Source organism: Neovison vison, chromosome 1 (genome assembly GCF_020171115.1).
Source record: "Neovison vison isolate M4711 chromosome 1, ASM_NN_V1, whole genome shotgun sequence".
Classification (NCBI taxonomy): Eukaryota; Metazoa; Chordata; class Mammalia; order Carnivora; family Mustelidae; genus Neogale; species Neogale vison.
In genome coordinates this window covers 226,602,196-226,716,558 of record NC_058091.1, presented here as the reverse complement: position 1 = coordinate 226,716,558, position 114,363 = coordinate 226,602,196, and the positions used below count along the sequence as shown (strand labels likewise).

The 114,363-nt window shown below is 39.5% G+C and overlaps 1 protein-coding gene across 3 annotated transcripts; it reads right to left on the bottom strand.

The window, feature by feature from the left end:
• Window positions 1–23,478: 23,478 nt before the first annotated feature.
• Window positions 23,479–102,233, bottom strand: ELOVL7 (ELOVL fatty acid elongase 7). Of its 3 annotated transcripts, none has more exons than XM_044224182.1 (8): window positions 102,108–102,233; window positions 51,435–51,532; window positions 40,083–40,273; window positions 36,597–36,677; window positions 35,666–35,722; window positions 33,221–33,326; window positions 28,268–28,404; window positions 23,479–25,976 (listed from the first exon to the last, which is right to left on the bottom strand). In XM_044224182.1, exons 2-8 carry the CDS (start codon window positions 51,496–51,498, stop codon window positions 25,767–25,769), a joined length of 846 nt encoding a protein of 281 aa, XP_044080117.1. In that variant the 5' UTR covers window positions 51,499–51,532; window positions 102,108–102,233; the 3' UTR covers window positions 23,479–25,766. The 3 variants fall into 3 exon arrangements, with proteins under 3 accessions (XP_044080117.1, XP_044080128.1, XP_044080139.1); XM_044224193.1 differs by lacking the exon at window positions 102,108–102,233 and adding an exon at window positions 56,943–57,031; XM_044224204.1 differs by lacking the exons at window positions 40,083–40,273; window positions 102,108–102,233.
• Window positions 102,234–114,363: the final 12,130 nt, after the last annotated feature.

Genomic DNA, 114,363 nt, shown 5'->3' with positions numbered 1-114,363 from the left:
CCAGCGTATGCGCAGACGGCGAGGGGTGCCCCCGCTTCGCCCTGGGGCGAACCTGGCCCGCAGGACTTCCCCAAGACCCACCCCCAACGCTGTCTCTGCTAGAGGGTCAATGAAAGTGTGTAATTCGTTGATCGGAAACCGTGGACTGGATGAACAAATCCCTGTCCGCCTTTCGTAGGTAGAGTAGACGTGCAGGTGCTGCTAATAGGATTGGGACGGGTAGGTAGTGAAATGAAGCCCGTGCATCTCCTCTTACAAGTGGAAGGACACTGAAACACTGGGTAAGGGGACTTGACCCCACGGAGTGTCAACAGCGTGTAGGAACAATAAAGAGCTGGAAACAGTCCCTATTCAACTTCCTGGGTTTTTTTTTTTTTCTTTTGATAGAGTAATCCCTTGAATTCGAATTCTGTGTTTTATATCAGCCTGAAAATTTATGTCTTTTGCCATTGGGCTATGAGTTCTGTTTTACTGCTCAGAATTTTCTCCCTAGAAATTGCTGGTCTGATTTGCTATTTGTTAAAAGGGACAAATGAGGTCACCACTCTATACCTTCAACTCCAGTTCAAAGTTCAAATCTGGGGCTCAGGGGTGGGGGGGGTTCATATCTGGTCACTTCAGTGAGTATCCAGGATAAGATACCATAATAAAAATCTGGGTAAGAGAAGCCTGGGTGGCTCCGTCAGTTAGCACCTGCCTTTCCCCTTGAGGTCATGAGATCGGGGTCCTAGGGTCTGCTTCTCCTTCTCCCTCTGCCCTTTCCCCTCTTCCACCCCAATTCGTGCTCACTAGCTGTCTCTGTCTCTCAAATAAATAAATAAAATCTTTTTTAAAAAAAGATTTACTTTATCTGACAGATCACAAGTGCGCAGAGGGGCAGGCGGGGGGGGGGGGGGGGGGGGGGCAGGCTCCCCGCCTAGCAGAGAGCCAGATGCGGGCCTCGATCCTAGGACCCCGAGAATGATCTGAGCCACCCAGGCACCCCTAAATAAAAATCTTTTTTTTTAAATCTGGGTAAAATATCAGACTCCCACCTTCATTTGGTGCGTCCTAGAAAGCCCCCCAAAATTCTGAGATGACATATGTGTATTACTTTTTCAATCAGAAAAAGCAGGGGTGCCTCGGTGGCCCAGTGGTTTAAAGCCTCTGCCTTCAGCTCAGGTCCTGATCCCAGAGCCCTGGGATGGAGCCCCACATTGGGCTCTCTGCTTGCTGGGGAGCCTGCTTCCCCTTCTCTCTCTGCCTGCCTCTCTGCCTACTTGTGATCTCTGTCTGTCAAATAAATAAAATCTTAAAAAAAAAATCAATAAAGGTAATATAAAGATAATTTTTACGTTCAAGGAGTGAATCCTTATCAGAAAGGACTCCAATGGGGCATAAGAGAAAGAAAAGTAATTTCAGAACCTTGACTATCTGTCACCACCAGCAACCACTGTGGAATTGGAATCTGATACAAAAGGTTATGCCCTGCTTCCCCAATGTTTTCCCAGGAGTCCATCATGAGCTATAGACAAGATAATTCCTTTTATTGGGAAAAAACGTATCTCCAAATGATCTGCATATCAGAGGCCACAGTTTCTGTGAATGCATTTTAAATTGGGCTGCTGATAATCTACCAGTCTTTCAGCATCACTTAAAAATAATTGGGAAATTTCTGTGCATACTCTTCCCTGCCATATTTAAGTGTAGGGCCATCAAGATCCTGTAGAAGCTTTGACTCAGCCTCTGAACATCTTTATAAGGGACACTGAGTACTGGCAATTTCACCATCACAAGCTGACTTATCACTGACAATGGTAAATTCCAAGCTGTGGAGCAAAAAGCAACAGAGGTATCAAATGTATTATGGGATAGGAAATTGTGTTTCTCAGTCACTGAGTAGGGAGTGGTTGGGAGCAAGGCCTTTTGTGCCAGGAGAGTCCCTGACTGCTGAATTCAGTCATTCTACTGCCTGGAAAGTCTCCCAGCTGGCTGGATGGGTTATTTTGGAAGAACTTGTCTGCTGAAACCCAAGTCATTCACTGCTTACGTTAGACTTTAGCCATTTGGATTGTACTGCAACTACATTAAGTTACGTTCCTTGGTATTTAAGCCAAGAAGACAGTCCATTTGTTGGGGTTCTTAAAAGTTGTAAAATCTGGGGCGCCTGGGTGGCTCAGTGGGTTAAAGCCTCTGCCTTTGGCTCAGGTCATGATCCCAGAGTCCTGGGATCAAGCCCCGCATTGGGCTCTCTGCTCAGCAGGGAGCCTGCTCCCCTTCCCCTCTGTCTGTCTGCCTCTCTGCCTACTTGTGATCTCTGTCTGTCAAATAAATAAATAAAATCTTAAAAAAAAAGTTATAAAATCTGTGATTTGATTTCTAAAGCTTTTGGTCCGTTCTGTCGCCACTCTGTTGGGAAATGTTCCCCCAGAAACTGTATTAATACTCTTCACTCATAGGGGCATCATATTCTTTGGGGATATGGGTGATAGAGAAAGGCTAAAAACATATAGAAAATGTAAAACCATACTATTTCATTGAAACTGTTAAATCATATTTTTATTTCAGCATTTAAAAAATAAATACCACAAAAAAGAGAGATTTACATTCATTCATTCACTTATTCACTATGTCTGTGTTCCTACAATGTGCTGGGCACTGTTACAGTCACTGGGAGATTTTAGGAGAAAAGACAAAGTCCCTGTTCCCAGGAACTGACATCCTACTTGGGGAGGAGACAGCAAGCCAACTGTCCACATAAAAATATATATAATTTATCAGGTGGTAATTGAGTGTCGGAAAGAAAAGAAGAAGAAAAAGGAGAGGATGTTGGAGACAGGAATGCTATTTTGGCTCAGGTGCCCAGTGGAAGTGACATTTGAGTAAACAATCTGAGTCAAACAAAGGAGTTACTGTCTAGAGAGAGGACCTTCTAAGCTGATGAAATAACAACCCACATGAAAATGTGAGGTGGACACATGATGGCCACGTCCAGGGAACATGGGAAGGAGGTCTGTGTTCTCTAGAGTGGAGTGAGTGAAAGGAAGAAGGGAGGAGATAGTTTTGGACACAAAGAGAAGAGCTCCTTAGGTTTTAGAATTTGGACTTTACTCTGAATTGGCTGAAAATGTATTAGAAAGTTTTGAGAATGTGTCAAGATCTCAGTAAGTTTTTTTAAAGCATCTGGCCACTGTGTGGGTAGCGGATTGGAATGGGGGTAGGTGTGGAATGAAAGCAGGAAAACCAGTTTGGAAGCTTGCAATACTCTAGGAGAAAACAATAAATAAATGTGGTTGATAAAATGCTTGGCACATGGTGTCAATCAACAAATACTTGTTGAAGGAATAAATGGATAAGCAAGTAAAACTAAGCTTCATAAGTTATTCATCTCCTAAAGATTCATTCAACCCATTCTGTCTCTAAATATGTCTTACATACATATACTCTGCAGTATAATAGCTTTATATTTTCAGTATGACCTGTAAAATTTGCTACTGAACCTAATACTCTGTTCTGTCTTATTTTTAAGAATTATCTGCACTTGCTCCTTCCTTTTAAGTCTGAAAAGACAGAATCCATACCCAGTGTCTTGTGCTATAATCACATACACACACACACACATACACACACACACCCCTCCCCAGCCACTTCACAATCAAACCATTACAATTCTAAGTTAGCATAATAAAACATTTCCCAGAGAAGCAGCTGAATGGAGTCTCATATTTGGGCATAGTTCATTTTCTCATACATCAGGACAGGGATTCTTTGTTGCTATCACTAAGTATAATATCTTTGTATCTAGGAAAGCCACTTGATGACAAAAAAATTTTTTTAAAGATTTTATTTATTTATTTGACAGACAGAGATCACAAGTAGGCAGAGAGGCAGGCAAAGAGTGAGAGGGGGAAGCAGGCTCCCGGTTGAGCAGAGAACCCGATGCGAGTCTCGATCCCAGGACACTGAGATCATGACCTGAGCCTAAGGCAGAGGCTTAACCCACTGAGCCACCCTGGTGCCCCTGATGACAAAAATTTTAACCAGCATTGGTCTGACCAAGGAATACCAAATAAATTCAAGGAACCAGATCATACAAACAGGAAAGTCATTTGGAAGGTAGTTGAATGAATACAGACATGAAGATCCATGAACACTGGAGTGTTATGAAATCAGCTGTGTAATATCGGACAAGCCTCTTCTCCTTTGTATCAGTTTCTAATTTAAAAAAAATGGAAATAATAGTGCTATCTGTTTCATAGAGCTGCTGAAAGACTTACTTAAGGAAGTAGAAGCAGATTTCTTAGAGTTCTGCTTTCCTTGTATGGTAAGCAGAATTCCAAGACTGTCTCCAAGATTCCTAGACCCGATGTCTCTACTGCTCCTCCCATTTTCAGTCAAACACGACCCCAGGTACTGCTGTAAAGGGAATGGGCCTATGCTATAAAGGTTCCAAATCAGTTGACCTTGGAATAGGGAGATTATGTAGATGTGCCTGACTTAATCACATGAGCCCCTGAAGAGAAAAGTTTTCTCCAGCATAAGTCAGAGATTCAAAATGGAAGTGAATTCTGTCACCCTGAATGAACACAGAAGCAGATTTTCCCCCCTCCAGAGCCTCCACAGGAGAAATCAGCCTGGCTGAGGTTTTAATTTCAGGCTTCTAACACCTTCTAACACCTAATACACTCAGCAGAGAGCACAGTCACCCCACCCCAGACTTCTGACTTGCTTACCTGTAAGCAAATAAACAGGTGTTGTTGGTTTTTTTAAAGATTTAAAGATTTTATTTATTTATTTGACAGACAGAGAGCACAAGTAGGCAGAGAAGCAGGCTCCCCGTGGAGCAGAGACCCTGACATGGGCCTCGATCCCAGGACCCTGGGATCATGACCTGAGCAGAAGGTGGAGGCTTTAACCCACTGAGCCACCCAGGCGCCCCAACAGGTTTTGTTTTTAATCATTAAATGTATTATAATTCTTCATATGACAATAAAAAACATACATCTTATATACATAAGTTCTCAATTAATGTCTGTTCTAGCTACTACATGGCAGAAGAGGGGATAGTAGAAACATCAGGACTTAGCAAATGTTCAGCTATAAGGGATGAGTTAAAAGAAAAAGCCAGATGTAGCTCTAAATGTCACCTAGAAGACTGGCAGAAAGATTGTACCATTAGTCACAATGAAACAGGCTTTGTCTGGGTAAGCAAGAAGGAACAAAGAGAAGGGACTTGACTATTCGTAAGAATCACCACAGTAGCTTGTTTAAAATTCAGTTTTATTGATTCCTCCCAAAGAGGTACCTACGGTTATCTCTACTCCATGGGTTTTTATGATTTGACTCCTTAACAGTGACTCCAGAGATCCATGACTTGCAAAGATTTCTAGTTTTGATGAAGCAAAACCTTACAACTCCCATCCCGGAGGCTGGTAGAAGAGTGTGTCATCCAGCTTGGAAGGGAGCCTGGGCCACCACCTAGGATTCGCCCACTCGGTATGCCTCTGACGTTCTCTCCCCTTCATGTTTATGCACACTGTGGGGAAATACTGACTGGTGTTTGAGAATTCACTGGTGTCACTGGATCTGTTCCTCCTAAACACCAAAGGCCGAAAGAAGTTGGGTTTTAGGGGCGCCTGGGTGGCTCAGTGGATTAAGCCTCTGCCTTCGGCTCAGGTCATGGCTCCAGAGTCCTGGGATCGAGCCCCGCATTGGGCTATCTGCTCAGCAGGGAAACTGCTTCCCCTGCTCCCTCTCTCTGCCTGCCTCTCTGCCTACTTGTGATCTCTCTGTCAAATAAATAAATGAAATTAAAAAAGAAAAAAAAGAGGTTGAAATAGAAATTTGGACACGCAGCATTCGACTGGCAGTGAAACATCCAAATAGGGGTGACTGTGGTTGAAAATATTAGATCAAAAGGGTGGGGGAGACAGACTTGGGTAAGCTGGAGTCCTGCAGGTACATGAGGACTTTAAGGAAGGAAGAATATAGAGAGAACAGAAGCCTTCCCCACCGTCCCATTTCAGCCCTTTGGGCTGCTTACTTCAACTGATCCATTTCTCTGGCCCTCAATCCTGCTGCTTCACCCCTTAATCTAGTCTTCCCTGCACCCTCCTGCCACTTTCATTATTTCCCCAGCCTGCCCTGAACCAGTGACAGCTTGATTACTTGTTGAATTCTCGGTTCCTTCTCTGTAGGCTTAAGCTCTGGACCTCCATCAAAGACCTTCTCTTCCATTCTACTGCCAAAGGCACCAGCATTGATTTCTAGGCCCGTCAGAATTACAAATTAATACATGCTACTGAACTTTTGGGTAGGGCCCAAGTAGTCAAACGATAAACTCCAGTCTTAGCAGATCGATGGTCTTGCCCCGCAGCACCTAAGCTCGCTTTGAAGAAACGTCTCAACACGAGGATGACATCATCTGCCTTTTAAAAAGATTCATCCCAAATAGCAACTATAGTTAATATAGCCAAAGAGAATTCAATTTACCAAAAAAACAGAAAAGTGGAAGAGGGGGAGAATGTGCAAAAATTTAAGAAAACATGGCTACCAGATCTCACTGCCACACACTTGTAAGCTGTGCTTCCTGCACGGTAAGCTCTTTGACGGGGTATTTCTGCAGCAGATGATCCTGGTGGCCGAGGCCTGTGGACCCCTACGAACACGGGAGCCCAGAGAGTGAGAAGTGGGGCGGGACGAGCATTTGGAAGCCAGAGCAGGGGTGAAAATGAGACTGTGCAGCAGGAGCCGTTGGACCAAGGAAGGGCTGTGAGCTGGGGTTGGAGCCGGCTGTCTGTACAAGTTCAGCTCTCTTGAAGGGCTCACAAAGGCAACAATATTTATTGTGTTTGCCTGGGACAACGCCGCTCTCTTCTTTCAGAGCTAAGAAACTGAAACTAGCATGGATACCTATTTTGAAGAATCATTTTAAGTATTTGTCCTTACTAATGATGATTATTTCATATTTCGTATTTTTCTTTTCTTCATTCCTGACACAGATCCCCTTCTTCCTTCCTTCCTTCCTGCCTTCGTGCTTGCCTTCCTTCCCTTCTTCCTTTCTTCTTTCTCTCTGCTTTTTATTGATTGTAACATATATCGACAATTATCTGTAGAGGGTTTGAGGAATGTTCACAAACTGAACACAAACTGGATTGCAACCAGCAATCCAGTCAAGAAACAAAACATGGCCAGCATCTGACCAGACATTCTCACACCTGCTCTGGTCTCCACCCCACCCTCCAGAATAACTGTCACAGGTCTTTGGTTATGTGAGAAGAAAAAAAAAAAAAGAAAGAAAGAAAGAAACAAGGAGTTACCCCAGACCAAAGAGGGCACATGAGCCAACCCACAGATTACTAGGAATTTAGTCCATCTACATGATAACCCAAACACCAACTATGAGAGCGGAGGGGGAAGGGATCAAAAGATTTCATTTAATGGACAAAACACAGCATTCAGTTTCCAGCTTGACCGGATATGCCATTCCTGACTTTTCATTTAAAATTAGAGACTTTCTAGACTCTCAAACCTGTTTGACTACATTTTCTTTTCTAGCTCTCTCTGGAAAATCTCTCACTGGGTTGCCCCTGGAATTAACAGTGGGACAATGTTTTGATTCCAGCCCCAAGGAGGGAACAGGAGGAAGAGTGTCCATGCAGATTTCACTCTAAAGTGGCCCCCCAGCCTGTCCACACACCAGAACCCTCAAAACTTAAGAAAACACAGATGCCAGTCCTGACTCCAGGCCCCCTGAAGGTAGCTGCTCTGGGGAGAAGGGACAAGAGGATAGACCACAGAAATGCTATTATCTGATTCCCTCCTCCAAGCCAGGTGTCCACGGCAGGTAGGGTTCTGCAGGCACTCCAAGAAGCGTCCTGAGGGGCCTGGGCAGCAAAACAGGAGAGAATGCCTCCTGTGTGTTCTGTGTTCAAAGCTGAAGAAGTTACCAGAAGTAGTATCCCAAAGGAATGTTCAATAAAGGCCATAAGCAGCATTCAAGTCGGGCCTCCAAACTGGGCCAAAAAAAAAGTAAAGAACCCAAGGAGATGGGAGCAGAGGAGGTACAATGAAATAGGCTGGAGGCCTATTTGGGCTGGGAGCTTTGGAAAGAGACAAGGACCACAATACCATCTACCGAGGATCCTTGCCTCCTGCCCCCCAAATAGAACCTAAACCTGACCACACCTCACTGTTATGATCCAGCTACCAAATTTCTGGAAATGTGGAGGATGGGAGAATATGGGGGGTTGCAACCAGCAAAATGTGGAATGTGGGAGAGTCAGTAATGAGATGTTTGCAACTGCAAGGAAGGGGAGAATAGAGGCTGGATGGAGATCCCAGAAGAGATTTAAGAGACAAATGAACCAGTCACAATGTGTAGACATTATTTGAACTATAATTCCACCAACTGTAAAACGAATAAAAACTAAGAAAATTCAAAAAGCAAGTAGGAGCAATTAGGAGTTGGAACACTGGACAGAGAGTTGAAGGTAATCAGGAATTGCAAGTTTAAAATTTTAGGTGTGATCACTATATTGTAGTTATCTTTTCAAAATCTCCTTAAACTCTTCTGGGCAGTGCTTGTAGAACCGTAGCTTACATCACACCCATCTGGAGGACCTGTTAATCCAGATGCTGGACCCTCCTCCCAGAGTTTCTATTCTGTAGGACTTTTGGTGGGCCTGAGAATTTGCATTTCTACCTAGCTGGATGCTGGATACATAAGGATTCCTTATTACTATTCTGTCTACTTTTGTTATGTTGGAAATTTCCATTTTTATTTTTTATTTTTATTTTTTTAAAGATTTTATTTATTTATGTGACAGAGAGAGAAATCACAAGTAGGCAGAGAGGCAGGCAGAGAGAGAAGGGGAAGCAGGCTCGCCGCTGAGCAGAGAGCCCGATGCGGCGCTTGATCCCAGGACCCTGGGATCATGACCTGAGCAGAAGGTGGAGGCTTTAACCCACTGAGCCACCCAGGTGCCCCGGAAATTTCCATTTTTAAAAGTTGGATTTTTTTTTTTTAAATAAGGATTTGACTATGTCCAACATCCATTCCTGATTTAAACACACACACACACACACACACACACACACACACACACACACACCCCTCAACAAACCAGAGAATAGAAGGGAGGTTTCTCAACTCAATAAGAATCTATGCACATCCTATAGCTAAAATCATAATTAATGGTGAAAGAGTGAACACTTCCTCCGTAAGATCAGCAACAAGACATGGATGTCTGCTCTCATCATTTTTATGCAACATTGTGCTGGAGATTCTAACTAGTGAAACAAGGCAAGAAATAGAAATAAAAAACATCCAGATTAGAAAGAAAAACTAAAACAGTTTTTACGTCTAGACAATATGATCGTGCAGAAATACCCATGAGGCCTCCAAAATAGATGCTAAAGCTACTAAGAAATGTTTTTCCCTTCTAAACCTGCATCTTTCATAACCTGGGCTCCCCAGATGGGTTGTTTTTCTTCTCTGACCAATGCTGGGAGTGAATACTCCAGTCCTCACTTAATCCTATTCCCACACAGAGGGACTTTTTTTTTTTTAAGATTTTATTTTATTTATTTATTTGATAGAGAGAGAGAGAGAGAGAGAGAGAGATCACAAGTAGGCAGAGGCAGGCAGAGAGACAGGGGGAAGCAGGCTCCCCGCTGAGCAGAGAGCCCGATGTGGGGCTCGATCCCAGGACCCTGAGATCATGACCTGAGCCGAAGGCAGTGGCTTAACCCACTGAGCCACCCAGGCGCCCCCAGAGGGGGAACTTTAGGGTAGTGGTTTTCAAACCTCTCTGTACATTGGAATCACCTGGGGAGCTTCAGAAACTACAGATGCCTGGAGCCTCTGGATGGTTCAGTTGGCTCAGCTCAGATCATGATCTCAGGATCCTGGAATTGAGCCCTATATAGGATCCCTGCTTAGTGGGAAGTCTAGTTGTCCCTCTGCTCCTCCCACTTGTGCTCTCTCTCTCTTTCTCAAATCAATAAGTAAAATCTTAAAAAACAAATAGACTGTTGATGCCTGGAGTCCTCTTCCATACATGGTGCTTTAACTATTCTGGGAATGAACAGCCTCAGTATCAGATTCTCCAGAGATTCTAATGTGCATTCTAGTTTGAGGATCATTGCCCTATAGGCATATTTCTAGCCTTGGAACTTCTCTGAACAGTGAGTTTCGGAGGTCAAACAGCAAGCATGGCTCAGGTCCTGATGGGTTTTCTCTGGGATCTGCCTGCCCACAAATTTGACCAAATCTGTTCCATTACCCAGAATCATCACTTTTATTTATTTTTTTTTTAAGATTTTATTTATTTATTTGAGAGAGAGAGACAGTGAGAGAGAGCACAAGCGAGGAGAAGGTCAGAGAGCGAAGCAGACTCCCCATGGAGCTGGGAGCCTGATGTGGGACTCGATCCCGGGACTCCAGGATCACGCCCTGAGCCGAAGGCAGTCGTCCAACCAACTGCGCCACCCAGGCGTCCCGAATCATCACTTTTATAATAATGGGCCCTGGAGCAGGGGGCACAGGGAACAGGAGCTGGGAGAAGCCTGTGGTTGGCCAGGGGTAACTAGGACAAGGTAAGCCTATCTAATCTAGGAATAAGGAAGTTTCAGCAAGCTCTCTTAGTGACCAGGCTTAAAGCCATCTTATCCTAACACTTACCTCCCCAACTTTTATTTGGAAATATTTCAAACCTACAGAAAAGTTCAAAGAGGAGTCCAATGACACCTATACATTCATCAGATGTTAACACAGTGCTTCATTTGCCACCCCCAGCCTCCCCTACTAAACCCCCATAGTTCCTTGATATCTCCTAAAAACAAGGGCATTTGTCTACTTCACCATAATACCATTTACCCTCAAGAAGTTTTTTTTTTTTTTATTTATTTGACAGATAGAGATCACAAGTAGGCAGAGAGGCAGGCAGAGAGAGAGAGGGGGAAGCAGGCTCCCCGCCGAGCAGGAAGCCTGATGTGGGGCTTGATCTGAGGACCCCAGGATCATGACCTGAGCAGAAAGCAGAGGCTTAAACCCACTGAGCCACCCAGGCTCCCCTACCCTCAAGAAGTTTAACATTGATGGGCACCTGGGTGGCTCAGTTGGTTAAGCGTCTGCTTTCAGCTCAGGTCATGATCCTGGAGTCCAGGGATGGAGCCCCAAACTGGGCTCCCCACTCAGCAGGGAGCCTGCTTCTCCCTCTTCCTCTCCCTCCACTCTTATGCTCTCTCACAAATAAATAAATAAAATCTTAAAAAAAAAAGAAGTTTAACATTGATATGTTAGTATTACCTAATCTATAATCCATATTTAAATTTCTCCAGTTATCTCAAAATTTCTTTTATACCTATTTTAAGGACCCTACTCTGCATTTACTTGTCTTGTCTCTTTACTTTCCATGATCTAGAATAACTTTCCTCCTTCTTACAAGACACTGACAAACATGAAAAGGCCAGGGTGTGTTGCCTGTGTTACACCAAATGTAATGATGCTTCCTTATGATTAGATTCATCTTATTTAGCAAGAATACCATGTTGATGATATTGTATGTTTCCGACTGCCTCCCATCAGGAAGATCTTGTCGGTTTGTTCCATTATCTCTGATGCAGTTTAATCACTTGGTTAAGGAGGCACCCACCTGAACTCTTCATTTTAAAAGTATCTTTTCCCTTCATACTTAATAAATAAATAATCTGTAGCTCAATTGATGAGACCATACGAATATTCTGCTCCCCTACAAACTTATACCCAATGGTTTTTTAACATTCCATTGGTAATGAGTTATTACAATGGAAGTTGCAAATAGCAATTTTCTAATGCCGCCATTTCTTTTACATGTTTTAGCTGATGTTCCACTATAAATAAGAGCCTTTGTCCCCTCTACCCCACTTCTGGATTTTTTTTTCCATCTGCTGCTTTTTTGAGTATCATTATGGACTCATGAATCTTTGCTTGTTTAACAAATTATGATTCATTGTTGTTATTTGTCTCTTTGAAACCAGCTCTTGGAGTCTGTCAATATGTCCCCTTTAGTCTTTAGGTAGGCTTTATTTTTACTGCCAAGATATTTCAAGCTGACTTTGTATACTCTGTGCAGGGTTAAGCTGAGCACCCAGGATAAAATCTGAAGCGAAACAAAGGCACTTATGGCTTTCATGGAGCTTACAGTCCAGGGCGGAGAGCAAATACAAACCAGACAATCACACAAATATTTAAAAATACTGTAAGTGTGCTAAAAATGGTCCGCTATTCTAGAGTTCTAAGCATACAACAGGGAATATGATATACTCTGAGTAGTTGGGAAGGCTTTCTTAAACATATGAACTGAAAAATAGGAGGCACTCAGTTCAGGGGGTTTGTGTATGTGCTGGGGGCAGTGGTGGCCGTAGCAGAAGGTCAGGAAGGTAGTCAGTGGAGTGGGTTCCAAATAGAGCTTAAGAGAAGAACTTGAGAAACCAGAAGAGGGGGTAGGTCTTTATGCAGCCAAGAGCTGGGGTAAGAGACTATCTGTGCAGCAGGAAGGCTGGGCAGGTGCTAACTCCATAGGGCCCTGAGGGCAAGTCAGAGGTTTTCCTCTTCTATCCTTCAAGTAATGTGAAGCCATTAAAGGGCTTAAGCAGGAGAGTGAGTCATAATTAGATCTGCATTTTCCAATGAATAATGGCTAATCCAGAAAAGATGGATCGGGGAAAGAATGCATGGTAGCATCCAAATGGAAGGCTCTCTGCAGAAGCACATGGAGAGCTGCCAAGTAATAGGGCAGTGGCTGTGACACAGCACTGTCACTTACTGTCACTTCCTCCCACTGCAGCGAGCACACACCCATTCTGGGCTCTCTAAAGATTTCTACAGACAGTGGGGAATCTCGTTAACGGGCTCCTTCCTAAGCTTTCCCACCCAGCCGCCATCCTCTCTGCTCCCAGTTTTTCTCTTCTATCTGGTAGGGAAACACAAAGGTAAGATTAGAATTGATCATGGTGAGAGTTTAGGAACAGAAAAGGTACATCTAAAGGCAAAACAAACACTCCAAAAGTAGGGTGGAGGTCTCTGGAGGAAGGAAAGGAGACGGGATACGGGCCAGAAATAGCTCTTCTGTGAAGAGAAGGGAAGGATCGAGGAGAGGTTAACAGGGGCATCTTCACCCCCAACCCTGACTCCATCAGGACCTGCTCTAGGGCCAGCATAAGATGTGGCCTCACCCCACACCTGGTCTGTCCCAGCTGTGAAATGGAGCAGGCAGGGGTCATGGTGAAAGAAGAGCAGGAAGGAATGGGGTCTACAGGAAGGTAGAGGCCAGGAATGTATGAGAGATGAATTTTAGCAGTGATGGCTGGGAGGAAGGGAGCCGGACAATTCATAAGCTATTTCAAAATGTTGTAAAAGATTTTTAAAAGCTTTCCAGCTCCTTTAAAAACACTAGCATAACTCGGACACCAGATCTGACAGGCATAGTAAATACAAAGGGGAAGGAGGAAACGTAAAAGTTATTATCTTCACCATTTTGAGCATACAGTTTAGTCATGTTAAGTACATTCACAATGTTGTGCAACCAATCTGCAGAACTCTTTTCATCTTGCCAAACTGAAACTCTGTACCCAGTCAATAATAACTCCCCATTCCTCCCTTCCCACAGCGCCTGGCAACCACCCTTCTGCTTTCTGTCTCTGAATTTGACTATTCTAAGTACACTATATACATGGAATCACATAGTATTTGCCATTTTGTGACTGGATTATTTTACTTGCCATAATGTCCTCACAGTTCATCCATGTCATTGCATGTATCAATTTTTTCCCCCTCCCCTGGAGAGGAATGTACCACCTGGGATCAGGGCCCAGAGTAAGGGCAGACGCATACCAAATGAGCCACCCAGGTGCCCTCCAAAAAAGAACTCTCTTCACTCTGATTCTACTGAAATTTTTTAGAGTAGCAGCTTTATTCTTCAGTTTTACAATCTCAGTATATTAGAGACATGACTTTTTATTAAAAGTTCAAAGCAGGGCGCCTGGGTGGCTCAGTGGGTTAAGCCGCTGCCTTCGGCTCAGGTCATGACCTCAGGGTCCTGGGATCGAGTCCCGCGTCGGGCTCTCTGCTCAGCAGGGAGACTGCTCCCCTCTCTCTCACTCTCTGCCTGCCTTTCTGTCTACTTGTGATCTCTCTCTGTCAAATAAATAAATGGGTTCTAAAAAAAAAAAAAAGTTCAAAGCAAAACAACTAGAAACACTTAAGTGCTTCTTATTTATTTGATAACACACTAACTTTCCCTTTTTTTGGTGGGACAGAAATAGATATTGTTTATCACTTATTTCACCCTGTAAAAGGGAATAATACCACATTTGGTAAAACATTACTGTATGATGTTTAATAAAGGGAATCAGGGGCATCTGGGTAGTTCAGCGGTTAAGTGTTGAACTCTTGATTTTAACTCAGGTCATGATCTCAGGGTCCTGGGATCAAGCCCAGCATTGGCTCCCTGCTCAGCAGGGAGTCTTCTCCCTCTCCCTCCGCCCCACCCCCCAATTCGTGCATGATCTCTCTCTCTAATAAATAAATAAGTAAATAATCTTTTAAAAAAAGGAAAAAAGAACTCACGGGGGTTTCTGTGTAGGTCCTCAGCTCCAATCTTGGCTCAGACTGGTTCATATAAGGGATTATAAGGCAAAACACATAGCAAGGGACTCTCAGGTGTTAACACCTAGCTGGGCCTCCCCTTGGCTGGAACCATTGATTGTGCAAAACAAAACACATTCCTTCCCGGCTTTTGCCCTTCTCCTCCCTACTGCTCAGAGCTTTTAGCCCTGATTTGCATAACTTCCTTACATCCTGGCTCACAATATCATTGTGCAATTGTTAAAATGGCTATTTTCTTTTCTTTCTTTCTTTTTTTTTAAAAGATTTTATTTATTTAACAGACAGAGATCACAAGTAGGCAGAGAGAGAGGAGGAAGCAGGATCCCTGCTGAGCAGAGAGCTTGATGCAGGGCTCGATCCCAGGACCCTGGGATCATGACCTGAGCCCAAGGCAGAGGCTTTAACCCACTGAGCCACCCAAGCGCCCCTAAAATGGCTATTTTCAAAAGATAACAAGTGCTGGCAAAGTAGCAAAGAGAACATTTCACAACGTTGATGGGACTATAAACTGGTGCCACCATTATGGAAAACAGTATGGAGATTCCTCAAAAAATTTAAAAAAAGAACTACCATATGATCTAGCAATGCCACTTCTGAGTATATATTTGAAGGAAATGAAATCATTATCTCAACAAGATATGTGCACACCCATGTTCACTGCAGCACTATTCACGACAGTGAAGATATGGAAACAACTTAAGTGTCCATGGATGGATGAATGGATAAAAAAAATGTGCTGTCTATATATACAACGGAATATTATTGAACTTTAAAACAGGCCCTCCTGTCATTAGTGACAACGTGAATAAAACTGGAGGATATTATATAAAGTGAAATAAGCCAGACACTGAAAGACGAATACTGCATGATCTCACTTGTATGTAGAATCTGAAACGGTCAAACTCGCAGATGCAGAAAGTAGAATGGTGGTAGCCAGGGTCTGGGGCTAAGGGTTCTGGGGAATGGGGAGATATTGGTCAAAGGATATAAAGTTTCAATTATGCAGACGAATAAGTTCTAGAGATTTAATGTACAGTGTGGTGACTATAGTTAACAGTACTGTATTGTATCCTTGATATTTACTAAGAGCATAGATCCTAAGTATTCTCACCACAGAAAAAGAAAGAAAATGGTAATTATGTGAGATAATGAATATGTTAATTAACTTGATTGTGGTGATCTATTCATGATATACGAACATCAAATTGTACACCTTATAAATAGGTACAATTCCTATGTGTTGATTATACCTCAGTAAAGCTGAAAAAAAGGAAAGGAAAAAATTATACAAGCACACAATAATGAATTAAATAAAGATAGAATTAATTTTAGTACAGGTCTCACAATCCTAAAGTATTAGAGACAATTAAGGAATGATGACAAAGACTCCTGTACAAAATGGCAGTGTGATTATGAAACTCAGATAACAAAAGTTTCTAAAAGCACTGGTTATATGGAGTTTGGAGATGTATGTGTCCCCCCGGGAAAGAAGACCAAGAAAAATCTGCATCATTCGTCCACAGTAGTCAGGAGTAGCCCAGAAGGAAGAAATTGGCAGTTACCAAAGTGGTAACAAAGTGGGGAAGGAGGCCACTAGATATGAAAAACAATCCCATATCACACCACCACCACCATCCAGTAGCAACAGACCCTCCCTTCCCTCTTGTAACCAGGAACAAGAAATTAAATGCTATTCCCTTAAAGTAACTCTTCGTTTGATTTGACAGGGACAAAACATATTGCAGCAAAAGTACTCTCCAGTGAATGAAATAAATAATGACAAAGGGAATGTTGCAAAGATTTGTTAATGTATTAGAGTGAGAGAGCACGTAAGTGGTGATGAGGAGGGACAGGAAAGAATCTTCAACCAGACTCCCCTCAAGGACTCCCCTCAAGCCCAATCCAGGAGATCACAACTGGAGTGGAAACCAAGAGTAGGACACTCAACCAACTGACCCACATGGGCACCCCGGGCATATTTTAAATGAGGAATTGCTATCTAGGCCTATAGGTATGAAACTGATTCATACTCTTAAAATCACAGTCTTAAAGCATCTTTCCCGGCAACTGTGATTACTCTTACAAAGGGTAGAGGAATTGTGGAAATAATTTACCTTGATTCACCTGCAAAATGGTAAAAGGAAGAAAGCTGGAGAATTACACAATACACAGGTGAAGAAAAATACCTGGAAAAGAACCATAATGTAAGCAATCAGTCCACAGAACACCACAGGGCTATGAACTAACAGAAACCAGAAGAGACTTCTTGGAGCTCTCAATCAGTAGCCTCAGGTTTGAAAGCTGATTCAAAGACCTTCAAGATGTGAGACCCAGAGCAGTTTATTTCAATAAAATGGAAAAAATAAGAAAGACTAAAATCCTCTCTGTGAGGACTAGGTGTAATTTTACCATTATAAGTCAGACAAGATTCTTTGTCCACAAATTTGTGATTCCAAAAAAACTTTAAAAAAAATTTTTAATAGCCCAATTTCTAACTGGCTTGACCTTATTTATTTTAACAAATGAAAATATAACTTTGGTCCTTTCCAGGTTTCTCAAGGTATGGGAAGGTGGGCAGTAGGGTGGGGAGGAGGGGTGGAGATGCTTTTTGTCATCTATCCAGATGGTCCTTGTGATGTCTATAGACCATCCCTCCCTGTCCCCATGGATTCAACAGCTCCTTTCTACATTAGGACCATTCTAAATGCACAGTTCCTGGTCTGTTTGAACAAATGCACCTTGTAGCCATTTCCCCTGGAGTACGACCTCTCTAGAAATACTATCAGAAGAAAGGTGAAGGTTCTCTCTGCTCTCAGGAGCCAAAGGTATCTCTCAGTCTCTTCAGAATCATTCCCAGAAAATTAAAATACCTCCATTCCCCCGAGGATTACTAAGCACATTCCAGGATCTTACTGAGGGGATTATGTTGTACATATACCAGATATTATTCAACGTCACAGCAGAGTTCAGGCAGCATCCCACAGTCAAACATTCACATTTCTGTGGTGAAATATATTAATAGTTACTTTATGTGGACGAATAAAAAGACCAATGGTCTCTCAATGCCCAAGTCAGGCTTGACCCAAACTTTGGGTTTCAGGGACTTTTGGATTTCATAATCACAGGAAAAGACTAAATCTGCAACCAAGTTTGAGTAAGTTAGATATGGGATGACTACCTGTGGTATAGCAAAACAGAAATTGAAAAGACGAAGGTGTTGCTAAGAGAGCTGATAAGATGTGTAAAGATTTTGAGCAGGAGAAAGCACTTGAAGAAAGACTGGAGTATCTGTAGAAATTGGCAAAGATCAGAAAATAAAAGGCATCCCATGTGAGGAATAAAAAGAACTTGATTGTATTAAATCGTTTATCATGGGAAAAATGCAATAATATGAATAAAATAAAAACCGTAAGAAACAGACCCTTAACTATAGAGAACATACTGAGGGTTACTAGAGGGGAGGTGGAAGGGGCAATGGGTGAAATTGGTGATGTGGATTAAGGAGGGCACTTGGGGTGAGCACCAGGTGATGTATAGAAGTGTTGAATCACAACTATTCACCTGACACTAATATTACACTAAGTCCTAAGTAACTGGAATCTCAATAAAAACTTGAAACATTCCCATTTATATGACATTTGGAAAAAAGCACAATTACAGAGATAGTATACAGATCAGTGGATGCCAGTGGCTTAGGGTGGGGAAGGATTGAACCAGTGAAGCACAGAGGATTCTTTTTAGGTCAGGGAAACTATTCTGTATGATACCGTAATGATGAATATATGACACCACACATTTGTCAAAACTCAAAGAGCTTTAGAGCACAGAGTCAAACTTAAAAGACGCAAAGCTTATAAAAATCATTTAGAAGGTGGGAGAGTCAAGGAATGTAGAATGATAAAAGAACCTAACTGTATTAGAAATATATGAAACAACCTTATAGGAGAGGGTGAGGAGGAAAGGTGCTGACCTAAGTAATTGTGGAAATGAGTAGAGTCTGTCAATGAGGAACAAAAGGAACTCTGGTTGATAAAGTGTGCAATGGGTTAACAATTCTGAAATCAGTTTACATGTATATTAGAATTGAACTATTAAGTAAATTCATGGCACATGTGACAGTCAGGTTTCTCACTACTGGAGTTAGAGGCAAGCAAGGGGCAAAGGCTAGAATGATCCATGTGGTAATAGATTAGAACTGAGGGTATCAACATGAACTCAAGTTTACATTAAGATGGTTACAACTAGAAATATTTACAGATGTGTGTACTAGTTAGTATATACACCTACATTTCTCTGCTGTCAGCTAAGAGGGCCTAGAACCAATAACCCTCCAGTAGCTATGACCACACCTATTGCCAGCTCTGGGCTTCTAATACCATTCGCCTATGAAAGAAATCAGGATACCTTGGAGAATTGGCTGATTCTAGAACCAGGGCAGGAGATATGCAAAATGAGTCTGGAGCATCTTGCAGTCCCAGAAGGAAGTGGAAATATGTCAAAATGACACCGAAACCATGCCGAAGAACTCTCAGTGGCTGAAACTGGAAGGATTTGAGCAATTAAATAAGTAATGTAGTATTAGATTATATTCTAATGTAGCAAATAGATATTCATGAGTCCACACTAACATAAATGGATCATTGAATAAATAAATGGGAGAGAACAGGCAACTAACCTAGGCAGAAGAATTCCAAATAATTTGTGTAGATACTTTGCATTCAAAGGGTTACCCTTAAGTGTGACTGCAGAGTGACTCCCTTTTAAAGAATAAAGTACAAAAGGAGAAAAAGAGTAACATTACCTCAACCAGGTAAACAAGGTTAAAATCAACAGTGAAAAGTCATATCGTTAGTATATACCCTTGATACAATGTGATAAGATACCCCTACTGTCTTCCTCCTAAAAACTAATAACTCCTACCTGGTTTATGAGAAAAACATCGGATAAATTCCAGTTGAGGGACATTCTACAAAATACTTGACCAGTATTCCCCCAAACTGTCAAAGTCATCAAAAATAAGAAAAAACTGGGGCACCTGGGTGGCTCAGTCAGTGAGTGTCTGACTCTTCAATTTCCACTCAGATCATGATCTCAGTGTTGCAAGACAGAGTCCCACTTTGGGGCCAGTGCTAGGCATGCAGCCTACTTAAGACTCTTTCTTTCCCTCTTCCCTGGTCCCTCCCCCTGCTTTCCCTTCCTCTCTCTAAAATAAATGAATGAATGAATAAATCTTAAAAAGGGGGGGGTAGTCTGAGAAACCATGACAGCCAAAATAAGTTTAAGGACACAGGACAACTAAATATAATGGCATCCTGGATGGAATCCTGAAACAGAAAAAAGACATTACGTGAAAACTGAGGAAATACGAGTGAAGTATGGACTTCAGTTAATAATAAAGTATCAACATTGGCACATCAACTGTAATAAATGTATTAGATTTATCTAAGATGTTAATAATAGGGAAACTGGGTATGCGTATATGGCAATTCTCTGCACTAACTTCATAATTTTTCTGTCAATCTAAACTATTCTAAAATTAGGTTTATTTTGAAAAAGAATGCCATGCATGCACAATCCAAGATTTTGAGGCTTGTGTCACATTGCTCTTCTCATTATTGTCATCCACTGTCTTCTTGGTTATATACCCCTATTCAGAGTCCTTAATCATCTAGCTCATATTCATTTCAAGACTCTTCCTCACTGAGGCTCTTCCACATTCATGTGGATATTCTGTCCAACACCATGCTTAACACTTCATCCATCTGTTCAATTCCAATAACTATCATACGCTTTCTGTACCAGCCACTCACTTCCAGAGCCATGTAGTACTACCTCCATACTTTGAATTGCTGACCAGACTACAGCCCCCACTATTTCCATTCACCTCCTTCTTCCAGAGTCATAGAATCCCTGACTTTAGCCTGAAAGTCAGCTAGGATAGAATATTACTCCCCCGATTTCCTTCTGCTACATGTGACCCACATGACTAAATTCTGGCCAGTGATGTATCACTTTTGTTATAGGTCCTTAAACGGAGAGAACAGTTCCTTCTCTTACCCTCTTCCTTCTTCATACTGACTGAAAAGTGTATTCATGGCTGGAGTTCCAACATCTAATTTTGGATCATGAGATGTCTACGGGAACAGAAGCCTCATATGGCAGAACTGTGAGACAATCCCTGGATCTCTGATACTATAGTATACCAGCCCAACTCTAACTGCATACTTCTGGAACCTTATATAAGAAGAGACTTCCATATTAACTGTTATTTTTAGGTTTTTTTCTATCCTGGCTAAACTTAAAAATCAGCTCACTCCCTTATTCCATCAACTCTCTTGGCTGTATAGCATGATGGTTAAGAGCAAGAGCTTTAAAATCAAAGAAAGCTGGGTTGACACCCAGCTTTAACAGCTAATAACTTCCTGATCTTGGTCAAAATGTATGTAAATGGTATAAGTATCAGTTTCCTTATCTGTAGTGACCTCATTGTGTCTATCTTGTAGAGATATTGTAAGGATCTTATTGCATGAGACATATAAGGAGCTTAGTAAGCACCACTGTCCTTTGAGAGTCTCAGCTCCCATAATGCACCACTGTACCCAGTCTTGCTGGCATTGTCAATGCCCTCCCTTGTCCTGCTGCAGCTTCCTTGCAAATCCCCACCTTGAGTAGTGCAAGTCTTCTCCATGCCCACAGGATTATGGTCCTAACAAATTCATGCAGATTGGGACCACTAAAAATGTATGGTCTCCAGCCTCACTGGGATTCTGCTAGAAGCTGGGAAATATTTGAAATCCCTAAGCACATCCATTTCCGATAGTTTATGCAACTTTTTCATTCTTCAAGTCATTTCTAGAATAAACATGTTTATGCTGCTTTTTTAAAAGAAAAAAAAATCCCTCAATCCATTTATTCTGTCCCCTCTGTAATCACCACATACCTTTCTCCACCTAAAGTAGACAGAACCATAAACTCTGTTCTCTTTTGAGCTAAGGATCCACCTTCTTTTCCTCCCCATTTAAATCTGAGTCTGTATTCTGTAGGCATATGTTCATATTCTTACCAATTACTACATATTTTTACCAATTGAAATACATTATTTCATTTAAGCCACAGAACAACCCAGCAAGGAAACCTTGTGCTATTGTTTTCATTTTATAGACGAAGAAAGAGAAGCTGAGAGAGGCTAACTGGCTGGTCTAAGGTCACCTCACATAACATCCATGCCTCATGGTTTTAGATTTAGCCCACTTTCCATACCACTCTACTGTTTCCTTGGATCCTGCTAGTCAACCCATCCATGGTCAGTCTAGATGAGACTCTCCCTTCAGAAGTGCTCTCACATCCACCTTTCTTTCAAGGCACATATGCTGGCTCTCTCCCCACTCATCCTTACTCAACCAATTTAGCTCTGCTGTGTCTAAAGGTGTCTAAAGGTGCTGCCCTACCCCACCCCACCCATCCAGATCACTCTTAAGGTACTGCCTTGGCTCAAACCTCACCTCCCTCAAAAACCACTGAATGTTCTCAATTTCCTGGAGAATCAGGCCCAGATGCCACAGCCACATGCCTCCGAGGTCTGCGCCCCCCCTCCTTCTGGACTCCTCTCTCTGGGTCCACAGCAGGAAGCCTTGCTATTTTGGTCTATTGGCCATTCCCTAAACTTTCCTTTCCCTAGATCTGATTTGTTATTTCTTTTCACTTACAACACCTTGCTCACTAACCCAGCACCCATTCTGAAGTTCTGTACATCTTAAATACGTAAGTTGTAAATCCTTCACAGTGCCTTCCCTGCTTTCTAAGTGACAGAACTTTCACGCATATGGCACCTAGCTGCTCTGTTACATAAAATCTTCTGTTGGTCTATAACTTTCAGGAGGTCCCAACTATGTTCAAGACATCTTTGTATCACTACAACATCTAGCGGGGGTTCTGAATATACAAAGGATGCAACAAATGTGTAAAATGTTTTGGTTAAATGAGTATTCAGGTTAAAACCACCTACCCATGCAAACATATGCAGTTTGACTCCAAGATAAAAGACACACATACAACCACACTACCACAAATTTACTATAATGCGCGCGCGCACACACACACACACACACACTCTGACAATATCCACAGTTTTCCACAGTCTTTAAAAATTTAACAGAAACAAGAGATAATTGAGGAGAAATCTCATAATTTTGTAATTTAGGTAACAATATAGTCCACTCAATCCTTAAATTCAACTCAACTGAATTGAATTCCTTTTTTTTTTTAAGATTTTATTTATTTATTTGACAGACAGAGATCACAAGTAGGCAGAGAGGCAGGCAGAGAGAGAGAGAGAGGAGGAAGCAGGCTCCCTGTGGAGCAGAGAGCCTGATGTGGGGCTCGATCCCAGGACCCTAAGATCATGACCCGAGCTGAAGGCAGAGGCTTTAACCCACTAAGCCACCCAGGCGACCCCTGAATTGAATTTTTAAGTTCAATTATTAAATTCTTAAATTTGAATTCTTAAATTGAATTCTTAAATTCTTAAATTGATTTTTTTTCTTAAATTGAATTCTTAAATTCAACTCAATTAAGACTGTAAACTGGCAATGTCCCTTGGATATTTAAAATGATAGGGTGCCTGGGTGGCTCAGTGGGTTAAAGCCTCTGCCTTCGGCTCAGGTCATGATCCCAGGGTCCTGGGATCAAGCCCCACATTGGGCTCTCTGCTCAGCAGGGAGCTTGCTTCCCTTCCTCTCTTTCTGCCTGCCTCTCTGCCCACTTGTGATCTCTGTCTGTCAAATAAATAAATTAAAAAAAAATCTTAAAAAAATAAATAAAAATGATTCATAGAACCTCATATCATAAACTAGATTTTGCATCTGGTCTCTTTATTTGTTAGGTAAGCAAACCCAAAGGCAATAAAATCTTGAAAAGTGGATGAAACCCCAATAGAAACTCTATGTGACCCATAGAGCCCTTTAATAACATACTGTCCATGCATATCGTACATCCAGTGATAACACATTTTGATCTGATGATATATATATATGAAGGATACTTCTGCTAGCTGTGCAAGGATACTTCTGCTAGCTCTTTTTCATGTAATGTTCTAGCTCTCCACTTCTATTCACATAATTTAGAACATGGTTCCATCACAAGCTGTCAGACATTTTAAGCAAGTCAGGCATTTTAAAGGCTACAGGGAGGTTAGGAGAGGTTACACACTGCTGGATAGACAGTATTGTGAAAACCAAACTTTCCTGTTTCACCTTCTTTTCTTCATGCTTCCTTTTGGTCTTTAGTCTACTTGGGTGTTTGGGAATTGTGTGCATTGTGTAACAACACCCGCTACACCGTCGCATTTTAGCGCAGGCTGGATGAAAAGAATCAAAACAGGAAAACAGTTTAGGAACCCTGAGGTCCTCAGAAAAATAAATTCTAACTGTTGTTCTTTCTTTCCTGCTGTGCTTTCTTTTTTTTTTTTTTTTTTTGAAGAAAATAAATATTTCCCCCATTTATCAACTCTTATCTTCTTGTATTGTAAGCAAGTGAAATCAGTAAAGGTCACTTAAAAGCAAATAACCTTATAAATCTGGTAAGTGTGAGAGAGAAGGCCATGGTATAGATTAAATACTTGGCGTGACACATCAAACTATAAGAATTCACAGTGAGGAAAAACTCAGGCTCTGATGGACAATGCTATCACTGTGTGTTACATAACTGAGACCCATAAGTATTAATTGTTTAAAGCCATATAGGCATAAGCAGTCCTTCAAAATCAAGTATAAATATAACAAGAGTGAAAAACCAATAGGGAAAAATTCAGAAATGTCCAAATATCATTGTTTCTGACACAAAATTCTATTGACCAGTAGTTTCAGTTTGCCAGCAAGAAAACAGGAAAACAAGAGAATTTTAGAAAGCAGTAATTGTGAAAAAACAAAAGTAGGCAAAATGAATTTCAAGTTTTCATTATATAATTTATAGGTTTGAAAAAAGAAATCCAGGCTATTAATTAATTCATAACTCTGGGAAACATTTCTCCATGCAGTGTATCTATACCTACTATTAAACAGGCTCTCTCTTTCTCTCTTTATTGAGACCCTTACCATAACCATATATAGTCCCTGGAGAATTTCTGTGCAACCATTTTCCTCCAGTTGCTTCACAAAGAACTCTAACTCATCTCTGGAAACTGTGTATAGTGGGAGATCTGAAATCATTTATGATTTAAGGGTACCTGCATTGTGCTAAGGATTTGAACATTTACATATGTAACCAATACATATTAACAAGATAATCCTTTAAGCCATAACAATATGAGAAAGTGATGTTATAATACAACAGATTTTCCCCACTGAACTACAGAGTACTTATTCCATTGACAAATTTCACCTCTTTCCAGAAATACACAAAGTTAACTGCAAAATAGGAATAGCACAGTGCTCCTTAAGCTACAGAACAAATCCTCTTGTTTTCAAAATATTAACTTAACCTTAGTGTTAAGTGCATCAAGGTACTAACCGAAAGAATTGTTACTTTTAAACAGTATATATGACAAAAGTGTTGTAGGGAAGTCTTATCAGTGAAACTGGTGGTGGCTACACAAGAGATCCATTAAAAATTACCGTTAGTGATGTTAAATGACAATTTACAAAAAATTCACTTAATATTCACCAGTGTTAGCTCTTTAGGATAGGAATTTAACTTTAGAGTAAATACAGTGTCTTCTGAATATAATCAACAGCCAAAATTCCCAGTCAGAGGTTTTCAGAGCTGGCAGAAGGAATCTATAGTAGGGCATGGATCTCTGTCCACGGTCAAAATATCTGATGATATTTTCATCTATACTGGACTTCTTTGAAAAGTATGATACTGTTTCATATCCTCCTTTCACCATAACAAAATGCATTAAATAAAACCTTTAGATTAGGTTTAAAAGCAGCTGAAAAACTACCTGCTTTAGGCTCTAATTAGACTCTGTTACCTGGGACCTTGGGCTCTCAAATATCAGAAACCCCAATAACTTATCATAAAAATACAAGCTCTTGGTTTTGAAAAATATACAAAATGCACTTGATTTGTCATAAAGCTCTTGATTGTCAAGGAAAGTAAGATACCAGTCTCCTTCATAGATTCGTGTCGTGCTTGCATTTCAGTGATCTTTGCTTTTGCAGATTCCATTTTTCACAGTTTTGGGCAGCCTCTGGCCTTTGGTGTAAGCACGGTACCAAAAATGGAGAAAGAGCAGCAGAAAGATGCACCCATAACTCAAGATGATGTACAGAAAGACTGGAAACTGGTACTTGCAATCTTCCATGAAAAAGAACTGGCCTACGTGGATGGTGATAATAATGAATTGGACCTAAAAGATGAAAGAATGAAAAATATTATTCAGATATGCAGTCACAAAGGCGCAATCATTTAATGCATTCTTTTGCTGCTTATGCTTAAACACTCTGCAACCACATCTGAGGCTACTAAGATTGGGTTGGGGGTTTTATCTTTAAATCTAGCCTCCATGGGAGTCAGAGTGGGTGGGACATTGTCAAAATCCAGATGGGAATGGGAAACCACTACTCAGTCCTGCCCAAGTGTACAACTCCAGCGGCCCTACATAAATGGCCCAGGTGCTGGGCCGGGCAGCAGCCCCTTTGCACCCACAAAAAGAACCATCTGAGCAGGTTTTCTTGGCAAGTCTCTGTCTTGAGTCCTTGACTTGATGAAATACACATGGGTGGGACCACTTTCTTATGGCCTCATTTTCTAGAAGAGCTTCAATTTCAAATAATCTGTCTTGTTGTTAGACGAGGTATTTCAATTTTGGGGAAACAATCATTCTAATTAGAGCCCTAGCAATTTCGTAGGAGCCAAAGCATCCCTGAGTCCTGGTATCTGCCACTTGTCACCCACAGGTGATATATCAGGATAAAAATATATCCTGCCAATGGCAGCAGAGAATCTGTAAGGAGTGAAACAGTATTGATGACACTCCTCATGATGTCCAAGGGCTCTTTGTTCCCAAACAGTCTACACAATCTTAAAAGGAACACTCCCCAGGCTAATGTCCAGATTTTTTGCATCTCTTTCTTCTCCTGATTAAAAGGCAACATGTGTTCTGTGGGAATGTTAGACAAGTAAAAATTCATAAATAAAAAATAACCGTTACCTATACTCTTCCATTTATGACCATAGTTAAGCTTTTCAGTTTCTTTTTTTTTTTTTTTAAGATTTTATTTATTTATTTGACAGAGAGAAATCACAAGTAGATGGAGAGGCAGGCAGAGAGAGAGAGAGAGGGAAGCAGGCTCCCTGCCAAGCAGAGAGCCCGATGCGGGACTCGATCCCAGGACCCTGAGATCATGACCTGAGCCAAAGGCAGTGGCTTAACCCACTGAGCCACCCAGGCGCCCCTCCCTGCATTATCTTAAGAAACTTCCATGACATTCCTATGCAGTAGCTACCCTTATTTCTCTCATTTGGCAGACATAAAGATGACACCTCTGGAAGCCTCGGTGACATGCCAGTATCTGATGCAGGCGTGTTTGTGTATAACCAACACATTTGACATAATAATATCTATTCTTTCTTTTATTTTAGCATTTTGCCACATTAATAAAAAAAAAGTTTTTACAACGTTTAAGAGTGGATAAGTGGGAAAAAAGCCCAATACAAAATTGTCTATGCAGTATAATGCAAATCATGCAACAGGTATTCACATACATGTGGAATTAGGCTTATTTTTCTTTCTCTTTGCTTAGTTAGATGTTCTAATTTCTCAGCGATGAGCATATGTTACTTCACAATCAGAAAATAAAATACTTAAAAAGAAAGCAATGGTGAATAATTTTCCTGATTTTATAATATTGCAAAGTAGGAATTAAAATAATTTATTTCACTATTTCCTTACACTTGGTTATTTAGAGCACTGTCAGTCTGTCAATATATACGGTATACTGTTCCCCTACCTCTTTCATCTGCATGTATGTTTACCACTTGGAGGAAAACCAGATTTAGAGCCAGGCATACAGGAAGACTCATAATCCTTTCAAAGTTATATTCCCTCCCTCAAAGTCTTTAGATGGTATTTCTAACTCCTAATTAAATATTGTGCCAGCTGCAGTGCAAATAACTTTGAGAGATTATCTTTATCATAAATTTATTTAAGATTTTATTTATTTATTTATTTAACAGAGAAAGACACAGTCAGAAATAGAACACAAGCAGGGGGAGCGGGAGAGGGAAAAGCACGCTTCCCACCAAGCAGAGAGCCCAAGGCAGGGCTTGGTCCCAGGACCCTGGGACCATGACCTGAGCCGAAGGGAGATGCTTAATGACTGAGCCATCCAGGTACCCCATAACTATATTTATTTTATAGAAAAGTATAAAATAGTACAAAGATAGCCTAAAGATACACATTCTGGTTTAACTGTCTGAGCTCTTGGCTACCAAAAATATACTTTGTTTCCAACACAGTTCTTTACGAAAGTTTAAATAACACGGAAGGATAATGATGGGATGCACTATTGAGGACACACACTCTATATTCCTATTGTTTTGTAACTTTTGTTCCTTCGTTAGTATTCTGATTCATAGGGAAGAGAAATTACTCCAGCTTAGTTTTATATCTGGTTTTAAAGAAAATTAATTACTCACAAGCTGTAATGATGTCAAATATTTTTTCCACCATAGATACTTCTGGAAGGCTGGTCCCAGTGCAGAGAGCCCATAGTAGGAATACATGACTACATGTACGGCTGTATTTAGAAAGGCATGGAATGTTCCCAAACCACCTGGAAAATAAAATTATTGTAAATTGGGGGCAATGCTCCTTAAAATGAGACTCATTTTTGTCAACTGAGATTTTAGAATAATTATTTAATTTTAATAGAAAGAAAAACATATACAACATCAATTTGTTAATCTGCTATCAAATTACAGGGAGTTGGATAACATATTCCTTCAGTGAAATATAAGATGCAAACTTTCAAAAACTAATGAGAATGCCTTTATTTATTGTTATATCTTAACCCTAAGATGGTCTTTTGTTTGGGTTCACTTTAACAAACTAAGTTTATTTTTTTGAAATGGTATATATTTAATAGTAGTAATCAAATTCATTTTTTCAGTGAGGGCTGACATATACAAAGTACACAAATGCACTAACCTTAAAGGATGATTGTATACATAGATATATACCCACATAGCCATCCACCAAAGTCAAGATATAGAACATTTCCAACATCACATACGGTTCCTATGTCCCCCTTCCAAGAATATATCTCTCAACATAAACTTTATGCTGACTTCTATCAACTATTAGCTTTGCCTGATATTAAACTTCATGTAAACAGAATTTTACAGGATAATCTTTGAAGCCTACTTTCTTTCAATCAACATAATTTTTTTTTAAGATTTGTCCATGTTGCTGTGATTAGTAGTTTGCTTTCTTACGGCTGTTAGTATTATAGTATTGCACCGTATGAATGTGTCACAATCCATTCTCTGGTGCTATGAAACTTTGGCAATAAAAATATATATACACTCCTTTCATTAGGAGGCTATGCTAAGTTTGCTTTAATTATTTAAAGACAATTACTGTTTTTCCAAAATAGTCAATAATTGTTAAGCCATCTTTGCTTACTGCTTCCATTTGATTATTATCAATTGTGTCTTCCTATCTTGATTTTCCTCTTCTAATCACTATATCTCCTACTGATCGCATTCAATTTAGAGTAGAAGCAAAGAACCCTGGGAGAACAGAAGTAAAGATCATTTCAATTGTCTTTAGCTGGACCTCTAGTACCCGGGAAGGGGTAACAAGGTGACTGGCCGATAGCAGGAAAAAAACCCAAAAAACTCTGCCTTAGCATCTTTCCTAAGAGGCACAATCTCAAAGAAGCTGCATTCTTTATGTATAGCCTGATTCAGCTTAGTGATCTTGATCTGGGATTTAAATTCTTCTACAAAATATTCTAATTTCTTTATTCTAGTATTCTTTAATTCTAGAAATAAAGTAAAACGTCAAAATATAGAACAATTACATAATTCATAAACATAATTCAAAATTCATTACATAATTCAAAATTCAAAATTCATGTTCATAAATGCTCTGTATTACAGAAAGTTTAAAGCAAAATAAAAATTGTTGCATAGTAGAAACTAATTACATTTTAATAATCATTCATAATTGCAGAACTATTAGACCCTTCTAGATACTACCACTGCTAAAGTACTCCTTTAAAATAACATGTTTTAAATAATTATTTTTTTAAATAAATAAATAAATAAATAAATAATTATTTTTGAGTAATTTAAATATTCCTCCAATGCCTCATTTATGCTGTACTGTGCTTCATAAACTTTCTCTAAGTAGAATAAATAAAAATGTAGCCAATTCTTTAATTATCATAAATTACAAGTCAGAAGAAACTGAATTAATGAAGCTTATTACCAACCTCCCACCTTTTATTATTTACATTTGGATTAGTCTTTTTCCCCAAAAGAAACTGAAATAGATGAATTATAGTGGTGTGAAAACACCTTTTCTAGGGTGATTTAAAAATATAGTATTTGTCTATTTCTGATAGTTAAGGAGTCAAGCTGCTTAACAGGGCATAAGCTAAATACCTCTTATGTCCTTTTGTGTCTTGTGATTATATAAACACACAGGAAACAAACTATATCAGAGATTTTTCTCACCAAGATACCTGTCCCATTTTTCAGTAGACTATTTTCCATCCAGAATCTTTTATTTTTTGAATGTCCTAAAATGAGGATCCTATGGACAGGAATTTAACAAAGCACTAGTGTAGCTAACACTAGTGCTAGCTAGTTTAGTAAGAGTTACTAATCAAAATCAGCTATCATATAAGATTAACTTGCTGATTTTGTCCCTCAGATATTATTCCCTCAGATATGTTAATAAGTTTGTTCATAGAACAGTCACATTTTAATTAGCAATGTTTTTCACATCTTCTTTGGAAGGCTTTCCTAATAAAGTATTTTCTAAGCCTGCCTTCCTCTTTACAACAATAGTTTTGCAAAGCTATCATTTTGGAATGTATTGCAATTAGTACCATCTCATTCTATTCCTTTTTCGAAAAATAAAGGAATAACCAGGGTAATTGCCGCAATTCCCCATATCTCTGGAAGGGAGTATGTGCATAATGAATATAAAAACCTGCCAGAGAAACATTCCCATCATATTCCAAAGAAAAGTTGGAATGCTTTCTATGCCAGAGAATTATAAAGCAGGCAAACAGGAAATTAAATACTAGATTGAGATCAGCTGTGCTCAAGTTTTTGAAAGAACAGTGTAAACTGGATGGTTTCATTCTAGGAATGAAAGCCAAAGCCAGACCACATTTCTGGAAATATCTCAGTTCTTACTGCTGTACCTGTCACTATATAGGTATTAGGTATACAAGTATTTTCTAGATTCCACATGCAAGACTGAACAGAAATGCCAACTCATTGAACATATAAGAAAGTATTTACATTTTGTAAAACAGAAGGGGGATTAAGGTGCAGACAATGAACCCACTACAAAGTGTTTGATGTCCATAAACACATAACATTAAAAAAACCAAAGAATTTCACGTTTCAATTTTCATTATTGAAAGTAATGCTTGGGCGCCTGGGTGGTTCAGTGGGTTAAGCCTCTGCCTTTGGCTCAGGTCATGATCTCAGGGTCCTGGGATCGAGCCCCACATCGGACTCTGCTTAGCAGCGAGTCTGCTTCCCCCTCTTTCTCTGCCTGCCTCTCTGCCTGCTTGTGATCTGTCTCTCCCCCTGTCTCTCTCTGTCAAATAAATAAATAAATAAATAAATAAATAAATAAATAAAATCTTTTAAAGAAAAGAAAAGAAAAGAAAAGAAAGTAATACTTGTTTGGAAATGGAAGCCAGACAATCCATGGGTCTAAGACAGACATTAGAAAAGTGCTCAACTCTACTCTTCAAATAAAGCTCATTTTTCCTATTATAAAACGTACAGCTTTTCAATATAGAAAATACAGAGAAGGATAAAGACAGAGAGAGAAAGCACTTTTTGTGTTAGTCCCTCTAAATCACTGTATTTTGGGGTAATGTCTCCCAATCTTTTTCCTATTTATATTTTTCAGTGTTGTGATGTAATATTCTGGTCTCAGAGAAGAAATCTGAATAAATAAATTATAAGGGTGTGAAAGAACTTTTTCTAGCATACTTTAAAATAGAATAGACACCTATGTCTGATAATTTTGGAGTCAAACTGCTTAAAAGGGAAGACGAACTAAATGTATCATTTGCATTTCACAATTATATATACACAGAAATTCATAACCATTTTACTAATGAAATGGTTAGGTATTTTCCCATTTTTGGGCAACATGAATAAAGATGTCAATGAATATCACTATACAGAGAACTGATGTGCATGTGAGAGAAAACAAAAACATATAAAGTAAAATAATGGAGATTAATTAATATGGCTATCCTTGATTTGTAAAAAAATTTGATGAGACTATTTTTATATTAACATACATTACCAGAAAAAATAGTGACATTTACTTTTAAAAACTCCGATATACAAATGCCAATTTGGGCAAAGAAAACACCTCATATATTGGAAAATCTGATGCTCATAGGCCATGGTAGGGACAGTCCTTTCAGCTCCTCTAGATTCTGGTACCTCTTTTATATCAATGGCTCATTCACGCCCTCTCATGCTCTGAGACGAGAGGATTTTTCCCTATGCCTAGAGACTCTAAAATTCAAACAAGTGTTCCTCAATTGTGTTTTCTCTTTTTTGTCCTACAAAGTCAGAATGCTTCATAGAAATGAGTGATTCAGGAAAATTTTAAGGCTGCAGATCTACTCGAAGACTTCTTAAATTTAGGAACTTCGCATAAATAAATCTCCCAACCAACATCTGCTAATAAGTACATGTCCTTGGGGACATCATTTATTTAACACTTGATGATAGGGTAAAATTACTTAACCTGTTTTTTCCGATTCTAGATGTTCAGAGGCATAAAACCAAAACCAAATGAACAAAAGAGGCTGTTTGCCAAGCTTTTGATTTAAACCAGTTTCAACTTCAAACAACATCCTTCAACCACAATTTGACACATCTTTAAAGAGTTGGTAGGGGATGAGGTGTGTATCAGTTATTGGAATTTTGAATGCAAAGAAGACTGGAACTTGAGATAAACATTTTAACTTCCTGGAAACCTATAAGGAATAGATAACTAACTATATTTCTATAAAACTAAGGCTTCTACCATTTTATTTTTTTACTGTTTATTTATTTAATGATATTTAATAGAACTATAAGGGAAAAGAATAAAATCCAAACAAAACAACTAAAGCATTATGAATAGAAGACTATACCCAAAAATCAAGTGTATCTAAAGAATGGAGGGTAGGGGAAGGATCTAGGTTAAAGTCTTACTTTAATGTCTTACTTTTTTATGTTTCAGGTAATAATGAAAGTCAGAAGTTTGATCCAAGTAGTCCTTTGAAGTTTTAAGTTTCTTCTAAATCACATTTAAGGACAGAATTTGTCTTTACAACATACAGAAATGTAATCGTTTATAACACATGATCCCAACTCTCCCTTGGCTACCTGCAGCAAATTTGACTCCAAACCACCAGGTCCATGGCATGATGGTATGATGGAAGACATGCAGGAAAGTCACTTGGCTATTTTTCTTACGCAGAACAAAAAAGATCTGAAATAATTTTAAAAAAATCAAGTTCATAGAAAATCATGCAATGATTGATCTACTGATTTATCTACAAAAATACTGGCAAAGTACAAACTATTTCACATCATAATTTGCATTGAAAGGGCTGCCTTAGAGAATGCTGACAGAAGCAGCTGATTCTCCAAGGGGCAGCTAAAAAGCTGGAACTTAGGTATGATGAATAGTCATGGGAGAATCAATAAAAAGGCATTAAAGAAAATGTATGTGGATTTGAAAATCAAAAACGCAAAGTGACGAACATAGCCAAATATTATTGAAAGACATATTACTGGTAGGAAAACATCCATGTGGATTTTGAAGTATATGGGAAAGCACAGAGTCTCAATTCTTAGGACAGAAATTATTCTATATTGCTCTCTAAGACATCCTACTAATTTAGATAAGGAATTAAGCAAACCAAAAAGAGAACTTGCAACAAAGCAAAAGTTAGCATATTATTATTAAAGAAAGATGAAATGGGAAAAAGTCAAGGGGATTTGAAGAAATAGGATGGGGGGAAAGTGGTCTGCGAAAAAGAAGAAAGGCAACAAAGGCGCCATCCAGACTGAATGTATCCATGGTTTGCAGAAACAAAGAGAACACGAAGGCTTTTGCAGGGGCAGATTTTTTTCAAGAAAAAATTCAAAAGCAGAATTAAGTGCTCAAAAAATATTCAAAATTCAGAATACCATTAATGAGTCAGACTTCTAACTATAGGACCAAGCAGAGCACCACAAACAAAAATATCCATAGTAATATTTAAGAAATGTGGTTTTGGGAAGGACATAGAGGTAGCAACCGTTTCCTTATGGAACCTGGAAATAAATGAGAACATACAAAGCGGAAAACAATAAAGCCAAAATGCATTTGCTTATGCACATGGAAGATGGCAGCATGATGCAATGAAAACGTCCCAAACCAACTATCTGGGGTCCCGGTCCCAAGCAATAGTGGCCTTCCTCTGGTGAGTTACTTACCTTCCCGGCTTCAATTTATTTTCAAATTGAGAGCTCTGGCCCAGATCAGTAGTTCACAACTCTGGCTGTATATTACAATGTCCAAGATGCTTTATAAAAATAGCTATGGCTAGTCTCTAAGTATAGGCCACCTGGCACCAAATCTCTGAGATGGGTCCCAGGTATTTTTTTGGTTTTTCTAATGCAGTTAATGCTCCTGCACTATGATGGCTGGGAACCACTGACTAGAACAGGGGTCTCCCAAGTGTAGGGTCTGGACCAACAGCAATAACATCACCTGAGAACTTAAAAGAAAAGTAACTTCCTGAGCCCAACACACTGAATCAGAAACCCTAGGGGTGGGGTCCAGGTATCTGTGTATTTAGGTGATTCCAAGGCAAGCCCAAGTTTGAGAACCACTGTATTCTATGCTCACTAAAATCCTTTCCAATTCTAACATTATGTGATTCATCAGCTGAGAAGGTGAAGCATGTTGAGATCTGCTACAAGGAATATGTGTTCTGTCATGACCCCTACCTCTGAAATTAGCTTATAAATTATATGTTATTAACTAAATTTAAATTAAAAAAGAAAAGAAGTATGTATTCTCTAATATGTAATTGTAATATGTATCCTGAAGAAGACGACACTGCTCTTAGATCCAGAACTAGTTCCAGGTATCTGAGACATACATGCCCAAATATATGATAAATACCCAACTTTCCTTGGCTACTGTTAAAGCAGAAGAACACGGCTTTCTCCTTTCATCAAGGACCATAATCCATGGCACTTGCTTCTCCCAGAACCCAGTCACCCAAATTCAGAGTTGATCCTCAACAGGATGTTAAGTTGGAAGAGAAAAGAGCTAGTAAGCATAAACTTCAGAAAGGCATTTGGAGATAATTTTGATATTATCAAAATTACTGATATCCCTGGGATAATATCCTAATGTAAGTTTATGAATTTTGAAGCACTTATCCTCTTAAAGAAATATGGATGACATAGTGCTTTGGTTTATACTGAAAGAACCCAAGGTAAAATGTTCTCTGCTCTTTGCTTCCTGAACTTGCTCCCCCAAACACCTGTCATTCATCTTCATAAAGGAGCACAGTTTTGCAGTGACAGTTACATGCTTATCTTAGTCAGGTGGTAGATACACAAGAAAACCCTTCAGAATTTGCAAAAGACTGAAAAAAAATGCTTATCCTCTCTATTCTCTAAAGTTACTGATAATAAAAGGTAAAAGATAATAGGAGGTCTGCCTCAAGTAGAGAAATAACTAGAGTTATCAAGATAACTGAACTCTAGCAGCTTATTGCTTCTACTAAAATAGCAAATATTTAGCAAATGTGGTAACCACATACTCACAGTGTCTAAGAGCTCAATAAATTTGGAGAAGTAATAAAGCCAGCAGGTGCGTGCCATCTGCAGAAACACACATAAATATGAATTTATTTTACTTTTTCTATGGAGGAAAATTTTATTTTTTTAATCTGGCAAAATACACATAACCCAATTTACCATCTTAATCATTACTAAGTGTTCAGTTTGGTGACATTTAGTACCTTGACATGGCTGTGCAATCATCACCACCATCCGTCTGTACAACTCTTCTCATCTTGCAAAAGTGAGACTCTGTGCCTATTAAACAATAACTCTTGATCTCCCTTCCCCACCAACCCCTGACAACTACAATTTCATTTTCTGTCCCTGAATCTGACTACTCCAGGTACCTCATATAATAGAATCATACAGTATTTGTCTTTTTTTGTGCCTGTATGATTTCACTTAGCATAATGTCCTCAACGTTCATCCATGCTACATCACATGTCAGAATTTCCTTCCTAGCTAAGGTTGGATAATATTCCGTTGTATAGATATGACACATTTGGGTTGCCTCCACCTTTTAGCTATTATGAATAATGCTGCTATGAATATGGGTATATAAATATATCTCTGAGTCCCTGTTTTCAATTCTTCTAGGTATATACCCAGACGGAATTGCCAGATCATAGGGTAATCCTATTTTTAATTTTTTGAGGACCCAGATATGAATTCATTTTTAAATCCAGGAAGTTAAAAAATAAAAGTACCAATTTTCATTTAACAGAAAACTACGCCCCTGACTTTGATTCTTTCTTAAAATTTTTAGCTTTTTTTCTCTCAGTCCATATAATTTGAGAATTGGGTCATTTACGTCTTCTGAGTTCATATTAAGTGTTAAAAAAAACAAACTCTAAACATCTGAGTAACATTTGAATAACATTTGAGTTACAAGTTTTTCCAAAGAAAAACTCACCCTCAATGCTGAAGGTGACTGGGAGTAGTCAACAACTTCGCACCGAAGTGAATAACCTGTACCCCAGCCAGACATCACAAACTGTAAGAGAGCACATGTATATTAAAGAAGGAAGACTTTGCTCAACAGCTACAACAATGGTACTTTTGACTGTGTCTCTTTACCACAAGCTCAGCTGACTCAGCATGCAGCATTGAGGGAAAAGGCTAGAATATTATAAAATGGGAACTCACTTGATAAAGCAACAGGAATTTTCAAAATCATAGTTACATATTACTTATATCAACTGTGTTCTGACTCAAATGTCCATTTCTTATGATGATTATTCTAAGACAGTGGAGAATAAAATACTGGGAGTGTTTTGCTTCGATAGCAAATACTCGTAGGTGTATGCCAGTATATGTAAATATATGTATATCTATATATACCCATGAATATATTTGTGTACTCTGAAGGGAATAACAGAGTCTGAAAACAGTCTTTTCTGGCAATTTCTAATCTTCTCAATCAGTCAAGAAATAAATGGACAACCAAAATTTCTTACTGTACTATTAGTGGCTGCCGCAACTGGGCTTTCCTGGGCTAGTGTGTGTGATGTGAAGTGGTAGTCTATGGTTCTTAAAATCAAGATTGATCAAATGTAAGTCTCAGAGATTAGTTCAGTTTGGATTCACATGACAAGTAAGAGACAAAAATGTTAACAATAAGAGTGCATGCCTAAATTCCAGCACACCCACAAAATGACCTTAGACCAGTGGTGAGGACAAAGAGCCTATTGTTTTTATCTGAACCTTAATTCAAAGATTACGTTGACATTCTTTTAGTATGATGGTGGGAAGTTCTTTTAAAACAGTATCTGATCCAAATAAAAACTTCAAATAAATTTAAAAAAAAAGTATCTGAAAATGAAAAGCTAAGGGCTCTAATTTTCATTTAATGAGTATATTAAATGATTGGCTTAACTGAGTGTTCTGACAATATGACCAGCTCTTCTCTAACATCGTATTCTCACAAGTGCCAACACCTTCCCTGGAATGTCTTCTTTCTCAGTATAATGGTTACATCATTTTCTGCCATTCATGCACATTTTAAATTTCTATTTTTAATTACTATTAGAGCTAAAATGAAAACTTAACCATAAATTAATTTTTAAAAGCAAAAATTTATGGGGTTTATCAGAATTATATTTTTATGGTAAAAAACAAAAAGAAGCAAAAGAGAAAGAACAACTGTTTAGATAGTGGCATTTCAAAATCACACTATGCTTTCCTGATATTTGCTCCTAGCTTGATTCGCAAGATAGTTAATCCTGCTGTTTACTTGGTAAATGATGAAATCTTAAAAAAAGACTATCTTAAGATTCAGAAAAGTATGGGACATATTTTATGGGTAAGAAAAATGACTTACAAAACCAAATCAATAAATGTTTCTCAAAGGAACAAGGGAATGTGGTAGGGAAATAGCTAATTCTACAAAAGACCTGATCTGTCAGTGAGCATCATATTCTCTCCCAGTCAGACTCTCTACTGACTGCTGCAAGTAAAACCAAGTCTACTTACCTAACTGGGATGACTGGTTCTCCACTTTTCCCTACCCCAAATAAGGACTAAGCTGAACAAGAGAAGCTCTGTGACATGGCCTTTGGTTAGGTCTTCACAAGTCTCTATCTCTTAATGTCTGTCTGGTGCCAAGTAACTAGCACATTCAAAATCATCACTATTCAATAAGGCATGTGGGTTCTTTTAGTCTGATACACTTCCCTTTCATCTTGTTCTTATTTTCCCTAACATCCATAAGTGGAGGTGTCTCCTCTGTATATCTAATGCAATTGTGCTCTACCCAACAAACCACGTGATGTGTTCAGTGTCCTGGAGATGACATGATGACCGGCTGCCAAACTCTTTGTTTAAAAAGAGAATGGAAACTGTTGCTTTCCTGACATTAAGTTTAAGAGCATTCTAATAGTCTGCGAAGCTTCTGACATTCCTGTATGGCAGGCCATCAAGAAGAATGAGCAATAATTTATATCTGGCAGGTAATAAACCCAACATAGGCATATAAGCAACTCTAGTATGAGTGATTAATGATAGATAGAAACCACCAAATTCAGATATTTTCTAAACTCCTTTTACATTGTATTTGCTAAAATAGGAACCCAAACTTACTGGCTATAATTAAATTCCTTCCTGAGAAACAAATTTGGGAACATTATACTGAATGACATAATCAGACACTGAGCATAAAGGGACATGAGAAACACTTTGGTTTAATCCTGACTCTATAAAAAGAGGGAACTAAGGCCCAGAGGGCTTAAGTAACTTGCTCAAAAATAAGGAAGCTGGTTAGTAGCACAACTGGTACTAATTAGCCCCTGGTCTCCTGGCTTCTAGGTCTGCACTTAACATGATCCTAGGGGTTATTTCCTTTCTGTCATAACTTGGTAAAAGCATGAATTTTTTCTGCTCCCCACCTCTGTTACCCCTTCCCTTTCAGTTACTCATGATCCAGAAGGGACAGTAAGATAGCTTATAGTTGATTTTGGTAATAAAATAGAAGAACTAGAAGGTAGCAAGGTAAGTCCAGCCTTGAGGAGGCAGGTGAGACATGAGGCTACAGCAGACATAAGGTGACTCAATCAGGTGGATTTGCAGCAGGAATCAAGTTGGAGGGATGCATGTGGAGAGGTCATGGTGTCAAGAGAGGCCAGAGGGGTCATGGTGGGCCCTCGAGAGTTCCAGTTATGAGGAAGCACAAGCTATGCTGCAAAGAAGTAAATAAGGAGTAGAAGGTGAAGAAGCCAACCAGTGTTGAAAAAAGAAGCAAGGAATCTCAGAAAAGCAGGTAACTGAAGCTGGGTGAAAGTTAACAGTACAGTGGGTGAGAGAGAATCCATGAGTCTACTCTTAGGTTCTGAAAGATCCCCATTTCTCTTATTGACAATTAAGGGAAAGACTCCCTTACCTACTGCTTTGTAGGAATCCAAATTCTCTGCATCCTCAAGGCCCAGCTAAACCAAACCTAAACAATCTACTATATTATAGCTCCTCTGCGGTTCCTACCACAATGATGATAACTCATTACATAGTCAAGATGAGCTCCCAGTGTCAGACAGACCTGGACTCAAATATCAGTCCTCCAATAACCAGCTGTGTTACTTTGAGTAAGTTACTTAATTTCTCTATGTATGAGTTTCCTTAAAACTAACATTCACAGATTCATTCAATCATCTACTAAGATTACCTGTGTGCAAGTTCCTGGACTTAATGTTAATTTTTCTCACTACTTGTGAGGTAGACTATACTGAGATCCTCTAAATAGTTCAATAGCAGGTCCATACATAACAATTTTGGGGCAAAATTTTAAGATAAATTTCTAAAATCCCTTAAATCTCAGCATTACCATTATAATCATAACAAGAAATGTAACAACAGCAAAACAGGAAGAGTCAGGCAAAATTCTCCCACTAGGAATACTGAAGACACTTGCCTCATAACACATATACACAGAAAAGAGAACTATGAAAAAATTGTATGTTATCATCACTTTCTTGAGTTCAAAGGGCTTTCGATTCTCCATGAGTTTTGGTCCTAGAGAAGTGACAAAATAGACATAGAGTCCCAGGACGATGGTTTGTGGCAGAGGTGAGGACATGAGGAACCAGTCTTCAACTCTTGGATCTAAAAACAAAAAGTAAGTGCACATCCATTTAGCCAAGAAATAATTGACAGCAACCAGCACTTCTTAAAGCAAGCACCTAGATCCTAATGTTGACAGCAGACTATTCGGTCAATGATCTACTGTCCTTGGGAAGGATAAAGGGATATCACCAAGGCTAGTGAAGGGGCTAGGAAGGGTGGGCTACTATAACCACAGTCCTCAAAGGGCAAAGGGAAGTAGTGGTTACTAGAACCCAGGAGTCAAATAGAGAAACCCTCCTGGAGAAGAGCTATGACCTTTAGCAGAGGGACTGGGCCAACACAAGGCAATTCTGAAAGTAAGTGGCTGGGGAATCAATATCTCATTAACACCCCCCACTCTCCTTGATCTCCTGGGACTCTCCATTGGCTGAACCCAACCAGAAACCAGAGAGTAGGGGAGCAAGCCCATAGTTATAGTCTATACTGGTCATTCCCCACGGTCCAGCGCAGGGTGCAGAATGGATCTGGGGAAAAGAAGACACCCAGCAAAGTTCTACCATGCATTTATCACCACTGGTAACATTTTAGAATTTCTCTATCCAGATTTTTTTTTATACAAAAATACGTCTGTGCTTGCTGTTCCTTAACTTTCTTCTTTCTCCTAAGGAAACTAGGACATTTCCATATATACTGTAGCATAGAATCACAGAATTGAAAGGGACCATAGCGTCATCTACCTAAAGTATGGGTTCTAGGTGTCCAAAATAGGCTAATCAACCTGAGCACAAAAAAAAAAAAAAAAAAAAAAAGAAACAAAATAAAACAAAAAAACTGTATTAGCCTCACAACCATGTTGAAAGAAATTTACCTGGTCACTGCTCATTCCAGGCCAGGAGAATTACATCAATTAAAAAATTGCAATTCAAGATAAAATGTGATTTGGAAATGAAAAGTACAGTACAGGGTATATATCAATAATGTTACAATAAAACTGTATGGTGACACTTTTATGGTGAGTGTTGAGTAATGTATAGAATTGCTGAATCATATCTTGTACCCCTGAAACTAATATAACATTGTATGTTAATTATTCTTCAATAATGAATTTTTTTTAAGTATTTGAGAAAAAAAATATATGCCAAATAAACAGGGGACTTGCAAATATAATAGGTATTCCTGAACAGAAGTAAAATAGAAAAGAAAAACTGAAAAATATTCAAATAAATCATGAAATATTTTTTTGAAAAATGATAATCAAAACGAAATCTTTATATCAAAGTACTTATCATGTATCAGGAAGTAGATATTCATGAATAAGCAAATCTAGCTCTATTTATGTAGGTAAAATTCTTTTATTGCAAAGATAAACAAAAATTCTATAAACATGATGAAAGAAGCAACAAATCTCAAAATGGAAAAATGTCAGACTTATCCCAGAAGTCTCTTAAGATCACTTGACCATGAGAAAAGGATCCATGTGTATAGAGACTTATAGGAAAATTCATGTAATCTAGCATTCTTAATATATTTAGAATATTGTTCAAGTAGAATAGGAAAAAAAATAAAAGTCAAAATTGGTATCAATATTTCTAACATGGGCTATTATTTTATTTATTTGACAGACGGAGGTCACAAGTAGGCAGAGAGGCAGGCAGAGAGAGAGGGGGAAGCAGGCTCCCTGCTGAGCAGACAGCCCAACTCAGGGCTCATTCCCAGGACCCGGGGATCATGACCCAAGCCGAAGGCAGAGGCTTTAACCCACTGAGCCACAGAGGTGCCCCTAACACGGGCTATTTTTATAGGATAAATCATTTGAGTAATTATTTTAATGCCTCAACTATAAAAAGTGACCAAACTAGCAGTCAGAAATACTCTTATGAGGGCACATGCTTGGCGCAGTGGGTTGAGCCTCCGCCTTCAGCTTAAGTCATGATCTCAGGGTCCTGGGATCAAGCCCTGCATCGGCAGGGAGCCTGCTTCCCCCTCTCTCTGCCTGCTTCTCTGTCTACTTTTGATTTCTCTTTCTGTCAAATAAATAAATAATATCTTTTAAAAAAAAAAGATCTACTCTTTTAAAAAGTACTCTTATGAGGTATGTAGGAAAATATGAATACTGGTTGAATTCTTGACAATGTTTTATTTTGGTATGATTATAATATTATGACTATGTTTTAATGTCTGAAGCTATTTTTTTTAAAGATTTATTTATTTATTTGAGAGAGAGAGAGAGTGAGCAAGCATGAGCAAGAGAGGCAGAGAGAGAGAATTTGAAGCAGACTCCATGCTGGGTGTGCAGAGCCCCACAGGTCTCCATCTCATGAGCCTGAGATTACGACCTGAGCTAAAACCAAGAGCTGAATGCTCAACTGACCATGCCACCCCTAAAAATATTCTTAAAATAAGGAATGACACACACAAAAAATGTGATTAATTCTATAATCTTAAGTAGTTCAGGTATAAGTTTACTAAATCACCTCCTAAAATCATTATGAAGGAAGATATATATGAACAGGTTTCTAAGTATATCTGACTGAAAACTGAGTCCTGGCTAATCTTAGGTTGCTAAACACCACCACTTTTGTCAATTGGAAAAGAGGGGTGGGAGGAATAGAGCCCTTGCTCATTTCTACTGCTAATGATGTAGCCAATTACCAAAATACTGTGAATACCCTTTCAAGTCTGACTTCCTACCCAGTGCAAAAATTTCTCCAATAGACTTCATGGTTGAGGACTCACTTGGCCTCAATTTTATTGCTGCAAAGTTTCACATCTGATACTTGGATATATGGAGGCATGGCTTTAGCTATTAAAGATGATATATTCTATATTTAGATGGGTTTTCATAAAAAATACCAAGAGATGCCCTCTCTTGGAAAAATAAATAAAAAAGTCAAAAGTTAGTTCTAAAACAGACCCCAAGATATTTAGAATTTAATATATGATAAAGGAAGACCCATAAACAAGCAGGGAAAGGAGAGATTACTCAACAGGCAAATGTTGAGAGGAAAAATGAATATTTGGAAGAAAAACAATTATGTTCCTTACTTCCTATCCTATACAAACTTGGCCCAATCTATACAATGGAAGCAAGCCATTTAAAACCTGCCCACAGAAGAAGTAGGGTGAGGTTAATGGGAATGCTAAACAAACTCTCTTTCTGCAGGATTTCTTAGTGCTTCGTGTTCATTGTGAATTGCCAAGATGAGAATGGTGGTATGCAACATTTCTCAAACTTATTTGGCCATTCCTCAAACTGATATTGTGGAGAATACCATTTAACACTTGTGGAACGAACACCGTGGAACACAGTTTGGGAAAGAGTTCTTTGCTGAAATAAATCTTAAAATTAAGCCATTAAAAATTAGGTAGTGATAAAAAAAATTAGGTAGTGACAGAGGATTATGAGTACACTTAGGATGAAAAAAAATTAGGTAGTGACAGGGGATTACGAGTACACTTAGGATCACTGAGTGATATATAGAACTGTTGGGTCATTCTATTGTACATGACACTAATATAACCCTATACGTTAATTATATTGGAATTTAAAATTTAAAAAGCAGGTAGTGATGAAGATAAATAGGATCTGATCCTTTTAAGATATAGTAAGGAGGCAAAAAACATAAAATGTTATAAATAGTTAAATACAGGGAATGAGAAAGAGGTGGAAGTTAAGGAAAAACTGAGATTTTTGTTTAGGAAATTGTACTGTCCCTGAGAGTAGGAATGCAGGATATGGAGAAAGACTAGTCAGGGAGAGATGGCTAATGTTTTCAAACATCCTACACTTTGGCCTTCCTCTAAAACATGTCTATGGAGACTCCTATAGGCACCTGGAGATTTGAATCTGGAAGCAGGAGAAAGATCTGGGCCAGAGATGTACTATGGGAGATCTTTATCACATGAAAGGTGAACAACAGAGCCATGAAAGGTGGCTTAGGAAAGTGGGTAGAGGGCTGCCTGGGTGGCTCAGTTGGTTAAGCTGCTGCCTTCAGTTCAGGTCATGATCCCAGAGTCCTGGGATCGAGTCCCACATCGGGCTCCTTGCTGGGCAGGGAACCTGCTTCTCTCACTGCCTCTGCCTGCCTCTCTGCCTGCTTGTGTACACTCACTCGCTTTCTCTCTCTCTGGCAAATAAATAAAATCTTAAAAAAAAAAAAAGAAATAAAGTGGGTAGAGTAAGGAGAGTAAGTGGTTCAAGTCAGAATCTTTAGGACTTAATCTTTGCAGGAGGGATGGTAGATGAGAAAACTGTTTAAAAAAAAAAAAAAGACCAACGAGTGGCCAGAGAGAGAGAAGGAAAACCACAGAAGTGAGCTATTTTGAGGCTAAGGGAAGAGTGAATCTTTCTTTTTCTTTTTTTTCCAGATTTATTTATTTATTTATTTATTTGAGAGAGAGACAGTGAGAGAGAGCATGAACGAGGAGAAGGTCAGAGAGAGAAGCAGGCTCCCCGTGGAGCCGGGAGCCCGATGTGGGACTCGATCCCGGGACTCCAGGATCATGACCTGAGCCGAAGGCAGTCGTCCAACCAACTGAGCCACCCAGGCGTCCCAAGAGTGAATCGTTCGAAGGAGTCAAAGAATACAATGAAGCAGAGAGAGAAAGTAAAAACGTAGCCTGAAAAGTAACACTGGCTTTAACAAAAGGAAGTCACCGATGTCTTAGCAGGAACAATTTTAGTAAAGTATCCTGCGCAAGATAGAAATTCAACAAAAGTTTGCTGACATATTCATAAAAACATAAAGTTCTCAAAATTAAATTTTGCCCCCTCATACTAAGATTGTCACACTTTGAAATCAGCACAAGTTTTGAAATCAGCTATCCAGGTACACAGCACTAAAGTCTTCTACTGCTTCTGTTAGTTACCTTTCTTCCCTTCCACATGTTCCCTAGGACATCCGGGTGCCACCTGCAGTTTCAACGGCCAAACGGAGCGCGAGCCGCGGGCCGGTAACTCACCAGGGAAGTCACAGTAAATAAAAGTTTGCCACACAAATGGCACTGAACAGAATCAGAACTGCTTCAACTCTGTTGAATTTCTTCTTTCAGTGGGTAATCTGAAGTTTGAATATAGGAACATATGAATGTCTAGTTTTCACTTCCGATGAAATAAGGACTTTCAGCCAGTACCAAACAAGACCACTGGTAGGATGTTAACTAACATGGTCACCTTTGGATGGTGACAGTATGGATGATTTAAATTTTTTTCTTCTCCTTTATTTTTTTTTAAAGATTTTATTTATTTATTTGACAGAGAGAGATCACAAGTAGGCAGAGAGGCAGGCAGAGAGAGAGAGAGAGAGGGAAGCAGGCTCCCCACTGAGCAGAGAGCCCGATGTGGGACTCGATCCCAGGACCCTGAGATCATGACCTGAGCTGAAGGCAGCGGCTTAACCCACTGAGCCACCCAGGCGCCCCTTTTCTTCTCCTTTTTAAGCAATTTTAAATGTTCCTGTTCTTATAGACATCATTGGTATGACTGAAACTGAGATTTGTGTGTGTGTGTCTGTAAAGGAATTCCTGAATTAAAGATACATTTTATTTTATTCTTTTTATTGACTCAGCAGGGGGAAAAAATATCAAATTACATCTTTCTGTTTTTTCCCTGGTAGCCCTAGAAAGAAAACAAGCCAGGAAAAGCATGCTGGGTTGGCTCAGGACGGAGGGGAAAAAAAAAAAAAAGCTTAAAAAAATATTTTTTCCCGTAATTTAATATTTTAAGCATAGAAAATATATATTTTTTAAAAGATTTTATTTATTTACTTGAGAGAGAGACAGGGAGAGAGAGCATGAGTGAGGAGAAGGGCAGAGAGAGAAGCAGACTCCCCGTGGAGCTGGGAGCCCGATGCGGGACTCGATCCTGGAACTCCGAGATCATGACCTGAGCCGAAGGCAGTCGTCCAACCAACTGAGCCACCCAGGCGTCCCTAGAAAATATATTTTTTTAATCCTATGTGTGACTTTCAAGTACTATAAGTTAGAAAATATCATTGTATCTTATGGGAAAAGCTGGCTAATTTCATGTTATTTTCATGAAACAGTATATCAAGCCCTTTCGTTTATTTTTAAAACCTATTTCAGCAAAGCTTTGGAATCAGCTGGCCTGGGTTCTGGAACTGGCTCTGCCACTGACTCATGGGATCTGGAGCCACTGACTTCACTTCTCTGTGTTTACTTTCCTCATCTATGAATTGGGCATAAAGCGGCATGTATCTCATAGGGGATTTAATGAGTTACTATATGTAAAGAGCCCAGCACAACAAAAGGACTCAATAAGCATGCATTGCTACTATGACAGCAGATCTGAATTCTGTCAGGATAGCAGAATTCCCTCTATAGTATTTAAAAATCAAAATCAAATTAAAAATCAAATTAAGAAATTAAAAAGAAAAATGACCCTGTTCTAACCACATCAGAATCCTAGGACATGGGTCCCAGGCATCCACAGATACTGAGGTAACCACAATGAACTGTCAGAGTTAAGAACCAGGGCTTCAGGGCTTCGTCCACCTACACTGGGGGCCTCAGCATCCCTCGCTAGGTGCTCTGCAGTTGTCTTTTATGTGGTTTCCCTGCATCTGTTCCAATCTGCTACACCTTGTCTTCCATATGACTTCCAAATGCACTTTTTAAAAGTATAGCTCTGCCCAGATTATTCATCTGCTCACATCAGCTCTCCCTACCGAGCTATGAAATTCAAAGCCTTTACTACGATGTTCATGACTCTGGTCATTGTTAATGACTCTGACAACTGTTCATGTTGCCTGCCTTCTTGCTCAGTAACAGTTATACCTTTCTGAATAGGGAGCCCACTTCTATGTGAGGTAGGAGGACTCCCCTGACAAGATGTCTGCAAGTCATGTGTTCATGGTGACTTGATCTGGGAAGTTGTGGGGAGACTGCTCAAAGCCATTTAAAGTCTGGGATAAAGACTCCCTGTGTGATTCCACAATTTACAAAAGATTCAGGGGTGAAGCGAGCTATTTTTTTTCCCAGACTCAAGAGGCTGAGGGAAGAGTGTTTCATGTACCTCCTACTTGGCCTCAGGGTTGGGCATAAGCGTTATGAGTTGAGCCAAGATGAAATAAGGATGAGGAGGCAGGTTGTCTGCAGTCCATACCCTAGTCATTACCGAAGTTCTGACTTACTGCTAGCCTAATAATTCTTTTCTAAGAGGGTTCCAGAGAGAGTACAGGGAAAATAGAAGTGCCACAAAGATAGAATTTTAATGAGCTTTTCCATCAACTACTTGTAAGAGAGTGTTCTCTTCTTAAGTAGCATGTACTAGCTCAAGTACACCCTTTAAAATTCAATGCACCAAGATGAAGACGCTGAGAGGAAAAGCAAACATGTACCTCCAGCACTTTGTGAAGTACCAAAGGTTCAGAATGGCAGCAACTCAACTCACACTCCATCTTCTTGTAAAAAAATCATAACTAGGTTTGAAAAGCCATTATTACTAACCAAACATAAGGAAAGTTGCTTTTGAAACATTAACAAGTTTCCATTTCTCTACAGTCCAAAATGCTACTAGAGCATGACTTCAGAATTTGACATCTCATATCTGGGAATCATAATAAATCCTCTTATAGCTTAGGTGTTAATTAACTGTATTTAAATTTGGGTAGCTAAGGAATTTTCCACATGAAATAACTATGCATGCCCACTACTTCTCTAATAAAACCAATAAATAACAGGTTTCCCGAATGCCACTCAAGAATAGGGCCAAAGCCAAGAATACACTTGAAAATCTTGGCCCTTGATCATGGGTTCAGTCCGTCCCAGGGTAAGCTAAGTAAAACTGGACTAAGATGGCCAGGAGTGATTTCTAATGGCTCTGTGAGATCAATACCACACTAAGCAGAAGGAAAATACCCTCCTGTTACACCTGATAGTGTTCTCACAAACTTATAAATCTAACACAAAGCATTTTAACCCTCTAGGCCCTGATTTTTAAAAAATTACATATATATATATATGTGAACATTTTATTTTTTTTTTTAAGATTTTATTTTATTTATTTGAGAGAGAGAGACAGTGAGAGAGAGCATGAGCGAGGAGAAGGTCAGAGGGAGAAGCAGACTCCCCATGGAGCTGGGAGCCTGATGTGGGACTCGATCCCTGGACTCCAGGATCACGCCCTGAGCCGGAGGCAGTCGTTTAACCAACTGCGCCACCCAGGCGTCCCTATATGTGAACATTTTAAAACTTTTTTTAAATTACAAAAATTTAAATTTGAATCTAATAAAATATTAATAAATTTTATTTAAATTTTTAAGTAAAAATCTTAATTTAAATTAAAAATTTTAAAAATAGACATTTTATTTTAAAATTATATATATGAATAGACATAAAAAGCATATGCTATATTAAAAGTATTTTTAGATGACAGTATTCGTTCCATCATCTGTAACAACCACCACCATCTGTGTTTAGATACTTCCTAAGACACAGAGCACTTTTATGCACATCGTCTGGTAGCTCATAGGTACCATCCTCACCTCTGTTTTGTTGAAAAAGAAATGTCTATTTAACACAGACAATAATTTGTTCAAGACCACCTAGCCAGTCCATGGAAATGGCAGAACTTAAATCTATGTCTTTTCATCATACATTCCCATACCCCCTCCCCTCTCTCATGACTTCAGATTAGCATAACCATAGATGCAGCACTGCCTGCCCCTCTCTCTCACTTTCCCTGTACAGTCTGCAATGATTTTTCAGGGGCTCCCTTTGTTTCTCCCTAACCATCTCCAACCCTCTATTATTCCCTTTTCTGACCTAAGATTGCTTAGCTTTTCAATGAACGTATTTCTAATAAAAAGCAGAGAGTCATCACATGGATAATAGTGGAAATGGAATTCAGAAGTCATTCATTTAAAAACATTTTATACTTCCAGCTCTATATGGATATTAATCATCATCTAAATCAGTTTGGCTCCTGAGTTAGGATACTGATTATCCTGAGTTAGAATACTGATTATCTGACTCTCTTGAGCTACCATATTTGGTATAGTAAAGAGCAAGAGACTTGTGCTTCCAAACAGGTCCATTTCAAAAATGCACCCAAATCTACTTGGCTTCCAAGTTCAAATCATGACATTTCAGGTAGCAAGGCATACCTCTACTTTGAAAAGCAGTTAAAATATTACTATTTTTAAAATACAAAAAAGGTGAAAGCCATTAAAACAAGCAAATAGTATTTTAATTAAATACTGAATTTATGAGAACTACTGTAAACCTTATGAAAGAAGGGGGACATCTAGAGAAATCTATATGTTCTCAGAATCATTACATAAGTTAAAAAACTAAGAAAAAAAGGAAGAAACACAGAAAGAAACAGTCATTCTCCATTTCCCTACCAGATTGAAGCTTCACTATTTATGGGATACTGAAAAAACCCTTGGAGCTCTTCCGGGGCAAATGTGTTGAGACCTGATAGTGTTCTCACAAACTTATAAATCTAACACAAAGCATTTTAAGCCTCTAGGCCCTGATTTTTTAAAAATTACATATATATATATATACACACACACATATATATATGAATAGACATTTATATATATGAACATTTAAAAAAAATTTTTTAAATTACAAAAATTTAAATTTGAATCTAATAAAATATTAATAAATTTAATATTTTTAGTGAAATAAAATTGGTCTTTAGCAGACTCCTGATGGCAACCACGACAGAGTGCATCTTTGCTGAAATCTGCCTAAATTGGAAAATAATTCCAGTTGTGCTCAATGTCAAGAGGCAGCACTTTTTCTTCCTGAATTTGGAGAACATGTGATTTCTGGTTGATAGGGAAGAGCTAGGCTGAAGAGGTAAAGCTGGTGAATATGTGTCAAATAATTCACATGTGAAATACCAGAAATCTAATCAAAACCAGGAAACACAGGTTCTCGTCTTGCCTGCCAACAACTTGCCACATTCTCAACAAGGTCACATCTCTGGGCCTCCGTGTCTTTAATTCTAAAATGAGTTAGCTTTGATGATACCACTTTTGATGAGGTCTGCCTCAGCTCTACAATACTCTGATTCCTTGTTTATTTAAAAATCGTTTTACCTTTGTCATATATCTACAGATAAGGTGAGGGGCAGGGGGAGAAGGAGAGGGAGAATCTTAAGCTGGCTCTGTGAGGAACCCAGCAGAGACCCCAGTGAGGGGCTCAATCTCACAAACCTGAAATCATGGCCTGAGCCAAAATGAAGAGTTGGATGCTTAACCGACTGAGCCACGCAGGAGCCCTACCTTTGTTACATTTTAAAAATGTTCTGTGATGGTTATAAAAGCAACACACATTTGAGTGGTATTTTAAAAAAAGACATAGGGGTGCCTGGGTGGCTCAGTGGGTTAAAGCCTCTGCCTTCAGCTCAGGTCATGATCCCAGCGTCCTGGGATAGAGCCCCAAGTCAGGCTCTCTGCTCAGCAGGGAGCCTGCTTCCTCCTCTCTCTCTGCCTGCCTCTCTGCCTACTTGTGATCTCTGTCTGTCAAATAAATGAATAAAATCTTTTTTAAAAAAACAAACATAGATAAGTAAATAGAAATTACCCATAATCCTATCACACAGAGACAACGGCTCTCATAAAAGTAATATATGTGTTGTTTTATAACCCATTCTTCGTTTGACATATTTAAACTTGACTTGGCATTAAATTTCTCCTAGAACATTGATTTTTTTTTTTTAATGGGCATAGCAAGAAGGCAGACATTTCAGAATTACTTAGAGATGAGCCTATGAAACAGTCCCTGTCCTTTCTGATACAGCCCTGAGGGTGCAACCCCTCCCATTCAAGAACCAGTATTGTTGCCATTAATTGCTATTTCCTTAGGAGCAAGAGGGCAGAAGCAAGCCTAAGTGCACTGTGCCTCCAAAAATCACTTTTAATGACTGCTGAATTGGAATGTACCATCATCTATTAACCAATTTTCTTCACTGGATATTTACAATAATATTTTCATTATTAAAAACATCATAATGAACACTGGTATAGCTCTATCTTTGTGCATATTTGTAATGAGAACTTTGATACTTCCTCTTTGTTAACTAGTAATAAAAATTAATATTTGAGGTGTTATGAGGTTGTGTTAAGTTGCAGTCTCTCATTCTGTTTCAGAGAGACCCTATTAAATACTGGAATCTAACATAAAAAGAAAAGATGCGCCTTAAGTACGAAGTTTGGTCACTTACCAGCATCTTTGAGCCAACTATCATAGAGACGCACGGTTCTTGACGTAAGATCACTGAAGGCCATTTTCCACAGGATTTACTGGCTCTTACAATGGGTTCTTCAGTACAAGAAAAAAAAATAAATGAGTTTATGATCTATAAGTGCAAATAAAGCCAAGTTCTAATAAAACAATATGATAAATGCTAAATATTTAATAGGAATACTTGGCAAAACAACAAAGTTGTACTGAGGGTAAATGCATTAGAGAACCACATTAAACCCTGATACAGTGGCAAAGATTTAAGATTTTTCATCATTATAAGAACAATGCTTACTTTGCTGAAAAAGGCTAACATTCTGTGTACAAGATAAAAAAGGAGTGAATGATTCTAAGAACGTTCATAAGGGTATCTCCCTTTTACAGCAACAGTGCAGATCAGGAAAAGACTACCTTCCATGGCAATTCTTGAAATAAAAACCGAGTAGAAGAAAGTCAAGCAGATATACAAACATTCCAAGAAGCTACTCTGACCTAGGACGTATAGCTGATCTTCAGGCATAAAACAAGGTCTTCCGTATGCCAAGTCTTTACAATTTAAGTGGACTATAGGTAGAAAGAAGGAAGGAAAGAAGATCTACAACAGCCAAGGAAAAGCTGCCTCGTTTATCTGGACAGATACATAAGAAGAGTTGTAAAAAGACGTCTTCGGAAGAACAACAAAAAAAAATGAGTGAAAGGAAACTAGCCCTATTATATATTAAAAGATAATCTAAATCTTCAATAAATAAAACAATGTGACACCGACACACAAAGAAGCAAACCAGTGGGATACAGCAGAACATCCAGAAATACACCAGATATAGTCAGGGACTATATTTTGTAAATTCTCAGAAGTACACTCTCCCACGTATGAACACCTCTGAAATCAGCATACCTCTTAAAGATGGATGGTATGCCATAAAATGAAGTGTATTTGATTCAAAGCCATAGAGTGGGAAGATGAAATAGCTCTGGAGATGGACGGTGGTGATAGTGCACAACAATGTAAATATACTTAATGTCCCAGAACTTCACACTTAAAAATGGTTAAAATGGTAAATTTTATATCATGTATGTTTTATCACAATAAAAAAGAAATTCTTTGGGCCTACAACAGGAAAATTCAAACTTTCTTCTAGCATTCTAAAAGCCATTTTAGAATATAAGCGCATATATATATATGTATATATATACACATACACATACATACACACACACATACATACATTTATATTTGGAACATAAAATATTTCTTTTTAAGACATATAGTATATGATAAAGGTGGCATCTCAAACCAGTGGGCATTGAATTACCAGCAGTTTTTCAAAAAATGGTGTGATACAATGAGATAGTCATCTAGGGGTAAAGGTTGAATCCAACTATCATACTATAAACCAAGATAAACTCCAAGTAGATCGAAGATTTAAATAAGAAAAACTGAAAGAAAAGGAAAAAGAAAAACAGAATCATGAAAGTACTAGATGACAACAGAGAAAACACTTTTCTAATCTTGGAGTGGGAAAGGACTTTCTAATTTTGACTTAAAATACAAAGGACATAAGAGAAGACTAACAAATGTAACCACCTGAAAATTAAGAGGAAAAAATTGAAAAGTAAAAAATGACAAACAGGAAAAAATATGTTCAGTTCATACCACAGACAAATGCTACTCTCCTTAATATATAAAGAGTTCTAAGAAATTGATTTTAAAAAAAGACCTATAAGACAAGAAAAACATGGGCAAATCTCATAGAAAAGGAAATACAAACGGCTCTTAAACATATGAAAAGTTGTTTACCTTTAATCATAGAGATTTATACTATTTTATTACAGTGGATGGGCTAAAATCCAAACATTTTTATCAGTCTAATTGGCATAAATCCAGAAACATGTTGAGACGGCTATGGTAAATTCATACATTGCTGGTGGGAGTGCAATAACCCTTGGTAATGCCAATTTGGTAGGAGAAAGTATAAACGCATTTTTTTTTAAAGATTTTATTTATTCATTTGACAGAGAGAAATCACAAGTAGATGGAGAGGCAGGCAGAGAGAGGGAAGCAGGCTCCCTGCTGAGCAGAGAGCCCGATGCGGGACTCGATCCCAGGACCCTGAGATCATGACCTGAGCCGAAGGCAGCGGCTTAACCCACTGAGCCACCCAGGTGCCCCTAAACGCATTTTTTTATAGCAACGTTATTCTTAGAAACATCCTATAGATACACATGCACATATGCAGTATGACATATTCAAGGTTATTCATTGCATCAGTTAGTAACAGCAACAGACTGGAAACAAGCCAAATGTCTAATAAAAGTGGACTGGTTAATAAATGATAATACATCTAAACCATGAAATATTATGCTATTTTAAGTAAGAATGAGGAAGTTCTCCATGTGCTGATATGGAAAGTCATCCAAGATAAATCTCTATGTGAAAAAAAAAACAAAGGAAGTTACATAATTTTAAAATGAAAAAATTTTTATATTAGAAAGGAGGAAAGCAATGAGAATATAAATTTGCATTTATTTATATTAGCACAAAACAAATTCTGCAAAGATATCCATGGGTAAGGTAATCAGGTACAAAGTGGGCTGAAGGGGTAGAAGGCAGACCTCATACTGTTCGGTTTTTAACTAAAGTGAATACATTACCTATCCAAAAAATAAAGAACTGAAATATTTCAAAGGGAAAATAAAGGAATAGAATCAGCCGCACCTTTGCTGGACCAACCTACTTAAACATCCATACACAAATGCACAAACAGACAAAAGAGAGATTTTTGTCTTAATTCCTCAAGGGTCCATCCCCTCCAGGGGATCTTTCCAAGTTCGGGGAAGTATCTCAGCATGGCTTTGGTACATCTTCCCTCCTCAAGCTGAGTTCAGATTCAAGAATTGTGGTGATGCCAGGGTCTTACTGGAGTCAGCCTGAGCTCTTCCCTATGGATCCCTTCTACAATGACAAAAACCTTGGTTTGGATCTCACCATTTAACAGCTGTATGACCCTGAGCAAAATGAAAGCTCAATTTCCTAATCTGGAAAATGATGATTCTACAACCTACCAAGATAAAATAAAGTAACTCAGAGTTGTTTTGAGGACCACATGAGATAATATATACTTGTGACATTTAGAGCACAGAATCCAATAAAGAATGGACATTTCATCAAAGTCAGACATCATCACTTGCAGAGATAAATTCTGCCAATTTAATCAGAAAGCATCTGGCCAAACTCATTATCTAGTAGAGTTGAATAGCATTTTATGCAACAAATCTAGAGAAAGCTCTACTGCTTTTGTTTTAAGAACTGGAATGTCCAATTATATATGAGTCTTCCCTTGATGTTTTCCAACTATTTTGTTCTGAATGTTTTTAAAAATTTTTTATTCTATTTTTTTTAGAGATTTATTTATTTATTTTAGAGAGATTGAGCGAAAACAGGAGGGGCAGAGAAAGCGGGAGAGAGAACTTCAAGCAGTCTCCACACTGAGTGCAGAACCCAGCGTGGGGCTCGATCTCACCAACCTGAGATCATGACGCGAGCTGAAACCAAGAGTTGGACATCTAACTGGCAGCAGCATCCAAGTGCCCTGCTATAAGTGTTTAGACCATGCTAAAAGCTACTTACCTGTGCACCTTTACTGCAGGTAAAACAGACCTCGAGCCATTATTCTTAGAAACTCCCAAAATAATGCTGTTTAAATTACTCCAAACCAAGATTCTAATTATATATGGTATATGGTGAGGTTACATTTCAAACTATTATTCTGTTTTCCATGCAATTCCTTCCTCTTCTGTTTTTCCCCCACTCAATCCACGCAGGACATTTTCCCCTCCCTAAACTTCCAAAAGCACAAAAACTCAAGAAACCACAGATTAATGCAGATTAGAAACATTCACAGACACTAAACAGAGCTGGTTTCTCTAAACCCAAACACTACACAAGTTTGAAATGAAGGGAGAAGGGAAAGGCAGTCAGAGGAGCAACTCATACTAGATGGGAAGCAGGAGCAAATGTTCTCTGGGGGGGGGGTGAGAGATGGAGCACTGGTGAGGTAGGAAAGGTATCCATTAGTCCAAGTTCCTGGAGTATGGACTCTCTCATTGATCCTTTACTTGTATATAACCTGAAATCCAACAGTCTTTAACACCTGTGGGCCCAGAAGAAAGAAGAAGTACACAGAATTATGTAGGGATGGGGCATGAAGAAAAAACCTGATCCTTTAGCCTTGTTAGAAGTGACACCACATGGGCACCTGGGTGGCTCAGTAGGTTAAGCCTCTGCCTTCGGCTCAGGTCATGATCTTGGGGTCCTGGGATCAAGCCCCACATCGGGCTCTCTGCTCAGCGGGGAGCCTGACTGCCTCTCTCTCTCTGCCTGCCTCTCTGCCTACCTGTGATATCTCTCTCTGTCAAATAAATAAAATCTTAAAAAAAAAGAAGAAGAAGAAGAAAAAGTGACACCACACAGCCGAGAATTTTCTAGGCTGGACAGTACTGGACTGGATGCCAATATTACCTTGTAGGGATTGATCTAGGAAACTGTTAACAACTGAATTTGGGGCAGCCTGGGGTTGTCCTCTGAAAGATATAGAGCTATTCTTAGACTACAGTCGGGCATCTTATTGACTCCTAACTACAACATGATTTAACATGGATACTTGACTTAGACAGTGGTACATAGAGATGAGAAGAAATTTACTCCAGTTGGTGAAGGTTTAGAGATATCTTCCAGCTAACAGCAGAACTGGGACCTTAATAGCCAATTTAAAATGCTTACTAGCACAAGATTTCAGGGCTAGTAATGTCACAAAAATCAAGGTTCTCCTGTAGGTGAAGCAGAGAGTTAAAACTCAAAAACAGTAGACAGATGACTACACCTCCATCAAGGGAAGACACAAGGGAGGCACTGGAGGGGCCCACCTCCAAAGGCCTCAAAACTATGTGGCAGTCAACAGGAGCTTGTTGATGGAAGACTGGTACTAGAATTCCACTACCTATAACTGACCCATGAATTCTCCTTGTTTTTGACAGCATCACATGGTGACTGGGTCATTTGGTATCACAGAGGGTTAAATTGCCCAGACTAGCTTCATTAGGTCCACATTAAAGATGTCAAGTTCAAATGTGGGAAATGTGCCTGCTGCCAACAGAAGGCCCTTCCCATGGGCAGCTTCCCTAGAGATTACTCAAAGACATAAGTGGCTTATGTCAGTGCAGCATGGATAGAACACCGGAACACAGACAATATGCTTGAGGTATCTGATCACTTCATCCATTTGGCTCAAAGCTATCTTAACAGTCATTGCAAAGTGGAACTCATCTGAAAGAATTTCTTGGTGGAATGCACCCAGATGAGGATGGGACTTTAGAGCTGCCTGTGATAGGAAGTAGCTAGCAGGAGCCCAGGAAATCTAAAACCATGGCCCACCACTTCCAGGTCAATCCTCATGTGTAGAGATTTATCCACACCCTGTAAAATACGTACGGGACATCTTCTCTGGGGGAAAGAAGTGGTAGAGTCAGCATTTGGCTTTCCTAGGGCATGTCATGATCCAGGAGCAAGGCCATATGGTTTCCCTTTCTCTTGGATGTCTGGAAGGTTCTGAGCTCCCACTGATCTTTGCTTTGGAAATCAGACATCAGGAACAAACCTGCAAGAACACATCTGCTGAGGGACACAAAAGGAGCTGCAGGAAGGTACCAGCATAGGGATGGAGGTCTATGGTGGAAATGAGGATAGCAGGGTAAGAACAAAACAGCTGACCTTTCTGTGGAAAGCCAAGTCTGCCCGAATAAGAGGTGGTGGTTTGAAACTTTACCCCTGTACAAAGCAAGGAAGGAGAGAAGGGCAGGGCAAATCAAGCTATTTCATAGAAATCATAATTTCTCATTGGAGAACTGATAAGGGAAACGTGCCTTCAAATGCAGTGTTACAAAGGAGAAAAGCAGAGCCAGCTTAGGAAGCAAAAGGAAAACACACTCAACCCTGTCTCATCAGAAGAGGATTGGGGGGAGGGGTTCAGTAGTGAGTCAGAACAGGGCATTGGGACCTCAGGCTACACAGTGGTAAAAGGTCTTCAGGTGAAAAGTGTCAGACAGCCTTTCTCTGAGTAATGATGCTGGAAAACCAGAGTTCACATGGAGTCTCCAGAAAAAAAAAAATTCTGAGATAAGATGTAAAAATCTCAGGAAGAAATCAAAGACTGCTAGGGAAACCTCCACTTAGATATTAATCTGCAGGTTTCCTGTGTATTCCCCGCCCCGCCTGTTTCCTCCCTGGATCCAGTTTCCCCTTCCACCCCCATCCTCTGTACATAAGTGGAAAGAAAGCCTCGAGGAGGTCATGAGTCTAAGTGTGAATAGAAGGTTTGGGTGCTTGAGTTTGCTCCATCCCAATGGTTTAGTTAGACTGAGGCTGGGACTGGGATCAAAAACTTTTAAGCATATTAAAATGTGAGGAATGACTATAAAATAATAACTTATTTGTTTAAACCTAGATTTCCCAACCTTGGTTGTACTGACATTTGGGGACAGACAATTGCTAGGTGTGGGAAGCTGTCCTAAGCACTGTAGGATGCTTAGCGCCGGCCCTGGCCTCCACCCGCTAAATGCCAGAACTCCCAAGTTGAGACAACCAAAAAATTTTGAGAAATTGACCAACTGCCAATCCCTAGTTGAGAATCCCTAATTTAAACCAAACAACCAACATTTATTCATTCAGATAAGAGCAGTTGGTTCAGAGTCACTACTTTCGCAATTATACATTTATTTCAGTGATGCTGTCATTCAAAAAAAATTTTAAGCTTTTCTTCACAAAATGATCTTAGAGTTTTTCAGAATGTCATTTAAATAGCTCTAAGGGGAAAAAAATCTTTGTCTACTACTTCTAGAAGTCAGGTCATAACCAATCATATGTTAAGAATGATTCTTGGGGGGCGCCTGGGTGGCTCAGTGGGTTAAAGCCTCTGCCTTCGGCTCAGGTCATGATCCCAGGGTCCTTGGATCGAGCCCCGCATCGGGCTCTCTGCTCATCAGGGAGCCTGCTTCCCTCTCTCTCTGCCTGCCTCTCTGCCTACTTGTGATCTGTCTGTCAAATAAATAAATAAAATCTTTTTTTTAAAAAAAATGATTCTTGGGGTGCCTGGATGGCTCAGTCAGTTAAGTGTTTGGCTTTGGCTCAGGTCATGATGTCGGGGTCTGAGCCCCACATTGGGCTCCCTGCTTGGTAGGGAGTCTGCTTCACCCTCTCTCTCTTCCATGCTCTCACTGCCCCTCCCTCCCTCAAATAAATATATAAAATCTTAAAAAAAAAAAAAAGAATGATTCTGAAGGAAAATGGATGAAGCTGAGCTCCACCTTGTTAAGTGGGGTGAGAAGCATAGCAATGGAGAAATTTTACTCATAATTTACTACTAACATTTTCAACCTATACTTCATAACCTTAAGAGAGTTTCAAAAAAAAATCTGGAAACGTTTAGAGTCATAGCAATATTAGTGGGAAAAATGTATTCCTGAGTTAACTGAGGAAACACTCATTTATACCTATACATTCCAGCATATTAGTTTAAATCTTTTTCTCTATCATCTACTATGAACTCCAATTAAAAGAAAGTGAATTTAGAACCTGAAATAGACTCAGTGAAAAATGATTTCAAATGACAGATTTTCAATGTTGTTAATTACCATACAGGTATGTGTGAATGTACACACACACACACACTGCAGAAGCAAAAATACATGTTTGACACACCTTCCATACAGGATTTTGCATTTTAAGGTATATATCTGTTTCTTCTTAGGATTTCCTTTATCAATCCCCCCAAATTTTTTTGCCATTTCTATTCCATAGCTAGGTTGTATAAATTGTTTCAGGAATGAAACAGTATAGCAGAAGAGAAACAGAAAGTCTTATCCTGGCTTTAGAGTTAGGAAAGCTTAGGCACTTTAGCCATACAGAAGAACCCGAGGACACAAGAGATCTGAGAGGAAACATCTGAGGTTTCTATGTCTTCTAGCATAGAAGAGCTAGTTTTGGGACTGACGAAGGAGGAGTTGGAGGGAAAGCAATTAGTACCCACTTCAAAGAGAAGGGCAAGAAGCCCTGGCAAGATGCCAGGTAGGATTATGGGAAGAGAGGGCAGAAATGGTCAGGCTCAGCTGCCTGGGTAGAGGGGGAACAGGTGGCTGATGGGGCCTTGGGCTGGCATAGAGAGTTTCTCTTCCTCTAGCATGGAGCAGGAGCCACAGAAACACTTCTGAGTATCCTCGACAGACCCAGAAGAATTGCAGAAGAGCTGTAGAAAATGAAGCAGTCATGCAGCTAGCGACAACACAGACCTGTGGGGACAAGTAGCCAAAGAGTTGATGGGACCCTGGATGTCTCAGGGAGAGCAATGTTGACCAAGGACATCAAGGACTAAAGGGCTCCTCCAAGTAACATGATCTTACATAAGCTTGTTTTAACTTGCTGAGGGGGATGAAGTGAGGGAGTAGCCTATTTAGAATGGCATGAAATAGGTTCCTGCCACCCCCAAAAATAAACCTTTATTAAAAAATAAAAACTGGGGTGCCTGGGTGGCTCAGTGGGTTAAGCCGCTGCCTTCGCTCAGGTCATGATCTCAGGGTCCTGGGATCGAGTCCCGCGTCGGGCTCTCTGCTCAGCAGGGAGCCTGCTTCCCTCTCTCTCTCTCTCTGCCTGCCTCTCTGTCTACTTGTGATCTCTCTCTGTCAAATAAATAAATAAAATCTTTAAAAAATTTTAAAAAAAACTGAGCTGTAAAGAAATGAAATTTTGTTCTTACATAGCTGACTTTGTCAGTTGAGGTTTGAAACCATTTACTTTAGGTATGGAATCAGGTCACTACATTTTTTCTCCTTTCCCTATCCCTTATTTCAGTGGTTGCCAGACGTGGTTGAAAATCAAAATTAGCTGGAGAGAAATCTAGATTCAGTTAGTATATTTGGGGAGATTCTGATGATGGGCCAGGTTTGGGAACCTTTATCAATGCTGCATCAGCCATTCTGAGACACAACACCCACAACATGAGGAAATGGCATAAAATTCATGACAAAGGATCCAGTTAATGAATGTCACCTGGCTATGATAAGACATCTGGGTCAAGAAGGGCAGTAACAGTAGGTGCAATCAATACTGGTAAGTTTTCTCTGGTGATGCAAAACATCCCATAAGAGATGTGAAATCTGGGAGACCTTTTAGTCAGCACATACACCCAAGATATAAGGAAACTAACCCCCTATTTTTTTTTCAAATTATTTATTTGAGAGAGAGAGAGAGAGAGAATGAAAGAGCATGAAATGGGAGAAGGTCAGAGGGAGAAGCAGATTCCTTGCAGAGCTGGGAGCCTGATGTGGGACTCGATCCCAGTACTCCAGGATCATGACCTGAGCCAAAGGCAGTGGCTTAACCAACTGAGCAACCCAGGCACCCCTAACCTCCTATTTTGAGAGTGAAATAAGCTTGAAGTTCCCAAACACCTGGGAAAGGGAACATCATTGCTACATCTTAGGTCTTAGTAAATTACAGAAAAATCAGAATATAAGTCTTGTCTTTTAGGAAAACAAAACTAACCACAAATATCAAATTAAAAAAAAAACTATCTGACTTTTTGCTTTGCAAATAGGAATGTTATGGTACCAGGGAAGAGATTTTTGTCTGTAAGAGAACACTCAATTTGAAGTGGCTTAAGCAGTAAGAGGATGAGTTCTAGAAAAAGAATCTAAAGGCAGGGAAATGTCTTCTGACTTGATTATTATCTCTTTTGTCATTCTGGTGGAAAAAGATAGTGGCAATCATTCCAAAGATCACACTCTCATACACCTTCATCCAGACCAGTAAAGGAGTCTTTTCTTTGTCTCCTTTTTAGGAGCTTCAAAACGCCTTCCCAATGCTCCCCAGAAGCCCCTGAAATGTCCCTTCCCAGAGGTACATCCCAAGCCAATATCTAAGCCAAGCACTGAGAACTGATGGGGACCCCTTTGGTTTCTTTAGGGTAATTGGTACTGTGTTTACCACAACCCCACAGTAACATGCGGAAGCACAGGTCTTCAGAGAGGAAGAGGAGCCTGAAATGAAAGCCAAGAGTGGTTACCCCACAAGGAAGAAGGGGTTTAGCTTTGAGAAACAATGTCTGCTGAAAGTGTGCATTGAACAGATTACTCTGTAGTGACATTTCTGATGTGGATTGAAGCTCTGAGACTGAACCCATCCATCTCAGTGCTGCTTGTCCTGCTGAAAAGTGCTTTAAGTGAGACGTGGTTACTATGTTAAGCAAGCCACAGAAGATTTTCTAGTGACTTTGATATATCTGCTATTTAGAATTATCTTGTGCCACAGTCTTTTAATGATACAGATGACATACTCTAAATTCATAAACACAGGAGAGTATAGGGTTGAACTCAAAAGGATAACTGTTATGCCACTTCCACGAACTTCTGTTTTCCTGACTGGTATACAGCATGTTTAAGTAAAATGGGTCTTTCTCACCCCCAATAACAATGACATGGTAATACATATTAATACTCTATGTGGATAGATTCAGAACTGCCCTTCCATCAAGTTTTTTTTTAATTTTCAGCATAACAGTATTCATTATCTTTTCACCACACCCAGTGCTCCATGCTCTATAATACCCACCACCTGGTACCCCAACCTCCCACCCCCCGCCACTTCAAACCCCTCAGATTGTTTTTCACCATCAAGTTTAAGAGTTGTAATTTCCATGTCAAGCAGGACCTCAAAACAAGTATCTCAAAACAAGTACCATCCACTCCATTCCTTACTATTCCATTATTTCATCTTGATTTCCACTCTTTACTTTCCCTTAATACAGGGACTTTTTAATATTAGATGCCTCTGGAAAATACAACACTATATACGCAAGACCCACCAGACTAATTCAGGTTACATTTCTGTTTGGCTTGGCTCTGCAACTTTATCAGTACTCAAGAGCAAAGAAGCAGGTAAACTTGAGACGCTCATTTAACAACTTCAACATATTACTATGACAAGAAACCAGTGATACTAGCAACAGGCTCCAGCAGGAAATGGAAGTCATGTAAACCTATAGCACAATGCTAAAGCACACTATTTATTGTGCTTACCCTCAATCTTGTGCTAACAGAGGGCTTCCCAATCTGAGTAGACCCATTAGTATCCTTGCCAAGTCTCTGGCCCCAGTGCAGCATTTATCTCTGGAAACACCAAGCAAATTTAGAGAAGATGCAGAGAACATTTGGGGTAAATAAAGAAGCTGCTAAGTTCAATGCAGTACGGAACAGGACAATAAAGACAGGAGCCCTGACCACAACCTCCACATGTGGGAAGAGCCTAGAAAATGGGATGAGTAACTCTGAGACAAGCATCCAAAAAACTGTACAGATGGGAGTGACCACCAGGACCAACAGGACTTGATTCTCTGTCTGAAGAAGTAAGAGGTACCTCAAGGACACTTTCACTCCTGTTTGTAACCCAAGTCCTAGAACAATGTCTGGAGTAAAACAGATGCTCAAGAAATATCTGCTGAACGAATTCTGAAATGTGGTAAACACAGAAGAAGAAAAAAGGAAGTCAATGCAAGGCAAGAGGGCCAGACCAAATACCCCACTCCTTAGGCCTTCTTCTCCACTTTGTTCCAGTGAATGCCATATTCCCCTCATTCATTTTCTCTCCAAACTAAGGTATGTCATTGTGCAAGGAAGTGCTGAGCAGGATACAATATTATTTTAAAACCAAGGCCCCCCAATTCAAATAACTTTTGATTTGGCAGGAAAAAGAAATGCCTACACAGATATCTAAAATGCAAAGCAGAACACAGGGTCAGGAAAACAACTGACAGGGAGTACTATAGTTTCTAGGAACGAAGGCTTACTTCTGGCCCATGTGACCAGGAAGAAAGGCCTGTTGGAGGGGAGGATACCTGACCTGAGCTTTGAGAATAAGATTTCAATAGGCAAAAATGCAGGCACCTGGCAGAGAGGAGGGACACATACTGCAAGCAGAGGGATCTCCAAGGGAGATCATTCATTTGTTTTCTCAACTAATATTACTGCTTTTTTTTTTCTTTTTACTGGATAGGATTGATCGATTTTTACTTACTAAGGTATAACTGACATACCACATTATGTTAGTTTCAGGTGTACAACATAGTGATTTGATGTTTTTAAACATTGTGTGATGGTTACAATAAATCTGGTTACCCTTCTGTCAACTTACAAAGTTAATACAGTGCTGACTATATTCCTCATGTTGTACACTATATCCTTGCAACTTATTTTATAACTAAAGTTTGTACCCCCTAATCCCCTTCACCCCTTTCACCCCCAACTCCCCTCTCTGTGGCGATGACCAATCTTTTTTCTGTATCTGTAAGTCTGCATTTTGTTTTTTAGATTCCACATATAAGTGCTATTATGCAGCATTTGTTCTTCTGTGTCTGACTTAATTTTACTTAGCATAGTACCCTCAAGGTACACACACACACATCTTCTTTATCCATTTACCCGTTGATCACTGATGAACACTTCAATTGCTTCCATATCTCAGTCTTTTTTTTTTTACTGGATATGATTTTTATTTATTGTGCTATAATTGACATACAATATTATATTAGTTTTAGATGTACAACACAGTGATAAGTGAAGCTGCAGTCAATATATATTTTTTGAATTAGTGTTTTTGTTTTCTTCAGATCAATACTTGGTAGAATTGCTGGGTTATATGGTAGCTCTATTTTTAATTTTTTGAGTAACCTTTACTGTTTTCCATAATGGTTAAACCAATTTACGTTCCCACAACAGTACTGAAAGATTTCCTTTTCTTCACATCCTGGCCAATACTTGTTATTTTTTGTCTTTTTGATGACAACCATTCTGATAGGTGTAAGGTGATATCTATTTGGTTTTGATTTACATTTTCTTGATCATTAGTGATGTTGAACATCTTTTCTTGTACCTAGTGGCAATTTGTGTGTCTTCTTTGGAAAAATATCGATTCAAATCCTCTGTCCATTTTTAATTGATTTTCTTTTTTTTTCAGTTGTATGAGTTCTTTACACATTTTGGATATTTATCTCTTATCAGATATATGACTTGTGAATATCTTCTCTCATTCAGTTGGTTGTCTTTTCATTTTGTTGACAGTTTCTTTCACTCCAAAGAAGTTTTTTTGTTGTCATTTTTTGTTTTTAAGATTTATATATTTTAGAGAGAGAGAGACAGAGCCAGGGGAGTGGAAGAGGGAGAGGGAAAAGGGATGCAGACTCAACACTGAGCAAATGCCCAACACAGGGCTCAATCTCAGGACCCCAAGATCACCACCTGAGCCAAAATGAAGAGTTGGATGCTCAACTAACTGAACCACCCAGGTGCCCCCTGCAGAAAGTTTTTAGTTTGATGTAGTTCTATTTGTTTACTTTTGCATTTGTTTTCCCTGCCTTTGGAGTCAGAACCAAAAAAAAAAAAAAAACAAAAAACAAAAAAACAAACAAAAAACAAAACAAAACCATAACTAAGACTGATGTCAAGGAGTTTACTGCCTATGTTTTCTTTAGGAGGATTATGGTTTCAAGTCTTATATTGAAGTCTCTAATCCATTTTGAGTTGATTTTTGTATAAGGTTTAAGATAGAGGCCCAGTTTTCCTAACACCATCCATTCTAAGTAGAGGGATCTCCAAGGGAAGATCTCCAAGTCATATATTCTTGACTCCTTTGAACATACAGGTGTGGGTCTATTTCCGGGCTCTCCATTTTTTATCATTGATCAATGTGTCTGCTTTTATGCCAGTATCATAATGTTTTGATTACTATAGCTTCGTAGTATAGTTTGAAATCTGAGCGTGTAATAGCTCTGGCTTTGTTCTTTCTCAAGATTGTTTTGGTTAGTCAAGGTCTTTTGTGGTTCCCTACAAATATAATTATTTGCTCTAGTTTTGTGAAAAATACCACTGGAATTTTGATAGGGACTGCACTGAATCTGGAGATAGTTTTGATAGTATGGACACTTTAACAATATTAATTTTTCCAATCCACAAGCACAGGAAACCTTCCATTTCTTTCTTCAATGCCTTATACTTTCCAGTGTACAGATCTTTCACCTACTTGGTCAAATTTATTCCTACATATTTTATTCTTTTTGATGCGATTGTAAATGTAATATTTTCTTGATTTCTCTTTCTGATACTTTATTATCAGTGTACAGAAATGCAACAGGTTTTTGCATATTAAGTTTGTACCCTGGAACTTTACTGAATTCATTGATCACTTCTAATAGTTTTTTAGTGGAGTCTTCAGGATTTTCTATACACAGTATCATGTCATCTGCAAATGGTGGCAGTTTTACCTTCTCTTTTCCAATTTGGATGCCTTTTATTTATTTAGTTTTTCTTGATTAGGTGATGTGGCTAGGACTTCTAATACTATGTTGAATAAAAGGGGGATAGTGAACACTCTTGTCTTGTTACTTACCTTAAAGGAAAAGCCTTCAGCTTTTCACAATTAAGTATGATATTAGCTATAGGTTTTTATAAGTACCGCGCGCTAACCGATTGTGCCACTGGAGCTCCTTAGCTATAGGCTTTTAATATATGGCCTTTATATACTGGGATATAATCTATCTATACCACTTTGTTGAGAGTTTTTATCATAAAAGGATATTGATTCTGTCAAATGCTTTTAGTCCATCTATTGAGATGATCATATAATTTTTATTTTTCATTTTGTTAATATGCTGTATCACAGTGATTGTTTTGTGGGTGCTGAACCATCTTTGCATCCCTGGAGTAAATTCCACTTGATCACAGGGTATGATCATTTAAAATTATTGTTGAATTCAGTTTGCTAATATTTTGTTGCCAATTTTTGCATCGGTTTATAAGGGATATTAACCTGCAATTCCTTGTCTGGCTTGGGTATGAGAGTAATGCTGACCTTGTGAAATGAGTTTGGAAGCCTTCCCTCCTCTTTAATTTTTTGGAAGAGTTAGAGAAGGATAGGTATCAAATCTTCTCTGAATGTTTGGTAGAATTCACCAGTGAAACTGTCTGGACTTGTGTCTATTGGAAGGTTTTTGGTTAAGGATTCAATATCCTTACAAGCAATTACTCTATTAAGACTTTCTATTTCTCCCTGTTTCAGTCTTGGAAGACTGTAAATGCCTAGGAATTTATCTCTGCAAGACCATCCAATTTGTCGGTGTATATCATTCATAATAGTCTCATGATCCTTTGTATTTCTACGGTATGAGTTATGACTTCTTTTTCATTTCTGATTTTTTTTAAATTTGTATCCTTTCTTTTTCTCTTGATGAAGTTCAAGGTTTGTCAATTTTGTTTATCTTTTCAAAAAACCAGCTCTTAGTTCCACTGGCCTTTTGGCTTTTTGTCTCTATTTCATTTATTTCTGCTCTAATCTTTATTATTTCCTTCCTTCTACTAACATTGGACTTGATTTGTTCTTTTTCTACTTCCTTTCAGTATAAAATTAAATTGTGTGAGATTTCTCTTTTTTCTTGAGGTAGGCCTGTATTGCTATGGACTTCCCTCTTAGAACTGCTTTTGCTGTATCCCTAAGTTTTGGTAGGTTGTTCATTCTAGGTGTTTCATTTCTCTTTCAATTTCTATCACTTCGTAGTTGTTCAGGAACATGTTGCTTAATCTGTGAGTATTTATAGTTTTCCAGTTTTCTTTTTTTAGAAGATTTTATTTATTTGAGAGAGAGAGAGAGAGAGATAGCAAGAGAGAGCATGAGTGGGGAGGAGAGGGTCTCCGCAATGAGCAGAGACCCTGACATGGGGCTTGATCCCAACCTGAGCTGAAGTCAAGCGCTTAACTGAGCAACGCAGGAACCCCTCCAGTCTTCTTCTTGTGACTGATTTCTAGTTTCATATCATTGTGGTCAGAAATGATGCTTGATATGATTTTAATCTTGAATTTTCTGAGAGTTGTTTTGTGGCTTAACGTGATCCACCCTGGAAGTGTTCCATATGCACTTGAGAAGAATGTGAATTCTGCTGCTTTTGGATGGAATGTTCTGTATGTATCTACTAAGTCTCCCTGGTCTAATGTGCTTTTAAAGCCAATATTTCCTTACTAACTTTCTGTCTAATCTATCCATTGATCAAGTGGGATGTTAAAATCCCCTGCTATTATTGCATTGCTGTCATTTTATCCCTTTTTATCTGTTAATATTTGCTTTCTATATTTTGGTAATTCTATGTTGGGTGCATATATATTAACCAATTTTCTTAAGAATCTGTTACATGTCAAGCACAGTTTTGGGTGCCAGTGATATAATAGAAAACAAAACAAAAATCCTGCCTGCATGCTATTATAGAAGAGCTTCTGGTGTATTTCCAAAATGTTTGTTAGTCTATTTTGATATTTGATATTCTATTTGATAATACATAGAATTAAGGAGGGGAACAAAGGAAAGGTCAAAATAGGAATGGTAGATTCCAGGGGTGGTACTTGATCGTGGAGGCATCAAAAGCCAGAATAAAGAATTTATTTTGGAGTTAGTTCTGTTGATGATGAGGAGTCATTAGAGGTTTCCCAACCAGGGAATGTCTTAACTAAGGTGGTGCTTGGAAAGATTAACTGGGTGGCCGAGTCCAGGGCTGGGTAACTGAGGGTGTGGTTTGGAAGGAGGGAGAACAATTGTGCAACTATTGCATCCTATTGGGAAGGATCCAGCATAAACATCACTTCCTCTGAGATGTCATTCCTGATCTAATCAGTCAGGATTAGGTATCTCATGGAGGTGTACTCATAATAAATTGTGACAGCACTTATTGCATCATATTGCAAATGTCTGTTTATTAATTCTTATCTTTCCATCCATCAAAAGGAAAGAAACTGAGCCTCACTATTCCTAGTGCCTAGATTAGTGCCTGGCATGTAGCAGATAATATTTGTGGTATAAGTGAAAAATCAAGTGTTATACATTGAACTGAATCCCCTTAAAATTTGTGTGTTGAAGTTCAAACCCTCAGTACATCCGAATGTGATCTTACCTGGAGAAAGAAACTTCACAGAAGGCAAATTAAATATATGCAGAAAAATTTCACACAAAAACCTATATACAAATGTTTATGGTGACTTAATTCATAATCACCCCAAACTGTAAACAACCCAAATGTTCTACAATGAATAAGTGTATGAACAAACTATGGCATATCCTTTCAATGAAATAGTACTCAGCAATAAAAACAAAGACTACTGATATTCCAGTATGGATGAATCTCAAATATGCTTATGCTAAGTAAAATATACCACATACTACAGGATTCCATTTACGACATTCTGAAGAAAGCAAGGCTATAAAGAGAGAACATATTAGTGGTTGCCAGGGAATGGAATTTGGAAGAAGGTGTGAATACAAAACACAACACAAGGAAATGTTTTAGGGTTAGAGAACTAAGGAGAGAGAATAGAGAATGAATAAATAAATAAATAAATAGAGAAATAGAGAAATACAGAGAATAAATAGAGAAATAATAAATACAAGGAAATGTTTTAGGGTTAGAGTAAAGCTGCATCTTTACTCTGATGGCCGTTACATGACTCCATGAGTCAAAACTCACAGGACTATCAACCAAAAAACAGTGAATTTGCACAATGTAAAAAGAGTTAATTTCCTGCATATTAATTTAAAAGACTTTAAAATCTCCCAAAAAAGCAAATCATATGCAAAAGAGAAGAAATTCAGGCTGCATCAGAGTTCTCTAAAGCAACATTCAATGATATGTGAATTAATGTAACATTTTGAAAGAAACAAAGTATAACCCAGGAATATTATACCTAACTAGAGATCTTGCTCAAGGACAAACGCAGCAGAAATACCTCTTTAAAAAATGGGAGAACTTAGGGAATATAACATCAGCTTTCTTGAAAAAATTATATGGTAACAAAATCAAGCGATTATATAGATGAATCAAAAAATTCAGAAATAGAGAAGCCCTTTTAAAAAGACTGGTTGGGGGTGGGCAGAATCCATTCAAATATGGAAAGAATAACAGGACTACAGAACAAAATGTAAATATTATAAATCTCTAAAATATAAAGGCATAATTATAAATAATGTTTACTGAACGCTTATTATACAGTTGCTTCTTTATGTTTATCAACTCATTTACATTCCCCAACAACTCTATCCTTTTCTACAGATGAGGAAAACCAAGACACAGAGTTGGGTAACCTGGTGGTCTGGTCGCTGAACCTAGGTTCCGCTGAGTCAATTAATATGGCCCAAAAGTATGACTGTCTAAATTTTTTTAAAAAAGAATAACTCCAACCTTTTCATGTTTTTCATAGTCTTTTTTCATAATTTAAGGGCTCATTTAAGAAACCTATCTGTGCGGATAAACATTTGTTTGAAGTTCTAAAATCTCTTCAGTTTCACTTTAGTTTCTTTTTTGCCTCATAAAGTCATGCAGAACTAAATTGAATATGTTTTTATTTACAGGTAGTGTAAATGACCAATTTTGTAAAAATGTATCTGTTTAGCTGTCCAGCTAGTCAGCCAGAGCCAGCATTTCATCTGCACACATGCCTAGAAAAGATATCTGGAATGATGTTGATATAATAATAATATCTGATAATACTACTACTTCTGTGATTATTATAATACATCTGTGCAGTTGGATTTGAGGGGATTTATTTAAAAAAACCACACACATATTTTTCCTTGGGTTTTCTTCCATTGCTTAAATCCTCCAAAGTGAATATATACTATTTTATGAGAAAAAGATGACTTTTCTTTAAAAAATGATATTAAGAAACTGGCAAAATGTTGGTAATTTTTGTGGTAGTATGTGGATATTAATTATATATCTCTACTTTTCTGTATATCTAAGAGTTCCACTTTAAAATATTTTTTAAGGGGCGCCTGGGTGGCTCAGTGGGTTAAGCCTCTGCCTTCGGCTCAGGTCATGATCCCAGGGTCCTGGGATCAAGCCCCGCATCAGGCTCTCTGCTCAGCAGGGAGCCTGCTTCCTCCTCTCTCTCTGCCTGCCTCTCTGCCTACTAATGATCGGTCAAATAAATAATAAATCTTAAAATAAAATAAAATATTTTTTTAAACAGAAAGAAAAGAGGGACACCTGGGTAGCATAGTCAGTTAAGCAATGTCTCTTGGTTTCAGTTCAGGTCACAGTCTCAAGGTTGTGGGATTGAGTCCCATGACAGGCTCTGGGCTGGGTGCAGAGTCTGCTGGAGATTCTCTCTCCCTCTGCCCCTCCCCACCCCTCTCTCAAATAAATAAATCAACCTAAGGAAAGAAGGAAGGAAGGGACAGAGGGAGAGAGAAAGAAAGGCAAAGCAAAGAATGTTAAACCAACAGCTAGTATTGGTAGTGTGCAAGAAGCCACAAAGGAAAACTAGTTTTCCAGTGTGAGAACAGTTAAAATGAATTAAAACGAAGAAAAAACTAATGAATTCTGAAACTAGCACAAAATTTGGAAATTTTTAAGTATACTGCGCTGTTGAGTGGTAAAATCAAATGTAGGTCTCTAAGTGTTAAGGAGAAACTGAAACTAGTTGCTAGCATAAATATACATAAATTTTATCCTTGAGGAAGGTTTAAGCTGGAGGGACCCCCAAGAGTTGGTCCAGTTATGAAGACTGAAGCTCTGAAAAATTTTCCAAAGAAGAGTTGGGTTCATCTCTCAGGTCAAATGACTTCTGGGCTCTCTCCCATTGTATGCTGCTATTACTCAAGCTATTTATTTATAGGTGGTAGAGTGAAAAATTTATTTCAAACACAAAAATATCCTGAATATGTTTGTAGGACCAGGAAAAGTTGGCGGTAGAAGAGAGACTAAAATTGTGTGAATATGTGTGTATATGCAGAAGATGAGAATTCAGACATCACAGGAAGAAAGAACAAAGTAGACAAAAAGGAAACTATGCCCCAAGTGAAGATGCACTGGCCACATCCGCATGGATGTCAAGCAAGAAGAAGCCTATATTTCAACACCTACATAAATCAACCTGTAAGAAACTGGGTTTCTAAAGTGCATTTATATTTCAGTTGTTGGGAAATTCAAAGTATTCCATCAAAACAAAAGTATAATGGATGCTTAGTTTTCTAGAAAAGCCACAAATACTGACTTAGCCCACAGAGTGAGTAAATATAGTTCTAACTGTAGTTCTGGGTGGCTGCAAAAACTTCTGGTGCAACATAGGAGAGAGAATACCTTCCCTAGTCCTCAAGATAAACCGTATTTGGGTACATCTTATGCCCAGAGCATTCTGCCCCAAATCCCCCAGCACAACTATCTACCAGGGCCCTAATCCTACCAAAAATGTTCCAAGTACACAATTACCTAATCCTTCAACATGAAACAGAACAATCCATTAACTTGCAACTCTTGTTAGCTAGATACTGGAAAGAAAGCAATTTCATTATTATTTAGAATAAGAGAGTAACTCTTGAGACACTTGGATGGCTCATTGGTTAAGCCTCCACCTTCAGGTCAGGTCATGATTCCAGGTCCCGGGATCAAGCCCTACATCAGGCTCCTTGCTCAGTGGAGTGACTGCTTCTCCCTCTGCCTTCTGCTCCCCCTGCTTGTGCTCTCTCTCCCTGACAAATAAACAAAATCTTAAAAAGAGAGAGAGAGAGAGAGTAATTATTAAACTTTAATGTGCCTTAGATTTTTCTAAGATACTTGTTGAAAAGGCATATTTCTAGGGCTCCCCACCCCCACCACCATGGCAATCTCATTCCAATGGGCCTTCAATCACATTTAGGTAAACACTGCACTCTTACTTTCTGGTTTTAAGATAATGCTTGTTAACACAAATGAATGTTTAGTTGAGTGTTTTAGGTACTTAGGAAAATGAAATAAAGCATTTCTTATAGTGTGAAGAAAAATGTTTTAGGACAGAACTACAGAAGCAAGGTGGCCCAGCTAGCCCTGATCCTAGGCCCAGCAGTGTCCCTAGGATTTTCTTCCTGCTTAATACATACCTTTCTTTCACATTTATGGGTGATTCCATATGAAAGGGGAAGGGAGAATATGAGTTCATTCATTCATTCGAGGCTTTTCGCACACATGGGTGTTTCTAACCCTGCTTGCTAAGCTTATCTCAACTTCCGCTTGAAGAGAGTCTAGGGAGAATTCATGATGTTAGAAATATTGTTCTGTTTTAAACTGATGACAGACTAGTTTAGTACCATATATTATTATTCAGGTGAACACACCACTAAATTATACAAATTATATGCAGTCCTATAGCACAGTACACATAACCAGTCCTGACATTCTGCTTTTCTGCATTGGAACAGCCAGGTCAGTTTTTCATGGCTTGGCATCTCATCTGATAGGTTGGACATTCATGCCACACTAGTTGTTAACATTCTGGTTCTTGTTCATGCATGTACTTCTACATTTAGTAGCCATCATACTGCATTTTATGTTACTATTTGTAAACTTGTCTTATATCACCTAAAACTCTAAGTTCTTGTGGGGCATGGTGGGAGGGATGCTGCCTACAAATCTGTACCTTATACAGAACTAGCTTAGGGGTGGTGAAGCAAGAAATGTCTATGGTATTAATCAATCAATAAGTAAAGAAAACTATCATAGCTGATGATCACATTTTGTTGTACTGGCTAGCAGGAAGACCCAGCTTTCTTTTCCTTTTTTTTTTTTTTTAAGATTTTATTTATTTATTTGATAGAGAGAAATCACAAGTAGGCAGAGAGGCAGGCAGAGAGAGAGAGAGAGAGAGGGAAGCAGGCTCCCTGCTGAGCAGAGAGCCCGATGCAAGGCTCGATCCCAGGACTCTTGGATCATGACCTGAGCCGAAGGCAGCGGCTTAACCCACTGAGCCATCCAGGCACCCTAAAAGTATTTCTTTACCCTTTGTTTATTGTATATTACTAACTTGATCAAACATAAATCCAGTATATATCTACAATTTTTTAAAATAGTTTTTCTTATTGTAAAATTTTTTAAGTGAAATAAAGTCTATGAAAATAATTTTGGCAAAAATAAGTTACAGAATCTTCAGAGAAACTAAGGCCATATGAGATCTTTTCAGAATAACTTTCTATAGAGGTACTTATCACAATTTCCCAAGTTTCAGATATCCAAATATCACAGTAGCTAGCTACTTTTTTGTCATCTGGAACTTCTTTTTCATAGTCTTCAGTATCTCAAATAATCAATCATTATATAAAAATGCAGCCCTCCTACTGAGTCACACCACTTAAACTACAAAGGATTTCACCTTTGCTCTTTCACTTTTTTCCCACACAAGGCAGGTGCAGTATTTATTGGATTTCCTCCAATGTGTTATCTGAGCTATAGGGTTTGTGATTCTTCCAAATAAAATTTAGGAATCTAACTTTGCATCACACTTATATTAAGTGTGTTGATTTTCCTCTCTCACTCAAACATCATTTATGGAGTTCTTAGAAACTGAGCTGTGGTTTTAAGGATAGTAACCATGCAATCTTTTCCTCAATTCCATAAAACCCCTTCCCTGAGCCACCACTGTCATCCTACCCTTCTTATGACCCCAGCTCCCCTTTATTCTCTACTGAGAATGCTTCTTTATTTACCTAGTGTCAATCTTAATCTAAGAAAAGTCCTAGAAGAAAGCAAAAATGAGAAATATAAGAAATAAAAACTTATTATGAAAGGAAAGGGAAGAGCACGAAGTAACAGAGGGATCCTTGCCAATAAGCTAGACAATGGAGAGCCAAACTTACTGTTCGGTACATATTTACTTTTCATTAGAAAACATGGGTTGCGGGGCATCTGGGTGGCTGTGAGTTAAAGCCTCTGCCTTCAGCTCAGATCATGATCTCAGGGTCCTGGGATTGAGACCCCCATCGGGCTCTCTGCTCAGCAGGGAGCCTGCTTCCCCGTCTCTCTGCCTGCCTCTCTGCCTACTTGTGATCTCTGTCAAATAAATAAATAAAATCTTTAAAAAAAGAAAACATGGGTTGTGACAGGACAGTTTAACTGTTTGTGGCTTATGTTGGTAAATCAGTAACAGCAGGGACAAGACCTTCACTGGGTTGGAGCAGCCCAGCTGCTGAATCTAAATGGAAAAACTAGGAATAGGCATATAATGATAAAATAAGGGAAAGGGATTATTCCTGAATAGATCCAAAATAACTGTGATTCATAACAGTGGGGATTCTGGGGCCCCGCATCTCTAGGTGGTGCTTAGAGGAGGTTGTGACTGTCGTCAGGTAACCATCTTGCTTGGTTAAATTTGTCCTCTATCACTGGAGTTGTACACAAAGTTAGGGACCTCCTTCTTGCTAAACTCAAAGGCTTTTTCAGAGTTCTTACCTACCCTGATTTCCCTGCAGTCCCACACTGCTGACCTCTCCTTCTTTTCTGAAGCCCTGATTTTGGCTTTTAGAACACAGCACTCCTCTAACTGGCCTCATGCCTGTCCATCAGTCACCCCTTTATCATTTTGTTCTGCTGGGTTTTTTCTTCATACTCCCATACTGGGGGTTTCTCCCCTCAACCTGTGGCATTTTTTAAAATCTACTTGCTTCTACTACTATAGTAACATCCTAAAGCTATACTCTGAACCCTGACCCCGTACCTATGTGGAGTCCACCATTCCCAACTGCCAATAAACACTGTAACCTGATATTCCACTGTCATATGAAACCTAACTAATCCCAAAAGGAACTCATCTTCCCAACTCCTCCCACCAACTGGCTTCTTTACCCAACGCTGATATTAGTGGCTTGACTTTTCTTCTGACCCACAACATGACAGTCCTATTTGACTCCACTCTTTCACCTCTAACCTGTAAACTGCTACAAATCTTCTGGCTTTTCTTAGATGAAACATTTCCCCATCATTCTCACTGCTAACAATTAGAGCCCCACTGCCTACCTGTATCATGCAAATGGGCCTGGATAACTCCTGCCTCTACTCTTATTTCCTTTAAATGCATGCTTATGGTTAATACTATTACCAGGGAAGAAAAAGTCATCCTAACTTATCACTTTTATCTTCTTTTCCAGAACCTACAATGATACCCTATTATAAATCACATCAAGTCCCACGTTCTCAGCTCCAGTGTCTGAGTCCACTCTCCCTATTCAGAGTTACTTTCCACCACTCCTTTCTACTCTTTGATAATAAAACCCTCTTGTTTGCCTTTTTCCCAGTAAGTTATTTCCGACCTGTCCCTACCTGCCCCTCCCAACCCCAAAAGTCATCATCTATTTGGTTTTGTTCTTACCACATTTTTTTCTTCTTACAAAAATGGGGATTTGGAAATTTCAGAGGGTGCCTATTCACAGCCCATGAGCCAGCCCAGTTGTAATACATGAGGATTTGGAAAGAGAAGAAACACCTAACTTGGACAGGCAGATTGGGGCTGAATGACGAAGATCCCGAAGGGCAAGTATGTCACATTTGTTTATGTCACATTTGTTTCTTTTAGAGACTTAGCTCTCAGGTAAAAACACTGATACAATCACAAAATCACAAGGAAACACAAACAAGTAAAACAAAAACCATCTCCCTCGTGACCACTATATATGAGATTGGTACAAACAAACACTTCCTGCCTTGGGAACTTTGCCACTGTGTGCCTCAGATGAAAGCAGTTCCTTTGCTTTCAAAAATTAGCCAAAATGTTCAAAAGCAAGGCAGCAACAAGCTGTACTAGGTAAAGCAGACCTTTTCTCTGACAAAGATCAGAAAGACTTTTCTCCATTGCCCAAATCAGTCTATGGCCAAAATACCCTGAGCAGACCTAATCTCATCTGATCTTGGAAGCTAAGGAGGGTCAGGTCTGGTTAGTCTTTGGATGGGTGTCCATTGCCCAAATCAACCTATGACAACCTGGAATCCTTACTGGGGATTTTTGCAATTAAAAAGTTGCCTTGATTAAAGTTTTAAAATTTGGTACTCTGGAAAAGAATACCATTTTAATAATGAGTTAATAGATGCAAGCAAATCTGTGAAACAGATGGTTAAAGCTTAAGTAAGGATTAATAAAGGAGAAGCAGAACCACAGATGATAATTGGCTCTCTCATCAAGCCTTGGGAGTCTTGGAGTATTGCTCAAAAACTGAAGAGGTATTAACAAATCCTGTGAGGAGGGAGTTTTCTTGAAGAAACTTAGGGAGCTTACCCCACATACCGCTGGCAGCACAACCAGGTACATCTGAAATCAAATGTTGTCTCTATTTCCTGAGGCAAGAGAGAGACAGTTGCCACCCAAGTAATCCAAGAGAATAACAGCACCCACTTATCCACAGCTCTGTATCAAGTGCTACACTAGGTGTTTCATTTACATTATCTATTTAATCTTCATAGCAATGCTGTGAAAGAGATCTCATTATTTCTATGTCACAGATAAGGAAACTGAAGCTCAGAGAAGTTAAGTAACTTGCTCCCAATCACACAGTTATTATGTCGCAGAGCAGCTGTTCAGAATTCAACAGCACTGTAGTCTTTGCTCATCCATTACTGCACCCAGCTTTTCAGTGTTGAGGGTGGTAAGGGAGCAAGATGGCAAAAAAGACTTAGCCAATCAACTAACATTGGTTAAGGCTGCAGTAGACCCTATGCTGGGGATACAAAAGTGGACCAAACAACCACTTCACACCTACTAGGATGACTATAATAAAAAAGACAGACAATTAGTCTTGGCAAGGATGTGGAGATGACGGAACATTCATATCTTGCTGCTGGGATTGTAAAATGTTGCAGTCACTTTAAAAAACAGTATGACATAGAGTTACCACTTGACCTTATTCCTAGGTATGTCTCTAGAAGAACATGTGTCCACACAACAACTTGTACCTAAATGTTCATAGCTGCCTTATTTCTAACTACCAAAAAGTAGAAACAACCCAAATGTTAATCAACTGAGCCAATAAATACACTGTGGCATATCCACATAATTAAATATTACTGGGAAATAAAAAGGAATGAAGTACTGACTCAGGCTACAAGATAGATGAACCTCGAAAACATGCTAAGTAAAAGAAGCAAGTCACACAAGATCCATATTACATGCTTTCGTTTACACGAAATGTCCAGAAAAGACAAACACACAGAGATGGGCCATAGACTAGTAATTCGCTCAGCTGGGGAATTGTAGGGTGACATGAGGAGTGACTGCTAATGGGCACTGGGTTTTCTCTGGGGGTGAAGAAAATGTTCTAAAGTTGACTGCAGTACTGGCTATAAACTCTGTGAACACACTAACAACCACTGATTTGTGCCCTTTGAATGGGTGGACTGTGTGATATATGAATTATATATTAATAAAGTTATTTTTAAAATGTAGACTAGACAGATTGCTTGCCCTCTTGGAGTGCATATATAAGTAAACAGTTATGCTACATATGTTCTACCATAGCAACAAGCCTAGAATGCTTTTTTTTTAAAATAAGATTTTATTTATTTATTTGAGAGAAAGTAAAAGTGAGAGAGATCATAGAGGGAGAGGGAGAAGCAGACTCGTTACTGAGCGGAGAGCCCAATGTGGGGCTCAATCCCAGGACCCTGGGATCATGACCTGAGCTGAAGGCAATTGCTTAATCAAAGGAGCTACACAGGCACCTCAAGCCTAGAGTGCTTTTGCAGCAAAGAGGAGATAGTACTTAATCCAGCCTGGTAGCTAGAGTATGGGCAGAGATGAAGCAAGTCTTCCTTGAGGAAGTCACGTCTGAGCAGATCTTTGAAAGGGTAAGTAGGAGCAAGGCTGGTGTATCCTGCAGAAATGTAACCTGGGGATATCTAATAAGACAAAGTTAACACAGACTAGTCCAGCTGAGACTTTTACACCTGACATGGCTTGTGGTTCTCCTTATTGCTAATCTCCCTAGTCCACCTAATGGAAAAGTCTCAAAAAGGAGTAAAGGTAGACTCAGGGAAAGAAAGTTCAAGTCCTCTAGTGGGACAAATCTCCAAATTCAGGAACAAACTCTGGAAGCGTTGACCACCCACCCTCAGACAAAGATTAACACAGAGCCAAAAGTCATTGCATGAAGAGGCCTGTCCATACAATAGATGGGGAAAGAAAGACAGCCTGCCTATGTTAGCAATTAGGTGCCACCTTTCATATAAAAGAAATAATTTAAATTAGCAGACTGTGATAATTCTGTTAAAATTACACAAGCTGATGTGAGACTGAATGCAAACTGTAAGACAGAAGCCTCTTTAAAATTTCAAAAACGCAGGGGCACCTGTGTGTCTCAGCTAGTTAAGTGTCTGACTCTTGATTTCAGCTCAGGTCATGCTCATGGGTTGTGGGACTGAGCCCTGTGTTGGGCTACACACGGAAGCTGTTTAAGACTTTCTCTTCCTCTGCCCCTCTTCCCACCTCTCTAAAACAAACAAATCTTAAAAAAAAAAAAATCTCAAAAACACAGTTGGTTCCTCAGTGGAATTTTCTAGCATTGCACAGAAGGGTGTGCAGGGTGAAGGTTTTAAAAGACAGAATGACTTCTAGAGAGGAGAACAAGATTAATCAAGCTCTTTTTGCTTTAATTTCACCAATTTTCTCAGGAGTCCTGGAACTCCTAAGCAGAATTACCTACTTGCAACTTTGCTCAATCTTCACTTCATCTTACATATGTAACCAGTTTTAAATGAATGACTGGGGGATTCTAGTTTATCAAGTGGATTCCTGAGTGTGTCTGGCCTTGCATTAACTCACTTAGGCCCTACGTTCCAAGTACACTAAATGCCTTTTGTATATAGGTCTCCAAATAGGCCAATTTGAGGGCTGTCCATGGAGACCTCAGGCTTCCAAGAAATGTGGGTAAAATTATCTAGAAGACTTTACTTTGGCATAGCGATAATTCTTAACACTTAAGTGGAAATTTCAGAGCTGGAAACCCAACTGCTTTACTTATCCTAAACCCCCTGTCTTGTGAAAAGTATCACATAGACTACACTGCAGCTAACAAGAACCTAGAGGATCTTAAAATGGTGTGTGAACTGATATCCTTAGACTCAAAGTGCATACAGAATGTTAAGTGGTGGTCTTTAAATATATTCTAGCAAGCTAAAATAAAGAACCAAAATTGAGAATACTTTTTATTATACAATAACCATGCCCCATGACTTCTCCTAACAGATGTGATTTTTAATTGGATTAAAGAATTTCTAACATGTTTTCCCTCTAAATAACCCACATGAAAATACTTGTCATTCTTTAAATGCTTTTGTTCACTCCTTCCTATATGAGAACATGAAACTACAGAAAATGCAAGCGAGATAAAAAACCATAGATCTGGAGAAACATTTAAGAATTATCTATATCTACCCCCTAAATTCAGACAACCAGATGGGCAAATGAGTATTGTATTTTTCCTTTAGCGTTGTTCAGAGTCAAGTCAGAAAAGCCTTAGAAAAGTCATCTGTCTTTCTCTAAACTTTCCACTGAAAAGGAGGAACTAAAATTGGTCATAGCCTTTAGGTCTGCTAAAGCAGAGATGGAACAGTGGAGTTAAAGTAGTTTTTATTTCATATCACTGGAGTGAAAAGGCATCTCAGGCAGATCTGAGGCACGTCCTAGAATACTGTGTGATAATGTCAATCAAAGGCCAGGACCTATTTGAGTTCTGGCAACTAGCTCTAGGACCTGAGGTCTGGGCAATTTTAATCTTTCTGAGTCTCTATTTCTTATCTACAAAAAGAGGATAATATACACCCCTCCAAAAGGCTTTGTAAGGATTAATTGCATGGTTAACCTTAAGCACTACATAGGGTAAAGGCTTTACCTTAATAGAGTGGGATCAATAACCTAAGGTGCACTCCTAGAGGCTAAGAATTGAATGTTATTTCCCTGTACCCTAGCATAATCCACAACACCACAAAGTCAATTCTAGACAAACAGGCCAAATTATACCGTAATACAATTTTGAAAGAGGGCCAACCCTGGTCATCTCAACAAAAATCTTAAAAAAAAAAAAAAAAGAATTTAACACATGATTGGTACATATTCCTTTTACATTACTGAAGAAAATATAGATTTTTTTAAAAAGATTTTATTTATTTATTTGACAGAGCAGATCACAAGTAAGCAGAGAGGCTGGCAGAGAGAGGTGGGGAAGCTGGCAGAGAGAGGCTCCCTGCTGAGCAAAGAGACCGATGCAGGGCTGGATCCCAGGACTCTGAGATCATGACCTGAGCCGAAGGCAGGGGCATAACCTACTGAGCCACTCAGGTGCCCCCAAAATATAGATTATTCAGTAAATAATGTTAGGGTGAATAGGTAACCAAGTCGCAAAAAATACATTGGAATCTATATCTCATACCAAAATAAATTTCAGATGCATCAAGAATTTAAACACAGAAAACCATAAAAATATCTGCTGGTTAGGGGAACTGACTAAAGAAAAGTACATGGAATCTTTCTGTACTAACTTTACAAGTTCCTATAAATCTATAATTATTTCAAAATAAAAAGATTAAAAAAATATGGTGAAACCTGAGGTAATTATTTTGTAATACTGAAATAAGAAAGACCTTTTCAACAATGACATAAAGCACAGAAGACAAGGATGTTAAGATTAATTAAATATGCCCACATACAATTAAATGTTTATGCATGACAAAGTCTAAGCATATAAAATCAAAATAAAACAAAGAAAAAATATATACATCTTACATCCCATTCCATATCCTGAAATATATGCATCCCATCAGCTAATTTCCTTAATAAATAGACTACCAGAAAATTAGTAAGAAAAAAGCCAATACCCAACAGAAAAACAGAAGATACAAAGAGTTTATAAAAAATGAAATAGAAAAAAAAACATATAAAAAAAGATGACCAACCTTAGTCAGCCATGTGACAAATATAAATTCAAGCTAGAAAAATAGAAATACCACTTTTTCCTAATCAGATTGTTTAGGACCATAAAGTTTAATGACGTATTTTGTTGGCCAAGGTGGAGAGAAACAGTCTCATACATTGCTGACGGGAATGTGGATTGGCACAACCTCTGATCTGGCAATAACTGCTGAGGTACAATTGTTCTATGTGCATGCTTAATATCTGTGTGAAAAGTGCATGTACAAGATTTTTTTACAACAATCTTTTAATAGCAAAAGAAGTAGAAACTATCCAAATGTCCACCAGGGTGAGATTTCTTTTTTTTTTAATTTATTTTACCTTTAATTAATTTATTTATATATTTGCTTGTTTATTTATTTTTATTGTGTTATGTTAGTCACCACCAAGGTGAGACTTCTTAACAAGCTGGTATATTCACCCCAGGTAATCCTATGCAGTTACAAAAAAGAATGAAGCAGCTTTACCTATCTGCTTTGCAATAACTGCTACAATGTATAATTAATGCCCAGTATAAGACAAACGCTTCTTTGTTACATGCATAAAATATCTCTGGAAAGATCAATAAAAAACTGATAACACTGGTTACATATTTGAATGAAGTTAAAAATGAAAACAATAATACGTATTTATTGGTGTTTCCTACATTTTATGACTAAACATAGAGGGAGTAAATCAAGAAGCAATGATCATAATTATATATATATATATTTTTTTAAAGATTTTATTTATTTATTTGATAGAGAGAGATCACAAGTAGGCAGAGAGGCAGGCAGAGAGAGAGAGAGAGGAGGAAGCAGGCTCCCTGCTGAGCAGAGAGCCCGATGCGGGACTCGATCCTGGGACGCGAGATCATGACCTGAGCCGAAGGCAGCGGCTTAACCCACTGAGCCACCCAGGTGCCCCATAATTATATATATTTACTGAATCCTTGGTGCAGGGTTGAGGCCACATCAGACTAAAAAGAGATTGTTCACTACATAGGGACAATAACATCATCCATACAAGTCAAAGTCATCACCAGATCTCACGGATTTAAGAAAACTTGATGGGAGACTCCAAAATATTGAGAATTAGCTGACACAATCAGGTATTATTTATTTATTTTAGTAGCTCAATTTCTTTCTCATTTCCCAAACTAGCATAAACCCTTGAAATAAAGCTTAAGAATGAATGAATGACAGAAAGGATGAATGGAGAAGATGGATGGATAGACAGATGGATGGGATGAATAAACAGATGGGTGATTAGAAGAAAGACTAGAACCGAAAGCTGTGATCTACCTCTGCTCCTATTTCCCTGTGACACTGGATAAGACTTACCTTCCTTGTACTTCCCTGTACAAATAGGAGGTGCCAGAATGTGTAAGTGTTTAAGAACCATGACATCCCTACATGAATTGGTAGATAATCACTAATACAGTTAGCAAAATAATGTTCAAAATAATGCCCCTGAAATGTTCATGCCCTAATCCTTGGAATCCATGACTATGTTACACTGCAAAAGGGACTCTACAGAAATAATTAAGGTTACAGACCTTAAAGCAGGGAGATTTTCCTGGATTATCCAGGTAGACCCAAGGTAATTACATGTAGCCCTTACAAACAGAGAACTGTTTCTGGCTGCAAGAAGAGAAAGACAAGAGAGATGTGGCAGAGGAGAAAGGCAAAGAGATTCGAAGCACGAGGATTTGAAGCACCATTGTTGGCTCTGAAATGTGGCAGCCAATGTCTGAGGACTGGAGAGAGGCCCCTCAGCATATCCTTTAGCTGACAGCCAGCAAAGACACAGGAACCTCAGTCCTACAACCACAAAGAACTGCATTCTGCCAGAAACCTGAATAAGCCTGGAAACAGATTCATTCTAGAGCCTTCTGAGAAAAGGCCAGATGGCCAACACCTTGAGAAACATGGAGCAGAGAAATCACCCTTACCAACCTGGACTTCTGAGCTATAGAACATAATAAAGAAATCACTTGAGTTTTAAATCTGTGTTGTTTTAACCCACTACGTGCGATGATTTGTTACTACACATTAGGCCCTGTGCCAAGTTTTAGGATATAAAACAGTACAGTTTCTTAAGGAGCTCACAAATACAGAAACCCACTGATCAACACAATGACAGAGGTTAGCACAATGCGCTCCAGGACAAACAGCAGGCACCTAACTGGTGTGACCTCAGTTTGTTTACCACTGCTCTGATCCCTTCCCTATCAAAAAAGCCCTTTCCCAAGGGTTTATATCACCCTAATAATATCACCCTAATAATATTTCTTATAAAGTCCCTTTCCCCACTCCTTTCCTCAACCCCTGACTGCTCCTTCCTGACATTGATCATCTCTTGGCTGGCTGAATTACCTCTCAACTAACTTTCCAGATTCGATAGCCATCATTTCCCATAATCCACCTGAGCCATCTCTCCATGAATTAAATTGTTCATGCTGTGCACCAGCTCAAAAATCCTTCGAAAACGGCTTACATGTAAAAGTCTAACTCCTTAGCGACTCTTAGCAATACTTTGAAACTCCAGGAGGGCAAAAACTGTCTCTCCTTGGCTTCTAATTCCCAGGGTCTAGGAAGGATCTGCTACGTAGCTGACTCTTAGAAAGTATTTGTTGAATTAATAAAATCAACCCCTGGGACGCCTGGGTGGCTCAGTCGGTTAAGCATCCACCTTCGGTTCAGGTCATGATCCCGGAGTCTTGGGATCAAGTCCTTTGGGCTCCCAGCTTAGCAGGGAGGCTGCTTCTCCCTCTTCCTCTGCCTGCTGCTCCCCCTGCTTGTGCTTGCTCACTCTCTCACTCTCTTTCTCTGACAAATAAGTAAATAAAATATTTTTTAAAAATACAAAAAAAAAAAAAATCAATCCCTGACTCCAGCCTCATCCCTTATGTTCCAGCAGCCCCCTTGCATTATACACCTTCTACGATAGACTCAGCAGTCCCAGGCTACTCCAATTGCCCTCACTCTACACTCTAATTTTTCCTGATGGCTAAAAAGCCATGTTCCTTTAGCTGGTAAACAGATCTCATTTTTTAAGATTCTGCCTTCCTCTAATAGGACTTCAACAGCCCTTACAGCTCAACCATTCAGGAAAAGTGTCTGGTCTCTTCTGAGCCCCTGGTGTAAGCTCTCCCCTCTTCTACCACCGCATTGACAGCAACCGTCTACTGCAATGCTACTCAAAGGTGGCCTGCGGACTGGTACAAAAGAACAAATGGCTCCTTACCTGGCTCCATCAAGCCAAGTTCAGAAATCAAGTGTAAGCATTTAGAAATGTTTATAGCAATTGGAATTGCAGTAACATCCAAGTTGGTAATACTTGTCAAACAAGATATAGACCAGTTTGGGTGTTGTTGAATTTGTGTGGTGAGTCACATGTGGCCCAAACTGCATTTTAACCATGTGCAACAAGACCACTTCTTGGCCCATGATAGAGCAAAACCCAACAAACGAAAAACCCAACTGGTCCACCACCACAGATAGTCTGAAAAGCACTGCTCTAATGCACTCAGGTATGTTCTCATGTCCTACTTTCTGGGATGTTATTGGCTGCCTAAAACAATGCAGTTGTTCAATAAATAGCAGTAAATAAATCAACAAAGACATGAATGATTAGAAGACTTCTGGGAAGACATGAGATCTAAGCTACTTCTTAGTGATGGGGAGGAAGTGAACACTTTGTGGCACCAGGATGGGCAAATGCACTGAGAAAAAAAGTGTCGGGGCGCCTGAGTGGCTCAGCGGGTTAAAGCCTCTGCCTTCGGCCCAGGTCATGATCCCAGGACCCTGGGATCGAGCCCCGCATCGGGCTCTCTGCTCAGTGCAGAGCCTGCTTCTCTCTCTCTCTCTCTCTCTCTCTCTCTCTCTCTGCCTGCCTCTCTGCTACTTGTGTTCTCTGTCAAATAAATAAATAAAATCTTAAAAAAAAAAGTGTCAATGAGGAATAGTGAGGAAAGATATTGCACAGGCAGTGGAAAACTTCCAAAAGGTGAAATATTATGCAGAAGCATAAGTATGTAAAATAATTCAACCAGATAATTCTGCCAATGTTCTACCACCCTGAACCCCTGCCCCCGCAAAAGCTTACCCAAAAGCAATGCCTCAGTGCTCAGTGCTTAGCTTTAGGCAGAGGGAGCCTCTGATGGGTTTTAAACCAGTGTTGTAACCTAGCTGTGTACAGAATGAATGTGAAGGGGTGAGCCTAAGGGCAGGAACACCAATTGGGATTTAACTACAAACATCCCAATGAGAAATGCTTAAAGGCTTCAACAAGCTTACGGATAGTTGGGTGATACGCAGTGGTGGTAGACACAAAGTCAAGAAATATTTACCAGTCAATACAGGAAAGGTTAGGTGATTCACTAGACGATTAAGGGAAAGGGTAACATGACTCAAGTTTCTGGTTTGGTTTGAGTGACTATATGCATATTTGTACCACCAGATGAGATAAGGAAAACAGAAAGAGGAACAGATTGAAGCGGCAAAGGATTCATAAATTTCACCGTGACGAACCTATGGAACATTCTGCTGGAGATGCCTAGCAAGCACTGGGGGAAAAGGTCAAGGTGAAAGATACAGACTGTGGAAGCTTTCACATCTAGATGGTGATTAAAACCACATTAAAGGATGAATGAGGGAAAATAGTGGTGTAAGGACAAACCAGTTAAGAATACCAACCTTTATAAGCACAAGGAAGATGATATCAGAAGAAATGAGCACATGCAGAATCATAGGATGAGAAGTGGAGAAAATTCTGAAGAAGGAACAGTGATGAACACAGCCATGTGCACAGGGAGGCCCAGGGTGACAGAACTGAATGGTCTCCATCAACTTAAGTCAGCCTGGTAGCCCCCATGACTTTAGGAAGATAAAGCTGAGTGATGAGGCAGAAACCAAAATATAAAAGCCGTAACAGAAGTCACTGGACAGGCCACTCTGAAGAGGCCTGCTTAAGAGGCCAGAAGAAGAGAAAGAAGATGCAAAACCAAGCTTTACCATTTTGGTAAAACCTGAAGTACGTTTATAAGAGAGGAAGAAGCCATAGAAACAAGGAGGAACAACCAATGAAGGTCTGGAGGAGAAATGGAGAGAATGGAGACAAATACAAGATAGTGCCCTTCTTCCACTGGAGCAGGATGACACCTCATCCTCCAAGAAGGAGAAAGAGAAAGGAAAGCAACCATAGAAGAGTTTAGTAAAAGGGAAGGAAGGAAGGCTTCCCCAGGATCCATGTCTGGATTAGGGCCCTACCTTTGTGCTTCAGAAATACCTTAATGCCTCACCATAGCACTTACCAAGTGCTGTAACTGCCTCGTTTATCTGCCTGCACGCAGCCCTAGACCAAACACTCCAGGAAGGCCTTGGCTCTATTTGCCCTGTATCTGTACTCAATGTCTAGCATAATGCCTCACACAAACTAGGACCCAATTAAACGTTTACTTGACTAAATGCGGACAGAAAATTCAAAGAGATTCAGCAACAAAAGCTTCGTTTTTTCTAGCAAAACAGGAAGTGAGGCCAATTGCTGAGAGTTTATAAAATCGGGTTCAGTGGGATGGTTCTGGGGAGCATGGGGAGAACAGGATAGCTTTTGAGAGGAACATCTTGCAAGGGCAAATTTAAAGCAGTGCTTCTCAATCTTGGTTGCACAATGGAATTACCTGGAGATGAAGAAATACTGATGTTTGAGTTCCACCCCAAAATTTCAGATTTACTAGGCCTCGGCAGCCCAGGCATTTGGGCTTTTTTAAAGTTCCCAAAGGCTTTTATTACACAATCAAGTTTGAGAGTCACTGAGTGAAAGGATGAGGTAATCGGGGGTCAGAGTTAAACTGAGACTGGAAACCATGAACCAACAGATTCACCATCCCACCCAGCTTTCTGCAATGCTGTTTAGATGCCTGGATATATGTGCAGAGGATGGCTGCAGGGTCAGTTTGGAGTTGGTGCTTTGCCAGATACATATGAAAGTGAAACAAGTTTATTGTTGAGAAACTGAAGGAGAACTAAGGTCTCTCTGAAGGTGAACAGAGGGAGGTGTAGGATAGCTGAAGAGAGGGTTACTATGGTTGGAAAAGGGGTGCAACAGACATGATCACAGACGAGTCAGACAAGGAACTGACACACTGGTATCAAAAAGGATTCTTTAAGTCCCCCAGAGTGACAGTAGGTGTGGGGATAGGGAGGTGGGCAAGTCAGATGTCAAAATCCACAATGCATTATTGGACTGAAGAGGAAAATGATAAACAAAGAGGGTTAGGAAATACAGAGTGCAGAGAGCCTGAGAGGGAGACATTCAGAAAAGGCAAGTGTTATTTTTATCATGGAAGTGAAAAAGTAACAGTTTGATTCAGATGTGGCAATGGGAAGAGAGGGGAATTCTGGCCAGTCTCCCTTAGTACGTTTCACTATGGGAGAAAGTCTCCATTTCTCTCACCTCCATAACAAACCCATCAGGAAATCCTGACAGCCTTGTCTTCTAACTGTATTCTAGAATCCAGCCATTATCATTCCAACTGCCATCCAAACCACTGTCATCCCTTATCTGATAGCCTCCCAACTGGTCTTCCCAATGTCACCTTTGTCCTTCTTTAATGTATTTTTCACACTAGAGAAAACAAAACAAAACAAAAAATACCCAAGTCCTATCATTTCTCTGCCTAAAACATGCCAATGTCTTTCTACCTTACAAGGGGCCATACAGCCCTCCACAATCTGGGCCCTGACAATCTCTCTGACCTTTCCTCCTTCCCAGTTCTTTTCTTTCATTCAGCCACATTGGGTTCCTTGCCCTTCTGTGAACACATCTAGAATGCTCTTGCCTCAAAGCATTTGAAACCACTATCCCCTCTATCTGGAATTCTTGTCTTCAAAATATCTGCCATGGCTATGGCTTTACTTCCATCAGATCTCTGCTAAAATGTCACCTTCATCACCCTATCACTATGCACTTCCCTATCTTTATTGCTTTGTTTTTCTCCCTAGCACTCTTCAACATTATTTATCTATATCTCACCAATGTTCTATATTTGTTTGTGTGATTCCCCCCACTCCTCCATAATATTCTAGAATATACGCTCTTCAGAGGCAGAGATCTTTATCCATTTTTTAAAAAAGATTTTTATTATTATTTTTTTTTTGACAGACAAAGATCACAAGTAGGCAGAGAGGCAGGCAGAGAGAGAGAAGGAAGCAGGCTCCCCATTGAGCAGAGAGCTTGATGCAGGGCTCGATCCCAAGACCCTGAGATCATGACCTGAGCCGAAGGCAAAGGCCTTAACCCACTGAGCCACCCAGGTGCCCCTCTTTACCCATTTTTTGCATTGCTGCCTCTCTAACACCAAGATAGTACCTGAGATATGGCAGACACTAAAATATTTGTTGAGGGGATGAATGGATGAGCCTTCTCATAAGCAGTGTAAGGGCATGGGGTGAGGAGAAAGAGCCATATTCAGTTATACATAGAAGGTGATGGGACTGAGGACCAAGGGGAGTTTGTGAACACAATGGAAGACGGATTCAAAGGATAGAAGACAGAGATGAAAGTGTCGGTAACAGTAGGAGACAAGAGAAAGGCTGTAACCAAGAATTACAAGAATGAGAGGAAGAGTGAGAGTCAACTGGTCTCCAATACCCCGCCTTTCAAACAAACCAGAACTGGCAATAACAGATTCAGTCCAGGTAGGAAGAGAAATCAGGCAGAAGTCCCATTGGGGGAGGGAGATGGTACCCAGAGGTGGGTTGTGTGGACTGATGAATCTTAGAGAACACAATAATCGAAAACATGGGGAAAGTATTATACAATACATAATAATACACATCCATGAAAGGTACAGATAAGCCCATAAAATGAAGAAAAACAAGTGGTCCCAAAGAAAATTGTGAATAAGAAAATTAATCAATAGTAAGATTAAATAACTTCATCCTGCTTTTCTGTTTATGGGTACAATTCATTTATTCAGCCTTATCCATTGGAATGCAGTGTTCCATGGAAATAAACATTTTAGATAACAGAAATGCTTATCTGTAGGTATAATTACTTTAAAAAGTACTTCTGAAAAAAAAAAAAGAAAGAAAGAAAACATCTTTTGAAAGATTATAATCATCTTATACCCTGCACTTGCCTGGATGATTTGGGGATATTTCTGAGAGCAATGCACTCTGTGACTACCAGAGCTAGAGCTATGACCTTTGCCCTACACTAAAAAATTCCAAATTGCCAAGCATTTCAAATATCTGCATCTGCTTTTTTTTAATTTTTTTTTTAAATTTTATTTATTTCTTTGACAGAGACAGATCACAAGTAGGCAGAGAGGCAGGCAGAGAGAGGAGGAAGCAGGCTCCCTGCTGAGCAAAGAGCCCGATGCGGGACTCGATCCCAGGACCCTGAGATCATGACCTGAGCCGAAGGCAGAGGCTTAACCCACTGAGCCACCCAGGCACCCTCTGCATCTGCTTTTAATAGATTCCCTATCTCCGCCTACCCCCACATCAGCTGGTTAGCCACCACACTTGGCTTGTTACCAACATTCCCATTTCTATAAGATCATACTTTTTCTCATTTGATATCCTTAATCTGCTATGGGACGGGCAATAAAATAACCAAGGCTGTTGGAATATTTAAAATAATAGTAAACAGTCTACAATTAAACATGAGAGGCTCTCCCTATGAATCAAATACAGATTTACTCAATAGACTTCAGGACAGAGTTTTTTTTTTTGCTTGGGGATTATTTCTCTGCTTTCTTACTGATTTCCAAGAGCGTTTTAGGTATCGAAACTTCATGATAAGTGTCTTCTGAGTTACCAGGCTGTTCCTGTATCTACACAACCTTCTTCATTCAGTTTTAATGAAACGGTTATTATTAAGGTGTCTCAGTTTTGTTTAACAAATTAAAAACTAATACAATGTTGAGACAAGATTTGCATTTATTCCATGTCTGCAAAAAACATCTCCAATTGAAAATGAAATGTATAATTTGGTTATTTTAACCAAAGAAAAGATTTTCCAAAAAAAAGTGCAGTTACATTCTTGGGCTAGTAAACATATTGATTTAATGCATGATGTATATAAAATACATTTGTAATACAAGATAGTACTGCTAAACAGCATTAATTAATTTTTAGGTAAGATAATTTTGGTATGAAAGATTCCAGAAGCAACAACTTATACTAATATTTCCCCCCACTATTTATGTGGAGAGAAAAATATAGCATAGTTCAGTATTGTCTCAGTGTGAGTCTCTCCAGCTATGCCCTACCAAACAATAGGCCAGCATCTGCAAACAGAAATGGCAGGTAACACAAGATAAGAACAATGACTGCCCTGTAAAAGGGGTCATGGCGAATATTTACAAATGTATTTCTAGGTAAACAAAGAAAGACTTTTCTTCCTAGTGAGTTTTACATGAAATACTTAAATAACTTCCACGGATTCTCCTCCTGGTGGGAGAGGAGAGAGGCAAGAGAGAAAGTCTAGTTCTTCTGGCTTCAGTTACCATTATGAGTTTTAACTACCTGATTTGTGAAATATCTCACAAGTATGAGGCCACCTTGGTTAGGAGTCTCAATTCTACAAATGAGCTTGCTCACTTAACCTGCAATGATTATCAAGGAATAGACATGAAGAATTTTCCAGAATCTCAAACAAAACATTTCCCAACCCAGTTTCCCCAAGACTGATTTGGGCACCACAATCTCCCCATGTTTCTAGGCTCGGAACCTTGACCTCCAACTTTCCCTCATCCAGACTTTCTTCACTTTTCCTGCACTGTCTCTGCCATTCTCAGTCCACCGAGGCTTTGTGCAGCTTCAAGGGATCAACCTCCTCCATTGTACACCCTATTTTTCTCTCCACTGACAGTGCGACCAGCCAGAAGTCTGAATTGCCCAACTCAGAACACTCTGACCAGGTCTTTCCTCTTTTCAGAACCCTCTGGCAATATAAAATGGAGTTTTGAACCAAGGGGAATTCCTGATCATAGACTAACTGGACCCCACCCACCATTGACCCTCCCCTCTTACTCTGATTCCTGATCAAATACCCTCTCGGCCAAGTAGATGTTCTTGCTGTTCCCAAATTCTCTCTGATATACCCTCACAATAATTGAAACATATAAATTATTTAGAGAGTCTCAGGATTTTGCCCTTTTTTCTTTATAAATTATCATGTACCTTTAAGAGCATAAAAATTATTTTTTTATTGCAAGGTATAATAATTGTAGTAACTTTTTTTAAGGCCTTATCTTTGGAAGACATACTAGAATATTTACAGATGAAATAAGATTAGCCATGAGCCTGGGTGATGTGTTCATCCAGTTCATTATATTATTCTCTCTACACTTATAAATATTGGAAATTTGCTTAATAGGAGTTTTCTTTAAAGGAAGAAATAAAACATCCATGTTGCAAATGCTTATAAAAAATTTTTTTAAGTATACAAGGTGACTCTTACTCTTAAATAGTTGTCAATTCTTTTCCCTCAAGACAAACTTCAACATTTTAAAAATGACTTTAGAGGCTGCAGAGCAATTTATCAAAATGTTAGCAATGGTAATTTCTGGTTGGTAGGATTCTGGGTGAGGTCTTTTTTTGTTACAAGTATTTTTGTTGTTGTTATTTTTTGTTAGTTTTCCAATCTAAAATCAGCATATACTATTACCATAGTCAAAAAATAATCTGATTTTTCTGATTATATGAAAGTATGATTTTTTTACAGTAGACACAAAAAATGTGTCCATATCATATTTCTCTATACTTTCTTTTATATTTGCCATGAAAAATATTAATAAAAAACATGCACATAAACCCCAGTTATTTACAAAATGGCCTGTAGTTTGACAGCAGGATGGAAAGGGTGAATTTTGATCATCATTGGGGAAGTGTGTGCTTGAGAAGATAATTCTGGAATCATCAAAAGATTGGTAAGATTATGGATTCATTTTGGCAGGACAGTCTTATTGACTAATATAACTGAGGACTTATAATGGACCCTCTAAGAGCAAATGGTCCAGAGGAATCAGGCATTTCTGGGAATGTGATATATAATATTATATACAATTTTCATTTCAAGCTTGGTTTGGGCAGGGTTCATGCCTGGATACTGATATACAGCTATAGTTTTGTTCTCTCTTGTGCTTTTTTGGTTTTGTTGTTGTTTTGTTTTTAGATGAAGAGGGAGATAGAAGAGATGACAAGTTTCTCTCTATCCTTGAATGAGAAAAATTAGTTCGTGTGTTTTTTACTCTTTTGGCCCCAACATCATTCTCTCCTCCTCCTTCCCCACATCATTTTGCACAGACCTAGCTGCCCATTCTTTATGTGAGACCTAGCTGAGAGGCTCTCAAAGACCTTGCTCAGAATCACAACTGAGACTGAGAATCAGTAACAGAAACTGCAAGGTCCTTGGGGGAAGGGACCATATCTCCATTCATTTATTCAATAAATATCAAACAACCTTCTATGTGCCAAGCACCCTTCTCCATACTAAGGATAAAGCAAGATCTCTACTCTCATGCAATCTACTTGTAGGGGAAGATACACAAGTAAACAAACACAAACATAAATAAGACAGGTAGTGGCAAAAGTTCAGAAGAAAATGAAACAGAACACAGTGATAGGACATGGTCACCCAGGGTAGAGAGCTGCAACAGTACAGGGGTAGTCAAAAAGAGCTAGAACATTTGAGAAGATCTGGAGGGAAAGTGGTCTTGGAGAGGACAATAAGGGCAAAGACCTGGAGCCAGGAACAAAGTCACTAAGTCAGAGGAACAGAAAGCAGAGCACAAGGAAGAGAGTGATGTTGGATGCCTCAGGGACATGGAAACAGGATCTTGAGGCCTCAGTTAAAGAGCAGGGGTTTTATTCTAGGTCTATCTGGGGAAACCACCAGAGGTTTTTGTTGTTGTTGTTGTTGTTGCAGATTATTTATTTTCCTTTTCTAAACTTATGGTAAAATACTCATAAAATTTACCATCCTAACCATTTTTAAGTGTATTGTTCAGCAGTATTTGATATATTCATCTCATTGTGCAAACATATCTCTCGAAGTCCACATCTTACAAAATGGAAACTCTCACTGGAGGCTTTTAAACCAAGTAGTGACAGGATCTTTTAAGCAAAGGAGTGACAGGACTTGTGTTTTTAAAAATTAACTTGGGTGCTCAGTAAAGAATTGACTGTAATGAGACAGAACGCTTAAGAGTCTACTGAAGTAGAGAGATTCAGGATAGGTTTTGTGGACGTAACTGACACAATTGCTGCAAATTTGGATGTGGGCATAAGATAAAGACAGAAATGAGGAGAGTGACTTCTATATTCTTACATCTCCAGTGTCCAGCCCATAGCAAATAGGCAATGTTTAGTTCAAAAATAAGTAGAGGCCTTTATTCCCAGAGAGTTGGGACAATGGAAATGAAAACTATCATGCATGTAGGAAATGATATCTTCCTTTGAGGGTCCAACTATTTGTACTAATTGCATCCTTGTAACATGGATAAAGCCTACAGAGTTGGGTCACATCGACATTATATGCTTAATTCCACACTCACATTAAAGGCAAATCCTTTTCCATGTACACAGTTAAATTTTATTAAGCATTTTACTTATGAAATATATTATTTCACGTCTTTCCTAAATCGATAACTTTTATCCTTTGAGACTCAAGTGCTATAGGGCTATCTTTCTGATCACATGTATACATAAATCTGATGTTTTGGACAGTTATGGACCCTCTGAGTTCCATCCAGAGGCCAGCCTTAGATTAAAAAGTCCTGCTCTACCTCATGTGAGGTATTATTGTCTATCATTATGAGAATCAAGACGTTTTTAGATGGTTTAATCATCTTTGCTAACATAATGTATTTTTCTTCCTTTACATTTCATTTACGCTTTACGTGTCCTTTACAAGTCATAGCTCGGGGCTGGGTTTTATAATACATGGGCCTGAGGACATCACTGTGTTGCTTTGAGCTTCAGGTTTTCCACATGTAACACAAGGGGAAACATGACCCTTGCCCCATTCATATTCTACAGTAAGATACATGGAGTAATCAATATTGTTACTTGTAGAGAAAGATGGGGTGGGGTGATTCAGGTACTTCAAAATTCAGTAGTAAAGTCATGTTCTGAGTAAGGCTAACAAAGGAAAAATAATAAGGAGGTTAGAAAAGCAGTGGACTCCGATAAGGAGAATTTGTTTCTGGTACCAGTATGACCAACAGGCCTGTGGTCTTGGCTAAATGACTTGGTTTTACTGGGTGTCAGTTTCCTCACCTGTCATGGAGGAGGTTGGCCTAAATGAACACGGAGGTCCTTTCCAGGTCACAACACTTTAACATGTTAATAATAACCCACATGCTCATGTCTCAGCAAAGGCTCTACCTCTTCACCCCTTAGGTGCAAGGACAATGATGAGGCATAACCCGGTGGGAGTGAAGCAGGAAATGGGAACAATATAACCTTCCCAGTAGGGCTCCTATGAAGATTAAATGAGATAAGGCATATGTAAAATTCATTCTAATGCTTGACATATAGCAAGTATTCAATTAATGCTATTACTCTAAAAATAGTACTTTTATATTTTCTATTTTACAAGTTTGGTCTTTTTTCACTAACTTGTAATTCTTCAGAAAATAATTACTATACCTCTAAAATGAGTATTTGAATCTAGAATAAGTTACACCCTGTCTAGTTCAACTGGTCTAGCTTAGTAACACTCAGAAATTTATTAAGTTTAATAAACTCTAGCTAATACTATACTATGGACTTTTTTTTTTTTTTCAATTTTTGTTTTCAGTTTTTACAAAGTCACTTAAAGGAGACAGAAATCAGCCCTAGGATCTATATACTGGTACACATTATTAAAATAAACTTGAATGTTATATGGTTGCTAAAAGCCTACTTAAAAATAAGAAATATGGGTTATGTGCCATTAGCATGATATGTTAAGCAAAGAAAAAAGGTCTCCATGTGCCCTGCTTTTCATACTCCCAATGCCAAAGTTGTCCTTTGTTAATGTAGGCCCTTAAAAGTAACAAGAGAGGCAAAGGTTGTAACTATTCACTACGCTATGGCATCAACTGTTAGAGTCCAACTAACAGCAGCAGCAATTTTGACTGGTTCTAATTGGTTAATCAAAAAAATTATTTGGGGCCTGAGCATCTGATTCTTGGTTTCAGCTCAGGTCATGATCTCAGGGTTGTGGGAAAGAACCCTACGTCAGGCTCCATGCTTAGCAGGGAGTCTGCCTAGGATTCTCTCTCCCTTTCCCTATCCCCTTTCCCACCAGGCATGCACTCTCTCTCTCAAATAAATCAATTTTTAATTAAAAATAAAAATTTTTGAAGAATCAAAAAATTGTGTATACCCATAAATGTTTACTTTACCTTAAGATACATAAATATGCATTAATTCCCCAATTTCCCAAAGTAATTCCAACATTTTTCTCAAAGTATTCCTCCCCCCAATTTTTCTTACAGAAAACACAGTCAGAATTTATCTTCTACAATTTCCAGTTTTAATTTTCTAAGTGGACTAAAACCTAAAAAACAAAGACAAAACAATAAACTTCTAAAGCAAGGCCACGATATTTTCTTTCTAATGTTTATAATTTTCTCTCTAATCTTTTACAGTTTTCCTGCCCACTTTTTGGTTGCTCACTTTTATGGACTCTTTCTAAAGAATTCAATATTCCTTTCACAGAAACAATACTCTTTCCTCTTGCACTGGCATCTCACAGACTGACACAACCATTACTGGTATTTTAATGATCTCATCACAATAACAAGTGTAACTGGCACCAACAGGTTTATGATAAATACAACACACTGCTGCTGAGCCAGTAACCCAGCAGCTGGATCAAGGAACAAGCTACCGGCAGCCTGTGTTCACCAGACCTGGCCACACACAGACTGTGTGAAGGGGAAATGAAGAGTATAGGCTCAGCTCGCTGGGTCAACCTGTCAGATGTCAAGAGAACTGTTTTGCATTAGGATAAACCATATGCAATTGACAACATCTTCCTGTTTTTTACCTAGAGAAATGGCAAGTGCATATGCCCAACCTAGAATTTTTTAAGAAACATGAGCTACATTCAATGTTAAGTATTATCTACTACCTATTTATTTTTCTCCCTTTGAACAATGAATAGTACTTCCTGCAACATTATTTTTTTAAATTCCACTCTCCATTTACACAGGAACTCACTCTAAACTACTGAATAATCGGTATCTGGACTCTGGTTTCCTAGGAATGTCACTTCTACCTCCTTCCTTTAATTTCCTTCAAGTTAACGTCACACCTGTTAGAATTTCAGAGGCTGAACGTATAAGCAGGTGCCTTCTGGTTAAGTGAAGGAAAAACAGCAGAGGAATTAAAATGTGAGGTCAATACTAGTTTGTTTATTTGCTTGCTTCTGAGATGCAAATCTTTTTAACCCAAAGAAGCCAACACTGCACTGTCTGCTCTGAGAAGTCAGGAAAAAGATAAGAAGGGGAGTAGGCAGATGACTTATCCTGGACAGACACAGGATAAGTCATCCTTAAATATGAGCACTCTTTACTGTCCTTATTCTGTCTCTGTTCTATCATTTGATTGTAATAAACAAACAAGTACATCACAAATGTGCTATTAAGACAAAACCCAGAAATATGGGACAGGAAAGAGAAGCGGCTATATTTACATGAGGAACTTACTAGCCAACCCTCTTTTTCTAGTTCTCCCATTTCTACCACTGACCCTAAAAAAATCAAAATCAGGTTTATCTTTAGGGTTGCCCCTATGCCCTCACCAAACTACCATCCGATATCAGAACCCCCGTGGGTCCTATATCCTCTAAATTTTCAACCCACAGAGTTAGTATGCAGAGTGGGAAGCACCTAAACATTGTAGTTTCACCCGGGTTCAGATCCTGACCACATACTTCCAACAGTGCATCCTGAGCACCCTGTCTGCTTTCTTGACCTGAGCACCTTTCTTCACTCTTCCGCACCCACGTGTACTACGAGAATCATGGTACAGACCTTGCCAGCCTCAGTGGATTCATGAGAAAACGCATGTAAAATGCCTCATTGCCACTATCATGAGACCTAAAAGATGCCAAATTTTTCAGCAATAGAAGACTGAAAACTTGGGTGCCTGGGTGGCTCAGTGGTTTGGGCCGCTGCCTTCGGCTCGGGTCATGATCTCGGGGTCCTGGGATCGAGTCCCACATCGGGCTCTCTGCTCAGCGGGGGGCCTGCTCCCTCCTCTCTCTCTCTGCCTACTTGTGATTTCTCTCTCTGTCAAATAAATAAATAAAATCTTTAAAAAAAAATAAAAAAAAAAGAAGACTGAAAACTTAAAGGCAAGCTTGAGCATTTCATAAACATGTGGCACAAGGACGGCCATAAAAGCTTATTTTCTGTTTCAAAATTATTATGCCAACAGAGCATAATCAATATATCTAACATAAACACTAAAGTGGTTGTCCTTCCCAAAGAGAAACAAACTATGAGCTGGCTATCAGGTAGAGAAGAGAGAGAGAGGCCTACACCTGGAAGAGGAAAGGTTTCAGAAAAGTGAAGATAAAAATGTCAGAGGGATGCTTTTAAAATTTAAATGTGAAGGGGCACCTGGGTAGCTCAGTCGTTAAGCAGCTGCCTTAGGCTCAGGTCGTGATCCCAGATCTGGGATAGAGCCCTGCATCGGATTCCCTGCTAAGGGGGAAGACTGCTTCTCCCTCACCCACTCCTGCTGCTTTTGTTCCCTTTCTTGCTGTGTCTCTGTCAATTAAATAAAGTATTTTAAAAAAAAATTCAAATGTGAACAGTCCTTTCACTTTCTTGCCTGTCTTCAATGGCTGCCCACAGATTTTAGGAGGAAATCCAAATCCTTCAGGTCACACGAGGCTCTCAGCAAACTGCAGGCCTCCTCTGCACTTGTTCCACACTGCTTCTACTCTTCCCAAGGCATCTGCCTTCTCTCAGCCTCAATCTGATTTCCTGCCCTCCCTTCATTTCTCTGCTGCCCTAAACTCCCACTCTTTCTTCTTCTGGCTCAGGAGGACAATGGCGTCCGCCTTCTTCCACTTGGCTTCCCCAATACTCTGTGCTGCTCATAGTTGATAGCACTGCAATGTAATTGTTTACTTCCCTGACACCCTGCCCTGGCTCTAGCATTGTGGTGATCACTTTCCTTGATACAAGATGGGCAACCATTTAAATATTTGTGGAATATGTAACTTCTGAAACTCCCTAATTTCGGCTACATTTAGCTCTCTTACCTATATCAGAGAGGACGAAGAAGATAGGCTGCTGTGTCCAAAGCCTGTGAGGCTGTTTCTCAATAGGATGAAGACATGTATTTCACATGGCAGACCTGTATGTTATATGTGATATGGTAACTTAGTTCATCTGAGTAATAGCCTGTTTAGAAGTGTCCATGATGGTGCAACTACTTCTATCATTAACCAAACAATAATTTTACTTCCCAATGTAATAATACATGCTTTCAATACATTTATAGAAGGAATAACTGGAAATCTCAATTTTTTAGAAGATGAGTCTTTAAAAATGCTAAATTTGCATTCATTTTCAATTTCTTCATAAACTGTGAGTGGTCCAAATTGGATGAGTGACAGAAACACATCGAGGATATCCTCCTCTCTCAAAATGTATTTCTGGCAGGCTTCTTTCCACGCTATATGATATGTTAGATTAAAATTCAAGATTAGTTCTCAATTTAACACGTAAATATACATACAAAGTCTCCAAAATTATTTGTTTGGTAAATAGCATTCTTCTATATCCTAAAACTGATGTTTGCATACATAGCACACCAAGGAGAATAACTAAACAAATTAGGAAAAGTCCTATTTCTTCCACTTAATTACAAATTATTTGAGGACAGGGACTTTCTTTTACATACATTCCAATGTCTGACATAAACAAACCCTGATTCATAAAGTGACGTAACTGCAAAGGTAAGTATTACTCCAACAGGTTTTGTATAATTGTTACTGATACACCTGTTAAACAGTAGAGGATTAGTTTACAAAATCACATTTACAACTGTTGGAATACAACACAAACAGTGGGAGTTTTGGAAATGAGATTTGGAAATCAGATGGAAACATTACCTAATAGTTAGAAAGAATGGAGACAAAGGCAAAACTGTAAAACATCCACTGTGGTAGAATTACGCTCAGTGAGTCAAAACTCTCTTTGGTTCCCTAGTCTCACTTTAGGTACCTCCTTGATTTCCTTTTCTTCTCACTTCAAACCTCTGCAAACCTCCTGACACTCCTCTTGGAACTAGTTCAGGCTCACATGACCTTTACAGAGCTTTTGGGAAAAGGTTTCTGTTAGGCATGTCTGTAGTCTCATCCAGCTATCATCATCACATCTCCTGCCAGAAGAAGACAGTCATTCTACTGTTAAATATGTCTACTGGGGTCATCTCTTCATTTATGTCTTATGGATTTTTATGTATGTGTTGTATTTTGCAACAAAAGATGGCTTCTTTTAGTAAGTTACTATGGTTGGTCTCATGTCTTGTTTTGCTAAGGTAGGATTAGGATTCATAATTATCCACCGTTATGGTCCTACAGCTACATAACTAACTGTAATGCTTAGCCAGGATAACTGGATTCCTCTCTGCAGAAACGAAGCCAGCAGAGCTTTTCTCCTCTTCCACAATGTCTGCCAGCTCCTCCATGTCTACCAATGCTAACTCCTTAACACCCTTAAAACCCAGCTTAAAATTTTCAAAAAAGTTTCTACCATCATCAAGCGCACCTGTGCACTACCTTAATTCATATTGCATCATATCCTGCAAACATTTACCAAGCGACTACTACACGTAAGGCCTGAAGATGTAATGTCCTACACCGTTGCAATATTTCCATGGACATGGAACATTTACAAGAGAAGATACCCAACAGGAGAAAGTGACAAATGATAGGTGATAAATGAGTGTTCAGAGGTAGGGAACAGGGAGACAGGGGAAGAAGAATCATGGAGGGGTAAGGCTCGATGAAAGCTGGAAGAAGAGACAAGGTAGAAGTTGAAGAGATACCATGATTCAGAGTGAGGTGACAGGAGACAGGACAGCTGAGTTTTGCACCTGAGTGACTAGGACAATGACAGGCCCCCGGACATAAAACATGTTAGCTAGAAATGCTTTGAGGCCAAAGAGGGCAAGTCCATGAGGAATATTACAATATAAACTGACAGAAGCTACTCTAAAACTGAATAAGACACAGGAAAAGCACAGAATCTTAACTCATATAACTAGAGGAGATCTCCAAAAATAATTGATAAATAAAAAAAAAAGAACCTAAACTAGTACAAAACCACACAAGCAGGATCTGAGAATGGGAACCTGGTCAGTGATGCTTCAAAGCACTCAGGTCAGGACTGGGGGAAATAAGGAGGAAGCAAAGAACGCTAGGTGAGGCAGCATGTATAAGGTTGGGCTGGAGGCCTGAGTTGAATCCCCTCCTGCTACTTGTGTGATCTGGGGCAAGTTAGGAGGTATCACAATCCTTCAACCCCACAGGATCGCTGCGAGGATTAGGAGTTACTGTAAGTTCTTAGAACAGTGCCCATCCCATAAACACTAAATAAATGAGAGGAAAAGATTTTTCTAGTCCTCGGTGACCTTGGGGAGAACAATTTCTGGCCAGTAGTAGGAGCAGAAACTACAAAGTAAGGGCATTAGTAAGCAGCTGAGCAGTAAGAAGGCAGAGGCAATCACAGAGTATGCATGATTCTTTCACAGCCTTTGAACCATAAATGGGAAACTGTGAAACAAAAAGTAACCCGTGAGTACCGGGTTAAGTAAAAACGTTTTCTGAGGGGACAGCTCTGCAAGAGGGGAAAGGCTTGGCTCGCCAAAACTATTCTTTAGTCGGCGTGGGACGTGTTTCCCCAGCCCTACAGGGAGCTGGACGGGGGAGAGACCGGATCCTTCCTGTCCCGGATCCCCAGGGAGCTCGAAGGAGCGCTCGCTGCGCATCCGGTAAGTTTGAATCAGCGCTGACTGATTAGGGGGGAAAGGCCAGTTTCCTATCCAACGACAGCTTGTAAGATGAAACAGGCGTTCCCATCTCCATCTCCAGCACGACCCGTTCTACGGCTCAGTCCTCTACACCCTCCTCAGCCAGGGGCAGTCGCCGGAACGCAGTGTAGCTCAGGGAGCCAAAGAGGCAGCGCCACGCTGCGAGAGCAGCCCCCCAAGTTCATCCCGGCCTCGAGGACACAAAAGCGCCCCAGAGGGAAAGGAAGCAGAAAGAAAGGGACACGGGAAATTGGGGGAGTTGCCGAGGCGGGTGGGTGGTGGCTAGCGAAGTCAGATCCCGGAGCTGGGAAAGTGACCTCGGTGGCCAAGGTCGAGCAGGTCCTTCTCCCAGTCCCACCAGCGAGCCCTCCCGCCCGGAGGAGCAGGATCCCCACCGCGCCGGAGCCCTCCGGGTGGCTCAAAGCCCCAGGGCGGCCCGGGAGCACCGGCCCTTTGGGAGGCAAGGGCGGCGGGGGGCTCCCAGGGAGCGCACAGGTGAGCGCGGCGTCTCGCCCTCCCGCCGGCAGGGCCTTCGCCCTCCGGACCCACAGGCCGTGGTGCGAGAACTTCCGAAGCGCCTCACCATAGCTCACGGAGGGCCTGGCCCGGCTCCCCGGTCTCCCGCACCCGGATCCCGCTGCCCGCTGCCCGCGCGCCGTACCCAGGTCCCTCCATCTGACCGCTCCGGACCCCTGCCGACCGAGGTCTCGCTCCCTTCCCCCATCGCTTCTCTGCGCCCCGGAAAAGTTTGGCTCCAGCTCACGGGCTTGGAGTCCCGCACTCACCCGCGACGAGAGGAGCCGAAGCGGCCGACACGCGGGAGCAGAGGGCGGCGGCGGGCGGCGGCGCGAACGCGGAGCTCCTCACAGCGGCCCCTGCTGCCCCTGCCGCCGACAGAGCTGTAAAAGGGGAGGAGGCCGCCGCCGTGTCACCTGCCCGCTCTCCCACCCCGCCGCGTGACGCCGCGCAGCACCGCCCCCGCCCGCCGCCAGGTACCCGCGAGGGGCGGGAGGGAGGAGCCAGCCTCTCGCCCGGGAGCCAGCGTCCTACCTCCGCGCGCCTCCGCGCCCCGACCCCTGGAGCGTGGCCCGCTGCGAGGGACTGCGGGCCCCTTTTGGGAATCTGGGTTCTGACCTTTGGACTGTTACATTTCTCTGTGGTCACCCCTGACCATCACCTGAGGTTATATGGAGGCGTAACGTAAATAGTGAGAAAGTTGTCGTCATGCATGACTCAGGAATGAATTGTAGAAAAATGCGAAATGAGGAAAACCTGGCCGAGGTGAAGCTGGAGTGGAGAGGGGAAAAAAGGGGCGCGGGGTAGGGGGGGAGTCCCTGCTTCTGATAAAGGTTTTCGGAGGGTTAACTCATATCTAAAATGGAGGTCAGACCCAACCAAGGAGAGAAGCCCAATTTGGATCAGCTCCATCCCTGCTTAGTAAGAAACTGGACAACATTTTCTGCAAATACTGGGGGTGGGGGGGTGGGGTGTTAGAACAGTGAAAACAAACGTAAAATCTAAGTTAACTTTTTTCGTTAGTCACACTAGATGCTGCAGAGAACAAAGTCTAACGAACTGGTTTCTCTTTATCTGCTACTGTGGGCTTGGGGAGTGGAGCGAGGATGAATGTCAGGTATGTGCAGGTTATTTTTTAACGTACTTGGCCTTGTGTCCAGTTATTACCCTCTTAACCTCTGTTAAATTTGGGGATCATGGCACCAATAGCTGGGAAGCAAAATGGGAGTCTGAAGAAGGTAGTGCTTAGGAAGCGAAACCAAGAACTGGAATTATCTTCTAAAAACTTGAAAAATAACCTGGCAGTTTGCAGTTCTGACCCAGGCTCCTCACAAGCGTAGCCTCTGGGTTTGTGCTCTAAGTTTCAAGCAGGGAATCCTGACAAAGGATCCAGACGACCAGGTGTGGTGTATAGGAAGAACGTTCCGTGGGCCAGAAGAGTATTTTCTGCACATACACAGTTTGCTTCCTCACCTGACCCTATTGCATTGAACAAGAGGCCTTAAATGTTTTGTGTATGACGTTGAGAGCCTACATAGTAGCTATTGAAAGGAATGCAAAGCACATGAAAGTTCAAGTTTAAGAGAATGTTGAAGTCAAGGAAACTGAAGATTTCCCCCTCCTTTTAGGTAAACTCTGCTTTCATAATAAAAACATTTAAAAAGGGGCACCAGGGTGGCTCAGTGGGTTAAAGCCTCTGCCTTCCGCTCTTGTCATGGTTCCAGGGTCCCGGGGTTCCCGGGTCCTGGGATTGAGCCCTGCGTCCTGCTCTCTGTTCAGCTGGGAGCCTGCTTCCCTTCCTCTCTCTCTGCCTGCCTCTCTGCCTACCTGTGATCTGTCAAATAAATAAATAAAATCTTTAATAAATAAATAAAAAATAATTTAGTAGATTTGGGAGATCCTTCGTGAATTGGAGACATTTACTTAATTGTATTTCCCTTTGAGTCTATCTCTCTAATCCATCTCTAAATATCTACGTATACTGGGACACCTGCCTTCGGCTCAGGTCATGATCCCGGACTCCCAGGATCGAGTGCCGGCATCGGGCTCCCAGCTCCACGAGGAGTCTGCTTCTCCCTCTGACCTTCTCCTCACTCATGCTCTCTCTCTCACTGTCTCTTTCTCAAATAAATAAATAAAAATCTTTTTAAAAAAAAATCTACGTATACTGATGAAATTTCAAATATTTAGAATTTCAGATGGCTTCTTTCACTTAATAAATGTTTATTAAGTACTGCCATATTCCAAGCCCTTAAGATTCAACAGAGAAGAAACAGATGAAAAAAAAATCTTCTTCTAGAATGTACAGTCATTCTAATTGGAGAGCATAGATGAATAAATAAAATATGTGGTGTTTATGTTGTGGTAACTGCTATGAAGAAATTAAAGAGAGGAAAGGGGATAGGGAAGTTGGAGATAGGGAGGTGCAATGTTAAAGTGACTAGTGAAGACCTCAATGGAAGGAGGCATTTGGGCCAAAATATTAAGGTGAAGTGGCAAACCTGTGTGTCCAACTGGGTTACAGCGTTCTAGTTGGTGGAATATCAAAGCTAAAGGCCCTTCAGGCATGAGTATGCCTGGGATAGTCATGTTCACAGAACAGCAAGGAAGCCAGAGTAGTTGCATTGGGGTTAAGTGAAGACATTAGTAATTGATGAGATCAAAGAGTTGAGAGAAGTATTTTTTAGTATAGAAGTGACATATGACTCAAATTTTAAGAAGAAATGCCCACAGTGGAAGGGTGAGAACGAGTAATTGCTAAACAATAAACCCAGCTTTTATTACAGCAAGGGAAGAAAGTATTTCAAGGTGGAGGAAGTGATTCTCTGTGTCAGCTTCTGTAAACTGAGGATCAGAAATTAACTATTGATTTAGCAATATGGAAACCATTGGTTGACCCTGGCAAGAAGAGGTTTGGAGGAGTTGAAGGAATAAAAATCTCATTTGAGGGGCGCCTGGGTGGCTCAGTGGGTTAAAGCCTCTGCCTTCTGCTCAGGTCATGATCTCAGGGTCCTGGGATAGAGCCCTGCATCAGGCTCTCTGCTCAGCGGGGTGCCTGCTCCCCTCCCCGCTCTGCTTACTTGTGATTTCTCTACTCAGTAGGGTACCTGCTCCCCCTCCCAACCTGCCTCTCTGCCTACTTGTGATCTCTCTGTGTCGAATAAATAAATAAAATCTTAAAAAAAAAATCTCATTTGATTGAGTTTCAAGAGTAACTGGGAAGACAGAAATTGGAGAAAAACTGAGAGAATTCTATGACTTTTGTAATGTAAAGGAGCAAAGAAATGTGGTTATGGCAGAAAGGGGAACTGGATCTAGAGAGTTTTTGGTGGATTTTTGTTGTTGTTGTTGTTGTTAAAGATAGTGACATTTACAGTATGTTTGTATACTTCAGAAAACAATAAAGAAGCAAAAACTTGTAAGGTTAGAAAGAAGACAACTCCTGTAGTGATGTTCTGGAGTATATGAGAGGGGTGGAATTTGGTACACAAGTTTCAGAATTTCACTTTATATCTGAACATGCACATTCACCCCTAGGTAACAGGGGGAAGGCAGAGTTATGGGCATGTGTTGGGCTAAGTAGGAGCTTATGTTAATAGATTATCTTACCAAGTTCCCCAGAGGCAGACCTGAGAGAGACAGTTGTGTAGGAGTTGATTTATTGAGTCCATTAAGGAATCCAAAGGGATCTGGGTGAAACTGACATTGTCCATTATGCAAATAATAGTATTTTCCAAATTTGCCTTTTTTTAAAAAGATTTTTTACTAGAGGGAGAGCAAGCATGAGGTGGGAGAAGGTCAGAGGGAGAAGCAGACTCCCCATGAGCTGGGAGCCCGATGCAGGACTCGATCCCAGGACCCCAGGATCATGACCTAAGCCAAAGGCAGTCACTTAACCAACTGAGCCACCCAGGTGCCAAATTTGCCTTTTTATAAAGAATAAAATGTCATTGTTAAAACTACCCTAACTCCTCTCTTCTTCTCAAAGGTATCCTGAAGTAGCTATGTATCTTTTCCATGCATGTGTTTCTTATTTTATTACATATATATCTACATATATAATTTTACATATGGTTACATTTTATGTAAATACTATCATACTGTGTATTCTTCTGCAAATGTGTTCTCTTGTCACCACTGTTTTTGAGGATTTATTAATGTTGATAAATATAGTTCTTGTTCATTCATTTAATTACACTATAGTATTTTATTGTATAACTAAAAACCATTTATCCATTTGCCTGCTAATGAATTTTAACTTCCTATTTTTCCCTTTTGAAGACGATGTTGCAATGAAGATATGAGTAAACAGTTGCTTGTACACATGTAGGAAAATTTCTGGGGTTTACACTCAGAAATGGAATTGCTGGTCATAAAATAGATAATTCTCTTCTAAGGACATTTGGTATTTTTTGCTGCCCTGAATCTGAACCCTCTTCCTATATTTGAGGACGTTCCTATTAAAAGACTTCATAGGAGGCAGAGCTTACCTCCCATTATAGAAGCTGAAGGTGTGATACCTCGCCCGCCCCTTGGGCAGCTAGAGCACAGGACTGAGACCAAAGCAGGGCCAAACAGATACCCCCCGCCACACACACACACACCCTCCCTTTTCCCCCACTTAGGATGCTGACACTGAATCTAGTGACAGAAGAAATTGTGCTTGCTAGACGCATGGATGGCTCCCCAGACTGGTTCACTGGCATAAATTAGCTCCGGATTGTCAGCAGAGCATTCTTTGTTCTTTTTTCCAAGCCTGTAATCCAGGCTTTGTGGAAGTCTATAACCTTCTCAGTATTTTTTCAATAAATATAAACACCTTTTCTTTTTAAATTAGTCATTTAGTTTCTTTTGCCATCCTATTGAGGACCCTGACTGATTTACTTTCCGAAGTGGTGCTAATTTACCCTCCTACCACATTATAGAATAGTTCATATTTCCCCAAGTCCTTGTCAACATTCCATGTTCTTAAGTCTTATATTTTTGCCAGTCTGGTGGGTGGGAAGTGGTTTCCCACTGTTGTTTTAATATATATTTTCAGGATTCCTTGTGATACTGAACATCATTTCATATTTAGCCCCTGAGATGTCTTCTCCGAACTGCCTTTTCATGTCAGTTGCTTATTTTTACATAGTTACTTATATTGTTCTTGTTAATTTGTGTTAATTTTGTCAGTTACAGGTTTTACAATATCTTTTTTCAATCTAAGGGTTATATTTTAATTTTATGAGGATTTTTGTTGATCGTAAGTTTAAAATTTTTAATGTAGCTAAATTGATCAATACTTTCCTTTTTTTTTTTTGCATTTTGCCTCTTATACTAGAATTATTTCTTTTTTCTGAAGTCCTAAATATACTCATTTTTGTTTAGGTTTTTTTTTTAATTTAGATATTTAATCAGTCTGGAACTGCTTTAAAATTATTGTTTTCGAACAGGTAACACATTCACATGACTTTCATATCAAAAGGGCATATAGTGAAAAATCTCCCTCCACCTCCTCTCCCATCCATGGTTTTTTTAAAAATAAAATTTATTTATTTGAGAGAGAGGGAGAGCAGGAAATGGGCAGAGGGAGAGAGAATCTCAAGGAGACTAAGTGCCGGGCATGGAGCCTGACGCAAGACTCAGTCCCTAGGACCATGAGATCATCACCCAAGCTGAAATCAATAGTCAGCTACTTAACCAACTGAGCCACCCCAGGTGCCCCTCCATGCCTTTCTAATATACTTCTAGAGATGTAAAAGAAAAATTTTTGAAAAGATTATTCTTCCTGTTTTTTTAAGATTTCTTTTTTAAAATTTTTTTAAGATTATTTATTTATTTATTTGACAGAGAGAGATCACAAGTAGACAGAGAGAGAGGGAAGCAGGCTCCCTGCTGAGCAGAGAGCCTGATGCGGGACTCGATCCCAGGACCCCGAGATCATGACCTGAGCCGAAGGCAGCAGCTTAACCCACTGAGCCACCCAGGCGCCCTCTTCCTGTTTTTTTAAATACAGATACTAAGCACCATACACATTGCTGTGTACTTTTTTTTTAACGAAACAATATATCTTGAGATACACCCATAGAAAACTTATTTATTCATCTTTTATGTCTATCTTGTATGACTCAACCATAATTTACTTAACCAGTTCCCTATCAATAAACATTTAGGTTATTTGCAGTCTTGTGGTGTTAATATCAATAGTTAACACATGCACTGTTTGCCAGGTACTGTTGTATTGTTTACATAGAGTAATATTTGTACATTTTAAGAGCAGCTTCCCCCACCTCACCCCACCGCCAATAAAATCTATGGTAGGATTTTGATTTAAATTGCCTTAAAGTTTAAACATTGATTTAGTGAGAACTGCAGGAAATGGTTATTTCTTCCTTTGGCCTCTCTTGGGTGTTTGCTGGATAAGACCTGGCAACTTCTTTGACAATATGCCACCTCTCCTTCCCTCCTGACACTCTCCTTTTCGATTACTCTGATCTAACCACATAAATTTCCCTGCTATTTCTTGAACATGGCCAGCATATTTTTGCCTCAGAGCTTCTGTTTTGTTTCTTTGGCCAGGAATATTTCTTCTCCCAGGTACCCACATGGCTTGCTCAGAGACCTTTCCTCAGAGACCTTTTCTGAACATGTTATTTAAAATTACAACTCCTAACATTCCCTGTTCCCTCCTCCCTGTATTATTTTTCTCCATAGTACTTAGTACCTTCAACATACTACACAAATTTTCTTTTTAATGTTATTGTCTGTGCCCTATCCTCCCCCATTAAAATAAAAGCTCCATGAGAAAGGATTTTTGACTTTTTGTTAGACTGCCAGCCTAGAGTAGTACTTGGGGAATAATAAATAATAGATATACTTTTGTTGAATGCTTAAATGCTATTATATAGATAATGGTAGTATGCCAAAGGAGCACTAAAGAGAAACTTTAGAGAAACTCCTAATTCAAACTGTGATCTGGCAGGGAAAGTTTTTTGGAGAAACTTCCTCTTCTTCCAGGACTAGAACCTGATGTAGTTGTTGAGAGCATGAGCCAATGGTCCTTTTTCAGTCCTTATCTTAGCTGACCTATCAACATCATTTGACACAGTTGATTACTGTCTTCCTGAAATGCTTCATCACTTGACTTCCAGGGTACCACACTTGACCACCTCTTTTCCTACTTTACTGGCCACTCCTTTTCAGGTCTTTCAGCAGGTTCCCTCTCAGTTGACCCTTAAATGTTGGGATGCCTGGGTTTCAGCCCTTCATCCTTTTCTCATCTCTGTACACTCATTCCACAGATGATCTGAACCAGTCTTGGGCTTTAAATGCTGTCTGTCTACTCTTGGTACCCAAATGGGTATCTCCAGCTTGTAACTCTTTGTTGAACTCCAGACCTATATATCTCAGTGCCTACTGGGCCTCCCCTATCAGATGTCTAGTAAGTATCTCCAATTTAAAATGTCCACAATACAGTCCCTGATATTTCCCCCCTTATGTGTTCCCTGCCTCATTTAATAGCAACTTTATTCTTTTGATTGCCCTGGTCAAAAATCTGGGAGTCATCTTTAATTCATCCCTACCTTTCTGCCAATTCTACCTTCAAAATATATTCAGAACTACTTTGCGGTATGTGGGTGGCTCAGTCGATTAAGCATCTGACTCTTTTTAATTTCAACTCAGGTTATGATTTTGGGATGGTGAGATGGAGCCCCACATCAGGCTCCAAATTGGGCATGAAGCCTGCTTAAAATTCTTTCTCTCCCTCTGTCACTCCATCCCTCCTCCCCATGCCATAAGTTAAGATGGATATAATTCTTTACTGTGTCAGTAAGTAGTAAGGAGTGGGTGAGTGTCACATCTGAGGATAAACATGTGTTAATACCTGCAACTTCCTCCTGTCATGATAAATCCTCTTTTGCCTTTTGCATAAATGTTGCAACATGAAGACATGTAGCAGATCTTTTTCATGATTTTCTATACTCTTATCTACATATAAAATCACAAGTAATACACTTAGGACGTAGACCACAGATATTTTGATCCTCAAGCTATGAACATTTTTTTTTTTAAAGATTTTATTTATTTGACAGACAGAGATCACAATTAGGCAGAGAGGCAGGCAGAGAGGGGCGGGGCAGGGGAAAGCAGGCTCCCCACTGAGCAGACAGCTGGATGCAGGCCTTGATCCCAGAACCCTGAGATCATGACCTGAGCCGAAGACAGAGGCTTAACCCGCTGAGCCACCCAGGCGCCCAAGCTATGAACATTTTTTTGAATCACTTGCCAACATCAAAAATTTGTACTATTTCACATAAAAATATGGATTTTGAGTAATTACTTGAGTAATTAGCATTTCATTTCAGTAGGTCCACATTTGCACATGGTCTAAACTAGCTGGAGCCCAGCAGTCATGTGGCATAGGCAGTTAGTTGTTTCCCTTTTTGTTAACAGTAATTGACCTCCTGGTTTTGAGCTGAGCACATGGCTACCTGAAGACCCAGCTTTCTTTTCAGTTGTATGTGGCCAGAAATTCTGGCCAATAGGATGTTAGTGAAAGTGGTATGTGAACTTAGAAGTGTCCTCAGAGGGAGGGAGCATGCTTTCTTCCTTTTGCTTTTTTTGTTGGGAGGAATGTGGGTATAATGGCTAGAGCTACCTTGCGAATCACAAGGGGGAAGCTACTGTAGGGGGGTATAAGGGAGGTGAGAAAAAAAAGGACCTTATTTCCTAATGACATACTGGTTGAGGACTGCTTTCCTGGACTTTTATCAGGAGAAAAGCATTTGTATTTTATTTAAGCTCTGTTATTTTGGGCTTTCAGGTAAATCTAATCCTGATTCATGAAAGCTGGCTGCCCCTGGGCAGGTGTTCTCAGGTTTATCACAACTGCCACCACTACCTGATGTCTTCCTAACATTGCCTGGGAGTTGCCATTTATCATCACATCACACTGCTTTTCTCTGCACTCAAAAGGAGAAAATGAAGGATTGAGGAAGCTGTGTGTTTCAGGAGTAGTTGAAGAGCGATGTCATTGTGGAAGGAGACTATTCCTATATGACAAGTACGGTACACCAAATACTAATGCACACTGTATTAAATTTACATGACTTAAGAAGCTATTATGAAACAAACCACAGTAAAAAGTATGACCAGAATAGCAAAGACATGTTAATGACAAAGTTAACTTGATGAAAAACTTAATGGACTGGAAACAAGGGCTGGAATTACAGCCCTTGGTGTAAAATGTAGTTAGTTAGAGAAAAAAAATCTTGGCATGAGAAGCTTTTGCCAGGAATGGGTTTATAAAAAGGCTGACTAGAGCAGAACGATTAAATCATTTGTAGGCCTCCACACCTACCAATGAGAGTACAGATATAAGACATAAAATCACCCTATAAGCTTTAGTCGTTTGTGGTGTCTGGAAGGTTTTAAGTGTTTGAATAGCTTTTGAGTATCACACCAGTCATGGGCCCATCAGGAAATTATTTTGTGTTGAGTGAAGTGGGTACAGGGATGCAGTTGGTGCTCTACCACGTCAGTGCTCAACCAAGTCAGTGCTCACACTGGACTTGCTTTACAAAACTTAAATCTATACTGGCAGTTTGCATACAACGTACATGTATTTCTTTTCTTTTTTTTTTTTGAAGATTTTATTTATTTATTTGACAGACAGAGATCACAAGTAGGCAGAGAGGCAGGCAGAAAGAGGGGGAAAAGGTTCCCCGCTGAGTAGAGAGCCCGATGTGGGGCTTGATCCCAGGACCCTGGGATCATGATTTGAGCTGAAGGCAGAGGCTTTAACCCACAGCCACCCAGGTGCCCCAGCATACATGTATTTCATAGTTCAGTGTGTGGGGAGGTTAAATTTAAATTAGAAAAAGAGGATGTGTCTTGAATGTGGCCATGAATACTGTGAAATGGATGTATTGCCATGGTTTGAATCACAGGATACATGTCAATGTTTTCCTGAGGGATTGTAGGCACAATAGTTGTGGTGTGAGACTGAAGGTGTTTTGAGGGGTTGAGGGGGTGCAGGTGTTTGTAAGAAATTGGTTTGTGTTATCTAGGGAAAGTGTCAGCTAAACTCATTAATGAAGATTTAGTTGAAGATTGGGTCTTTGGTTGACATTATACACACTCTATTTCTCTACAGTGTGTTCACAACCACTTACACCAACAATTCACTCACTTTATTCATCTTATTTCTAACCAAATTGTGCCTTTGGGAAACTCACTTAACCAGGGAAAATCTGGCCTACTTTCATATGCAGAAATCAGTTCTCAGAAATTTAAGTGATGATTACCCTTTGTGGACCTAAGAATTGATTCTAAAAAAGTTATTTGATTTAAAATTCAAAAAAGTGAACAAACTGTTATCAGTTTTCCTTTTCTCAGCTAATACTGATATACATAAAAATCTTTTAAAAAATAGTGTTTTGGAGTGTAGCTGTAAAAACTAATTATGAACTGAATTCAATAAACAGCTCAGATATTTTAAAATTTTATTTATTTATTTGACAGGCAGGGATCACAAGTAGGCAGAGAGGCAGGCAGGACAGAGAGAGAGGGAAGCAGGCTGCCAGCTGAGCAGAGAGCCCGATGTGGGGCTTGATCCCAGGACCCTGAGATCATGACCCGAGCCAAAGGCAGAGACTTTAACCCACTGAGCCACCCAGGCGCCCCCAGATATTTTAAATATGCAAAAAAGCTGGGCAAGGAATTTATGTTTTGGAAAACCCTATCTGTGAGGGGGGAAGGAAAAATGAAATAAAAGGGAGGCAAAGCATAAGAAGCTCTTAACATAGAGAACAAACTGAGGGTCAGGGGAGGGGAGAAGTGAAGGGAGATGCGCTAAGTGGGTGATGGGCATTAAGCAGGGCACTTGTTGGGATGAGCACTGGATGTTATTTGCAAATGATGAATCACTAAATTCTACTCCTGAAACCAATACTACACTAAATGTTAACTTGAAATTAAAAAGATCCTATCTGTGAAAAACTTTCACATTACTAATTACTAATTTGAAGAAAATTAATATTGCTCCCAGATGATACAGAAGAAAAATGTCACCTTTCTCTGGTTCAAGAAAACAAAATAATGGATTATACAAGAAAAATATAAGAACCAAAATATCACCCAACTGGATATTTGAATTTTACATCAGAAAATTTAATCTCTAATATATGTTTATGTTACACGCTTATACCAAAGGGCAATAAAAATAAAGGATAGGATTATAAATCTCATATTTGATCTTTGTTACTCCCATCCCTTCACTCATTTACCATATTCTCCTGACCTTTGTAATCATGTGAGACTGTCAGTCTTCATCTTGCCTTTCTTGGATCTTTCCTGGGCATAAAGATAATCAATGACCTGAAATATGTAAAATTCCCAGATATATTTGTCTCTGTCATTATTCCATAATGAGAGGACGTAAGAGAAGGTCCAGAACTTTAGAGCCAAAGGCAATGGGGAAGTTCTGTCTAACGATAATATTACCAAGTGGGAATGGGCTAGAGTTGGAGGGGACCACATAAAGAAATCTGAACGCAAGTCTTCATAAAGCTCCTCCGATTTTGTTTAGCTTTTGAGAGTCACAAAGCAAGTCTACTATATATAGCATTTGTGTTGTCTAAAAGATACAGGGAGGATCTGTGTTGGGTGTGCAGGCCAATAGAAACCGTGAGAATAGGATTCTTTGACACTGTAAGAAGACTGGAAGATGAATGTAATGCCCAAGCTATTCACTAATATTTAATAATACTTAAAATTTCATACCTAGTAAGTTGTAAGAAAAACACAATCAGTTAATCACTTTATCTTTTACAGATTGTAGTGGGATTGTTTGGTAGTTAGGTGATTGGTAATGGTGTTGTTTGCTAATTCAATAAATATATATACATTTTTTGCATCTTTTATTTGTCAAGCAGAGCAGCACACTAGGTGCCGAGAATACAGCAATAAGCAAAACAGATAAAATTCCTGACCTTGTGGAGTACTTATACATTCTAGGAGGGAGAGAAGGGCAAAATGAATGAGCAGACCATGTGCTGAATAGGTGAAATTTGAGAGAATTTTGACAATAGCTCAGTGCCCAATAATCTTGAGATTTTAAGTAAAAGGAGTTCTATTCACTCAACAACTCTTATAGGTCAGAACTTTATTTCATTTATCCTTATAACTCTGTAAGGTGTATTATATTCCCTTTCCACAAATGAAAAAACTAGCTCAGGAAGGCTAAGGAACTTGCTTAATTAACAGCTAAGCAGTGGCAGTTCCATCATAATGTAGATGGGAACTAAAGTTTAAGTTTAGGCAAAACAGCATGTTCGCTCATGCCATTAGAAACTGAATGTTAATTTAGTGCAACATAATTCATAAAACAAAAATAAAGACACTCCAACTTTGCCTTCAATGAACTTCATTTAATCTTGAATATAACATTTCATACAGTAAATATCATTTTAAAATACTTTCTAACTATTACAATGTGTGATTTTGGAGCAGGAATGAATTTAACAATTTTCTATTCCAATT

Excerpts from the sequence above, each read along its gene's own strand:
- ELOVL7 (XM_044224182.1), bottom strand. The coding sequence starts at position 51,498 with ATGGCCTTCAGTGATCTTACGTCAAGAACCGTGCGTCTCTATGATAGT. Across the intron at positions 35,723-36,596 it reads AGTCACCTTCAGCATTGAGG|ATGGCACGCACCTGCTGGCT; the intron begins GTGAGTTTTTCT and ends GTGTTTCTGCAG. Across the intron at positions 25,977-28,267 it reads ATTTGACATCATTACAGCTT|GTCCAATTCATTATTATCAC; the intron begins GTGAGTAATTAA and ends TTCATCTTTTAG.